General features: G+C 37.7%; 1 protein-coding gene across 1 annotated transcript; it reads left to right on the top strand.

The window, feature by feature from the left end:
• The first annotated feature begins 41,716 nt into the window (after positions 1 to 41,716).
• On the top strand, positions 41,717 to 118,600 carry LOC110294028 (solute carrier organic anion transporter family member 6A1). The gene is made up of 15 exons (XM_021161990.2): positions 41,717 to 42,151; positions 43,950 to 44,210; positions 50,301 to 50,495; positions 51,144 to 51,240; positions 60,300 to 60,415; positions 65,060 to 65,169; positions 73,127 to 73,271; positions 78,161 to 78,356; positions 84,275 to 84,428; positions 96,040 to 96,227; positions 99,977 to 100,041; positions 101,760 to 101,897; positions 112,898 to 113,040; positions 114,604 to 114,653; positions 118,513 to 118,600. The coding sequence occupies exons 1-13, from the start codon at positions 41,815 to 41,817 to the stop codon at positions 113,008 to 113,010; spliced, it is 2,115 nt and encodes a 704-aa protein (XP_021017649.1). The 5' UTR covers positions 41,717 to 41,814; the 3' UTR covers positions 113,011 to 113,040; positions 114,604 to 114,653; positions 118,513 to 118,600.
• Positions 118,601 to 144,179: the final 25,579 nt, after the last annotated feature.

The following is a 144,179-nucleotide window of genomic DNA, read 5'->3' as shown; positions in this document are numbered from 1 at the left end:
AATTAAGTTTGTATCCAGGTACTTTGCTGAAAGTGTTTATTAGCTATAGAAGTTCCCTGGTATAATTGTTAGGATCACTTATATATACTATCAAATCACCTGTCAGTAAAGGTACATCTTCCTTTCCAATCTGTACTCCCTTAATTTCTTTCAGTTGTCTTCTTGCTCTAACTAAGACTTTAAGGTCTATATTGAGGAGGCACAGAGGGAGTAGACAACCTTGTAATGTTCCTGGATTTAGTTGAATAGCTTTGAGTTTACTCCATTTATGTTGATGTTGGCTATGGGAGAATTTCATGAGGTGGAATCCATACCCAACAATGTTGGGTGGCCAACAATCTGAGACTACAAAGGCCAGGGAAACAGAGTAAAACCTAATCCTACCGTTCTGATAAAGGAACCTAGGCATGAAATGACTCCTACTAACATCCTGCTATACTCAAAGATAATTTCTTTGATCAACCAACATCAGAGAAGCCTACAGGACACTGGCAATAGGACAAAACAGCAACCAACAGATTGGGAAAAGATCTTTACCAATTCTCCAGCCAATACAGGGCTAATATTCAATATATGCAAAGAACTGAAGAAAGGTGTAGACTCTAGAGAATCAAATAACCCTATTAAAATGGGGTACAGAACTAAACAAAGAATTCTCAACTGAGGAGTACCTAATGGCCGAGAAGCACTTAAAGAAATATTCAACATCCTTAGTCATCAGGGAAATGCAAATCAAAACAACCCTGAGATTCCACCTCACACCAGTCAGAATGGCTAAGATCAAAAACTCATGTGACAGCAGATGGTGGCGAGGATGTGGAGAAAGAGGAACACTCCCCCAGTGTTGGTGGGACTTCAAGATGATACAACCACTCTGGACATCAGTCTGGTGGTTCCTCAGAAAATTGGACATAGTATTACCTGAGGACCCAGCTATACCCAAAAGATGCTCCAATATATAGCAAGGTCACATCCTGGACAAAAGATGCTCTAACATATAGCAAGGTCACATCCTGGACTATGTTCATAGCAGTCTTATTTACAAGATCCAGAAGCTGGAAAGAACCTAGGTGTTCTTCAACAGAGGAATGGATACAATGTGGTACATTTATACAATGGAGTACTACTGAGCTATTAAAAATAATGACTTCATGAAATTCTTAGGCAGATAGATGGAATTAGAAAATATCTTGAGTGAGGTAACCCAGTCACAAAAAGAACACACATGGTATGCACTAACTGATAAGTGGCTATTAGCTCAAAAGCTGGGAGTATACATCAGGCATTTTTAATAAAATTCAGGTGAACAAAAATTAAGAAATATTTGTTGACATTAGACTTCACATCTTCTAAAATAAAAAAGCAGCAAAAATTGTGCAGTGAATAGTTCTGGTTAATATCTTTATATCAAATCATCAAAAAATATAATTTTCACTCTAAAAACCTAAAATATTATAGTTTAGAAATTTAATTTAACTTTAATTTAAATTTCATGATATGATCTATAATGGAATATCTAATAAAATTTGTGCATATTTTTGAGAAACAATTAATACTAAAACATCCCTAATCCAGAAGCTATATCCTGTTGATAATCATTTGTGAATGAAAAATTATTTTCACCATTGGAGGTTGGCTGAAGAAACAAACTACTCTTTTTTTTTTGATTTTTAATATTTTTATTACATATTTTCCTCAATTACATTTCCAATGCTATCCCAAAAGTCCCCCATAGCGCCCCCCACTTCCCTACCCACCCATTCCCATTCTTTTGGCCCTGGCATTCCCCTATATTGGGGCATATAAAGTTTGCAAGTCCAATGGGCCTCTCTTTCCATTGATGGCCGACTAGACCATCTTTCGATACATATGCAGCTAGAGACAAGAGCTCCGGGGTTCTGGTTAGTACATCATGTTGTTCCAACAATAGGGTTGCAGATCCCTTTAGCTCCTTGGGTACTTTCTCTAGCTTCTCCATTGGGAGCCCTGTGATACATCCAATAGCTGACAGTGAACATTCACTCCTGTGTTTGCTAGGCCCCGGCATCGTCTCACAAGAGACAGCTATATTTGGGTCCTTTCAGCAAAATCTTGCTAGTGTATGCAATGGTGTCAGCGTTTAGAAGCTGATTATGGGATGGATCCCTGGATACGGCAGTCTCTAAATGGTCCATCCTTTCATCACAGCTACGAACTTTGTCTCTGTAACTCCTTCCCTGGGTGTTTTGTTCCCAATTCTAAGAAGGTGCACAGTGTCCACACTTTGGTCTTCATTCTTCTTGAGTTTCATGCTTTAACAAATTGTATCTTATATCTTGGGTATCCTAAGTTTTGGGCTAATATCCACTTATCAGTGAATACATATTGTGTGAGTTCTTTTGTGATTGTGTTATTTCACTCAAGATGATGCCCTCCAGGTCCATCCATTTGGCTAGGAATTTCATAAATTCATTCTTTTTAATAGCTGAGTAGTACTCCATTGTGTAAATGTACCATAATTTCTGTATCCTTGCAAGCTTGTACAACCACTCTGGAAATCAGTCTGGCGGTTCCTCAGAAAATTGGACATAGTACTACCGGAGGATCCAGCAATACCTCTCCTGGGCATATATCCAGAAGATGTCCCAACCGGTAAAAAGGACACATGCTCCACTATGTTCATAGCAGCCCTATTTATAATAGCCAGAAGCTGGAAAGAACAAACTACTCTTAAGAGCCCATGTCCAGGAGTAGATGGATAACAAAAAAGAAAGAAAGAAAGAAAGAAAGAAAGAAAGAAAGAAAGAAAGAAAGAAAGAAAAGAGAAGGAAAGGAACAAAAAGAAAAGAAGAGAAAAGAAAAGAAAAGAAAAGAAAAGAAAAGAAAAGAAAAGAAAAGAAAAGAAAAGAAAAGAAAAGAAAAGAAAAGAAAAGGGAAAATCAGCCCAACTCAGTATCATGTTTGGAGGTTCTTTGTGTTATAATGATAAGTCAGGGAATGTATTTAACCTCAAAGATCCTTTTTACATACATTATGACTTTCAGATTTTGTTTTTTTATGGAATCTCTGTGTGAGATTGTGTACATATCTCTGTCTATAAGTATTTTAGTGCTTGTTTCATTGTCTTGTTTGCTTGTTTGTATGTTTTGTTCCATTCTACACTGCAAATTTTACTTTCACAATATAGCTTGGTTGAAGAAGTAATATTTTATGTATACCAGGATATATCTGTATCAGAACTTCCAGCAAGTATTAGTAAGCTCAATAGTAAATGCATCATAAGTCAAAAATCCAATCATTTTTCCTTAAAATATGCACAGTTGCATGTAAAGAAAGATTTGAAAATATCGGCATTATCTTGAATGGTTTCCTTTCCATTTGATTCAATGGTGTTGTGGATAGCCCTGGGGCTAATTATATTTGATGTTAATTCTGTTCTCCTGTGAGTGGTCTCGAACAAGGAATGAGTCAGCACTCAGGTATTTTCCTGTAAACCTGCTTCATACCTTTATTTGTAAAATAAAGGAGAGCTGATGATTGGGCAGATAAAAGGGAAGGTAAAACAGAAGGAAGGGAGAGAAGAAGGAGAAAATGGAAGAGGGAGAGGACACAGAGGAGGAAGAGGAAGAAGAAAAGTCGAGCAGAAGCACATGGCCTGGAGAAACTGCAAGTTCTAAGGGGTCTCATAAGCTGTGGAAGATGGTAGTGCAGCGGTAGATCTGCCCAATCTAGCACAGCTGTAATCATATTAACTGTGTTGTGTTTTCATTGCCAGGGGATATCTGGGAGGAGATTTACCGCAACACAATGGCTTGAAATCTTCCTCAATTAAGTAAAAAGGAATTTGTAAATTACATCATTTGTGCCTAGAATTATAAGGAATCACTTTAATGTATGATTATGTAACATTTCAAGTATCATTACTGTCAATTGATAGGACATGTTGATATCAGTAATAAACAAACAAACAAATTGCCATTAGTTCCCAAGTTTATGTGTCCCAAGACACAGTAAATATCCTTTTTGGAGCTAAAAATAATTGAACCTGACATACTTTGAAGCATAATACTGTGGAACACAAACATGTGGGGTTATGTGTTTGAGACTCTTGGAAGGTACCCATTAGACTGAGTGGATGAACAATGTTAGTTTACTATCAGTAAGGTACATCCCCAGGTCATCACATTCATCTCTGACATCACTATTGCTGTTATAGTCCTGACTCTTTCTGAAAGAATTCAACTTCATTCAAAATATGAACAAGGAATCCATGAAGTAAAGGACTCTGCCAATAAATCCAGACACTTGGCATTGTCTAATCTTCCTTGCGATCTGTTTTTCTTAACCCATCCTGGCTGTTTCATTTTCCCAAGTTCCATCAGCCGAAGGAAGTCACTTGAACAACCTTGTGTACACATTCAAGCCCATGATGCTAGGGGGAAAATATATGCTAGAAGGCACTGGCCACACTACAAATCTTTAGTCTGGAGGACTGGTGTGCCCACAGCATACATAGTACTTGGGAAAAAATAAAATGAAAATATTTTGCTGTAATTTTATGTAGAAAATTCAAGCAAAGAAGAGTAAAAACATGATAAGTAGAATGGTTAAAATATGAAAACAATTAAGTTTAAATAATATGGCCTTGTTCACTGACCTATTGCTGTGAAGAAACATCATCACCAAGGAAATTTAATAAAAGAAAGTATATTGTTTGTGTTTTCAATGGTTTAGCCTAGTACACTGTCATTAGGGCAGGATACATGGCACCAGGCAGGCATAGTGTTAGAGGAGTAGCTGAGAGTTACATCCCAATCTATAGGCCAATTAAAAGAGACTGAGCCTGAAATGGGCTTTTGAAAGTGCCAAACCCCTCTGCCACTGACAAATTTCCTCCAACAAAACCAGGGAGAGAACAGAAGAGAAGAGACAAGATGGAAGGAGAGCTGATGAGAGGGGAGGGAAGGAAATGGAGTGGATGTTAGAGGCAAGCTCAACGGAGACCAGAGATTCTGACCTGAGGCTGTACTAATTGTTTACCTAACTGGCCATTTTGTCAAAAATTAATCAGAGTAGAAGTACATGTGTCTTGATAAAATTATTCAATGTGTTCTACTTTAGGGTTTTGTTTTCCTAGACAGGGTCTTACTATGTAGCTCTGGCAGATCTGTAGACCAGGTTGATAAACTCATAGAAATCTACCTGCCTCTGCCTTATTTATTCTATTAAAGGTGTGTCCCATAACCCAAGTTCTCAGGACATTGGATTAAATTTGCCTTTGCCTCAAAAGCACTTGTAGAATATGATGAAAGTTCTGAATTTATCAAATGCTATCTGGTTAATATATAGATGTTTTTCAAATGACATTAAGGAAAAAAGCTGAAAGCTATTTTAGTTTCTATAGTATTATGAGATTCAAATTAACTACATTAATGCATACATTGCATTGTTTTTAAAAATACTTATTTAGTTAATCTAATAAAATAATTTTGTTCTGTATTTCTATCTCTTTATTGAATTCGACTCACAGACCCTGTATTTTCTTCCTAATTTCATTTAGATATTTGTGGTTCTCCCTATTTATTCATTCATGTTACATCCTAATGGCTTCCTCCCTACTCCTGGTACCTTCCTCACATAGTTCCACCCACATGCCCCTCTCCTCTCCTCTCCTCTCCTCTCCTCTCCTCTCCTCTCCTCTCCTCTCCTCTCCTCTCCTCTCCTCTCCTCTCCTCTCCTCTGAGAGGGTGCAGGTCCCTCCCAGGTACACCCCCACCCTGGTACATCAAGTCTCATTAGGGCTAGGTGCATGCTTTCACATTGAAGCCAGATAAGGCAGCCCAGTTAGGGGAAAAGGATCCACAGACAAGCAGCAGATATAGGAAAGCCTGCATGAAGCCTGCTACATATATGTGGGGCCAAGGTCCAGCACATGTGTGCACTTTGGTTGCTGGTCTAGTCCCTGAGATCCCCCAAGGGACCATGTTGATCTTCCTATCAGGTTCCTGTTTCCTCTGGGTCTCTCAATCCTTCCCTCAACTCTCCTATAAAACACTTTGCAAGGTTTAAGTGTTGGGTTTTGCGTCTGTTTCAGTCAGGTGCTGGATGAAGACTCTAAGAAGACAGTTATGCTAGGCTCCTGTCTGTAGGCATAACAAAGCATCATTAATAGTGTCGGCTGATTTTGCTGATTCTTTGTACTGTTCTGTTTCTCGTTGATTGATTTTAGCTTTGAGTTTGATTATTTCCTGCTGTCTGCTTCTCTTAGGTGTGTTTGCTTCTTTTTCGTTTTAGAGCTTCCAAGTGTGCTGTTAGGTTGCCAAGATGTGGTCTCTCCAACTTCTATATGAAGGCACTTTAGTGCTATGGACTTTCCTCTTGATACTGCTTTCATTGTGTCCCATAAGTTTGGGTATGTTGTTCCTTCATTTTCACTAAAATCTAGATAGTTGCTGAATATTTTATTTCTTCTTTGACCCAGTGGTCACTGAGTAGATATTTGTTCAGTTTCCTTGAGTTTGGAGACTTCTATCGTTTCTGTTGTTGAAATCCAGCTCTAATGAATGGTGTTTTGATAAGCGTCAAGGGGTTATTTCAATCTTCCTGTTTCCATTGAGGCTTGCTTCGTGACAAACAACATGGTCAATTTTGTAGAAGGTTTTTCGAGGTGCTCATAAGAAACCATATTCTTTCGTGTTTGGGTAAACGGTTCTGTAGATATCTGTTAGGTCCTTTTGATTCGTAACATGGTAGGTTAATTATTTCTCTGTTTAGTTTCTGTTGTGATGACTTGGCCATTTGTGAGATTGGGGTGTTGAAGATTCCCACGATTAATGTGTTAAGATCCATTTCATTTACAAATGTGGGTGCCTTTGCATTTGGGATGTAGATGTTCAGAATTACGATGTTATCTTCATGGATTTTTCCTTGATGAGTATGCTGTCTTCCCCCATCTCTTTTGATTACTTTTGACTGACAGTCTATTTCACTTGATATTAGAATGATTACTCCAGCTTGATTCTTGGGTTCATTTGCTTGGAAAACAGAGGTATTGTCTGTCTTTGTTGCTGAGGAATGTTTTTTGTATGCCCCCAGAATGATGTGTTCTGTTTATGCATTCACTTTGTTAGCCTGGGTCTTTGATGAATTTAGCCCAATGATATTGAGAGATAATAATTACCAGTGATTGTTAGTTCCTATTAATTTGATGGTGGTGATTGTGTGTGTGTATTTCAGTGTGTGTGTGTGTGTGTGTGTGTGTGTGTATTTCTCTTCTTTTGTTATTGCTGCAAGATGTTTAATTTTTTTGTATTTTCTTGGGTGTAGATACCCTCCTTTTGTTGAAAATTTTCCTCTAGTATACTGTTTAGGGCTGGAGAGTAGGAAGGTAGTGTTTAAGTTTGGTTTTGTTATGGGATATATTATTTTCTCCATCTACCTGACTGAAAGTTTTATATGTAGAGTAATGTGGGCTGGGCTGACATCTAGGTCCCCTAGGGTGTGAAAGACATCAGTCCATGCCTGTCTGGTGTTTAGAGTCTCTGTTGAGAAGTCAGGTTAATTCTGATAGGTCAGCCTATATATATATATTATTTGACCTATTTCCCTACAGCTTTTAATATTCTTTTTTGCTCTATATATTTGGTGTTTTGATTTTAATGTGGCAGGAGGATTTTCTTTTCTCGCCTAATTTATTTGGGGTTCTGTAACTTTCTTGTATGTCTGTAGCCATCTCTCTCTCTCTCTCTCTCTGAGTAGGTTAGGGGAGTTTTCTTCTGTGATTTTGTTGAAGATATTTTCTGGCACTTTAAACTGGATTTCTAGACACTTTTCTATTCCTATTATTCTTAGCTTTGGTCTATTCATAGTGTTCTAAATTCCTGGATATTTTGAATTAGAAACTTTGTAGATTTGGCAATCTCTTTACCAATGTATCAATTTCTTCTTTCATATCTTCTTTGCTTGAAATTCTCTCTTCCATCTCTTGTATTCTGTTTCTGGTGCTTGCATCTGTAGTTCCTCTTCTCTTTCCTAGGTTTCTCATCTCCAGGATTGTTGTCATTTGATGTTTTCTTTGTTGATTCTATTTCCATTTTCAAGTCTTGGAGAGTTCTATTTATTTCCTTCACCGGCATGATTGTATTTTCCTGTATTTTCTTTATATTTTTTTTCTTTCCTCTTTGAAGACCACTATCGTTTTGATTTTGTTTTCCTTTATTCTGTTAAGGGATGTATATACTCCCTATTTAAAGACCTGCATAAGCTTTAAAATATTGGATTTAAGGTAATTGTCTTGTTCTTCAGGTATATTAGCATATCCCACAGTTTATTAGATGTAGAGCAATGTTTTGAGGGTGCCATGTTGCCCTGGCTTTTGTTGATTGTGTTCTTGCGCTGGCCTTTAGTCACCTGGTTGTCTCTGGTATTGGCTGGCCTGGCACTTCCTAGTAGTAGCATGCCTCTGGAACTGTAGGCAGAGCTGGTTGTCCCTTGTGGCAGCAAGCCTCTGATTGTCCTGGTTTTCATCAGTTCTCCAGTGAAGCTGGCAGAACAGCTTGTCCTGAGTGGTAGCACTCTTCCTAAAAGACAGGCAGAGCTGTGGCCTGGTAAGTGGAGTGCAGATGAGGAATTCCTTCGCTATTTATGTTGAAGGTCAGGTAGAAATCAAGTTCAGCCCTTTTAAAGTTCTGTACAGTCTTTGCGTACATATTTTCTAAATTCCATGAATATATATATATATATATATATATATATATATATATATATATAGCTAAATTCTGTGCCCTGAGGTTTGTCTAGGTAATATCAGTTGGAGAGCATTTCTCTAGTGGTTTTGGTGGTCATATTATCTTGAACTTTCATATACTTTGTGTTATTGCAAGAGAACAGGGTATGTGGACTTGTGTGTCTAGCATGATATTCTAGCCTGCTCACATTGAATGTAAGTTTAGTTCTGTTTTTGCTAACTTCAAAAGGTAGTTCCTTGCAGGTCAAGTAGGAGAAATGAGCATTCCAGACCTTTGTGCTGAGAGACTGGGACAAGAATTCATATATATATATATATATATATATATATATATATATATAGAGAGAGAGAGAGAGAGAGAGAGAGGTCTTGAGAGTCATATGATATTGTTTGGATGAAGCCCAAAGAAGTGCCTTCATGTGTGTTCCACCTGGGTCAGGACTTAGAAAAGCAACATCTAGAATACAGATTCTTTAAAAGGCATGTAACTGTGGCTTAGTTTTGGGCTTAAGCCTTGAGGATAGTATAAGTCCAGTAAGCTAGTTCAGACTCACTAAGGGTTCACAGGTATGGCACCTGCATAGAGCTGGGCACATAGCCTGAGGTAGCAGTACAAGGTGAATGAGATCAGAGTCCTGGATCAGACTAGGCAAAGGTGCTTCAAGATTCAACTCCTGATTGGGTCTGGACTTGGAGAATCATAGTGTAGGAATGATGGCAGTAGCTTCCAGGCCCACTGTCTAGGCATAGATTCAGTAACAGAGGGCTGAGTTGGAGCTCCTAGATAGAGCAGAAACCAAGTAGTCACCTGGGGGGAGGGAACTGAATTAAACTCACTAGGAGAGCTTGCAGACCTGGCTCCTGCTTGGACATTGTCTTTGAGAGACATTGTGTATGAGCATCAAAGGATAAGGATCTTTGGCCACTCTGTGAATGAGAGTTTGCACCTCAAAATGTTTTTGAAGAGGTAGATGTAGATGTAAAGGCCACACTCCATGAATAAACTTTGTGTGTGTGTGTTTAAATATGGGACTTTTAAAAACAATCATGATTAAAATTTCATATTTGCTTTAACAAGCTCAAAGAAAATTACTGCTGTTTAATCTATAATTTGGATTAATTTATATTCATTCCTTTCTCAGTGAAAACAGCAGTTTTCTGAGGAAAAGACTTCTTTTCAGTTCCCTGAAAGTTTTAGATTTTCATGCCCTTTATTTTTACGTCTTTAACTGAGACTTGGTGCCCTCTACTGGATGATCAGAAAAATGGCTGCTGAGTGTTGATGAGTCTGGTCCTTGGTTAAATAGCAGTCAGGAGCTCTGGTTACCCATAGGACAAAGCAAGTTAGGGAAGTGGAGAAGATCTTAAGAAAAGGGAGAAAATATGACCAAAACATATTGTATAAAAATATTTTTCAGAATTTAGCTGACCAACTCTTACCATCTTTTTTGAAGGTGATATTACTACTTCACAAATATGTTCAAATAAGAACTTTTCCAAATCTTTCTCATATGTCTTTCCTTGAACTTTGGTTAGAAAAATAAACTGACATTAAGTTGATAATGTTAACAGACACAATTTTAGAAATCCTATTTCACAGGAGGGGATGAGCAGAGAGAAGCTGATTTGCCAGAAGTCCCTGTTTGTCCTGGGCAGTGAGTTGGAGAACTGGCAGCTGTGGCTGTGGCTGTGGCTGTGGCTGTGGCTGTGGCTGTGGCTGTGGCTGTGGCTGTGGCTGTGGCTGTGGCTGTGGCTGTGGCTATCCAATATCTTAACCCTCTGGATAGTGTTAAGAAATGGAGGGAGAGAGTCAGATCTACACAACTGAAGAACTTTTATTCTGCCACTTAGCTTCATCAGACATCAGTTTCCTCATCATGAACTTCTGGCAAGCAACATTTGTTAACTTACATCACCAGGATGTGACAAGGATATGGTTGTGCAATGTGCTTTGACTTCCTTTGTGGGAAGAACACATAAGTTTGTTTTAAACAACACCTTCTCTATTAGAAGACTTGAAAAAGAATAGAACCTTGTTAATAGAGACTATGTGTGCAACCACACAGAAAGCATAGCCCATTAGAAGCAGTTTGGTAGTTTTATACAGCATTGTAACAAACGTGCATATATGAATATGATAGGATAAAGGCTTATGCTTAAAAACTCCTATTAATAGGTAATCTTTCTTAAAGTACTTGGATATTTTCTTATATCAATAGGGTACAGAAGGTATTCCTTACAGACACTATCTTAATCAGTGATGGGTGCACAGGCAAAGAACACACACACACCAGAACAGTTTCAAAGAACGGGTTCAATTTATTAAAGGGTGTATGTACCTGAGGACCTAGCCATGGCAGGCAGGACATTGGAAGACACTTCCTCTGAATATTCAGGGGATATTGGTCCCAGGGGTACATCGATGGTTAAAATTCAAACAAGGAGTAAACCCTGATAACTGACAGGGCAGGAAATTCTTACTAGAGTTAATGATAGGAGAACCAGATTTATAGTGTCAGCTTGGGAGCAAGGAAGGGGAGAGGGAAGATATGCAACATCTGACATCCTCATGTCTGAGATTTCCTGGGTTGAAGCTGTCTCTATCCTTCCTCCAATTGACCCTGGGACATTATAGTACCACAGAAGCACATGGGAAATGCCAGACACTCATCAAAGGAATCTCCCACCCTGGAGGTCAGTCAGTTCTCCACCCACTCAAAGAATTTGTGTTAAATTTTGATAGAAGATTAGGTTAAAAGTACTGAGCTTATTAATGAATTGACGAGTACTTGCTGAGTGTTGATTGTTTAGTAGCCATTACATTTTATGCTAGAGATCTAGCAGTGAATACAAGACACGTGGCTTCTGTGGTCATGGTGCTCACTGGAAGGAAATGAAAAGGAATAACATACAAGTAACCCACTGAACATCAGACAAGAGCTCAAGTATAGAATAAAATAGATGAAGTATTAAAGGGACTTCCTGAAGGCAGTTACTTACTTATTGGATGTGTTAAGGGAAGGACAGTATGCCAGAGCAGTTCTGTAAATGTCACAGTCAGTTCTTTCTCCACACTCTGGATTAGGGAGAGAAATGAACTCAGAGCCTTAGCCTTGTCTGCAAGTGCCTTTACCTAAGGAGCCATGTCTCCAGCCCTAAAACAAGTTTGTTGTTTGTTTGTTTAAAATTTACTGATCCTTTGTGAGTTTCACATTACACACCGAAGCAGTCCCACTCAGCTCCCCATCCCTTCATATGCACTCCCAACCCTTACAACCTTGCCCATAAAATAAAATAAAATAAAATAAAATAAAATAAAATAAAATAAAATAAGACAGAGTAAAAAATGTTGTCATGGAAGCTGTACTGTGTCACAGTGTGTCACACAGTAAACCCTTTTTCTACATATCTTTACTTGTAAATGTTTGTTGCAATAAGGCATTGACCTTTGGATTCTGCTATATGATCTGTACTGGATTTTCATGGGGACTCCTCTCACATATCTTGTTGCCTTGTGTTAAGGAGATCCTGCATCTTTGGATCTGTAGCACTAGCCCTTTCATTTGCTATAACAGATCATAGATAGGGTAGATGCTGGGGTGGCAACTTAAAACCCTGGATCTGGGCTTTGGTGGTAACTGAGTTTGTCAGCCAGTCAGCTCCCCTGCATCCACACCTGGAGGGCCAGCTCTCCATCACTGCCCCATCTGGCTCGCCTACTGTATCAGCCAGCAAGGAACAGAGTCAGTTCTCCTGATTTCATGTCCTCAGGTCTGCTCACCCTTACCAGTGCCTTCACCTCCAGTGCCAGCTCTACTGTGCTACCAAGGAGAGGTGAAGGGCACACTATCTGGAGTGCAGAAGCTAGTCAGGGGCAAGACCAGCTCTCTTTCCTGCTCTCATAACCTCAGGGCCAGCAGTCACACCTGCTGGATGCCACCAGAGGTCAGAGTTTAAAAGAAGTTTATATCTATTTCTTCCCAGACAATTTTAAAGTAAAATTTCAAAGAAATACAGTAGAAGTAAAATTCCTTTTTTCATTCCAAAAATGATTTCCTTAGTGTTTTTTGTTTGTTTGTTTGGTTGGTTTTTTGTATGTTTGTATAATGGTCAAAATTTTTATATTAAGTTTTTGGATGGTAATAACATGCAAACTCTAGAAATTAATGCTTTATTGAGCTACTACTATGAATAGTAGACTTAATCCAGGGTAAAGTTACCTTCACAGCTTACATGATTCCTGGACCCATAAAGATAACTATCTTCAGTTGGTTCATTCCTTTTTTTTGTTTGTTTTTGGCTTGTTTGTTTGTTTGTTTGAAACAGGATGTTTCTCTGTAGCACTGGATATGCTAGAGCTCCTATAGATCTGGCTGGCTTAAAAATCAGAGATCATCCTGTCTGCATTTTCATTGCTGCCACTAAAGGAAGGATGGAGATTTATGTTTCTGTGGGTTTTTTTTTTTTTTTTTTGACAATTAATCACACCTCCCCCCTTTTCTCAATGTTGAGCATATTGTGTCTTTCAGAACCTGGTGCCAGAGAGTTCAGTGACTCTGACATAATTCAAACAACAATACTACAAACTATAGCATCATTGTGAGTCCTATGAGACAAAAAGAGACTTCACTACAAGAGAAGCTGACATTTTTCAGTTATTTCTGGCAAGACTAGCAAGGCTGAATAGAGTCAGGCACTTATCCCAGGAGAATAATGACCAATGAAGACATCTCAGTAAAGATGAAAACCACAATATGCTCTAGATACTCTATCACTTACTCTCCATCATTCTCGTTTATTTCCAACTAGCTTATGTTTAAATGACTACATGCTAAGGAAAGTTCATTGTTACCACATGAGATACTCAAGTGTTGGTATGCAGTAGTATATACACATGTGTGTGTGTGTGTGTCTGTGTATGTGCACAAAAATTTTCCTATATCCCATTGCTTCTACTCTTTGGAAAAATATGAAGATAAGTAAGACTGTTCTTGGTAGAATGAATATGCCACATTACAAGAATAAGAGCTCAGTGTATATTAATAATTTTGATTTTCCATGTATTACTTCAATGGTCCCAAACTCTTTGGATAAAGCCATGTACTATATTTAAATGTTTCTGCTCTGCACAGGTCTAGTTCAGATTAGCTTCCATGCAGATTAAAGGATAGTCAATAGGTTCTCATCAGAATTTAAATTCATGTACTGGTCCAGTGAATAGGGAAAGACAAAATTCTGCTCTTCAAAATATCATTTTTCTTCCATTTTATTAAGATAAATTTAAATTTCCTTGGCTGATGCCCTGACAGCGACAATGTTTATAGGAACACAGAATTAAGAACAGAGAACTGTTGTTCCAGCTGTGCTACCTTAGAATACACCTTAAGCACATTGCATGCCTCAATGAAACAGCTCATTTTGCCTCTCTTCATTGAAACTCCTTGTGTGCATACACTTTATTGGGGGTGAACAAAAGTTATATGTGGACCTTGGAGAGTAGGAATGAGATTTCAGGGTGAATGCAAATCACTGGCTGGCATTTGTAGTACTAAGAATGCCTCATTTGCATAGAAAGGCATTTCAAGAATCCCAGGTATTGCCTGGCAGGTTTTTATCTGGATAAAGGAAATAGAACTTGAAGATTTGCTGCGGATTATCTGACCTTCCTCAGGTAGAGTGTGCAATGATCAGTCTCCCTAGACAAGGCCAAAGAAGGGGAGACATAGGAAGTCCTTCATTTTTCAGAGCTCAGAGGAGTTATCCAGGCATGGTAGACTGAGAACTTAAGTAGCAGGTTTTATCTATATGTATGCAGAGAATATATGTAATATATACTAAGTATAACATTTTCAGTCTAGATAATACTTCCTGTACATGTTTTCAGAACTGACCATTTGGTATTGGATCAACACTTGGTGTGCTCTTCTCAGGATAATACTATTTCTCCCACACTCCACATTCCTTAGTTGGTTGTCATTCTTTGTGTAGGTTTGATAACATTATAGGCTTTTCTGTCTCTATATTCACATGTCCCTATCATTGGTGTCCTTGTTCAGCTCATGTTGAGGTAATCTTGTTGGTGGAGCTTTATGAATATAGATTATTACTAGGAGACATAGTCTTACAGCAAGACTTCTGATTGCTGACAGTAAAATTTGATTCCAGATATCCTGGATATCATCCTCTTAAAAACTTTACATCAAGCTCCTCTATGTGAATATAGGTAAAAGTTTCTATCTGGGATATTCAAAGGAAATTATTTATAAATACTGAGTCAAAACAATAACACTAGAATTATATTTACTTATGTAACATTCAAATAGAAATTGACTTTCATCTTGCAAGTTATGTAACCTACTCATATGCATATGTGAGCTCATGTATATATTATATCTCAGAATGTTCTTCTGTCTAATAATAATCCTTGATAGTTTAATATTTGATAATAAAATACTCTTTACATTTATACAAAAGACGATGATATCTGTTTATGCTCTGCTTGGTCTTGGCCAAGAACCAAGGACAAGAAAAATGTCCTATTATGATATAACAAGATGGATGGATAGTAGATTTGTACAAAACACCGTGTTATTTCATAGACTTTGAAATATTCATTAGGAAAGCACACATTATTCCTAGCATATTCATGTAATTGAACCTCTCACATGCATACAACTTTATTTGAAAAACTTGTCAATTCCCATCCTTAAAACACAATACCAAAAACAAAAAGAAAGTTTCTGTATATTAGACTGGCTCAATACTAAATCATCCAATATAAAGTTATTTAAGGTGCGATAATAATTCAACAATGAACTTGAATAAAATTGCCCTTTTAGATATATGGTTAATTACTTCTCAGAAATTCTATTGTCTTATTTTGCTTTGTGATGATATGATAAAACACCATGGTCAAAAGTCACACGGAAGAATTCTAGTTGGCTTACAGGTCCCAGTCCATCATTAGGGAGTCAGGGCAGGAACATGGAGGCATGAATTAAAGCAAAGGCCATTTCAGGTTGGTTTGGTCCTCCTAGCTCTCTTCTATGTCTGATCTCCATCCACACTTAGCATTGTACTTTGCAGATTCATCCTGTTTCATGCAGTTCCTTCCTTTGCACTGCTGTTACTGTTCCATGCTGTGAGTGAAGCACAGTTTATCTGCTCTCCAGGTGATATGCAGTTCTCAGTTTGGATGCATATTAGTAAAATTATTACAAACATACCCATATTGATCTTTGTGTATACATATGTTCTACTTGTATGTTATAGTAATAAAAATAACTTGTACAACTTGACATTAAAAAACACAGACCCAAAGAAGCTAAACAAAGAGGAAGGCCCAAGCAAGGAAGCTTGAATCTCACTTAGGAGGGGTAATAAAATAGTCATCAGAGGCAGGTGGAGGGAGAGAACTTGAAAGGAGGGGAAATGAAGAGGGGATAGAAGGTTCAGCATCAGATGTGTGAAAGGACAGAAGAGATGTCTAGATGGCAAGAAAAGGAATGGAAATCTGGACCTGATCTGGATGAGGAGGTGGTGGGAAGGGGGTGGGGGGTGGGAATCTCCTGGACAAGACAGAGACCTTGGATAAGGGAGGTGCCCAGGAATTAGTAGGATTGACTTTTGCTATGACTCACTACACTGGGGATATGGAACCTGAAGATGCCACCTGCTGTAGACAGACAGGCACCCCTGTAAAGTAATAGAGACACCAACCCACCCACAAAACTTTCAACCCAAATATTTTCCTGTCTACAAGAAAAGCAGGTATGGGCAAAGACTATTGGAATGGCTAACCAATAAAAGGCCCAACTTGAGACCCACCCCATGGGCAAGCACCAATCCTTGACACTATTAATGATAGTCTGTTATGTATGCAGACAGAAGCATGTTGTCCTCTGAGAGGCTCCACAAGCAGCTGACTCATACAGATACTCACAGCCAAACAGCAGATAGAGCTTGGGGACTCTATGGAAGAATATGAGGAAGGATTGCAGACCCTGAAGTGGGTAGAAACTCTACAGGAAGACCAACAAAGTCAACTATTGTGGACTTTTGGGCCTCTCAGATCCTGAACCACCAACCAAAGAACATACATGGGCTAGATGTAGGCCTCTGGTTCATATGTAACAGATGTACAGCTTGGCCTTCATGTGGTTCCCAAACAACTGGACCAAGGGCTATCCCAAAAGCCGTTCCTTATAAGTGTCATATGTTCTACTAGCTGTGCTGCATTGTCTAGCCTCCATGGGAGAGGAAGCACCTAACATTACAGAGACTTGAAATGGCAAAGTGAGGGCAATATTCAGGGAGGACCTACCCATTCAGAGAAGAAGGGGAGGGGAGCAGAGATAAAGGAAGGATAGTGGGAGGGGGTAGCTGGGAGAGGGTCAGTGAATGGAATATAAAGTGAATAAGGAATAAATTAAAATAAATAAAAATAGAAACAAGTAAATAATAAGCAAAATATTTGGAAGGGTGGTTTGACAAAGAATATAAAGTGAGATAAGATGCATATTTTAAAAACATGTTTGCCCTCATTGGTAATTAAGGAAAGGGTAACCATAAAATGAAAGTCTAAGGAGTTGCCTCATTTGGAAAACTGTGAGTATGAGGACCTGAGTTTTTATCCCAAGCATCCAAGAAAAAATGGCAACTATAACTTGAGCCTATAATCCTAGTTAGCACCTGTGATGGTGGAGTTGGGGGTTCAGAGAGTGAGACAAAGGGATATGCATACTCTTTTTTTTTTTTTTTTTTTAGATTTATTTATTTATTATATGTAAGTACACTGTAGCTGTCTTCAGACACTCCAGAAGAGGGCGCCAGATCTTGTTACGGATGGTTGTGAGCCACCATGTGGTTGCTGGGATTTGAACTCCTGACCTTCGGAAGAGCAGTCGGGTGCTCTTACCCACTGAGCCATCTCACCAGCCCAGGATATGCATACTCTTAAAGTGCATTGGCCAGCAAGACTACCTAATTATTAGCATTCAGTTTAGCGAGAGACTCTGTCTCAAAGTGAAGAGTGGTTGAAGAAAGTCATCTGTAATAGGACTTCAGTTACTTTGGGAGTTCTTTTTATCTTTCACCATTCTCTACCCCTTTCTTCCACCCTTCCAACCCTTAACAGTAGGTTAGAGGAGGAGAAATTAGATATCCTGATGCAAAGATCAAACTTGCTTCAAAGAACTCTATCTCCTTAATCATCCAGAAGTTGTTTGAAGGAAAAGGGGGCAGTGTTATCACTAGACAACTTCCCGATGATTAAGGAGATAGTGTTTCTTTTTCCTCCTCCCTCCTCCTCTTCCTCCCTCCTCCTCTTACTCCTTTTTTTCCTCCTCTTCCTCTTCTTCCTTTTTTTCTACTTTCTTTGCACATAACTACTTAACAAAACACAGCCAAACTCATGAACCAACAACCCACCAACATCCAAACACAAGCCACCAACAGCAACAACTCCATCTCTCAGAGACCTAGCATTTATATATCTCTTGAAAAGTTCCCAGAATTCCATAAGTCACATATTCACAGAAATTATCTGCCACTGGAAAAATCACACTCCTGTTGGAACACAAGGCAAATCATAGCTTCTGTGGACAATCTGAAGCAGCCCAATATCCCATACCTAGGATTAAAATGCAAACATATTCTCATAGTTTTTCTCTATTTTTCAAAGAAAACAAAATTCTCCCCTTGACTTTTGACCTCCACATGCATGTGACTATATACCTGAATGTATGAATGTACTCACCCACATAAACAAGCACACGCGCACACACACACACACACACACACACACACACACACACACACTATTAGGATGAATAAAAGAGAAGCAAAGCTCCAATCTAGAGGTGAATGAAGTCTGCTGAATACTCATGTGCCACTGTTGAAGCTAGGAAAGCAATAGAGCTTTTTTAGAAAATAGTTTGGGACTTTATCAATTTGTCTAAAACATGTTTAAGCAAATGGCCCCAGCTAGTGTGAAAATGAGAAGAAATCTTCATTTAAATTAAAAAAAATGAAAATGGAAAAAAATTAACTTTATGGTTATCCAGACATTTTTCTTACTTCCTTTTAATCTTTCTAAATTGCAGTTTATGATTTTGTGGTAGAAAAAGACAAAGGGACAGTTAAGTGAGATGAAAGACACATCTTTCTAAATAACGTCATTTTGTTAGATGGTAGAACAGACAGAAATTAATTTGTAATGTGGGGAAGTCCCAGATGTTGACCACTAAAAACACTTGTGTTCTCCAATGTACAGTGATAAAAGAAAATTTCATCACAGCCGGGACCCTCTGAATTGACAAGGTGATCTTATTTTATCTTTTTAAAATTCTTTCATTTTCTTTTATTTCTTCCTTTTTTGGGGGGTGGGGGTTCGAGAAGGGTTTCTCTTTGTACCCCTGGGTGTCCTGGAACTCACTTTGTAGACCAGGCTGGCCTTGAACTCAGAAATCCTCCTGCCTCTGCCTCCCAAGTGCTAGGATTAAAGGCATGTGCCACCACGCCCGCCTCTTTTATTGCTTGTTTTCTTTCTTTCCTTTTTTTCTTTTTTTTATTAGATACTTTCTTAATTTACATTTCAAAGGTTAACCCCCTTTCCTAGTTTCCCCTCTGAAAATCCCCTATCCCCTCCCTTCTTTTGGTGCTTCTCAGCCATTCCATATTCTTCAGTTGAGAATTCTTTGTTTAGCTCTGTACTCCATTTTTTAAATAGGCTTATTTGGTTTTCTGGAGCCCAACTTTTGAGTTCTTTATATATATTGGATATTAGCCCCCATCGGATTTAGGATTGGTAAAAAATCTTTTCCCAATCTGTTGGTTGTCATTTTTTTTTTTATTGAAAGTGTCCTTTGCCTCACAGAAGCTTTGCAATTTTATGAGGTTCCATTTTTCGATTCTTGTTGTTACAGCACAAGCCATTGCTGATCTGTCCAGGAGTTATTCCGCTGTGCCCATATATTCGAGGCTCTTCCCCACTTTCTCCTCTATAAGTTTCACTGTCTCTGGGGTTTTTTGTTTGTTTGCTTGTTCGTTTGTTTGGTTTTTTGTGGAGGTCCTTGATCCACTTGGACTTGAGCTTTGTACAAAGAGATAAGAATGGATCAATTCCCATTCTTCTACATGCTAACCACCAGTTGACTCAGCAACATTTGTTGAAAATGCTGTCTTCTTTCCACTGGATGGTTTTAGCTCCTTTGTCAAAGATTAAATGACCACAGGTGTGTGGATTCGTTTCTGGATCTTCAATTCTATTCCATTGATCTAGCTGTCTGTCACTGTACCAATACCATGAAGTTTTTATCACAATTGCTCTGTAGTACAGCTGGAGATTGGGGATGGTGATTCCACCAGAGGTTCTTTTATTGTTGAGAATAATTTTTGCTATCCTAGGTTTTTTGTTACTCTGGATGACTTTGCAAATTGCCCTTTTTAACTCTGTAAAGAATTGAGTTGGAATTTTGATGGGGATTGCTTTGAATCTATAAATTGCTTTTGGCAAGATAGCCATTTTTACTATATTAATTCTGCCAATCCATGAGCATAGGAGATATTTCCAACTTCTGAGATCTTCTTCAATTTCTTTCTTCAGACACATGAAGTTCTTATCATACAGATCTTTCACTTCCTTAGTTAGAGTCACACCAAGGTATTTTATATTATTTGTGACTATTTTAAAAGTGTTGTTTCTCTAATTTCTTTCTCAGCCTGTTTATCCTTTGTGTAGAGAAAGGCCACTGATTTGTTTGAGATAATTTTATATCCAGCTACTTCACTGATGGTATCAGGCTTAGGAGTTCTCTGGTAGAATTTTTAGGATCACTTATATATACTATCATATCATATACAAAGAGTTTTGACTTCTTCCTTTAGAATTTGGTTTCCTTTGAATTCCTTTTGTTGTCTAATGGCTCTGGCTAGGACTTCAAGTACTATATTGAACAGGTAGGGAAAGAATAGGCAGCCTTGTCTAGTCCCTGAGTTTAGTAGGATCGCTTCAAGTTTCTCTCCATTTAGTTTGATGTTGGCTACTAGTTTACTATATATTGCTTTTATTATGTTTAGATATGGAAGTTGAATTCCTGAACTTTCCAAGAATTTTATCATGAATGGGTATGGATTTTGTCAAATGCTTTCTCAGCATCTAATGAGACGATCATGTGGTTTTTGTCTTTTAGTTTGTTTTCATAATGGATTAAGTTGATGGATTTTCGTATATTGAATCATCCCTGCATCCATGCAGTGAAGCCTACTTAATCATGATAGATGATCATTTTGATGTCTTCTTTCCTTTTTTATAAAGATGTATTTGTTTGTCTTATTTATTAAGTACTTTGTAGCTGTCTTCATACACACCAAAAGAGGACATCAGATCCCATTATAGATGGTTGTGAGCCACCATGTGGTTGCTAGGAATTGAACTCAGGACCTTTGGAAGAGCAGTCAGTGTTCTTAGCCACTGAGTCATCTCTCAAGCCTGCTTGTTTCCTTTCCTTTCCTTTTTCCTTTCCTTTCCTTTCCTTTTTTCCTTTTCCTTTTCCTTTTCCTTTTTTCCTTTTCTTTTTTCCTTTTCCTTCTTTTCCTTTTCCTTTTCCTTTTTCCCTTTCCCTTTCCCTTTCCCTTTTTCCCTTTTACCCTTTTTCCCTTTTCCCTTTTCCCCTTCTTTTTCCCTTTTTCCCTTTTTCCCTTCTTTTTCCCTTTTTCCCTTTTCCCTTTTTTCCCTTTTTCCCTTTTTCCCTTTTCCCTTTTTTTCCCTTTTTCCCTTTTTTCCCTTTTTCCCTTTTTCCCGTTTTTTCCCTTTTTCCCTTTCCCTTTTTCCCTTTCCCTTTCCCTTTTTCCCTTTCCCTTTCCCTTTCCCTTTCCCTTTCCCTTTCCCTTTCCCTTTCCCTTTCCCTTTCCCTTTCCCTTTCCCTTTCCCTTTCTCTTTCCCTTTCCCTTCTTTTTCCCTTTCCCTTCTTTTTCCCTTTTCCCTTTCCCTTTCCCTTTCCCTTTCCCTTTTTCCCTTTTTTTCCCTTTTTCCCTTTTTCCCTTTTACCTTTTCCCCTTTTTCCCTTTTTCCCTTTTTCCCTTTTTCCCTTTTTCCCTTTTTCCCTTTTTCCCTTTTTCCCTTTCCCCTTTTCCCTTTTCCCTTTCCCTTTCCCTTTTTCCCTTTTTCCCTTTTTTTTCCCTTCTTCCCCTTCTTCCCCTTCTTCCCCTTTTTCCCCTTCTTCCCCTTCTTCCCCTTCTTCCCCTTTTTCCCCTTCTTCCCCTTCTTCCCCTTCTTCCCCTTCTTCCCCTTTTTCCCCTTCTTCCCCTTCTTCCCCTTCTTCCCCTTCTTCCCCTTCCCCTTCCCCTTCCCTTCGTGAACTCTGGGTATTACCTGGCACCCAAAAGATTGGGTGCCAGTTAATGTCTGGAACTGGTAGAAATTCTAGATTCTGAAACTTTGTTAAGTGTCACAGATCACTGGGGCTGGGAGGGTGTCACTCATTATAAGAGTACATCATGTGCTCTACTTTTCATCCATCTCTTTGCTTTGTGCTCACTATGATATAAGCCACCTGGTTCCCCCACTGTTTTACCTGAGTGATGTTCTGTCTTGCTACAGGCCTAAAAACAATGGAACCAGCTAACAATAGATTGAAACCTTTGAAACTAGGAGCCAAGAATATAAATCCCCTCCCCTTTTTTAATGTTGTTTCCTTCTTGGATATTTTGCCGCTGGAGTGGGAAGTTGAGTAGAACAATATAAAAATGAATGTGGAAGAAAGCTATTTGTTGTTCTTTGACCACAGAAATTTTATTTATATTCTCACTTACTGCCTCAACTTTAGTTTAGCACCTAGCATCCACCAGATACAAATCTGAGCCCTGAACATACATCAATCAAAACAGTACAGTGCCTGTGTTATAGAAGTTCAGTTATATTTTGTCTGACAGCAGGAGTCTATACAAATAAAAACAAAAGATCAAAAGCACAAAACAGTAAAATCTTATTCTATAGACTTGTATAATTTTAGGCCAACTAATTCTCAAAGTTAATTTGATATATATGCTAGTGTGTGTGTGTGTGTGTGTCTGTGTGTGTGTGTGTGTGGTGTTGTGCATATGCATATTCCAATATGTGTGGGCATATATACATGTGTGTGTACCAGTGGAAGTACATGTGAAAGTATGTTTGTATGAAAATAAGGGTCAGACACTGACCACAGTGTCTTTGATGATTATTCTGTGTTGTATTTACCAAGGCAGGTTGCTTGGTGTGGCATGCACTATACCAACTGTGCTATCTACCAAGCTCCTAATGTTAATTATCAATACAACCTTATTTAGGTGGAATTCATGTTTACATTTTTGCTACACATTTTCCCAACATGCACACCACTGGGCACATCAGTGCTGACTGTAGGAAAGTAAGTGGAATTTGAGAGTAAACAGTCTGTAATTTGCAAAGAAATCCTAAAGTTAGATGTAAGGACTTGAGGACAACCTCTTCTATGTGATGGACCCAGAATATATTTTTAAATGAATAAATATGCTGAACAACACACAACGGGAAACAAAAGAGTTACGCAGTATGCAGCACGCTTGTGATTGGTGGGAATAAACAGCTAAGATGATCAGGACATGAACATCTCCCGCATGAATGCTGGTCTTAGACAGGACTAATCATTGGCTTACGTTTCTATAGAAGCCATTCTTGGGTCTGGATGTGCGCTTATCACTGACCACTTGTTTATGCTTTTTTCTTTCAGACTTGCTGCCACTTGGGGATTATTTTCATTCTCTGTTCAGAATGGTCACCCCAAATGTTAGAGAAGACTTATGTTTCTGTTTCCTAGCAGCACCTGTCCCTAAAGAACAGTAACGGCCAAGATCATGATGTTATTCCCTCTGTGGCCATGAGTATTCAAGGGCTGAATTGTTTCTCCTCTAGTTTATGCACATAGTGTTTGGAATATCCTTAGAATATTACAGATGTTTCATTTTATTTTTAATTCATAGTTTGTTTCTTTTCTATAGTATGCCAATTTTCATAATAAAACATTGAGGGTAACTTTTATTACAGTCTTAAAATAGTTAAAAATAAAAAGATGCAACTAAAAATGCTTTCCATACCCTATTAATATAAGAAAACCTCTATGTAGTTTAAGCATGGTTACCTAAATTACAGGAGATTTTAAGCATAAGCCTTTATCCTATTATAAATCTTTATATATGCACATCTTTGTTACAATGCTGTATACAAACACTGAACAGACTCTGATGGGCAGTAGCCCCGTGCTTCCTATGTGGCTCTACCCACATTCTCTGCTCTTTGGAGTGTAGTTTAGCCAAGGTTCTATCCTTTTTCTTCTCATAGAGAAAGCTTCGTTTTAAATGACATTACGTGTTACAAAATTGTTCCACAAAGGAAGACAAAGCACATTATATCACCATACGTTGCCACATCCTGGAGATGTAGGTTACAAAAGTTGCTTCCCAGAAATTCATGGTGAGGAAATGATGCCTGTTGAAGTTAAGTAGGTGAAGTTGAGAAGTTAAGTGAAGTTAAGTTAAGTAGCTGAACAGAAGTTCTTCAGTGGTACAGATCTGGCCCTCTCTCTCCATTGCTCAACACTAATCAGATGTTAACAGGTTGTATAACAAAAGCCACAGCTGCCACCTCTACAAGTGACTTCCCAGTACAAATAATAGTAGGACTTCTGATTACAAATAAGACAAAGGGTGGTAAGAATGTGGAGAGAAGCTGAAGGAGTTTGGGAGGAAAAATACAACCAAAGGATATTATATGAATTTTTAAAAATTAAGGGATTGGTTTGCCAACTCTATGAATATCTTTTTTTGAGGGTTGTTTCACTAATTTATAAATCTGTGAAAAAAAAGAACTTTTTCATAGAAAAGAATGATCCCATCTTTTATCTTCTTATGTCTTTCTTTTGGCCTGACTGCTATTTGATCGAAGAACAGGCTTACCAAGGCTCAGCAGCCATTTTCTGATCCTCCAGTAGAGGGCACCATGTTTCACAGTTTTAAAAAAGTAGCTGAAAATGTGAAACCTGCAAGGCACCTGGAAAGAGGCCATTTCTTTTTTAACGCTGATGACTGACATTTTCATTGAGCAAGAGAAGGCTATAAATTAATGGCAAATTACAGATTGAACAGCAGAGATTTTATTTGTGTTTCTTTAAACAGATACACTATGAAATTTAAAATAAGACTTCCCACTATACATTATTGTTTTTTTATTAGATATTTTCTTTATATATATTTCAAATGCTATCCCGAAAGTTCCCTATACCTTCCCTCTGCCCTGCTCACATACCCACCCACTCCCACTTCTTGGCCCTGGCATTCCCGTGTACTGGGGCATATAAAGTTTGCAATACCAAGGGGCCTCTCTTCCCAGTGATGGCCAGCTAGGCCATCTTCTGCTACATATGCAGCTAGAGACACAAGCTCTGGGGGCACTGGTTAGTTCATATTGTTGTTTCACCTATAGGGTTGCAGACCCCTTAATCTCCTTGGGTGCTTTCTTTAGCTTCTCCATTGGGGGCCCTGTGTTCCATCTTATAGATGACTGTGAGCATCCACTTCTGTATTTGCCAGGCACTGGCATAGCCTCATGCGAGGCAGCTATGAAAACCCCATATTTAAAAGTATACATGAAGAAGAATTTTAAAGATTGAATTCCCCATTACATGTGTCTCCCACTTGTAAAACATCTTGTGTTGCAAACTCTCATGCAGAGACTGACCAAAGATCTTCTGTCTTTGATGCTCATCTACAATGACTCTTCAAGACAAGGCCCAAGCAGGAACTCTATCTGCAAGCTCTTCTGCTGAGTCTAATTCAGTTTCTTCTTCTGAGGTGACTCTTCCCAGTTTCTGCCCTACCCTGGAGCTCCATTTCACGATTTCTTGCTGAAACTAAACCTCAATCTTGGACCTCTAATCTGCTGCCACCATCCCTCCTCTATGACCATTCAGGCCCAAAACCAATTAGAAATTGCAAGCTCCTTGTCTAGTCTAATCCATGTCTCTCATTCACCTTGCACTGTTAGCTCAGGCCATGTGCTAGTTCCAGGCAGGGGTCACATCTGTACACTCTTGGTGAGACTGAACTATCTTAGTATACTATCCTCCAGGCCTAAGCCCAACATGGAGACACAGTCACATGCCTTTTAGATATTCTGTCTAGTCCCTTGCTCAGGTGTTGCTTTCTATATCCAGACCCAGGTGGGGCCCAGAGAATTTCCTAGGACTTCATCCAAACAATATCTCATGACCCTCAAGACTTCTATATCACACTCTTCACAGTGAATTATTGCTCCAATCTCTTGTCTGAAGGAATGGTATTCTCATTCCTCCTACCTCACCTGAAAGGAACTACCTCTTGACATTAGCAAAAACAGAGCTAAACTTTCATTCAACAGAGGTAGGCTAGAATATCATGCCAGACACATAAGTTTACACATCCCATTTCATTGCAAAAGCACAAACAATATGAATAATCAAAACAATATACCCACCAAAAGCACAAGAGAAGTGTTCTCCAGTGAAAATTGCATAGACAAACCTCACCACACAGAATAATAAAAAAATCATAAATATTGTCAAATATTGAAGGGATTCTAAAGAGATGCAAGGAAAAATTTTACACTGGACTTTAAAAGGGCTAAAATCAATTCCTATCTGACATAAGGACACAAATTGCTAAATGAAATTAGGAAGACAACACAGGATTTATGAGATTTCAATAAAGAGATAGAAATACTGAATAAAAGGATTTCATTAGATTAACTAAATAAGTACTTTAAAAAACAAATACAGTGTATGCATTAGTGTAGGTAAAACTCATCTAATATGTTATAGAACCTCAAATAATTTCCAGCTTTTAAAAATGTGATTTGAAAAGCATCTTTATATTGACCAGATAGCATTTGATGAACTCAGATGTTTAGTCATGTTGTACAAGTATTTATGGGACAATGACAAATTTAATCCAATGTCCTGAGAACTTGGGTTATGGGGCACACTTTTAATACCAGCATGAAGGAGGCAGAAGCAAGTGGATCTTTATGATTTTGAGCTCATCTTGGTGTACATAGTGAGTTACAGATCTGCCAGAGCTACATCGTGAGACCCTGTCTAGGAAAATGAAACCCTAAAGTAGAAAATGTTGAATAACTTTATCAAGATACATCCAGTTCTACTCTGATAAATTTTTGACAAAATGGCCAGTTAGGCAAATATTAAATTTTTGCAATCTCAGATCAGTATTTCTTGTCTCAACTCATGATATCTCTCCCCTCCCCTCCCCTCCCCTCCCCTAACCTATCTTCTCCTCTCCTCTCCTTCCCTCTCTTCTCCTATTCTCTCCTCTCCTCTCCTTTCCTTTCACTTCACCCCCACCCTCCTCCCTTCCCTCTTCTCCTCTCTTTCTGTCTCCTCCTTCTACCCTCTCTTCCCTCTGACCCCTTCCCTCTCTTCCCTCATCTCTTCTTTCTTCCCAGTTTTTTTCCCCTCAATCCCCCTCATTGCCTAACTGTATTAATAGGCCATGTTCAAGAAATTAGCTGAACTTGACCTTATTTATAAATGCAGCTTTAGCTGTCCGAATGTCAACTTTCATGATTTCACTCTGTTAAATGACAAAGCACAGACAATATACTTCCTGTTGCCTGTTTCTGTCACTACCGTTCTGCCTGTCTGAATAGTGACTCTTCTTGAAGCAACCTCACTGTTGAGGGCAGTTGAGTTTTAAAGCTACTAAAAATACACACTTGTGTTTTCTTATTTTCCCTTTGCCAAATGTTATTTTGAGTGGTCATTTTTTACTTGCTTAACTCTAGTAGGTATTGCTGTGAAAATACTTTTTTTCTTTTTACCCCAATAAGACAGGCCAAATGTATGTTTCAGTGAGCCCTCATCTGTGTATCTTACTGTTATTTCCTGGAACTTATATTGCCCTTTGTGGTACAGAATTTTAATTTGGAAAAGGAATACAAAATCTACAAACAAAAACGAAGTTTTCAAAATTTGTTTTCCTGGGGGCACAAATTTTAATATTAAACAAACAAACAAACAAACAAACAAACAAAAACTAACAAGCCAGGATATCTTGGGAAAATCTGAACAATTTTCTTCTCCATCCTCAAGAGAATCGGGGCCATTCCATAAAAAGTTTGTTTTTTTTTTTCTCTATAACTTTCAAAAAATAGGATACAAAGCATGTTAATTCTGTGGCTATTTTAGAGGAATAATGATACCATTTAGGTTTCATGTTTTCCAAAGCGGTTTGTTAGAAGACAAGAACATGTTTTAGAGTACAATACATAGATAATCTAAGATAACATAGTGACCATTTTGTAAACATTTCTAATTATCTTGTTTTGAAAAGAAGAGCTGGGCAGCCCCTGTTGGCCTGTTGCTCTTCTTGCCCAGGAGAAATGAAAAAAAAGCCCAGTGCAGTTAATCAGAAGTTTTGCTCAGCCCTTTGTCCTTCCTTCTGGGAGATAATTCACAAAAGATCGCTCTACGGTGCTTAATATGAATATAGCGAGGTGTGCTAGGAACACTGGGCAGGGAGGAGACTCTTGTGGAGAATGTGTGTTCTCACTAGACATCCTGAATCAGCAGTAAGTCACCGATTTCATATCTATCAGATTAGACCTCAGGAAGCTCAAACTTCTCCCCTGCTCTGATGGAGGACCATGTTTTTCTCCTTTCCTTTCTCGATTTGTTGGAACATACTTCTTAACCTGGTGCAAGGACTTCATGGAGAAGAAAAGGGCCCAGCAAAACACTGAAAGTTACACTGCTAAGGAGCCGAACAGAGCAAGAAAGCTTAAAATATTCTAAAACTCATATCCTGAATGTTTGTTTAGAAGATTGTGAATGAAATGTTTAATGCAAAAACAAGAGTAAATCCAGATATTTATTTGGACACACACACACATACACACACACACACTAAGCTTTGAAGATGACTGTTTATTTAGACAATCATTAATTCTATAGTTTATCCAGGTGTGTAGCTTAGGACTGTTATGGCACATACCATTTGATTTTTAAATAGCTGTATGAGCCTAGTTAATTAGACACCTATGAGGCAACTTTCCCCTTGGTCTGCATATATATTATAGAATTAAAGGTGGACTGATGGGTAGTCATCTTCAGAGCCAGCAAGTCTTAGTGGATAAAGACACTTGCCTAACAACACTGGTGGCATGAGCTTGATATAGGAACCCATAAAACCCTCTAGTTCCAGAGGGTGAACCAAATCTCCAAAATTGTCCTCTGGCATCCACATGTACAAATGATCATACACACATACACACCCATCCCTTTTCTTAAGTTTAAAAAATTATTTTTACAATGTCTGATGAATAAACACTAAGTGGTTAGTTATGTCTATTTAATTTTAATTCACATTGGCATAGTACAAAATAACAAAAGAAAATATTTGTATTTCTTGAATAAAGATGATAATAATATGGTTTTGGAAAACTATGCTGTATTAGAAAGAAGTCCAGGAAGTTTATATAGATTTTACACTCTATATAGATTTCTAGTTTCATTTGTGTGTGTGTGTAAGTATGTGTGTGTGTGCTTGCACATGCATGCTCAGTTAGTCTTGGCATTCAGTTTTACAGATGGAGAACTCTATGAGAAGAAAGTAAAACTTGTGTATTAATGAGTTATGTAATAATGATACATCTAGTGACAGTGTTTTATTTAGTGTTCCTGTTGTTGCAATGAAACACCATGACCAAAAGCAAGTTGGGGAGGAAAGGGTTTATTTTGCTTATACTTACACATTGATGTTCATCACTGAAGGAAGCCAAGGCTGAAACTCAAACAAAGCAGGTATTTGGAGGCCGGAACTGATACAGAAGCCATGGAGGTGTACTGTGTCCAGCTTGGTCTGCTTTTTTTTTTTTTTATGAAATCCAAGACTGTAGCAGAATTTTCCCTGTCCAATCTCCTTTAATATTAATATAACAAGAAGCCTGTGATTGGACAGGGAAAAGGGAGGAGGAGCTAAGAGTTTCAGAGACAGGGAAGGAGAAGAAGGAAGGGGGAGAAGGAAGAAAGATGGCTTTAAATAGCCACAGGTAGTTATGATTATCATATAAGGGATGGATAATAAGAGGACAATTTGTCTTATGTAGGTGGGGAATTTATATCATTATCAATTGACTCTAAAATTATTGTTTTGGCATCTTGTGAATTGAGAATTTATTGATATATAAATCTGATTAATTAATTATAAATTTTTAGAGTTTTGCTTTACTGGGTTAAGGGGATTTGTGACTGTTGACCACAGGGGCTAGATGGCTGAGCAGCTCTGAGACAGGTGAACTGGAGCTGGGAAGACTGTTGCCAGGGGCTAGCCTAGAGGCAGAGTCGGTGAGACCACGGGGCAGAGAATAACTACATGTCGCACGAGATCATGCCGATTTTTAAATATTTCCCACAACACAATACCTATAGCTCAGCATTAACACTACCATCAATGGGCTGGACCCTCCTGCATCAATCACTAATTTAAAAAATGCCTTGCAGCTGTGTCGTGGCAGGTTTTGTGTGTCAACTTGACACAAGCTATAGTCATCACAGGAAAAGTAGTCTTAGTTGAGAATATTTCCCCATTAGATCTAGTTGTAAGTTATTTTCTCAATTATTCATCGATGGGTGAAGGATTCAGCCCATTGTGCGTGGTGCCATCCCTGGGCTGGTAGTCCTGGGATTTATAAAAAGGCAGACTGAGCTAACTACGGGGAGCAAGCCAGTAAGCAGCACTTCTTCTTGGCCTCTGCATCAGCTCTTGTTTCCAGGTTCCTGTCTTTCTGGAGTTCCTGCCCTCAATGATGAATAACATCATGGAAGTGTAAGCTAAATAAACCCTTTCCTCTCCAACTTGCTTTTTCATCGTAGTGTTTTGTCACAGTAATAAAAACCCTAAGAAATTTGAGATCACCTCCATTCAGGTAATTCTACTGTTTCAAACTGCCATAGGATGAGTAGAACCTACCTTAATCATAATCCTTACAGTTATTTAACCTTGAATCCTGGGATGAGATAACCCCACCAAATATGGGACTATCTCCACTTTTAATAGTACTCATTTCCCAAAAATACCCCTTTGGAAAGAGAAACAATGGAAATGTTTAGGATCCAGGGAAGTAAATAATTGTGACCATTATTAATTAGCCATGTCAATGATGATCTTCCCTTTATTCATGTGTGGCAAAACACCCAGTTCTTCATCTATTTGGATCCTAGCCCCACATCATATCTCTGCTTACTCTAAACTTTAATTAAGGCATTTCTAAAGGGCTGACCTGAAGAACAGACCTGTGCCAGCAGCTCTTTGGGGGCTCAGTTACATATAGTATACTCTAATAGCAGGCAGTAGAAAGTGAAATGGGACAAAGAGGAGGACAAACAAGGGAAGTTACCAAGTTAGCAACTGTTTTAGGGAATGGGTTTCCAGTCTTTTCAGGATCCCAGTCTCCTCTTGGAACTGTACATCTGAGAAAGGGCAAGAAGCAGCTTTTGTCCTTGGGTTTTATTCACCTTCAATAGAGTTATTCAGGGTTACTATTCTCTGACTACTCCTATGTTTTCTAAGTCAGATGCTACAGGACTCTCAGAGTATAGAATTGAAATGTCCAGAGCTGTCACTTGGAGCAAGAAACTGTCAATGCTAAGTATATCAAAGTAGGAACTTCACTGGTTTGTATATTCATAGCTAGACAGAGGTGAAACCTAGAGAAAATGAGTTTGGGTGTTAGATAAAATGCAGAGATGACCTCGGGAATTTGATGACTTAAGGCATTTTTTATTTCAGCCTACCACTATAGTGAAGAGTAACTGTATTACCTGCTTGTGTGTCATTTTGCACCAAGTACTTGGAGTTTGTTGAAGCTGTTTATTTTTTCTGTGGTTCAGTTTGAACATATGAAAATGGAAACAGTTTGTGCTTTTGAGCAAGGATCTTATACTTACTATGTCTATGGGGCAATCATTGAGTGGCCCTTGCTTGACAGGTACCTCTCACATAGACCAGTAGTCTTACAAGCACATCATGCAACAATATGCCAGGTTTTTTCATTACTAGAAGCTGAATTCTGGTCCCCATCAATGCTGGGCAAGCACTCTTACACTGAATAATATTTTCCAGCCACACCACATTATTTCAAAAGGGCTTTATACAAATTATTTCTGTTGAGGCATATTGAAATCTTTGAGTTTAATGGGGCAAGAATTATATGTCATAAGCAAAGACTTTAACATAGACCATAATTATTATTAAATTTTCTTTCAGTCAGGATACCTTGCTTTGTTTGGGTCTTAGACTATCATCATCATGTCAATTGCCTTAGCATGTAAAAAATATTTTACACTGCTGATATGTGTATGTGTGTGCATGCACACACACGCACATGCACAATAGTTTTCATCTATGTAATAAATATCATAATAAATAAATAAATCTTTAAAAGTGAACTCAAAAAGAATTATATGTGGAAGATGTGAGAAATTTAAACTGTGTGATACTGCTTCTCGGCCCTTCGCCTAAGATCAAAGGTAAACTGTGTGTCAATGGTACAAATTATGTCTTAACAATCCTAGTGAAGCCTCCAAATAATAGAGGAGACAAACCCCAACTGGCCATATCATCAGCAAATGAAGTTTCTAGTATGGGGTCTTGACTAATTCCAGTTGAGTTGCTAGCCAAAGGAGTTCCAGGGACATCTCCAAACAACCCCAGCTCCATAGCCACAACAATAATAGGTTTCTCTCCATCAACTTGCAGCAAGAACTCATTGCTGAAGATAACACTCACACAATTCATTGAACATGAAGAGGTTGAACTTGTGCCTATATCAAAACTTTACCTCTGTCTTGTAGTATTTTTGGTACAGGAAGTTATGCTACAATCTACCAAAAGAGAAACATAAACAACTCAGCCACAACAGCTTTAATACACAATACTGTTTGCTGGAAAATATTCTAATGCAAAAGTGAAACAATGCTTGTGAGAGTAACCAACCAATATCTGATTTGACTAAAGGCCAACTCCATCAAATTGAACCCATACCAAATATTACTCAGGTCATCAAGAACCAAAGAGCAGAGAACCCAGAGACCTAGGGTAAAACCAAATAATTCTCGTCTGTAAAAAAAAAAGGAGCATCAAAATGATATTCTGCTATACTCATACTTCAGTGCATTTATCAGTCATCAGGAGAAGCTTCCTTCTATAGCAGAAAGGAATAAATACAGAGACCCACAGCTAGACATTACAGCATTACACACACACACACACACACAGAGAGAGAGAGAGAGAGAGAGAGAGAGAGAGACTCCAAATGGATGACTCAATCAAACACCTCCTGTCACAGCTTAGCAAACCCCAAAGAAAAGAAGATCCAAGAAGTATAAGAATCAGAGGCCTGCATGTGTCTACACACCAGGTACTCTATGTTTATGCTATGGGTATCAGTTTAATATTCTAAGGGACTCTTGAGTGTGAACAAGTGGATTTCTGATTCTTGCCCTTTCCTGTGGGATTCTCTTCCTTCTGTTGGTTTGCCTTGTCAACTTCAGTGTGATCGTTTCTGTTTTAATTTATTATGCTTTATTTTTTATGTTGTTTGTCTGTTGTTATCTCTTAGAAGCTATTCTTTTCTAATGAGAGGCTGAAAGGGGGTGTATCTGGATGGAGGGAAGTTGGAGAGGAATTGGAGCAGTAGAGACAGCAGAAACTGTAATCAGAATATATTGTATTAGAAAATAATCTATTTTTAATAAAAGAAGAAATAAATGATATATCTTGAAATGACAAGGTTAAATAACAGAATTTTATCTCATTTACTCATATATATTTTTCTCAAAAACTGCTTAGCTATTTGAAAAGAACTTTAGACCAGTACTATTTATGTTTGAAGTTTGTTAAATATACACATTTATCTACGGTATAGTAACATTATTTAGAATACTACTACAAATTTATATTTTGTTCTTCTCTTTAATATTTTTATTTCTTTCAGTAGAAATATAAAACTTTCTCTAGGTTCAAAAAGCCTAAAACTATCAGAATTATGAGAACAGATTATAACAAACATGAGAACAACATCTTTGAGAACATTTAAGGAAAGGTATAACAATATTATGAAGATATTTGGGAATCCTTAACCTGAGACCTAAGTAAATTGTATATATTCTTTATATTCTATTATGAAGTCCTAGTGATTTCAACTTTCTATGTATTTTCTGGGCCCTATGCCAATCCACATATTATTATTACTATTATGATCATTATCATCATTATTATTGTTATTTCTAAGCATTCTAAGAAAAGGGGGAAATACATTTTGTATGCTTGGATAGTTTTTAATCAAATTCTCATTGTTTGGCAGATTGACAAACCTGATATCTACATAAACAGGAGATTTGTACAAGAGGTACTGCCTGTACCACCTCCTACTCCTCCCCAGATTCTGTGAACACACTGTGTTCTTTTTTGTTGTCAAAGCTTGATATACATATTTCTTCTTGCATCTATTCTTTGCTTGACAAATTATTACTTATTCTGGAGATCTTATCTTAAACAACTTCTGAGAGAATCTTTTTAGTTTCCAGGCTAGAGGAGACTTCCTTGTGCATACTTACAAAGCCTTTATGATTTACATTTGTAGCACATTTACAAGTTCAATTAGGCTTTGAGTTTTGTGATTGCTTGTATTTCTGTCTTCTCCATTAGAATGTGGATTAGGAAATCCCTGACTTAAATAAGGCCATCATGCTACTGCAAACATTAGAATTTTATTGGAGTTTTGTCTTATTCATTAAATATTTATTTTCCATTTTATTTTATTATTGCATGTTGGTATTCATGTGTATGTAGTATTTGCAGATGTATTCCTGTAGGTTCACATGTACATGCCAATGTGTGTGTTCTTCGACATCAGGTGTCTTCTTCTATCCTTTTGCACCTTCTTTCTTGAGTCAAGTTTCTCAGTGAACCTGGAGCTCACTGATTACATGGATTAGATGACCAGTAAGTTCTAGAAATCTGCCTGTCTCTGTATTCCTACTGAGTGGGAGGGTGACAAACAGCTTCACTCAGCCTATTCCATGGGTTATGGGAATCTGAATCTAAGTCAACATGCTTGTGTAGGAAGCATTTTTCTGAATGGGCCATCTTTCCAATGCCACAGTCACATATTTTCTGTATCTGACTTCTGCTATGATTGTTGTAGACTTGAGTGTCTGTGTCAGATAAAATAAAAATACCCATGGAATTACAAAAGTAGTACAAAAATCTTCTTTTCCTGTCATGTCAGGTATCACTGTTGTCTGGAAGCATTGATATTAGAATGTCTGTCTCTCCATCCCCTTTACTGATAACTCACCCAGACTGTTATCTTTCAACTCCACCTAAGAGTCTCTACTGTAATGAAGGGTTTCTGCTGTCAATGGTGCTATAGTGTAATAGAGTACATGTGGGGGCTTCATATTCCACAAATGGAAATGTTTACAAGTCACACTATTTTCTTGCTATCATGAGTTCATTCTAAGGAAATGTCTGTTGTCATTTCAGAGTTCATCAAAAGATGCATTTTTAAAATGGACTTGAGGAAGGAGGAAGTACAGAGCTGTACATGTACATATATGTATGCATGTGCATTGTACACTATGAGGCTCTAAAAGGCTGATAGAAATTAAAAACAACCCTTTAACAAATTGTTTAAATCTGGGAATTGGCTTAATACATTGATGGAAAGACTGAGAAATTAAACAAGAGTGAGGGACTTAAGAACCTAACAACCTAACAATGTAGGGAACTGACTATATATTCTGAAAGAAAAGAGAGAAAACAATGTTCTTGATAATTAAAAAGAAAAGAGACAGATTCAATCTATTGATGAAAAAAACAAAAACAAAAACAAAAACAAAAAACAAAAACAAAACCAAAACCCAAAAAACCTCTCATGTCACTCTCTTAGAAACACATTCAAATAACAGAGGAATAAAATGTATACCCTGGTTTCTTTCTTCTTCCCACGTCTGCATTGTGTAAACCTTGCAGGATGTAGCTATTTCAGAGGAACTGAAAAGAAGAAATGGAGATTTTATTAGTCTGTTTTCTACTGTTTTTGCAAAAATTCTTTAGGCTGAATACTAAAAACAATGAGGTTTTTACTCAGAGTTTTGGGTGCTGAGAGTTCATCCACAGGTGGCTCTGTTTGGAACTGTTGCCTATGGCACAGTATGAAAGTGCATCAAAGACAGAGAGACAACATTTGAAATAGGAAGCCTAAGAGGAGAATGACTCCATTTTGCTCTGCTTGTAACAACATGCTCTTACAAGAACTAACTCTATGATTTTAAAAAATATATAATCTGAAATGGCAATGCCATACAATAACCTATTTATGTGTTTGTAGTCCCTGCTTGTTAAATGTGCCCACCATTACATTAACTCTATTATCTTCTCAGTGTACCCCCCCAAAAAGAAAACCACCCTATCATGTCACTCTCCAAGAAACACATTCAAATTACAGAGTAATAAAAGGTATATCCTTTCATCTTCCCACTTTTACATTGTGTAAACCTTGCCGGGTGAAAAAGTATACTATACTAGCTCATGTTAACACATGAACTGGGTTCTCTGCTCCTCCCTGTTCCAGAGACAGCTATATCTCCTTATACACAGTGGTGAAAGTCAGAGTGAATGAATTTGGCCATATTGGCACCTGGTTATCAGGGATGCCTTCTTATCTGGCAAAGTGGAGATTGTTGAAATCAATGAACCCTTCACTGGCTTCAAATATATGGTCTACATGTTCCAATATGACTCTACCTGTGTCAAACTTAATGGCACAGTCAAGGCTGAAAATAGGAAGCTTATCATCAATGGGAAAGCCAGTCACCATCTTCCAGGAATGAGATCCCACTAGCAACAAATGGGGTAATGCTGGTACTTAGAATGTTGTGGAGTCTACTAGCATCTTTACCACCATGGAGAAGGCCAGGGCCCACTTGAAGGGTGTGGCCAAAAGGATCGTCATCTCTGTTATTTCTTCTGATGCCCCTATGTTTGTGATGCACAAGAAGTATGACAACTCACTCAAGATTGTTAGTAATATTTCTTAGACCACCAACTACTTAGCACCCTTGGCCAACGTCATCCATGACAACTTTGGCATTATGGAAGGACTCATGACCATGGTTCATGCCATCACTGCCACACAGTAGACTATGGCTGGCCCCTCTGGAAGGCTGTGGTATGATGGCCATGGTACTGCCCAGAACATCCATTGGTGCTGCCAAGTCTGTGGGCAAGTTCATCTGATACCTGAAGGGGAAGCTCCCTGGCATAGCCTTCTGTGTTCCTACTGCTAATGTATCCATCATGAATCTGTCATGCCGCCTGAAGAAACCTACCAAGTATAATGACCTCAAGAAGGTGGTGAAGCAAGCATCTGTGAGCCCATTAAAATTGCATCCTGGGTTACACTGAGAATCAGGATGTCTCCTATAACTTAAATAGTAATTCTCACTCCTCCACTTTTGATGCTGTCTGGCATTTCTCTCAAGGACATCTTTGTAAGGCTTATTTCCAGATATGACAATGAATAGGGTTACATCAACAGGGTGGAAGACCCCATGGCCTATATGGCATCCAAATAGTAAGAAACCCTGGACCACCAAACCCAGCAAGGACATTGAGAACAAGAGAGAGAACCTCAGTTGCTAAGGAATCCCTGTCCCAACTTGGCTCCCAACACTGAGCATCTCCCTCAAAGTTTCCATCCCAGATAATCATAATAATGGGAGGGCCTAGGGAGACATACTCTCTTGAATAACATCAAAAAACTTTGCTGCACCCCCCCCCAAAAGACACAAACAGAGGAGCTAAAGTATGAAAAGGATAACAGAAGATAATGTCACTTCATGGGACAGAGAACTGGTCCATAACTGGCAATCATCTCTTTTAATTTGTTGTTCCATTAACCATTCAAAATTTTTATTTCAGCTTATGATAAGTAATTACAATTGCTTACATAATATACTGCAGGTTTTCCAAAGAGATTAAAATTTTTTTTCCTAAGAAGGCAGGCTGACATGAACTGGGTTTCCCAAAACTCCCTCTACTTGTGGATAGTCAACTTTGTCAGTAAATATATAGTCATTCTGTTAGAACTTATATTTATCACAGTACTTCATGTACTGTATAAATTTTAATTTTGATTTGCCCTCTACTCTGTTTCTCCAAATTCTGTTGCTATCTTAGCATAGACTCCTGCTAGGAAATACTGAACTTTAATGGTACTAAATTGATCTGAATGCATTGGAGATGGAATACACAGAAGTGAAGTTAAAAACAAAACAAAACAAAACAAAACAAAACAAAACAAAACAAAACAAAACAAAACAAAACAAATCCTTGGGTGCAGTTTACTGAAGCGATTGTAAATGAAGGAGAAACCTTACTTCCTCAAAATGAGTGAAAACTACCCAAATATAGGTACGTACAGGACAGTATTCAGAATGCCATCTATCTTTTCTCCAACATCACTGACAAAAAACCAGCTCTTTCCTTGGGAGACACGATGAAAGAAGCAGTCTGAAATCTTATTTATTGTTCCCATAATCATGAACACACGTGAGAAGGCTATTAATGTGAATACAAGTTACTGAACCACAGCAAAAGGTATATTTGAAAATCCAGAAAACAAAATAGCTCAAGCACTAAGATCAGAAATTAATAAATGGAGCCTCATGAAACTTGTGTAAGGCAAAGAACACTGTCAGTAGGATAAAACCTCCAACCCTACATCTGACAAGTGCTAATATCCAAAATATATAAAGAAGTCAAGAAGTTAGACAATAACAATCCAAACACCAAATTAAACAATGAAGTACAGAGCTAAACAGAATTTTTTCAATAATAGAATCTCTAATGGCTGAGAAACACTAAAATGTTCAATGACCTTTTTCATCATGAAAGTGCAAATTAAAACAGCTCTGAAATTCTACCTCATATTCATCAGAATGGCTGAGATTAAAAATTCAAGTGACAGCACATGCTGGCAAGGATGTGGAGCAAGAGGAACACTCCTCTACTGCTGATGAGAGTGAAAACTTGTACATCCACTCTGGAAATCAATTTGATGGTTTATCAGAAAATTGTAATTAGTCCTAATTCAAGACCCATCAGTACTTCTCCTTTGTATATACCAAAAGATTCCTTACCATACCACAAGTACATTTGTTTAACTATGTTAATAGCAGCTTTATTAATATTATCAGAAATTGGAAACAATACAGATGTCCCTCAGTTGAAGAATGGATACAGAAAAAGTGATTCATTTACACAATGGATTAATATTCCACTATTAAAAAAGCAGGACATCATGAATTTTGCAGGCAAATGGATGAAACTAAAAACTATCATCCTGAGTGAAGTTACCCAGACATCAAAGGACATGCATGATGTGTACTAACTTATAAGTGGGTATTAGCCATAAAATCCAGGATAACTATGCTACAATCCCCAGACCCAGGAAGCTAAATAGCCAGGAGTGCCCAAGGTAGGATGCTTGAATTTTATGCAGTAGAGGAAGTTAGATAGACATCAGAGGTGGATGGAAAGAGGGACCTGGGTGGGAGAGAGGATGGCAAGGAACATGCAGTAAAGTGGGATCCAGTATGTGGAGAGCAGGGGAGAGAGAAAGGAATGAGATGATCTTTATAGCCACAAAGGCCACTTTCCTTGGGGTTTGTAGGAATAGTCTTCAACTTGAAGTAGTGTGAGCCGCATCAGATAGTACGGAATCAGGATATTTAAAATTTCAAGGGTAGTTACAATTTTCCACACTATAAATTCCTAATGCCCATATTGGTACTTGTGGCTTAGCAAGTGTCCTATGTTCCATTAAGATTATAAAAAAAATAGCATGATAGTTAGAGGGTATTATAATTTATTTTATTTCCATTTCCCAGAAATAACTAATTCTATAGTTGACTATTAGAATACAAATGTTTTTCCATTGAGAGAAAAGGGTGGTATCAAAACGTTATTTTTTTTACAGAAGGAATGAGAGAAATAGAGAAAAGCAGGCTCCCCTTGACAACATTGGGAAATGAGATTTTTGAAAAAACAGTTTTAGCCCATTGCATAGCATCAGCCAGTGGTATCAGGTACAGCAAATCTAATGGAAAGGCAGTGACATATTGTACAATACTAGGACCAAATGGAGTTGGTCATTTACTTAGGGCCTTCCTCAATAACATTTCCTTCTTAGGAATATGATAAAAGACTACTTCTTTGCATATAAGACAGTTAATATATGTTTCTTCACTTAAAGTAACATTGGAAAAATTTGTCATGCAAAGCAAGACTTTGTTTCAGTATAGATCCTCTGATTCCCAAATTGCTCACAATTAACCCATGACTATAGTTTTTGAATCAGACATCCCTAATCAAGAGTTTTAAACCAAATTTAAAGATTAAGAATTTGCTGTAAAATGTATTATTGTAAAAGACAATCAAGGAATCTTAATCAATGTTATTCAACACAGTAGGCATAAAATATTTTGTATTTTGTATCTAATAACCAGAGTACAAGTATTGGAAGTAGAATACTAGCTAAGACTATTGAAAATGAATAAAATCATCTCCCAAAAAGAAAACATAAATAATAAAAGTAACAGCCAATGATTTGTATTTAAAATCTCTAAACCTACTTTCTTTAGATTCAGTGTAAAGGTGTAATAATATGGCACATGGGTGGAGGTAAACAACTTTTTACCATCTTTTTAATTTATAATGATTTAAAAAAAAAAACAAATACAGTACCTTTTGGCACATCTCAGTCATAAAGGAAGTTCTACAAACTTTGACAGAACTTGCGACATGCCAAATGTACTCACAAGTCAAATAAAGGTTTCCCTATCAATTGTGATCACAAATAAACATTGATCTCTTAAAGTCAAATTCTCAAACACTAATTTTTGCAGAACTCTATGATCCACAATAATACCATAGTCAAACTGACAAACACACACACATACACACAAACTTTTTTCATTATCTCTCTTATTTATAACTTTATTTAGTACCTTAATTCATTATTATCCAGTTGTAGATACATCACACTGAAGCAAGTCTAGACATATTGGAGGCTGGTTCCTCTGTCATATACTTAAATGCACATACATATAAACACATACATGGATAAACATACACACAATCAAGAGAATAGAGGCTATGAATTTTATTTTTGTTTTTTGTTTCTTTTTGGTTTTGTTTTGTTTTGTTTTGTTTTGTTTTGAGACAGGGTTTCTCTGTGTAGCCCTGGCTGTCCTGGAACTCACTCTGTAGACCAGGCTGGAGACTATGAATTTTAAAGACCGTCACAGTGGATATATCTTCTCATGTTTTCTGATTTTTCTTTCTTCTTTTCTCTTTCTTTCTTTCTTTCTTTCTTTCTTTCTTTCTTTCTTTCTTTCTTTCTTTCTTTCTTTCTTTCTTTCTTTCTTTCTCTCTCTCTCTCTCTCTCTCTCTCTCTCTCTCTCTCTCTCTCTCTTTCTTTCTTTCTTTCTTTCTCTTTCCTTTATTACCTTTCCTTCCCCCCTCTTTTATTAATTCATTATTTATGATTTTACTACTTTAAGAAATTTGCATCAAGTGAGATTATCTAGTTACCACACTGAAGGAAACCTTGAGATACTGCTGTTGCTTCTCAGGTCTTTTGTTTATATGTTTGTCCCTTTTCCTTTTACAAATATTTTTATTAGTTATTTGAGCATATTGTTCAACATAAGGTTTGATTGTATTCACCTCCTCTCTCCTCTTCTTTCCTTCTCTGTGACTCAGAGAAGATGGAATCTAGCCTTTGAACTTCGGCCGCGTCACTCAACCCTTCTGAAGGGACGTTGGCTTCCTTCTCTAGAAGTAACGTTCCCTGCAAAGGTTAGAGTGGCAGCGACAGCATCAGTCATCTGAGCCCAGGGAGTACACAGGTATCTTCAAACACACCTGCACGGACCTGCTTCTAATAAAGATAAACCATGGACCAGAATCCGGAACAAATGCACAACAGCACTGTGAAGGCCCGGGTGGACAATACTGTGGAGCCTCCAGTGAACATCACTGGGGAGGCTCCGGTGGGGGAGTGGAATGACGTTAGAGAAGTCCATTTTCAGACAAAACTTCAAGCTGCCATGTTAGATATTGCAAGTCTCCAAAATCCTGTCTCTGAAAACTCATCGCAGTTATCAGATACAATGCAAGAGGCTTCCTTGGAGGGGCCATTCGGCTTGGGGCCTCTGGTTTTCCCTTCTTTGCAGCGTTTCAACAACATTAACTATTTCCTGATCTCGTTCTGTATATTATCCCTATCTCAAGGTAAGTTGGAGGATCAGGATTGCTCTGGTAAGTCGAATCATGAGATAGTCTTGAGGTTGACTTGGTGGTAAAAGAGAGGGTATATGACCCCTGGCTTATTTTCCAGGCATGAGTGGAATGAAAGTCAGAGAACATAATTCTTTCTTGTTATTTCAGGTCTTTAGCCACCTGCCTGCAGGGTACACTCCACACTGTGGGTATCAGAGTCTGGCCTCCAATAGAGAGCTGATGGGAAGGTGGCATTAAGTTAGCTCATGTTATTTGTTGACCAACTTAAATTCTGGGTCGAATCTTTTCAGTATTAAAATACAGTTGAAAACAGCATCACCATCATGAGATCACAGTGGTTTCTGCTCACAATTTTGAAAACACTCTGGCAAAGTAATTTTCGGGCAGGATCTTGTTTTCTCATCTCAGTTGAGGGTTTGGTGAGATTTGAAGTAGTCCACATCACAAGAAGGCTTCCTATCTTTCCTCCTCTATTATTTTAAATACATATTTTTATTAATAACTTATATTAATATAAAAAACTCACCTTTTTGGACTATATTCACTAAATAGTTTCAATTCACTTCTGAGCTTACTTTTATTTGAAATTTCTCTGGTTAACTTGGAAACTACATTTACCCAACGACTTCCTGCTGGCTCTAACACTTAGCTGTACCTAGCAGTGAAAGGCTGGGGCAGTAGGTATCAAATGTGTAGGCAGAATCTTCTGTGGTTTTCAGATTTGGGTGGTGATTTTGGCAGCAGGAGCCACACTTGAGGTTCTTGGAGTTAAAGTAGGGAATAGATACTCGATCAGCATCAATCATGAATATTTCAGCAGCACTGTGCTCCTGGGTCTGGCCCTGAGTCAGTAAGCAAGCAGCGAATCAGTTGGTTCTCACAGATTTAGGAGGTTTAGGAAAAATACAGACTCCTGGGTCCCTGAAAATGAAGGCGTTTTTGACATGGCCTGACCACAGCCCCTTTGTGATTGTGATCCAGCTTTCCTTGCAGACATAGGTTTTAACTGAAAACTTTTTTATTTTTAATCCAAGAAATGCATTATTTTTGTAGCTATCCCCTGTATCAAGTTGTTTTGCTTATTACAATTTTATTCTTTCCATGCTGGATGGCAGTTGTATACACATTTATACACATTATACAATTATTTACTTAGTGCTTAAGAAACATGAAGCAATTTACAAGAATAGAACGATTTGAAAATATATGTTTTAAAAAAATGAAAATGTTCAGATAGGTTAAACTTCAAGCACAGAATATGAGCTATGGGAAATTCCTAGCAATGGATATGTTTATACATAGCATGCTATCATTTATTTAATGTTCAAGAAAATGAAAAAAATTATATTGAATGTGTACATTGTTTTTCAAAAAGATTAAAAATGGTCAGAAATGCTAAACTTCAAGCACAGAATTCTAGCTCTGGAACAACATTATATTTGGAAATACAAGCTGGGTTCCAGGTTTTTTTTTTAATGGCTTCAATTTTACAAACTAGGTAAAACATCCATTTGTATTCTTTTAATTCTTGATAATTGATACACAGTATGCTTAAAAACATTGATGAGTTAATAAAAAATAATTTATCTTTAATAAACTAATAGAGGAAGTCACAATAGCTTCTAAATTAGAGTAAAAATATTCATGGGTAGTAAAATTAATTTATAGGTTTTACTCATTCAGAATATTATAAATCAGGATAAATTAAAGATTTCTTTGATTATATGGTTATTTAGCTTGTCGGTTAAAACGTGTTTATTGCCCTTTTTCTTTTCTTTGACTTTTTTAGGTACTATAACTGGTCTCACTCATGTGAGTACTGGAAATTTTGAGAAGGATTTTTATCTGTCAAGGGCAGAGAAAGTTATATTGACCATCTCTTATGATCTTGCATCTTTATTGGTAGCAATACTTGTAGCACACTATGGATGTAAAGGGAACCGGTCAAAATGGTTGGCAGCTGCTGCCTTTTTAGTAGGACTTGCATCAATTTTATTTGCCATTCCATACTTGAAATATGAAATTGTACGTCCGGTGAAAGATAGTGAAGGTGAGATTTTTCAAATATTCTATCATATACTAAATTATTTTTTTAAATCACTGATTCAAATTATATGAAATAATTCATGATGTCTGTGTATTCTCATGTAATGGTGCTTATTGACTATTTTCTGTAGCTCTCTGATTTATCCCTCAAGGAAGAAATGATGCTGAATTTGTTTCCATGCATGTTCATCAGGCAGCTAGGAACCACACTTAATTATAGCTCTTGGTGATCTGATACAATCTATTGGCTTCTACAGGCATTGACTTACACACACACACACATACAAACACACACACATATGCACACACACATATGCACACACACAAAATTTACAAAAAATAAAAATAAACTTTATAAATTTGTTATCAATGCTGGGAAGGTGCTATAACAGTAGAAACTGGCATTTTCCTTTTGCATCTTGTTTATATAATCGACATTTTTGCACATATTGTTTTACTTGGGATTAGGAATCCACTGCTCATCACTCAGAATATTTTCTAGGTGTCTATTGGCTGAGAAGCAGACGTAATCATTTGCTGAAAAGTACTCAGTTCTTTCTTTCTTTTTTAAAAAAATTTTTATTAGATATTTTCTTCATTTACATTTAAGTCCCCTATACCCTCCCCCTGCCCTGCTCCCCTACCAGTTACTTCTTTCTTGAAAATGATTTATTTTGACAGTTTATATCTTCACTAACCCCTTTGACTAATATTTTAATTTATACACACACACACACACACAGAGAGAGAGAGAGAGAGAGAGAGAGAGCAAGAGAGAGAGCACTACTCTTACAGTGATGTCTCCTGATTTTATTTTTCTGGTGTTTACTTTTTGTGCTTTGTTGATTAGACACTAGGCTTATCTTCTGCTATGAGTGCTCATGAGTTCTCAGAAGTTTCATGGTATAGTTCATCCATTTCTACTTTTAATTTTACATGTTCCATGATTCCAACTGTTATCTACAATGATGACAGATCCATATTCAAGACAAATGTAGAACATGTGTGCCTCAACAAACAGGCAGACCTGATACTTCACCAAGTCATGAAAAATTCAACACAAAATCTCTTGACGAATTCATGAAAATACTCATCCTATATTGTCACTACTTTTTTTTCTAAAACTTTATATAAAGTGACCATCCATACCACTCTCATACTGACCACATTCTCAGCAGAGGAGAAAGCTCCCATCACTGAGCTTTAATTGAACTCAGGTTTTTGATGATACCCACCAGTCAGTGGTTCGTACTTACTCAGAATGAAGGCAAACTTCTTTTCTATCATTAGGACCAGTGGATAATGAAAACCAGCTTTGTCTGATTTTCCTAGTTGCTACTTCCCTTCATTTGCAGATTGTTTTCTGTCTGCCAGCGTGACATATCAAAATCGTTCAAACCTCCTCTAGTGAGTGCCCTCAGATATTTTATCTCATTGTCCTTTAATCTCCTGCTTGGAAACCTTGGGATCAAGTCATGCACCTGCCTCTTTCACTATGCCAGGTGTCTGCTGAGTTCTATGATGAATCTGCTGCCTCCCAGTTGGAAGGGTTTCTTTACAAATAGATCTATTTGCCTGAAAGTTATCACAGTGCAAATTCTATTCTAACCTTTGAAAATATATTAATCTTTCTTACTGAACTCCTAAGATGTCCTGTGTTGGATGAAAAATTATGTCACAGATGAAAATTGCCTTAATTTTTTAACACTGACGTTTTACTTTGGCATACAGTTGTCTATCAGTATTCTTCATTTTTTACTCCAGTTAAAATGAAGGAGCTGTCCTCTAGTGATCCTTCTGAGTGCTCCTACCTCATCCTTCATTCCATTTCTCATCCCCTTCTACTGCTTGCTGTCTGCAAGGTCCCCTTCTCTATCTGTTCTCACTAATGATTAAACATAATCAAATTATTCTTGTTCCATTTTAGAATTTCAAATGCCTCTTAATTTTTTTTGTTTTTTATAATTAAAATAAATTTAATTTTTACCCCTTTTCTTTTCCACCTTCCAGTCCCTCCCATATCTCATCCTCCCAACTCCCCATGTTGTTCCCTCCCACAATTCCTTACAGTACCCAAATTTGTCACTCTAATATTTATGTTCTATTACTATTATTGTTACATATTAATTTTGTTTTATCTGTTTGAATGTTTTCCATGTGGTATGTATGTATTCCATGTGCATGCTGATATCTAATAAGGTCAGTGAAACTGTCAGAACCTGGACCTGGACGTACAAATGGTTGTGAACTGCCGTTTTAGCTGCTGGAAACAGACACTAGGTTCACTAGAAGAACACCAAGAGTTCTGGGTTGCTGAGCCACCTCAGCTCCAAGTCCTTCTCACCCTCAAAGAATAGCAATCACAGTAATGATTGTGGTCAATTCTCCTTTTCTCACCTGTTGAAATCTTGTTTCCATACATGATTTTGTGAAAGACCTCTTCGTGTTGCTTGATTATCTACACTTATTTATTTGGTGAACTTCAACATGATTTTATGCAAAATGTTGCAACAGAATTATTTCCAGCAACTCACTAATGGAAGTCATATATTTACTGTAACAAGAACTTACTTGTTGTGAATTTAGAACTCTAATCATTATTTGTGTTAGTGAACACTTTCTAAATCCTGATAGTTTCTCTTTTGGGGCTTGCTATGTATGCTATTATATGTTATTTCTAAACTTCAGTTTCTGTAACAGAATCATTTTTATTCTTAAACTTAAAAAAGAAAAGATTCATTACAGCAGTGGGATCCATTTGTTTTCAGATAACATTCAATAGAAAGCTGAGAAATGTGATCCTTAGGAGTATGTATACTAGTAAGTTCAACTTTCTAGAACGAGACAGAAGTAAATAGGCTTAGGGTATATTGTATGGTTATAAACATAGTGAAAGCCTCCCCAGTTTTATCATGAAGTCAGATTGGATATTTAACTCCATATGTTTCCTTTCAGCTCTAAAATTATACCTAGAGACAGTGTAAAGAGATAATCTGATTTTGGTTGTACATTGAATGATAGCTTGCTTGCTGTGAAAGAGAGAAAAAGACATACAGAAGTATTGATATTAATTACAGAGGAACATAAAGGAGGGGCCACCAAGTTAGGGAACTGGATTAGTCTCATAAAATTTTGTAGAATTATTTGGGTCACACACTAAAAGACACTAGCTAGAATTATTGGGAGAATAAAAGTTAGCATGCCTTACAAATACAGAGGCAGATGTTCTCAGCCAACCATTGGACTGAATGTGGGGTCCCTAATAGAGGAGTTAGAGAAGGGACTTAAGGAATTGAAGGGGTTTGTAACCCCATAGGAAGAACAACAATATCAACCAACCAGACCCCCCCCCCCGAGCTCCCAGGGACTAAGTCATCAATAAAGGAGTACACATGGCTGCAGCTGCATATGTAGCAGAGGATGGCCTTGTCATGCATCAATGGAAAGAGAGGTCCTTGTTCCCATGAAGGTTTAATAAATGCCCCAGTGTAGGGGAATGGAGGGCGGGGAGATGGGAGTGGGTGGGTGGCTGAGTAGAAGAACACCCTCATAGAAGCAGCGGGAGGGAAGATGTGATAGGGTGTTTCTGGGAAGGATGGAAACCAGGAAAGGGGATAACATTTGAAATGTAAATAAAGAAAATATCCAAGAAAGAAAAAGAAGTAAGCATGAGTTATAGTTGTGGCATGCTTAGCTATGGATAGGCTCTCCAAGGTCCAGGGAACACTGCAGAAGAATGAAAGAGGTAGGTGGGATGGAGGGTTTGGGAGGTAGTGTGAAATACTGAATTTAGCAAAGAAGCATCTTTAACTCACAGAAGCTATAAATATTTGCACATAGATTATTCAAGATAATCTACAAACGTATCATCATGAAAGGGAAAGGAAAGCACAATTCGCCATGCATTCCTATGTATTTCTATGAAGCTAGATTTTGCTAATGTAGAGTTCAGCAGTGGGGTGCCTAACAAGGTGCCCATGCTTCTGAAAATAACTTCATCTAGTAAACAACTGATACACAACTCATGGAGTAATTGAAGAGGTGAAAAAGAAGAAGCAGAAGAAGGAGGAAAAGGTGGGGGAGCAGAAGAAGGAGAAGAAGCAGGAGGAGAACAAGATGAAGGATAAGAACACAAACAATGAGGAGGAGGAGGAAAAGGAAGAGGAGGAGGAGGAAGAGGAGGAGGAGGAAGAGGAGGAGGAGGAGGAGGAGGAGAAGAAGAAGAAGAAGAAGAAGAAGAAGAAGAAGAAGAAGAAGAAGAAGAAGAAGAAGAAGAAGAAGAAGAAGAAGAAGAAGAAGAAGAAGAAAAGAACAACAACAACACAACAAAAACAAAACAAGAACAAAAACAAAAAGAAAAACAAGAAGAGAAGGTAGATTGAGTGTCTAATTCAAAAGAGGAAGCCAATCGGTGTAAGGGTGAGGCAGACAGAAAGAGAAAAGAGATGAAACTGATCAGAATGCATCACATACATATTTGAAAATGGCATAAAGAAACCAATAGCATACATTATGCATTATTAAAAGGAGGAAAAATGACCAGTTTAAAGAAAATCACAATTTGAGACAATTTCTGATTTGCCTTAAAGTTACATATTATTATACAGAAACTAAGCCAAATAAGGTTTCATTAGTGTAATAAATGTAGTATTCCCTTTAATAGTTTTTCTACAATATTTCAAGAGAGTATGTTAAACTTCACCCAATATGCTCATAATATATATGATTTAGTGTCACCTGCTTAGCTCCACCAACCTAACAAGTATAATGAGAAGTAACCTGTGACCCAGGGGATTTAAAAATCTAATTGGTAGATTATCACACAGTCACTATGGTGGTGTTGGTGATCTCTGTTTATTTGTTTGTTGATACAGGGTTTCTTTTATAGCACTGGCTGCTCTTATAGCCTTGGCTATTCTGGAACTCACTGTGTCAGTCAGGCTGGCCTCAGCTCAGAGATCCTCCTGCTTCTCCTTCACACATACTGGGATTAAAGGTGTGCCCCACAACTATCTAACTTTATGACTTAATACCTTGTTTTGATGATCCTATGTGTACTTGTCTTGTTGCTGTAAAAAAAAAAGTCAAATACAACTTAAAAATAGGAAACATGAATTTTTTTTTAACTCACTATTTCAGAGTGCTACCTCCTCAGTTACTAGTCTCCATTGACTCTGAGCCCATAGCCAGATAGAAAATTGGGAGTGTGCAGAGGAATTCTGTTTACCTTATGGTGACTAAAAAACATAGTGAAGATAATTAAGGAGATGTGACAAGGTACACCTTTCAGAGACAAGGTTGTATCTCTCCCTCACAGTTTCTCAGAAGTCTCCAAATAATATCAACAAGGAAATAAGAACTGAACACATGAGACTTTAGAGAGGCATTTCATATGCAAACCATAATAGCATATTACTGAAGCTCAAGAGTCAAAAATAGGAAATTATTTAATCAAAAAAGTGTGGATGTAAGCTGGGCGTGCTGGCGCATGCCTTTAATCCCAGCACTCGGGAGGCAGAGGCAGGCGGATTTCTGAGTTCAAGGCCAGCCTGGTCTACAAAGTGAGTGCCAGGACAGCCAGGGCTACACAGAGAAACCCTGTCTCAAAAAACCAAAAAATAAAAGAAAAAAAAAAAAGAAAAAAAAAGTATGGATGTAATTTAAAGATTGCTAATGAAAGGGATATGGAACTAAACTCAGATAGTAGACCATTCAGGGCATTGCAAGTACTTTTCTTGTGGAGACAAACATCAAAAGAACAGGACTCAAAGTATAGGAAAGTGAGTATATATGTATTACATATGAGTAATTGTGTATGCATATAAGCATATCTGTGTAGATGTAATCTTGTACATACATGCAATCATAGTTTCTTTCATAATATGCATGATTCCTCCAGTATTTTGACACATTTTTCTTTTACTGTGCAATTTCTATTGAGAATATTATCATTAAATAAAGAATATGATCATTAATTATATTAATACATTCAATGTAAAAATATTAAATAAAAGAAAAAATCATGGTGTTAGTAGCAACTGCAGATGTATTGTACAATCCAATTCAGTGAAATATAACTTTTATCTTTCAAAAGAGTTGTGCATAGATGAAGAAGAAAGAACAATGCCATACAATTGTGAGGAAAACATAGTACCATTCAAATCAGAAATTATCATTTTTTCCGTCATCGGGCAGTCTCTCCAGGGAATTGCAGGAATGCCGATGTATATCCTTGGTGTAACCTACATTTATGACAACATTTCCACATACAAGGCTGGCATCTATTTAGGCAAGTTTGCTTTTTCTATTATATATGGCCCATTTTGAATATTCCTTGGATTTCTGTATGTTTGAACAGACACAGAAATACTGTTGGCCCTGTGAAGACATTGTACTGAGTGCTGGTAATTTGTTTGCAAAACTTCAAAATCACATTTATCTACCTAATTTTGAGGTTTGGAATACTAGAAAAATCTAATGTCACTGAAAGATGTAAAGGAATTGAAAATGCATGTATGTTTTAAGTGAAAAATTTTTTCTCCATGTCTCTGTTGACAGAGAGAGGGAGAGAGAGAGAGAGAGAGTCAGTTTCCCAATGTCTTGTGTAAACTGTGTTCTACATGAAGTAAGCATTGATATATCTCAAAATAATCTATCCTGTTAGGATAAGACAGCATCAACTCTTGCATGACTTTCTCATGAACTTCCTGCCTTACTACTTTTGGATTTGTTAGAATCAATTCCAGAAATTATTTAAATTTTTTCTCTTTCTCCTTCTTTCATGCCTCCCTTTTCTTCCTCTCTTTTCCTACCCATCTTCTCTTTGTCAAGTAATAGAGAATATCATGAAAAAAATTCAAATATCACGGATAGTTTAGATTCTTTTTTAAACCAAATTAAAATTTGAAACTCTTTAGTCCTTTTGTTCCTTTTCAAGGTATCGCAGATGCTGCATATGTGCTGGGATATGGTCTGGGCTATGCAGTAGGATCCCCAAACCTTAGGCCTTCATTTAATCACAGTTCGGAGGAAGAGTAAGTCATACTGTTTACTTTACAATTGAGTTTACATTGTATAGAATATTTCTTGAATAGATAGAGTAACTCACAAAGAGTGCATAGAAAATGTATCCAACTTCTGGTTATGTGCACATTTATAGTGTTCATTTGTATTTTTACTCTTTGAAGTGGGATACCGGGGGGGGGGGTCAGAGGAGAATGAGAGGGGGAAGGAGAGGGATTGTGGGAGGGAGTGACTGGAAGAGGGGCAATGAGCAGCATGTAAAGTGAATTTGTAAAAAAAACAATTAAATTTTGGAAAAAAATACTAAATTTTATGTTTTGTTGAAAAAAACATACAGTTTTGATTCAACACAATGTAATAGTAATAGTTACATGTATGATATGTAATAGTGTTCACTTTACTTAATTAACAGTTTTTTCATGTAGTATTCTGTTCACATTCTTCCCCACATCATGCTGTTCTCGGATCCTCTCTACCTCTGTATTTACCTAACATTATGCTCTTTCTCATTCATTCATTCAAAAACAAAACAACAGAAAAACAAAAAAGAAAGAAACCCCATACCAAAAAAGTACAACAGTGAAAAACAAAACAAACAAGCAAAAGAACAATAAGGCATAAAAAATGCCAAAACAAAACAAATGGAACAACAACAACAACAAGACCACCTCAAAAATCCTTGAGTTCATTTTGAGTTTGGCAACTACTGCAGGGAATGGGACCTGGTCTGGAGCACTGCTGTTATACCCAGTGACACTTCACTTTGTTTGCAGGAAACTTATTGTCCTTTTGCAAAAAGTCATCCACTGGAAATAGCTTCATGGTTAGCATTGGGACACCACTCTTCGCGTTAAAAATTAGATTAAAAAGACAGATGCAGACACTCAGAGCCAACCATCAGACTGAGCCCTGGGACCCTAATGGAAGAGAGGGAAGGACTGAAGGAGCTGAAAGGGTTTACAACTCCATCGGAAGAACAACAATATTAACCATATACCCCTCAGAGCTCTCAGGGAATAAACTAGCAAGCAAAGAGTATACAATGTGTCAGTCCATTGCTCCAACTATGTATGTAGCAGAGGATGGCCATGTCTGGCATCAATGGGAGGGGAGGCACATGGTTCTGTGGAGGCTTGTTGTCTCTGTGAAGTAGGAGTGGGTGGGTGATATGGGAGTACCCTCTTAGAGGCAAAGGAGAGTAGGAATGAGAGGGGTTGCTTTTGAAGGGAAGACCAGGAAGGGGGACAGCATTTGGAATGTAGATAAATAAAATAATCCAAAAACATAGTTGTTTTAGTTTATGTTCTTATGATACTTCATTTTCTAGTCTGTTGGCTTTATTGTTTCGGCTTGTGGGACTCAGTATATCATGGCCAGAGTCTCCATGATTTTCTATTAATTAATACCCACAACGGGGTATTAATTAACCTCTACTATATGAAGAAGTTTCTCTGATGTGTGTTGAATAAGGCACTGATCTACAGATATACGAATGAGAAAGTTAGTTGGAGCCATTTTGTTACTATAGTCCTTAAGCAGAATAATGCTATTAGGTTTTTCCCCAGCAGTATGACTTACTTATTCCCAGATTTTGGATACTTTAGCAGTGTCAGATATAGGTTCTATATTATACAGTGAATTGTAATTACAATAAAAAAGTACTTGACTGCTTCCAGAAAAGATGTAACTCTCTTGCCCTAATACAAATTGTAGGCAGAGACCTGTTGTAGGTCACAGGGTCTGTAGCTTGGTGATAGTGAAGGTCACCGATCTCTCTGGTTAGTATGCAGCATTCCTTCCAGCAGCATAAATGTTAGTCAGTAGAAAAGGAGTCTTTTTTTTAATTTTTAATATTTTTATTACATATTTTCCTCAATTACATTTCCAATGCTATCCCAAAAGTCCCCCATACCGCCCCCCACTTCCCTACCCACCCATTCCCATTCTTTTGGCCCTGGCATTCCCCTATATTGGGGTATATAAAGATTGCAAGTCCAATGGGCCTCTCTTTCCAGTGATGGCCGACTAGGCCATCTTTCGAAACATATGCAGCTAGAGACAAGAGTTCCGGGGTACTGGTTAGTTCATCATGTTGTTCCAACTATAGGGTTGCAGATCCCTTTAGCTCCTTGGGTACTTTCTCTAGCTTCTCCATTGGGAGCCCTGTGATACATCCAATAGCTGACTGTGAGCATCCACTCCTGTGTTTGCTAGGCCCCGGCATCGTCTCACAAGAGACAGCTATATTTGGGTCCTTTCAGCAAAATCTTGCTAGTGTATGCAATGGTGTCAGCGTTTTGAAGCTGATTATGGGATGGATCCCTGGATATGGCAGTCTCTAGATGGTCCATCCTTTCATCACAGCTCAAAACTTTGTCTCTGTAACTCCTTCCATGGGTGTTTTGTTCCCAATTCTAAGAAGGGGCATATTGTCCACATTTTGGTCTTCATTCTTCTTGAGTCTTTAGTTAGCCACTAACTCACCTTTTCTGTGTTTGATGACACAAGTTGCATGTCATGTTTAACAGCTGGGCCTGACTGTCAGGTTGCAGAGAACAGCTTGGCAAAGGCTTGTAATATATGGTAGATTCGTGGCATGCCTTTAGTAAATGACTTGGTGATATTTAATCTATTGCTGGGACTTGATGGCATAAGATATCTGTTAGATTCAGTATATCTGGTCTGATGTTAAGACTCTTCATCCACTTGGAGTACAGTTTCATACAGGGTGACAGATACGGATCCATTTGCATTCTTGTACATGCAGCTATCTAGTTTTACCACCACAATTTTTTGGAAATACTGTATTTTCTCCAGTACATAGTTTTAGTTTTTTAGTCAAAAGTTCAATGTTTGTACAACATGAGTCGTCAGTCTGATTCCATTTATGAATGTGTCTTTTTAATGCCAATACCATACATTTTGTATATTTATTTCCTTTTATTAAGTTATTTACTTTATATCCCAATCACAAGAGTTTGCCCTCACTCCACTTCTCCCATTCCCTCCCTTTCCCCTCTCCTCCATCCATACACTCCTCTTCACTTTCTCTTTAGTATAAGACCACCCATGGATGTCAACCACCCTTGGCATACCAAGCTGTAGTAAGACTAGATGCATCATCTTCTACTGAGGCTAGAAGAGGCAGCCCAGATAGGAGAAAGGGATCCAAAAGCAGGCAATGTAGTCAGAGATAGCCCCTGCTCTTGCTTTAAGAGACCCACATGAAGACTCAGCTGCACAACTGTTATGTATGTGCATAGGTCCTAGGTCAATCCCTTGCATGTTCTTTGTTTGGGAGTTCGGTCTTTATGGAGCCCTATCATCCTCATAGATTTCTGGGAAATTCTGATTCCTAGGTTTGTAGTTTGACCCAGAGATGCCCTGTTTTGATTTCATTTCTCTCTCTCAGTTCTCTCTCCCTTTGTCCTCCTACCACCTCATCCCTACTGTTCCCATTCCAATCACTCCCTCACCCAGTCACCTTTCTTTACCTCTCCCCATGTCTAATCAATTTCCCCTTCTCAGTGTGATTCAAGCATCCTCCCTTGGGCCCTCCTTGTTACTTAACTTCTATGGATATGTTGTTTGTGGCATGGATATCCTGTACTTTATGACTAATATCCTTACTTAAAAATAAGTATATACTGTGTGTATCTTTCTGGGCCTGGGTTACTCATTCCGGATGATACCTTCTCATTCCATCCATGTGCCTACTAATTTTCATCATTGTAGTGACTACAACAGGTGAGTAGTATTCCATTGTGTAAATGAATCACATTTTATTTATCCATTCTTCACTTAAGTGACATCTAAGTTGTTTCCAGTTTCTGGCTATTATAAGTAAAACTGCTATGAATGTAGTTGAGCAAATGTCCATAGTTGATCAGGTGTCCATAGTTAATGAGAGTGGAATGACTTTTGGGTATATGCCCAGGAATGGTATAGATGGATATTGAGGTAGGTAGAGTCCCAATTTTCTGAGAAACTACAAAATTGGTTTCCAAAATGTTTGTAAAAGTTCCCAACATCATTGGAGTAGTGTCACCCATGTTAAACCATCCTCACCAGCACGAGCTGTCCCTTGAGGTTTTGATCTTAGCTCTTCTGGCAGGTATAAGATGAAATCTCACAGTTGCTTAGATTTGCATTTCCCTTATCAATAAGGATTTTGAACATTTCTTTAACTGCTTTTCAGCCATTAGAAATTTCTCTGAGAATTCCCCATTTAGATTTATTACCCCCCCTTTTTAATTTGGTTATTTGGTTTGTTGATGTTTAATTTCTTCAGTTATTTATATATTTTGGATGTCAGCCCTCTATCAGATGTGGAGTTGGAAAAAGAACCTTTTCCCATTACGTAAACTACCATTTTGTTTGTTTGAAGATGTCCTTTGTCTTACAAAAACAATTCTGCTTTATGAGATCTTATTTATTATTGATCATAGTGCCTGAGTTGTTGGTGTTCTCTTCTGGAATTTGTCTCTTGTGACAATTCATTTAAGGTTATTCCCTTCTTTCACCTCTATCAGATTTAATGCATCCAGTTTTAGGTTGAGGTCTTTGATTCATTTGTAATTGAGTTTTGTACAGGTTGATAAGTAAGGATCTATTTGTATTCTTCCACATGTAGACATCGAGTTAAACCAATACCATTTGTTAAAGTTTTCTTCCTTATATAGTTTTATTTTCTTTGTCAAAAATCAGGTCTCCAGAGGTATGTGGGTCTATTTCTTGGTCTTCGATTCAAATCTATTGATAAACCTGTCTGTTTCTGTACCAGTACCATGCAATATTTATCAGTATTGCTCTATAGTCCAGCTTGTGGTCTACTTCCTTAGCATTATAGGGGTATTTAAATTTTGGTGTGTGGTGCCTATCATGAAAATTATCCATTTCATTTAGATTTTCCAATTTTGTGGAATACAGGTTTTTGAAGTAAGAACTAATGATTTTCCTATTGACTATAATGTCCCCCTTTTCATTTCTTATTTTTTAATAAACATTTTTTTAGATTTATTTACTAATTTAGTATTAAGTACACCCACTGTAGCTGTGTTCAGACACACCAGAAGAGGGCATTCGATCTCATTAGAGATGGTTGTGAGCCACCATGTGGTTGCTGGAATTTGAACTCAGGACTCTGGAAGATCAGTCAGTGCTCTAAACCGCTGAGCCATCTCTCTAGTATCCTCCCCCCCCTTTTCATTTCTGATTGTGTTAATTTGGACATTCTCTTTGACTCTGTTAGTTTGACTAAATATTTGTCTATCTTGTGGATTTTCTCAAAGAGCTAGCTCTCTCATTGATTCTTTGCATTGTTCTCTGTCTCTAATTTATTGATTTCAGCCCTGAGTTTGACTATTTCACACCATCTAATTTTTTTCTATGTGTTTGCACATTTCTTTTCTAGAACTTTCAGATATGTTTTTGAGTCACAAATATGAGTGCTCACTAATTTGTTTATGAAGGCCTTAGTGTTATGTACTTTCCTCTTAGCAGTGTTTTCACTATGTCCCATAAGAGTGGGTATGCTTTGGACTCATTTTCACTGAATTATTGAAGTCTTTAATTTCTTTATTTCTTTCTCGATCCAGTAGTCATTTAGTAGAGAGTTGAGACAGGCTTTCTCTGTGTTGCTCTGGCTGTCCTGGAACTCACTCTGTAGACCAGGCTGGCCTCAAACTCAGAAATCCACCTGCCTCTGCCTCCCAAGTGCAGGGATTAAAGGTGTGCGCCACCACTGCCCAGCTGAGTTGTCCAGTTTTGATGGGTATGTATGCTTTCTGTCATTTCTGTTGCTGTTGAAGTCTAGCTTTAATCCATGGTGGTCTGATAAAATATGAAACGTTATTTCAATTTTTTTGTGAATCTTTTGAGACTTGCTTTGTGACTGAGTATGTGGTCAATTTTGAAGAAAGTTCTGTGAGGTACTGAGAAGAAGGTATATCCTTTTGTGTTTTGCTAAAATATTGTATAAATATCTGTTAACTCCTTATTAGTAATAACAACTCTCCATTCCATTATTTCTCTGTTTAGTTTCTGTCTGGATGTCCTGTTTATTGGTGAGAGTAAAGGGTTGACATCTCCCACTATCAGTGTGTGTTGCTCGATAAGGGAATCTGGAAATGAAAAATGTAGGAATCCAAACAGAAAATACTGAGGCAGGCTTCACTAAAAGGATACAAGAAATGGAAGAGAGGATCACAGGCATCAACAATATGATAGAAGAAACAGATATATTAGTCAAAGAAAAAAATAAGTCTAAAATATCCAGATACAAAACGTCAAGGGAATCTGGCACACTATGAAAGGGTCAAGTCTAAGAATAATAGGAATAGAAGGAGAAGAATCACAACTAAAAATCCCATAAAATATTTTCAAAATAAATCATAGAAGAAAAATTTCTAAACAAAAGAAGTATTGCCTATTAATGTACAAGTATATAGAACACCAAATAGATTGGCCCAGAGTGTTTCCTTGCCACATAATAATCAAAACATTCAACATGTAGAACAAAGAATGAATATTAAAAGATGCAAGGGAAAATGTCCAAGTAACATATAAAGGAGACCTATTTGAAGTACACCTTACTTCTCAATGAAGACTCTAAAAGCCATAAAGGTAACATACATGCTACAGCGTATTAGACAGCACAGATGCCAGATCAGAGTACTATAGCCGAAAAACTTCCAGTCTCCAGAAATAGAGAAAATACTACAGTAGATGACAAATGGCAAACTTAAACAGTATCTATCTATAAATTCAGCACTAGATAAGTGCACTGAAATTTGGGGCACGAGGAGGAATCTGCAGTACATTTTGAAATACAGTGTGGCAGTTTCTCAAGCATTTCCTTTCTTCAGACACTCTAGCTGTTTAAGGTCTTTGTGTCTCCACCTGAGTTTGAGAATATTTCCTCTGAAATACAAAACCAACCAAAAAATAAAAATCCATTAAAATGTGATTAGTATTGCATTGTATCGATAGAACACTTTCAGTGATACACCTATTTTCACAATATTAATTCTCTTAACTCATGTACACAGAAGTCAACTCAGCTTTTACTAGTTTATTTTATTATTTTTTTCCAATCCTTGGTGATTTTCTACTTTCTAATGTTTTGTGTACTTCATCATAGTGTCCTTCACCTTCATTATATTTTCCCTAGGCTCTTTACACTTTAGTGCAAATGAATAACTGAATGTGGTTGTTTTCCTGATTGCTTTCTCACTGTGCTTTGAATTGGTTCTAGGAAACTTACTAATCTTTTTTTTATTAGTATTTAACCTTTTTTTACAGTCAAGACTTTATCCCCTTCCCAGTCCACCCTCTGACTGTTCTCCATCCCACACCTCCTCCCCCTGTCTCCAAGAGGATGCCCCCATTTCCATCCCCATCCCCACCCAACCAACCTCCCCACTCCCTGGGGCCCCAAATGTCTTGCGGTTAGGTGCATATTCTCTGTCTGAGTCCAGACCTGGTAGTCTTCTGCTGTATATGTGTTGGGGAGCTAGTATAATCTTTATATGCCAATTTTCTATTCTGCTACTTGGCCAAAAATACTTGTCATAATGTCTCAAGAGTTTTCAGATTGAGCCTGCTGGGTGTTTTTCGTGTAGATCTTATCACCTTTAAATATATTTGGATTTTTCCCCCTTTCCTATGTATGCCTTTCTCCTACTTGTTTTCCTCAACCAGCTGCTTAGGTTAGGACTAAGAGCTCTGGTGGAAGGAAGTATGCAGAGAGTAGACACTCATTTTAGGTTCTCAGTTTCAGAGGAAACACTTTCAGATTGTACGTGTTTACACAGTGTTGGCAGAAGCTATCGCTTTTGACATTGATGATATTTAAGTGTACATGAGTCTTTTGATACCACTTTCTTTGGGGTTTTACTACAATGAGGGGTGGAGGCTTCACTCTGAAACTTTTAAAAACAATTGATACTTTTTGTGTTTTTGTCTTTGATTGTATTTTATATATCTTTTTAGCAGTTATTGGTAAGAAAGAATCTCATAATAAATAAAATATCCTCATAGTTACAGTTTTTTTCTTCTTTTATATTTTAGTGTGTCCCATGACATATTTTTTTAATTGTGTTAAAATTCCAATTTAATATTTTAAATTGTATTGTATATTTTATTGTCTACACGCCCACACAAATTATTAGGATTATCAACTTTGATAGACTTATCACATTATCAAGGTCTAGCTTTAGAAAATTACTTTTCTTAGAGCTAAAGGGATGGATTAGCAGTAATGAATACTTGTAATGAATACAGGTCTTTCAAAGAACCTGTATTGATTGGGTTTCTAGCATTCATGTGATGGCTCACAACCATTTGATTGTAGTTTCAGGGTCTCCAACAACTTCTTATGGACTCTGCATGTAGTACACTACAGGCATTCAGACAAAACATTCATATACATAACATAAAATAAATGCACATAAGAAAATGTTAAACTAGAAATGGGAATTATTTAAAGTAAACACAATTATTATTCTTGATGAGTTTGACATTCTGATAATGATCAAAGAACTTGTATTCATACGTCTAGTTGAAAAATCACTATTATATTCCTACCTTACCAGCTACTAAGCTTTGAGAGAAGCAAAGGAAACCTTAAGAAGACTGCAAATGGGCCCCATAGGAAAACTGGAAAGATCACAAAAAATACAAAGTATGCTTAGCACAAGGGACCTTGTGATGGCATGTGATATCAAGATTCCATGAATTAGAAAAACTGTGCAACTTAAAATACAATGCTTCTTGCTATAGAGGCCCAAGTGCAAAGACTTGAAGAAGCCTGAGAAAGAAGCAAGACTTGGGTTTTCCATGGGCAGAAATTAAATTGAAGAAAACTTGAAACAAGAACAAGCAGGGACACCTGGTCCATGAGTCATGTCACTGAGAGCTAACAACCAGCTCTTATCAGCAAAGCCTCCAAATTAAGAGTGACAAATTACAAATGAATGCAAATTTCAGAAAATTATCCCATTCTCACAACTAATTATGACTTGTTTTATAAGTGTGCCTGACTGAAATTTCCTCCTTTTCTCTATTCAAGGGTAAATGGCAACTTTCTTCTGTGGCAGTACAATTGGTTTGTTGGTTTTCTGTTTGCCACTCTGCTTGCATGGTTCACATTTTTCCCATTTTTATGTTTTCCACATCGTTTACCTGGTGAGTATCAAAATATAATCAATTTGTTTTAATAATTTATATCCTCAACTTCAATTTTCATAGCACAGATAAACTACACCTCTTTATGAATAGGCTTCACCTACTTGTATTGCTCTGTAAAAAGAAATATATGTTCAAGTATCCGTTTTTTTTGTTTTGCTTTGTTTTGTTTTTACCAAATCAAGCAATATCACATCCTAATATTTATGTACTACAGCTTCATTAGCATATATTTGTGTTACTCATAATTTTCTGTTAATATATCCTTTTATTTAAAGTGTGATATTGTTTTTTTTAAAGAAAGTATACACAAATCTGGTTTTTGAGTGTGTGAGTCAGAATTGTCTAGAGTAACAGAACTTATAGAATGAAATTTTTACAGAGGGGATTGTAGTGGCTATTCTTGGTTGTCAACTTGACTATATTTGGAATGAACTACAATCCAGAATTGGAAGGCTCACCAGTGACCCTTATCTGGAGGCTTGGAGATCCTTATCTGGATCTTGGTATGGAGATCTTGAGACATAGTGGCTATGGATTCCAGAAGATTAAATCTCCGAGTTTAAGGAGATTTAATCTGGGCTACACCTTTCATCTGGGATTAAAGGTGTGGTGGAACCTTCTGCTGGAGACAATATAAGGACATTGGAAGAAGGGAGTCTAGCTCTTGCTCCTGCGCCTGCTTGCTGTGTGAGACTGAGTAACTGCTAGATCCTTGGACTTCCATTCACAGCTGCGACTGAACCATTGTTGGGAATTGGACTGCCGACTGTAAGTCATCAATAAATTCTTTTACTATATAGAGACTATCCATAAGTTCTGTGACTCTAGAGAACCCTGACTAATACAGGGATTAATTAGAATGATGTACAAAGTGGTCAGCTAATCAAAAAATGGACATCTTGAATATAGTCCAAGAACTCTGCAGTTTTTCAGTCCACAAGGTTGGATGTGTCAGCTTGTCTTTAGTTGGAATTAGAACCCTCAAGTAGGACTTTCAAATTAGTGTGAAGAAATGGACTTGCTATTGAGTGCAAGAGCAAGCAGGCAAAGAGCTAAAGTGGTCAGGGAGATGTCTGAACATTCAGTTACTGAAGAAGTACAAACGGAAATGAATGATGAAAATGTACAATGTACCCAAGCCTCTGCTACACAGCTGGAACAGTTCTGAGAAAGGAAAGCTCACGATTAACAGGACCTATGTTAAAACTCAAATAAACAGTTGTAAAAACATACAAATGGACAGTAAATATTTGAAAATTGATCAACATCCTTTCCCATTAAGAAAATGCAAATTAAACCTTTGCGTTAAACATTTAAACCATTGAAGTTCCATTTCAACTTGGTGAGAATAGCTGTAATCAGGAGAATTGTGCAAGTGATGATTGGGGAAATACAAACCCTTATTCTCTGCTGGTGACAACATAAACTTATACAGCTATATATAAACTTTAGAGGTTTCTCAAAAAATATGAAAATAAGGGGCTGGAGAGATGTCTTATCAGTTAAAAATGAATACCACTCTTGCACAGAACATGAGTTTGCTCATAACTGCTTGCACCTATAGGCTCCACAGGCAATGCTTATGAGTACATACTCATACACACAGAGAGACCATAATTAAAAATCTTTTAAAAATGTAAAATGAAATTACCATGTGACCTTGTTGTACCACTCTTCCATATGTATGCCTATAAAGTAAATTGTTTATCCTAAGTAGTCCCCAATAATGAGACAGAGAGACCAAGATTCATTTCCAAGGTTTACCTCAATATCTTTACTCTCTATGCTAATCTAATACTTGCACTTAGAGCCTTCCATTCTCCAGCTAATTTCTATGAACTCTTTCATATTCTCTCTCTCTCTCTCTCTCTCTCTCTCTCTCTCTCTCTCTCTCTCTCTCTCTCTCTCTCTCTCTCTCTCTCTCTCTCTCGCTCCTTCCTCTGGCTGCTGGAAGTCCTATCCTATTTTTTCTTCTGTCCAACCATTGAGTGATCAGTTTGATAAAGAATAAATAGAGAGACTAAATGGTAAGAATTGTTTACACAAACTTGAGACAGGATATTTTTGAAGAACCATAACAATAATGTGTGCATATTGAACCAATTATGAGGACAGAGAAATCAGTGTTTGAATCACACAAGGACAACTTTTTCAGAGTGCCCCAAAATGTTATGTCTACATATATTGGATGGATTATATCACAGAAATACCTGTGTACCTTTACTTGCTGCATCACTATTCACAGTAGCTAGAAAATAGATCAAATCTAGATGTTTACAAATAGTTTAATGGGATTAAAGTATGGTACCTATGTGTTGGGAGCATGAAGGTCCTTGTACACACAGGTCTCTGGGCAAATCAGGAATGTTAAGCATGTAGGACTGACTTCTCAAAGAAATGGGAGAAGTTTTTCCATCCACAAAGTTGGGAATTGGAGGTTATTAATAGCCTGGTGATCAGTATTACCTGTTGAGCCAGGCTATATTAAGCTCCTACGTGTATGTGAGTACACCAACGCTGTCTAAAGACACCAGAAAAGGGCATTGGATCCCCATTACAGATGGTTGTGAGCCACTATGTGGTTGCTGGGAGTTGAACTCAGGACCTCTGGAAGAGCACTCAATGGTCTTAACTACTGAACCATCTCTACAAACCTACTAAGCTTCAAAAACAAGGACTGGAGGTGATTAATACTCTAAGTGACTCTTACATTATCTTTATAGCCAGGGCCTCCCCAAAGCTTCCATAATGAGGATCTGAGATACCTAAAAGTCTAAATGATTTTCACATTATCCATATTGCCAAGAGATTCTCTAAGCTCCCACCTCCAGGACTAGAAGTGGTTAATAATCAAATTGAACTCCATGCTGTCTGTACAAATGAGAACAGGACAGACTGTTCCTTAGACCCTTGAATTAATTAATACAGGTAGTATATCTCCAGAACCCATCATCTTGGGAGAAATGACAGGTACCCTGATGTGGTTTGGATTCAATTAGAGCCTCCTTGTGCATAATGGATTGTGTTATACCAGGAAACTTTTTTCAAATTATATTGTGTTTAAATATGCTGACAATAAATTGCTAGGCATCAGACTTTCCGAGGTTAATCCAGGTTGACAAAGCCAATTTGAATTATTTGCATTCCCACTGTATCATGGTTTGTTTCTTTGCCTGATGCAACAGGAATCCCTAGACCTATTTAAAGTGGAATTTTATTCAGCTAAAAATAAAAATTAAACCATAAACATTTTAATAAAACTGATGAAAATGGAAATTTTGTTAAGTCAAATCATCAAGACTCTAAAAAAATCAAATGCCAAATGTGTTTTTCATCCATATGTAGAATGCCAATTTAAAAGTATGTATATCTGTACACATATGTGTGCATGTGCATGTACATGCATTCATGTGTGTATTTGTGTGTTCATGTGTAGGATAGAGGGAGGGTTGTAGTTTGACAAGATGATCATGTGAGTGTCTAAAAAGAGCTTAAGGAAGCTGCACATGCAATTATGAAATACAGAAAATACATAAGCAAAACATGAGAGTTGCAGGAAATAGAAATCAAATGGAAGGGGTGGTGGTGTATGGAAGAGCAAAAGGGAAAAGGAATAAGAAAGAACAGAACTTGGTCACATATGTGTGTGAAAATAAAGTTACAAGTTGATCACTCTTTATACTAACCTAAAATGTTTACACATAACTGTAACACCTTCAGCAAACAGAGAAATGCCAGTTGAAACTGTTTTGAGATTCCATTTTCCACCATCTAGAATATCTATCATTAAGGGAGGTCCCAATGACACTTATGTGACCATCAAGTGAAACCTTCATTATTGTTCCTGAACGAACAACAACATCCATAATATAAAAACATCATAGAAACCCAACAACAAATGACTCAATAAGCAAATTGTGTACCTGAGTGACACTTTACTTAGATGTAAGGAAAACGCATAACACTTGCAGGAAAAATGCTGAGATGGCATACACTGATGGGACCTAAAGGGAGAACAGGAGCTATGTGGGAACAAAAGATAAAGGGGCTGGGAGAGGTCACTGAATAAAGGCGTGTTAAGGAAGGAAAAGAGTAATGATAAATATGGACATGAAAATGTTATAGCTACATTTACTACTACTATTAGTGCTATTACATTATTACTATGTACTATTACAAAAAAGTAAGTTCTCATTTGGTAGTGCCTTTCATTACCACAAAATACTTTGTGATATAAGACAGTATTTGTGTGTGTGTGGGGGGGGTGCATTTTAAGGCTGTGCCATGTTATTTATTGAGTTTGGCTGTTGAGTTCTACATTACATTAGAACTAATTAACTCAGCACCACTGAAAATTAAGAAACCTAGTAGTAGTAGAAGAAATCCATAGTGGTTGACTTCAGAATTGGGCAATGCAGACTTGAGAAATTACATAATCAACTTCTACAGCAGTGTCTTTTGCAAAGCATTGCTGTAGAAGAATTTGCATTCTAAAACATACATTGGTTTGGGTTTGTTTAAAAATAACTCTCTTGTATTTCCACGAACAACTTGGATTACTACAATGTGTACAAATACATGATTTATATTTTCTTACCAACTTAAACATAATCATAAAACTATTTTATTGATAACCTCTAGGTGCACACAAGCTAAAGCTACAGAAAGTAAAGGACCCTCTCTCCTTTTACAAGAAGCTTAAGAATATGAAATATGGATATAATTTACAGGATTTGCTTCATGCTCTTTGGGTATAGTAATATATTTTTATTTAAAATGTTATACATTTTATTTAAAATATTTTACAAATCAGTTAGGTTGACCTGTTTAATCTTCATATAGTGCTAAGCAAATAACAAAAATGTTTCCTAAATTTGGGTGAAAGTTTTGGGGTCTCCTATTAGATTAGTTTTGTCACAATGGAAAGAAAGAACCCCTTATTTGGTATACCTAAAGACCTGCCTAGTGCTAGTAACAGATAATGCCACAGCCTTAAGTTTGACTTGTTTTTTTTTTTTAATTGATTTTATGTAATTTTGTGTTTATTCTCTCTGAAGAAATAAATATGACAATTAACAAAATGATATGAATTGGAAGAACCTGGGTCAACATATCCTCTCACACTCAAACCCACAAATCACAATATTGAATACAAAATCCTTTGTTTCTGTAGGTGAGAAACACGCCTCCTGAAGTAACAGACTCCAGGATTCAGAGAAAGCCCCTTCCAATACTGTGGTCTTACTTTGAATGTTCTTTATTCTACTTAAAAATTTCTTTTTGGCACAAAGATTGCATGGTTGTAATTATCATATAGAGTGTTTACTCATGTCTACTGAATTTTACACCCTGAATAGATCTTCCAAAAGTCTTCAAAATATCAATTGAATTTTTCTTTTTTAAATAATTTTACATTAGATATTTTCTACATTTACATTTCAAATGCTATCCTGAAAGTTCTCTATACACTCCCCCTGCCCTTCTCCCCAACCCACCCACTCCCACTTCCTGGCACTGGCATTCCCCTGTACTGGGGCATATAATCTTTGCAAGACCAAAGGCCTCTCCTCCCAATGATTGCTGACTAGTCCATCTTCTGCCACATATGCAACTAGAGACACGAGCTTTGGGGGGTACTGGTTAGTTCATATTATTGTTCCACCTATAGGGTTGCAGACCCCTTCAACTCCCAATTGATTTCTAACTCACTTTAGAATTGCATCTCTATCTTCCCAATTTCCGATTATTTTCACTTTCCTGGAGATATTTGTTTGTTTGTTTGTTTGTTTGTTTGTTGCTTATTGTCCTACTCAAAATATCCCATTTCTTTTAAAATATTATTTCAAAATTAAAGTATGATGTGGCTCTTCCCTCTTTCCATTTCTTCCCTCCTTCCCTTTCCATGTATCCCCAATCCTGCTTCTCTCCTGTAGAGAAAGAGCTACAGGCAATTAAGAAATCTTGAGAGCAAGAGAAATAACCTTCACTAGGGAAAAGATCCCATTACTTTAAAAATATTTACTAGTGATTTTTTTCTGCTTTAGAGAACTCTCAGTATCTTTCCCTAGATGGTTTGTTATTTGTGTTGTTTGTTTGAAGGTGGATTGGTGTCCCTATCACTCCACTGGAGGACCTGTCTAACTACTGGAGTTCATGTTTTTATATTTGGAATGAGTAGACTTAGTGGAAGTACATGTGAATTTGTTGAATTCTTTCAAAAATAAGTGGATATATTATTTTAAAAGATTTATTTTTACCTGCAACTATTCTTCAAATTCTCTTTATTAAATCATGAATCCTTTGAAGTAAGTGATTATATGTCTGTAAGACTTTAGATTTTTGGGGGGTGGGGCTGGACAATGCATTCTATCATGACAGAGAAGGCATGAGCTATAGGCAGGTATATGAGAGGGGAAACATGTAAGTGAAATGCCTTCATAGTATCATGACTTGTTACATAAACAGAAAGGAGAGAGAAAGTAGTGCCAGATTATAAAACTCAAAGTTGTCCTTGTGGGGGCATCCTCCCTGGTAACCGTTCCTCCCCACAAAAGATCCAAATTCCCTCTAAGAGCACCATTAGTTTAGCAACTAAGTGGGCATGTGGGGAGAATTTTATATGTAGACTGTAGCATCATTTTAACAGGGATAAGAGGCATCTCATTGTAGCTTAACAAATTTCCTCTCCTGAAGCCCCCTATTCCATCCCCCTCCTCCTGCTTCCATGAGGGTGTGCCCCCACCCACCCACCCACACCTGCCTCTCTGCCCTCCCATTCCCCTTCATCAATCTTTCATGGAACCAAGGACCTCTCCTCCCATTAATGCCCCACAAGGCCATCCTCGGCTACATATGTGGCTGGAGCCGTGGGTCCCTCCATGTGTACTCCTTGGTTGGTGATTTAGACCCTGGGAGCTCTGGTTGGTTGATATTGTTGATCTTCCTATGGGGTTGTAAACTCCTTCAACTCCTTCAGTCTTTTCTCTTAACTCCATCATTGGGGACCCTGTGATCAGTTCAATGATTTCCTGTGAACATCTGCCTCTGTATATGTCAGGCTCTGCAAAGTCTCTCAGGAGACAGCTATTTTACATTCCTGTTAGCATGTACTTCTTGGCATCCACAACAGTTTCTGCATTTGGTGACTGTATATGAGATGGATCCCCAGGTGGGGTCAGTCTCTGGATAATCTTTTCTTCAGTCTCTGCTCCACACTTTGTCTCTGTATTTGCTTCCGTGAGTATTTTGTTTCTTTCTTCTTCTTCTTCTTCTTCTTCTTCTTCTTCTTCTTCTTCTTCTTCTTCTTCTTCTTCTTCTTCTTCTTCTTCTTCTTCTTCTTCTTCTTCTTCTTCTTCTCCTTCTCCTTCTCCTTCTCCTTCTCCTTCTCCTTCTCCTTCTCCTTCTCCTTCTCCTTCTCCTTCTCCTTCTCCTTCTCCTTCTCCTTCTCCTTCTCCTTCTCCTTCTCCTTCTCCTTCTCCTTCTCCTTCTCCTTCTCCTTCTCCTTCTCCTTCTCCTTCTCCTTCTCCTTCTCCTTCTCCTTCTCCTTCTCCTTCTCCTTCTCCTTCTCCTTCTCCTTCTCCTTCTCCTCCTCCTCCTCCTCCTCCTCCTCCTCCTCCTCCTCCTCCTCCTCCTGCTCCTCCTTCTCCTTCTCCTTCTTTTAGATAATTTATTTACTTACATTTCAAATATTATCTCTTTTCCTGGATATCCCTCTGAAAATCCACTATCCCATCACCCCTACCCCTGCTCACCAACCCACCCAATCCTGCTTCCCTCATAGCATTCCCTTTGGTCTTCCTTCTTCTTGAGCTTCATGTGTTCTGTGAATTTATCTGGGGTATTCCAAGATTTTGGGCTAATATTCACTTATCTGTGAGTGAATAGCATGTGTGTTCTTTTGTGAATGGATTACCTCACTCTGGGTGATATTTTCAAGTTCCATACATTGGCCTAATGATTTCATGAAGTCATTGTTTTTAATGTCTGAGTAGTACTCTGCTGTGGAAATGTACCACATTTTCTGTATCTTTTCTTCTGTTGAAGGCCATCTGAATTCTTTCCACCTTTTGACTATTATATATAAGGCTGCTATGAACATAGTGGAGTATGTATCCCTGTTATATGTTGGAGAATATTTTGGATATATGCCCAGGAGTAGTATAGATGGGTACTCCTGTAGTACTATGTCCAATGTTCTGAGGAACTGCAAGACTGATTTCCAGAGTGGTTGAACCAGCTTACAATCCCACCAGCAGTGGAGGAGTGTTTCTCTTTCTCCACATCCTCGCCAGCATCTGCTGTCACCTGAGTTCTTGATCTTAGCTATTCTGACTGGTGTGAGGCGGAATCTCAGGGTTGTTTTGATTTGCATTTCCCTGATGGCTAAAGATATTGGAGATTTCTTTCGGTACTTCCTGCTTTCTTCGGTTGAGAATTCTTTCTTTAGCTCTGTATCCCATTTTAATAGGGTTATTTGATTGTGTAGAGTCTAATTTCCTGAGCTCTTTGTATATACTGGATATTAGCCCTCTGTTAGATGTAGGATTAGTAAAGCTCTTTTTCCAATCTATTGGTTGCCATTTTGTCCTATTGACAGTGTCCTTTGTCCTACAGAAGTTTTGCATTTTTATGAGGTCCCATTGGTTAATTCTTGATCATACAGCATAAGCCATTGGTGTTCTGTTATAGAACTTTTTCCCTGTGCCCATGTATTCAAGACTCTTTCCCACTTTTCCATTAATTTCAATACATTTGGTTTTATGTAGAGGTCCTTGCATTACTATGATGGCTAATTATCTTCCACATTATATGTATCATTTTCAGTTATTTATATTTCTTCTTTTAAGGCACACTCAGAACATATGTCCACTTTTAAACTGGGTTACCTTTTTTAAAATATTTTTATTAGGTATTTTCCTCATTTACATTTCCAATGCTATCCCAAAAGTCCCCCATACCCTCCCACCCACTCCCCTACCCACCCACTCCCACTTTTTGGCCCTGGCGTTCCCCTGTACTGGGGCATATAAAGTTTGCAAGTCCAATGGGCCTCTCTTTCCAGTGATGACCAACAAGGCCATCTTTTGATACATATGCAGCTATAGTCAAGAGCTCCGGGGTTCTGGTTAGTACATCATGTTGTTCCAACTATAGGGTTGCAGATCCCTTTAGCTCCTTGGGTACTTTCTCTAGCTCCTCCATTGGGGGCCCTGTGATCCATCCAATAGCTGACTGTGAGCATCCACTTCTGTGTTTGCTAGGCCCCGACATTGTCTCACAAGAGACAGCTATATCTGGGTCCTTTCAGCAAAATCTTGCTAGTGTATGCAATGGTGTCAGCGTTTGGAAGTTGATTATGGGATGGATCCCTGGATATGGCAGTCTCTAGATGGTCCATCCTTTCATCACAGCTCCAAACTTTGTCTCTGTAACTCCTTCCATGGGTGTTTTGTTCCCAATTCTAAGAAGGGGCAAAGTGTCTACACTTTGGTCTTCGTTCTTCTTGAGTTTCATGCATTTAGCAAATTGTATCTTATATCTTGGGTATCCTAAGTTTCTGGGCTAGGGTTAGCTTCTTTTAAGGTTCTCTGTATCCTTACCTGTTTTGTCTATTAGTCCTTAGAAGAATATGAAGCAAGCATTTTATCCCTTTCAAAAGTTGTATCTTCATTCTGTTTTTTTTGTTTGTTTTTTCAGTTTAAAAGCTTTAGTTACTAAGGCCCAGGTCAATCAAATTATAAGTAATAAATCAAGACTTATGAATGACATCTAAATAAAAATACATGCAAATACAATTTGCAGTTCTGTAATACTCTCATGCTGCCTATTGAAACTGAAACCTAGTACCATGATTTTGAAGGTGTTTCAGGATTATGTTAATTCCATCATTCAGGTTTTTTTTCTTTCATTTACAGAAACTTCTTGGGTTTTTTTTTTTTAATATGATCTAACTTATCTACTTTGCTTCTGTTTTCTGTGCCTTTGGAGTCATAGACAAAAAAAAAAAAAAATCATCCTTGCTCAGACTGAAACAGGGTAGCCTTTATGTTCCATCTTAGCAAATTTATACTTTCTAGTTGTATTTTACATTTTAATCACTATTGAGTTGGCTTTCTACAGAATGAAAGATGGGGCCAATTTACAATTATCTGCAAGTGGACAATCATGTGTAAACTGAGTAACCTGTCTCTTCTTCATTGTGTACTTTTTGACTCTTTATAAAAAAAATCATCTGGCTTTAGATGAATGAACCTTCACAGCTCTGTCTTTGACTCACTGTAGTCTGTGTCTCCTATCTGTGTCATGCTTCTATATCTACCATGTCTCTATAGTATGCCTTGATATCAAGTATACTGATACCTCTAGCCATGTTGTATTACACATTAATTGGCATCTTTTTATATACCTTATGAATTTCAATATTGTTTTTGATAGTTCAGAAATAACATAACTGGTATTGTGGTTGAAGTTGCATTGAATATATAGATTACTTATTCATTTTCAGCATTAATTCTTCCTGTCATCATGTACAACATTTTTATTTTGTATATTTGTGTCTACATCAATTGTTCTCATCAGTGTTTCACAATTGCCACTGGATGCTTTGATTCCAACATTAAACTTAATACAAAGTTCTAATATTGTTTTAGCATTGACTTTAACAGTTTTACTCATCAACCCAAAATTGGCATGAGGCTTATTTCTCTCAGCTGTGCCTGGGGTTTATTAAAAAGTGCTCACAGTCTGAAGGATGGAAATTTCTCATGGCTTTTTTGCTATAATATTAGTGTTATTACATGCTAGGTTTTAGAATACTCAGATGTATCCTTACTGGCAATTTTAAGACCTTCTGATGCTCAATACTGATGGAATTGTAGGTCTTGCCAAATGTGAAATACTTCTCTGGTGAATCTTAGAGTATACCCTCTTCATTAAGTAAACTGGACTCTCAAATATTGAAGTGTTTTTAATTAAAGATAAAATCAGGAGGGAAATCTGGACAAAAAAGAAATCAAATAAATTATTCATAAGCCCTGGCTTAATTCAAGTTTCCATTACTGAGAAGAGACCCTATGACCAAGGCAACTCTTATAAAGGACAGTATTTAATTAAGGCTGGCTTACAAAGGTTGAGACGTTCAGTCCATTATCATTAGGACAGGAAACATGACAATGTGCAGGCAGACATGTTGCTGATATAGAGGTGAGCGTTCAACATCTTGATCCATAGGCAGCTATGGTGAGTCTGGCATCTTCAGGGAGCTATGAGGAGGCTCTCTTCTGCAATGGGTGGAGCCTGAGCATAGAAGGAAACCTACAAAGCCCAAACACTTCCTCAATATAGGCCATATCTTCTAACAGTGCCACTCCTTATGGGCCAAGCATATTCAAACTACCACAATCCCCAATATAAAAAAAAAAAACAAAAACAAAAAAACAAGAACAACAAAAAAACCAACCCTTCCAAATGTACACAATTCTAAAGATACTTTCATAGGAGATCAAAAGTACATGATAGGGGGGTTTATTGTAACCACATTTGTGACAATGGGAAATTGAAGATGACATAAGTATTTAATCCTAAGAACTGGTTAATATGTGACATGATGCAAAATTATATAACACTTACCAGATGAGTTAGGTAAATGCACAATATAAGTGTATCTTAATAAGGCACTGAAAAATATTTTCAAGTGGCTGACAGATCATAAGCAGCCTCTGGGGGTGGGAGGTTGGGGGAACCTCCAGAAAGTACCAGAGACCCTGGAGGTAAGATACTCTCAGGACTCATTGGAAGTGACCATAGCCAAAATGACCAACATTGGGGAGAGGGAACTCAAAGAGTCCACCATGAGAAGACATATTGTCCTTCAAGTAGAAGGACAGGGTTACCACCCTATAGTCAAAATTTCTGACTCAGAATTGGTCCCGTCTAAAAGAACTGCAGAGACAAAAATAAAAGAGACTGAAGGAATGGCAGTCCAGTGTCCCTTCCAACTTGAAATCAATCTCATTGGGTTGCACTAAGGCCTGATATCATTACTGATGATATGATATGCTTGCAGAAGAGAGCCTGGCATAGCTGTCCTCTGAGAGGCCCTACTAGCAGCTAACTGAGACAGAGACACCCAACCATTGGACTGAAGTCAGAGACCCCTAAGGTGGAATTATGGGAAGGACTGAAGAAGCTGAAAGGGGGAACAACCCCACAGGAAGACCAAAAGACTCACCCAGACACCAGAGATCTCCCCCAAACTGCCACCAACCAGGAGTATACACAGGCAATCTGAGGCATATATGACAGAGGTCTGCCTAATCTGACTACAGTGGCAGAAGATATGCTTAATCCTCAAAAGACTTGAGGCCCCAGAGAAGGGGGAGGCCTGATAGGGCATGGGGGCACCCTTTCAGAGGCAAGGGGGAGGAGTAAAGGGATAAGGAACTGTGGGAGGGGGACTGAGGGATGGCAATGACTAAAATGTAAATAAATAAAATAACTTAAAAATATAAAAATAAAAAATAAAATAGCTATGTTTACTGCAGAGAAACAAAACTACAAGTCTCATATGAGATGTGTTTATTAGAGGTCTATGTAGTTTGGGTTACATAGTTATAAACTTTTGTTTAGACTACAGGAAGCAAGTTCTGCATATTGATCAATAGTACATGATGAGATAAAGTCATTGTGATATGACCTGTCCTGTTTCAGGGTCTGTTGAGGAACCCACTGCTGATGTGCTACTCAATGTGCAAAGCCACAGAGTCCTTGGCTTCTATTGGAGCTGCAGAATTTTTGCCCAAATATATAGAAAGTCAGTTTTTGTTATCACCCTCACGTGCCACTCTGCTCACAGGTAGAATTTTCTTGTTACTGTGCTGATTTCAGAATTGTTGTGATATGTATGTTTAAGGGTGATATGTATACTTAAGTAATATGCCACATAAGGAGAAGACACAGAGTGCAGTGTATATGACTGCCACTTGCTAAAACTAAAATCAACTTAAATTGTTTCTGCTCCCAAGGCAAAAATACAATATGTATGTATGGCTGTTTACAGTACTAAAAAATGTATTTGCAAAATGTTTAGAACAAAGAGATGTCTGCTTCAGTATTTGGCATGTACATAAGATTTAGGCAGATAGGAAGAACATTTACTTATTATCTATACTTGAAGTATATAATATACAAAATAGACTGAACATTGACATAATGGGAAGAAATTTCAGCATATATTATTTAACTGAAGGTTTCCTTAAATATGAGATACACAAATATTTAAAGAATGAGGCTCCAAAAGAATATGCTATGTGAAAATCAACCAGAGTAAATGCTGGTATCACTGCACTAATTCTAAGTACAATACCATTCCAAGCAAAGAACACACTTTGTAAAAGATCTAATACTATAAGAATCAGTAAGTGATATATTTCATCAAATCATAAGTGGACCTTCCTTATTTATTTTAAAGCATTGCTTTAAAATATATAAAAACAAATACCACAGAAAATAAATGACCCTCTTAAGAACAGTTTCTTCTATGCCTCACCCTTTCTTTAATGGCTAGTGTTCTTCAAATCTCAGATTCTAAAGTAACAGAAATGCATTTAAAGATCTTACAAGTATATTATGGAAGTATTATTATTTATATGACTAGTACATGGCATCATACATCTTTAGAAATATTTTCATCGACTTATACACTTTTTATTGTTTATGGTTTGTGTGTATATATGGGCATTGTCTTTCAAAAACACACATGTGGAAGCCAGCATACAACTTATGGGAGTTCATACTTTCCTTCTCCCATGTGTGTCTCAAAGATGGGTGGCAATACTTGTTGAGCCATCTTGAGAGTGCTCAAATTAAACTCTTTACTTTTGATTTGTTTAACCAAGTGGTAAGGCTTTCAACTAATTTTGTTTGTTGAGATGGGGTGAGATAATAGCCGAGACAGATCGTGAACTTGACCTTGATCTATACCTGAGGCTGGTCTTCAAGTCTTCCTCCTCCTGCTTTTAGGTGTGCTCTGCCATACCCAGTTTAGTTGGTTTTGATTCAGTTTATAAAGCTTGTCATTTTCAAGTTTTGTAATATTTTTCAGACTCTCTCTTTATTGAGTTGTTTATCTTGAAATATCTTATTTAACTCATTCATACTGTTCATGTGTTGTATGGTGCTGACTTTCATACTTTTTTATATGTAGATTTTCAGATGAGTTCACATGGTTAATTATTTACTTGTATATGGTGAACGTTATAATGTGTTGGATTTTTGTGCTCATGTGACCCTTAATAATTGATTTAAACTAACCAGTACCCCCCAGAGCTGTGACTCTAGTTACATATGTAGCCGAGGATACTGTAGTCAGTCATCAATGGGAGGAGAGGCCCTTGGTCTTCTGAAGATCATATGCCCAAGTAGAGGGGAATGCCAGGGCCAGGAAGCAGGAGTGGGTAGGTTGGGGAGCAGGGTGGGGGGAGGGTATAGAGGGGATAGCATTTGAAATGTAAATGAAGAAAATGTCTAATAAAAAAGTAAAAAGACAAAAAATAGTTGAGTTCTCATGTAATGTTGAATTTATTTACAAAAGTAAATAAATGTAATACAATGGAAGAGCTAGGGGAAGGACTGAAGGAGCTGAAGGGGATTGCATTCCCATAGGAAGAACAATATCAACTAACTGGACCCCCCAGAGCTCCCAAAGACTAAACCACTAACCAAAGAATATACATGGAGAGAGTCATGGCTCCAGATATATGTGTGTCAGAGTCTGGCCTTATCTGACATCAGTGGGAAGGACACCTTTGGTCCTATGGAGTCTTAATGCCCCAGCATATAGGGATGGTAGAGCCATGAGGCAGTTATGAGTGAGTGGGTAGACAAGCACTCTCATAGAGGAAAAGGGGAGAGAAAAGAGGGGAAATGGAATAGGGGGGTTGTGAAGCGGTAACCTGGAAGGAAGATATCATTTGAAATGTAAATGAATAAAATGATTAATAATAATAAAAAAAAACAAGAAAGAAAAAAGAAAGGGTGATCTAACTCAGGCCCTTTAAGCAGATGTGCAGGCATCTTAACTTGTGGGATGACTGCTCTTTGGGGACTCATACTGGAGAGATAGCACTCTTAGGAATTATGGGCCTCTAAAGACATTGTTAGTGTTAACTGTTTTATTTGAAAGTGCTTTTTTTTTGGTTGCTGTGTCCATGATTTGAAGGATCTATAGACAGACAGAAGGTACTTCATGTTGAAGATTAACAATTTAAAGCATAGCCTTTACTGTGTCACACTTCATCACCAGACTTGTCAGTCACATGCAGTCTTCCCTGCTACATGTTTGACTACTATAGAATATACATATACAATATACAAATCCTCAGAAATTATAACACAGGTGGCAGTAACAAGCCCAGTGTACACCAGCACTTGGCTTTGGTCCTCAGTTCTTATGGGACTGAGGAGAGAAAGGAGAGAAGTAAATTTTAAAATATAAAAATGGACTAGTGGCACACTTGCCTAGGACACATGAAAATTCCCAGAATTTAAATAATAATAGAAGTAAACCTTAAAATTATAATAGATAGATAGATAGATAGATAGATGATAGATAGATAGGTAGATAGATAGATAGATAGATAGATAGATAGATAGATAGATAGGTAGATAGATAGATAGAAAGAAAAGAAAATGAAAATGAAACAGGGAGAGGAAAACTCAATTAAAATTAAAATAAAGTAAGAAGAATATCAAACAATAAAATTGCAATATTAAAATGAAATTAGAGACATGGGGGGAAAGTAACAGAAAACATTGTTCTTGCTAAGATCTCTCTGGATCATCTAGATCTGAAATTCACAAGGAACAGGGTAAGAACAGTAGAATGGAATTTCAGATTATTCTTGGTATTCTCAATTGTCATCAAGCTAGTGGGAACAGAAGCAAGCCATGTCCAACATCTGACAAAGTTTGTAGACCGTTCCAGGGGTATGCACTGTCTGGAGTCTTAGTCTGCAATTCCCTGCACCTGGATATTCATGGTAGAGCAGTGAGCCTGTCTAGCCACATGAGCGTAGGGAGAATATATGCTACTTTAGGTTTACCTTCACTTAGGAAATTTTATTCTGTATAATGGCTATGTAGACAGTGTTGGTGTTAGAGGGAGCTCTTCACACTGAACACTAAACTGGGCAGTCTACGGACCATACTGAATTGGTACACATCTGCTCTGAAGGTTTTTAGTAGTTTTGCAACTTGAGGCACAGGAAACATCCAAGACATGGGGCAGGCCTGGTATACCTCTCACAGTGTGTGTGAGTATATACCTCTCAGTATGTTGTGTCTGAGACACACATCTAAATTATAACTGTCTCACTGTCTGGTGAGGCTTCTTACCCAGCTATGCACTGCGATGTGCACAAGAAGTCTGACATTCTTGTGAGGAGTCTTGAAACATTGCCAGGATTTCTAGTCTGAGAACGACTGAGTCTTTGACAATAGAACCTTCCTCCAGGAGGCTCTGTAATTGAGTTTTCACGAATCTTCCTGTTATTTCTTTTCCAAAGCTAGCTTGCTTTCACCTTCCAGGCCTGTTATTCCTTCAGGCTTCATGTCTGCAGGATGCAACCTTCAGTGCTATGTCTTGCCTTCCACTGCCACTGTCCTGCCCAGGTACAGGAAGCTCGCCTCCTTTTAAACTTTTGTATTCAAGGAGCAAAGTTTTTGCTCACCTTGCTTTGTCATTCTCTGAAAACAGAATGTGCAAGATTTCATTTTCTGTGCAGACAACTTCCAGTTCTCATAAGTTGCAAGTCTATTCCTGTCCATGGAAGAACAAACAATTGCTGAGTCTCCCTATATCACTATCTTGGACCTGAACTTGAATTTTATCAATTACATGTTTTATTGTTCACTTTTCTTACTTGGTATTCTTTTTCACCCAGCACCTTTATATCTTTCCTATCTGATTTGTTTGTTTGTTTGTTTGTTTGTTTGTTGCATTTCTATGGATCATTTCATTTGTATGTATTCAAATCCTCAACAGACTTAATCTGTTGTCTATGTTGCTATTGGTATTGTGTTCTCTACCCATCATATGTAGACATACAGTGGTCTACATTTAGTTTACTGTGTTATATTGTGGTGTTTTGTTTTTTTTTTTACTATTTTTCTGTGCTTCAATTTTCCTTTTATTTGATTTCCTTTTTCTAAATATCTATGCTTAAGGAGAAAAGCAATACCTTATATTAGGTACTATGGAGGCTCACACTGCTGTAAGACTGTTCGTTTGTGTGTAACATCTATGAGATATCTCAGATGGCTCTTGCAATTCTTATCTACTGGATGATTTGAGGGAGTCTGCTATTTTATCAAAGTGTTTTGCAATAAGTCTTACATTTAAATCTCTAAGTAATAATATCTTTCAATATGTCAGGACTAAGCTCCTGGCTTGTATTAGATACCCAGTAATAGCAGAGCAAAGCATCAGCAACACTACCAGGATTCTATGTCCAGTAGACCTGGAATAGCTTCATCCACTTGCACAAGACTATATTATATATATGTATATATATACATATATATACATATATATTAGATTTATTCAAGTAATATATTTTCTAGCTTGTTTTGTTTTGTTTTGTTTTTAGTTTGAAAATTTGTATTTGAGTAGAAGAAATGGCATCTATAATTTTTCGATATTCTCCACAGGTATGCCTAAACAGTATTTTCTTTTCTCTTTCTTAGGAATTATTTTAGTTCCAGGAAGTGCACTTGGCAATTTTCTGGGAGGTTTCATTGTTTCCAAGTTGAAGATGTCTTCTAAAAACCAAATGAAATTTATAGTGATAATGTCTATCATATCACTTCTGCTTTTAATATTAAACATTTTTATAAAGTGTGAAAGAGTGAAATTTGCTGGAATCAGTGCCAATTATGATGGGTAAATATAAGTTTGCATACCACATTTTAAAATCATAACTGAAGGCATATTTTTCAGACTGGTAATCCAGTGACCTTATATATTTATTTAACTCATATTATTAAACATGAAAATAAAGTATAATATATAGTTTTACTTTTCATATTAAATGTAGGCATCTCATATATATATTTATTTATCATGCATTTATTAGTGACTTATGAGCAAAACTAGAACTTTGAGTTAGAGTATGTAGCATGTACAAGATGTTACTAGAATATGTAGAATATGTGTAATGTGATTTGACCTGTGTTCTTGAACTGATCTGTCTACTTTCCTATAAACATCAAACAATAAATTTAAAGAATATATGAGCATCTACATGGACTTTTTAGATTAAATATCTAAAGTTTAAAGTGCTTGGCAAGAGTTAATATTAAATATTAAAGAACATAAATGACACTTAAATCCAAAGGATTAAGTAAGTGAAATGATAAAAAAGAATAATAGCACTTTCAACTACAATGGGATAGCATATAACAAACTACTATCCAATAAATGCTACTGGAGCTATCTAAAGGGATATAAAACAAGACTGTAACTTCACTTCTTTCACAAATTCATCCATGGGACTTAGAGGAAAGTGATGAGCCTATAGACATAGTAATAATAGATATATTTATAACTGAACTATGGTAAGTTTTATGAAATATGTATAACAGGCAAAGGAGAAATGCTTGAAAAATGAAAATTGAGAAAGCCCTGGAACTAGATAATTAATGTCATGTCAAATGAAAAATCGCTGAACACAAAAATACTTAGATTTAATTGCTCCCTCACTTCAGCAGAAAATAAATGGAAAAGCATCCAATTTCTATTAATTTGTTTGCCAATTAAAAAATAAGATGCCCAAATAAGTGGCCCAAATATTCAAGGTGAACAAAGCATTTACAAATAAAGTAAAATCCTACTCATTTAAGTGAGTAAAGTATTGTAAGCACTCATGTACTTGAATGTTAAATGTCATAGACATGCCTTCTCTACAAATTCATTTGAAAATTATTCATAATCCATAGACTATCATTTTAAAATACAAAAAATTCAAATGGAATTATGTTTTAAAATACATTTAATTAAAAGAAAATATATATAATTTCCCCCTAAGAAAGAGTTTCATATACCTCAGAGTATGTACTTTATGTACGTGTGTGTGTGTGTGTGGGGGTATTGAGTTGAAAATATACTCCATTATATAAGAAATCAATGAAACCAATTTGGAAAACTCAAATGTAAGAAGTAAAAATCTATAGTGAAACCAAACAAGTATGGTGGTATTGTCTTAACTAAATATCTTTACATGATTCAGGACAGCTAGGTGATACATTATTAATACTTAGGAGCATAATGTATATAAAGCAGACATTCCAACATAAGAATGTTACATGTTTCAAAAATATATCCCAGGAAAATTTACATATACAACTGGAAACATAATTTGATACATCTTTACATAATTTTCCGGTAAGCAAGAGATCAATAGATGTACAATAAAACTTGTCACGACATAAGAAACTTGACTGCTAGCGGGGCGTGGTGGTGCACGCCTTTAATCTCAGCACTTAGGAGGCAGAGGCAGGTGGATATCTGAGTTCGAGGCCAGCCTGGTCTACAAAGTGAGTTCCAGGACAGCCAGGGCTATTCAGAGAAACACTGTCTCAAACAAACAAACAAAAACAAACAAACAAAAAAAAAACCACACAAAAAAAGAAAGAAATTTGACTGCTGAATTATGTTCTGCTTACAACATTTCACAATTTATTACATTCTTTTTTAAAAATATTTTTATTAGGTATTTTCCTCATTTACATTTCCAATGCTATCTCAAAAGTCCCCCATACCCTCCCCCCCCCACTCCCTTACCCACCCACTCCCACTTTATGGCCCTGGCGTTCCCCTGTACTGGGGTATATAAAGTTTGCAAGTCCAATGGGCCTCTCTTTCCAGTGATGGCCGACTAGGCCATCTTTTGATACATTTGCAGCTAGAGTCAAGAGCTCCGGGGTACTGGTTAGTTCATAATGTTGTTCCACCTATAGGGTTGCAGATCCCTTTAGTTCCTTCGGTACTTTCTCTAGCTCCTCCATTGGGGGCCCTGTGATCCATCCAATAGCTGACTGTGAGCATCCACTTTAAAACACTATTTTTTTCTCAACTTTAATAACAATCTCCTATGAGACATGTAGGTTATAGATTGCTGGCTCCCATCCTGCAATTTCTAATATAACAAAACTGAGAATTTTAAGTTTACAGGCAATCGGTGATGCTACTGGTATGAGGGACAAATTTTCACACCAGTAGTTTGAAGAGATTGATTTAGATACCTGTGAGCAAGGTAGTCTAAATGAGTATCATGGAAGCTGCTATTGGTCCTGTGACCTATAGATTTTTGGTTTGTTTTGCTTTCATTATTCGGAACCAGTTACTTTCTCAACAGTAACTAATTAGTAGAAATTGTTAAAAAAGAAAAAAAAGATGTGCCAGAAACATAAAAATACAGAAAGGAGTCCTATTTTTAGAATCTTTATTTTATTTTTGTGTATGCTGCATGTGTGGGTGCCTATAACCAGAAGAAGGTGTCAGACTCAAAAGACCTAGAACTGCAGGCATAATGTAATTCCATACAATACAGGAATACCTGGTCGCAAAAAAATAAACTTTGGTTCTCTAGAAAGAAAAGCAACAAGTGCTCTTAACTCCTGAGCCATTTCTCCAGACCCCCCAAAACTAGTGTAATACAACACTGATTCTTTGAAAAATAAATAAGTAAATAACTTCCTATCCTTCAACTAAACTAGAAAATCAGAGAAACTGAAGTTATTAAAATTAAAGATCAAAGAAAGCAATTACAGCAGACACCATAAAGTCTCAAAGGGCTGGATGGAAATAAATTAATGCAATTAGGTTGAATTAACCATATGATGATTATGAAAAAATAATATTTTAGCTGTACTTCCAAAAAACAAATGACACAAAATTTTCAAGAATGAATTTAACCACAGAACTTTTACTGCAGTGAAATTTATAATTAAACAGTAAGCTCAAGGCCAACCTACACTAATTTTTTAAAAAGGAAAGGCCACCCAGAGACCGTCTCACCTGGGGATTCATCCCATATACAGTTACCAAACCCAGACACTATTGTGAATGCCCAGAAGCACATGCTGAGAGGAGCCTGATATGGCTGTTTCCTAAGAGGCCCTGCCAGAGCCTTACAAATACAGAGGCGGATGTTTGCAGCCAACCATTGGACTGAGTGCAGGGTCCCTAGTAGAGGAGTTAGAGAAGGAACTGAAGGAGTTGAAGGGATTTGCAACCCCATAGGAAGAACAACAACATCAACCAACCAGACCCCACAGAACTCCCAGGGACAAAGGCATCAACAAAGGAGTACACATGGCTCCAGCTTCATATATAGCAGAAGATGACCTTGTCATGCATCAATGGAAGGAGAGGTCCTTGGTCCTATGAGGGCTCAATAGATGCCCCAGTATAGGGAATCAAGGGCGGGGGGAGGGTAGGAGTGGGTGGGTGAATGGGTAGAGGACACCCTCATAGAAGCAGGGAGAGAGAGGATGTGATAGGGTGTTTCCAGTAGGGAGGGAAACCAGGAAGGGGATAACATTTGAAATGTAAAGAAAATATCAAATAAAAAAGAAAAGATAAATAAAATCATAAAACCCTGCTCAATAAACTAAGAGACACAGAGAAATTGTGGCTACCAAAGGCTGGATAATTGTGAGAGTAAGAAGTGACTGGAGAGGGGCTGGTGAGATGGCTCAGTGGGTAAGAGCACCCGACTGCTCTTCCGAAGGTCCAGAGTTCAAATCCCAGCAACCACGTGGTGGCTCACAACCATCCGTAACGAGATCTGGCGCCCTCTTCTGGAGTGTCTGAAGACAGCTACAGTGTACTTACATATAATAAATAAATAAATAAATAAATAAATAAATAAATCTTTAAAAAAAAAAGTGACTGGAGAAAAAAATGGTCAGTATATTAAAGGAGGCATTTGTATATAAGAAATGACTCTTAATATGTATAACACAATAATATAATCATGGTTAATAACTTACATGTTTTTAAGTAGGTAGCAAAGAGAACTTTGAGTATTTCAAAATACAAATTAATAAAAAAAAATGCTTATGGTGATAAAATGCAAAAATTTAATCTCAGAATTGAATATTTAATGAATTTATTCATATACATTTATATATGTCTATGTATATACATATATGTATATATAATCAACCAAGAATCATCAGGAAAACCATATTAAGAGATAAGAATCAAGAGATATATCCTACTAAACAAACTGAAAATGAAATGGAAGTTCTTGAGGTGTACAAAAAATACAACTTGATAAAATTCAACATCTGTTACTTTCTGATGTGAAAACAAAAACAAAAACGTTCCATAGAATATGGGAAACATAAGGGAGATGGAGGGACGCCATGAGTTGAAGGTCAGCCTTGACTATATAGTGAGATTATATTGGTCTGTCACACAAGGAAAAACAGAGGAAAATAGAGGGAGGAAAGGTGGAAGGAAGGAAGAGAAAAAGAAAGAGAAGGAAAGGAAACAGGGAAGAAGAGGAGGAGGAGGAAGAAGAGAGAAGAAAGAGAGAAAGAAAGAAAGAAGAAAGAGGAAGGAAGAGGAAGGAAGAAAAGAAAGGAAGGATAGGAGGGAGGAAGGAAGGAAGGAAGGAAGGAAGGAAGGAAGGAAGGAAGGAAGGGAGGGAGGGAGGGAGGGAGGGAGGGAGGAAAGGAGGGAGAAAAGGAAAGAAAGAAAGAAAGAAAGAAAGAAAGAAAGAAAGAAAGAAAGAAAGAAAGAAAGAAAGAAGAAAGGAAGGAAGGAAGGAAGGAAGGAAGGAAGAAAGAAAGAAAGAAAGAAAGAAAGAAAGAAAGAAAGAAAGAAAGAAAGAAAGAAAGAAAGAAGAAAGGAAGGAAGGAAGGAAGGAAGGAAGAAAGAAAGAAAGAAAGAAAGAAAGAAAGAAAGAAACAAAGAAAGAAAGAAAGAAACAAACAAAGAAAGAAACAAAGAAAGAAAGAAAGAAAGAAAGAAAGAAAGGAAGGAAGGAAGGAAGGAAGGAAGGAAGGAAGGAAGGAAGGAAAGAAAGAGAAAGAAAGAAAGAAAGAAAGAAAGAAAGAAAGAAAGAAAGAAAGAAAGAAAGAAAGAAAGAAAGAGGAAGGAAGAAAGAGAAAAGAAAAGAGGAGAAATTTTTTGCCTTTAATCCCAGCACTCGGGAGGCAGAGGCAGGCAGATTTCTGAGTTAGAGGTCAGCCTGGTCTACAGAGTTCCAGGACAGCCAGGGATACACAGAGAAACCCTGTCTCGAAAAACCAAAAAAAAAAAAAAAAAAAGAAGAGGAATTACAAAGGGGTAAAGGAAATCTTTGAAGAAGGTGGGGCTGGGGGACCTCTTGTAGGTGGTGATTTTACTTGTTAATATGACCATAGTGACAATTTCACTATAGCATAAAATCAATCAAGTGGTACATTTTTAAGATATATTTATGTTTAGATTTTGTGTTTGAGTGTTCTCCTATGTACCACATCCATGCCTGATGCTTGCAGAAACCAAAGAGGCAGAAGATTCTCTGTTACTGGAATTACAAAGTGTTGTGAGCTGCCATGATGATGTTGGGAACAGAATTTTGGTACTCTGGAAGAGCAGAAAGTTCTCTTAAGTGCTAAGTCACCTCTCCAGGGCTACAGTGTCATGTGCTACACTCTTAAATATGTTTTTATTATGCTTTTATACCTTAGTAAATATGTTAAAAATTATTTCAATAAGCATACTTATGAATTTTATTGATATCTTGATGTATGCATTAAATTTAAATGAAGGTATTATAATTTTATTTAATCTCAATTTAACAGAACAGGTAGTTTGGGAAACCTCACAGCTCCATGCAATGCACACTGTGGTTGTGAAAGTTCCATCTATTCTTCTGTCTGTGGAAGAGATGAGACTGAATATTTCTCTCCCTGCTTTGCAGGCTGCCTTGCTTCTAAACACCTAGACTATGACAAGGTAAATTTTCTTATGATTCTTCCTCACCAGTAGCATGCTCAATTTGTAGATAGTGATTAGATTTTACTCTTGGCTCTCTCTAGAATTTTGCTTTTATATTTTCCATAGTTTTTTATTTCAACAACATAGAAAGAAATCCTACTTTGTGTTTTCAGAATTCCTTTTCATCAGCACTCACTGAAATATTTACATAATTTTTTTATATAACCAAAGGGTTTGCCAGTGCTATCCTGTGACTCATCTTTCCTTCAAATGTGTCTTCGGCTGAGATTCAAAATGCACACTCTGTAGTTTCCTTCTGTTTCCTATTTCCGCTCCACAGTAACTCAGTTATGGATATTATTTTGAAGTATGTGAGGAGGTTGAATACAATGCTCTACTGCTTAGCTATATCCCCAGTTCCTAGTTCTTTGTGCACCAGATCTTGCCACATATACAATGCTTTCACAAAATATATCTTACATTCTAGAAAACCGAGATATAGAGAGCTCATGTGAATTGGAGAAATATAACTTAGCTGAGTTGTATCTGCTTTCTGTTTTAAAGAACTACCAACTGACTTTACTAAAAGATAGTGTAGTTACACATCTTTTGGTACTAACATGAATTTCTTATCCCCTGGACTGCTAGGACCACCCAGAGTCTTTTTTTCTTAATACTTATGTTGTAGAGAGCAATTAGAAATATACTACTTGTCTATGTTTACAGGTTTTTCTTTTCATTTTGTATGTATACATGTTTTCTTTTGATGCATGTATGTATGTGTGTGCATGTGAAACACATATGCACAAATATAAAAGCATTTGACATTAAAATGAAATGCTGGTCAGAGGACAATCTCTGAGATCATTCCCCAGGATCAGCACCTTGATCTTTGAGGCAGTCTTTCACAGACCTGGAGTTCCTCCAAATAGACTAGGGTACCTGGCCCCCAAGAGCCCCAGAGATCCACACATTTCTGTATTTGAAGCAGTGGGGTTACAAGTACAACACCACACTTGAATTTTTATGTAGGTGCTGGGGATAATATCCAACCCTCCATTCATGGCATTTAGTAAACATAGCTGTAAATGTCCACCATGCCACAATACATCAAATGTACAGTTAATGAGAGGCTAAGCACAGTATAATTATTGAACTACTTTCCTGTGTGGGGAATCCTACTTAGAAGCATTCATCTCATGAAATCATTTTAATTGTTTTATATTTCTACAAGGAAATTAATTCATAATGCATATCAAATATAAAAGTATCCCACAAAATTGTCACACATCATGTATAACAGCATTTACTATTTAAAAATGAAAAGTTTCCGGTGAAGGGTATAGCTGCCAGAAGCTGTATAGAAAGACAATAATCTTAGATGGAAACAATAGCATTTAAGTCAAATTAACAAAAACAAAGTCTGTGGTTAGAGAAAACTGATAAGAATGGAACTGAAAAGTGTGCAGACTCAGCATTAAAAAAGAAAGAACTGAAATGACAAAATAATTTTGAACAATGAGGGAGAAACAACGCCTACATGGATATGAAAATTATGTCTTTTTTCATATTAGTAATCTGCATTTGGGTCTCTTTAAGCCAACAATTTATGCTTCTAAAAATGCTCCCATTTTTTTCCACATACTTATATTTTAAAAACCCTGGGAATTTCCTTTATGTTCTTGCCCCTTTGACTGGTTCTTCCTGTTAGCTGATGCAGCTCTGAGTATAAGATATCAAGGCTGAGAACTTCTATCAGCAGCTTCTTGAGCTCAACAGACACCTCATTCCCATACTCAATGGAGGAGCCAATTCATTTCATCCAAAGCATTAAGGAAGGAATCTCTTAGGTGACAAAGGATAGTGACAGCTTTTTGTCAGAGTTCATAGAGTATTGCAAAGCAGAAAGTGTATCTCAGATTAGACAGACAATGAAATATAATACATGGATTTTTTTCTTTTATATTTGAATTTGTAAAATAATCTTACACAAGAAGAAAGTATGGCAATCCTACATATGAAATAGATACTGCAAGACATACAAATGTAAAGAGAATCATAGAGGATTCTAATGAGATGTGGCAGATGTAAGAAGCTATTCAAGTGTTTCTAATTTATCAAAACATTTACTTACCTCTGAAGAATAATGGACATTTTAAAATAAATTGTGATTTTCCTTGGTATACCCCAAAGACTAATATTTTTTTAGTAAACAGAAAGGAGCTATTAGAATCTCCTTCACCTGTAATATGCTTAAACTATTTGTCCTGACTTTGGATAGTTTTTATTTTTTTAACATCTTATTAATTCATTTGATTTACCGTGTGTGTGTGTGTGTGTGTGTGTGTGTGTGTGTGTGTAATTTAGAAGTTGGTAAATGTCTTCCTCAGTTGCTCTCTGCCTTAAATTTTGCGAAAAGGTCTCTCATTGAATCTGGATCTCATCCCTTTGGTTAGGCTAGGTGGCCAGTTATCTCCTTTCTCATTTTCCCAACCCAGAGCTAGGGGATTATATTCCCTTTTCCCTTGGCTATTGACTATTCAAATTTGGTTCTTCTTGGTGCATGGCAACCATTCCATTGAATGAGTCCTTTCCCAAGCTCTATTTCTTGATTCTTTTTATTTTTTTGCAGGCACTCATACATTTTATTTTTAATTTTTTAAATAGAAAATGTTTTTTCATACAAAATATAGTGAGTAGAGTTACCCCCTCCACCTATACGAGATCCTCCCCACATCACTACCCATTCAAACCTAAAACCTGTCTTTCTCTATATCATTAAAAGACAATCAGGATAATAATAATAATAATAATAATAATAATACATTTTAAAAGCCAGAGTAGAACAAAACATAGAAAAGTAGCTGAAGAAAAAAAACTAAACAAACAAACAAAAAACACATATAGATGCTAAGAGGCACACATTTGACAGTCACAGAATAGCCTGAAAAATAAAACTGAAAACTGTACTTTATAAGCAAATTATCTGTAGTTAGTAAATAAATAAATAAATGCCCCCAGACAAAGCGTTGTCAGACAGATAGATGAAGGACAGATGGAGATAGGCAGGTGTGCAAGCAGATGAATAGATGGACAGACAGATGGACAGACAGACAGAAATATTGTGTTTGAGTTTGCTTTGTATTATCTAGCAATTGATGGACATGCAGCCTGCACTTGAAAGTCGTTTGAGTTCTCAATGAGACTTGGTTGGAGAAAACTGTATTTTCATTCACAAGTGATTGTAAAGTGGAGACCACTTCTGTGTTAGGAAGAAAGGGTTATATCTACTTCCCCTCTCAGAGCTGGTAACCCAGTCAGGTCCAGACCTGTACATACTGCCACAGTCTCTGTGAAGTCATATGTGCATTAGTCCTGTTGTGTCTAGAAGGCCTTGTTTCCTTGGTGTCCTCCATCCCCATTGGCTCTAAAAAATCCTTCCTCCTCCTCCTATGAAGAGTTATTTGAACCCTTACATAGGGAAATTTGACAGAGACATCCCATTTAAGAGTGATGTTCCAAGAGCTCTCACTCTCTGCAATTATGAGTCTCATCATTTGTTCCAATCTGCCTGGAACAGAAGGAAGCTTCTCTGATGATGGCCACGTAAGACACTGATCTATGTGTATAGCTGAATATCATAAGTCATTGTATTTTGTTAACAAAGCAGTAGTATTAGATTTTCCTCTGAGGCCATGACCTATGTGGTCATTTTTCTTAGCCACTACAAAGGTTGGCCATGGGTTCCATCTCATAGAGTGTCCTTACATCCAGGCAGATATGTTTTGGTTACTGTAACAACATTTGGGCCGCGATGGAATCAATATACTTTCAGGAAGACCATCGTTGTAGATCACAGCGTTTGCAGATACATTTGGTACTTACAATTTTCCTCTGTAGCATGCAGAGTACCTTGCAGTGCCTTATAGCTGAACACTAGTTGGTAGGGGTGAAGGCTCTATGTAGGCATCAGTGCAACTTCTTCAAATTCAGTCAGGGAATTATGTGATTGTCATTTCAGCAAGAAGGACTTACCATCAGTTGGGGAAAACAAACTATATCCTTAGCAATGGCCCGAGCTTCTTGAATAGTTTGTGTTTTGTCTCCCCTGTTATTTGGAGATTTATTTCATATATGCATATATGTAAAGAAGCATCTACCGTCATTAGGCTTGCACACAACTTTTCAAATACCCAAAGTATTAGCTGTCCTTTCCATATTTCCTCCCTTAATTCTCTCATCTCCCTTTTCCTAGTTGATCCTCCCATCCTATTCCCCCACCCATTCCTGTCCATCCATACCTAACTATTTTGTTTCACCCTCCTAGGGAGATCCAACCCTCCTCCAAGTCTCTGACTCTACATACATCCTCTATGATTCCATGGAGTGCAGGTTGCTTACCATTGACTTAAATGGAGTTTTGCATATATAAGGGAATCCATAACATATTCATCTTTTGGGAGTCTCCTTTATCTGATGCAGGATCACCTTTTTTCCTAGTTCCATTTACCTGCAATTTTCATTCTCCTTCTCCTCCTCCCTCCTCCTCCCCCCTCCTCCTCTTCCTTTACCCCTTCCTCCTCCTCCCTCCTCCTCACTCCTCCTCCTCCTCCTCAGTTGAGTAATATTCCAGTGTATAAAAATACCATAGTAGCATGTTTTCTTTATCTATTGATCTGTTGATGGACATTTATGTTGTTCCTAATTTCTGGCACTTTTTAATAGGTCAGTAATGAACATTGTTGAGCAAGAGTCTCTGTAGTATGATGTAGACTCCTTTAGGTATATGCCCAATATTTGAATAACTGGGTCTTGTGGTAGATCTATTAAGAAATTCTTGAGGAACTACCAGATATATTTCCATAGTGGCTGTAGAAATTTATAGTCCTACATGCTCATATATTTTAAATGACATGCACTATTACTGTTTATTTTTTACAGTCAAGATTTGCACATTTTTGTAATATTTTTTTTTCTTTCTCATGATTTACTTTTGCTTAAAGAATTTCTCCATCATGTCTGAGAACTTTTAACTGGTCATGGGTTACTAGCTTTCCCCCAAGCAATTAAAATACACAATTTTGGACTTTGTGATTCTTTTTCAAACACCCAAGGAAAACAATAGGAAGAAACAAAGATTTTCTTTCTTTGGGCTTTCACATCTTTAACCCCTTGTAGTTGGCTGCATTAGTTTTAAGGGGGGGGGGCTGCCTAAAGTTCTCACCTTACTGCATAAAGGAAGGAGGGAGTGTGCCTGCACTGAGTGATGCTGTCACTTTGTTTCCTTCTGGACCCTTCCTACTAGTCACCTGTTCTTACACTAACTAAGCTCTGGAACCAACCTCATGTACACACAAGCCAAACTAATAATCAAAAGTCACCACCACTAAGCTCTATTGTTATCTTCTGGCTGTCTCCAGATGCATTTAGAATTTTCTCATTGTTCTGTGCTATCTGTAGTTTCACTTAACTTGGATATAATTTTCACTTTATTGGTTGATTGATTGATTGATTTGCATCTTGAGTCCAGATGCATGTGTGACATTTGTTATTCTTTTCCCTACCTAGTGAATTAGCAATACATTTGTGCCTTTTAAATAACATTAGTCATGACATCTCAATTCTAAGTTCAGAACCCAAGAGATAGCATGACTTAGTTGTATGGAAAGAAATCAGGGGGCGAGTACGTGATCTGGTCTTTCTAGGAGGTCTGAGAAGGAATGACTTGTAAGCACATATATTTCTTTGAGCTTGAAAGAAATGAAATATGTATTTCTTTGCTAGCTCTCTTCAGAAGCAGTTTTGACTATTATGGACTACTCAAATTCTTGAAGAGATGAACCCTTTCCCCCAAGGCCAACAAAATAGAATCTTACGTTGCCTGCTTGAAACTATGACATCCAGAAAATCCTGGTATGGTTTGAAGCTCACCTAGGCAGGTGAGGTTTACTCAAAGTAGCTTCCTTTTTCATTACACTTGTATTATAGTTTAGAAAGGGAACTAAAAACCATAGATTCTTTCCCCATGGTACTATGCAGTCATGCATGAGCTATGGAAGAAATCATATAGCCATCTTGAATTACTTCCCAACACAGAGAGGAGGAGGACTTTTCTACACTGTCCCATACCTTTTAGTACTTTCCATGTGTTTCCATCTCTTTTCTTGTGTTTAAATATAGTTATTTTCATTGATCTGGTTTTCAGTCATTAATTGATCCTTTATTCTATAGTGATTCCTCTGCAATTACACCTAAATTTTAATTTCACCTTTATGGTCTATAAAAGTACCTAGTATTCGCCTGACTTAATTGTCTTGGAGACTTACTGCTGAATAAGGTCAGAATTTCTGCCTCTTTCTGAACTATAGCTGGTTCAGCTCACATGTTCTTTCCCAAACTCCTCTCCAAGTTAATTCAATCGGGCTACTCTCAACTTCTGAATTTCTCTGCCTGGCCTCATACTAACTTTGGCATTCTGTTCTAGTCTTCTGGCTCTTTCTGTCTTCACCTGGACCTGTATATATAAAATTGTCCTGGTAAAAAAACTGTCGTACACACACACACACACACACACACACACACACACCATCTCCTTCTCCCAAGCTGCTCTTCTATGTCTTCTTTCTTCTTTGCTCCCTGTCAAATATTTCTCTGATTCATCACTTTGTCTGCCTCTCACTTAGATGTTGTTATTTGGGATTAAATATATCCACTAAAGCCTTGTCTGTATTCCAGCCAGAGGAAATAAAGGTGTGTGGTGTTTTTTTCATTGCAGCCAGATCACAAAGGCCTAGGTGTTTGGATGCTATCTATTGCCAGAGCAACCATGTTGCTAGATTAAAATTCCTCTACAATGATCCCATGATATCACAGAATGCAAATGTCTAGCAATGTTATATATACTTAGTTCTCTTTCTGGTAGTTTCTGATATACTCTTTTCTTTCAACGAACTCCATCCACCATATCAAATAAGACTTTGCTGATATTTATTGTTTATGTCTTCATTTCAAGCCCATTTTACTTCTTATTTGGATCTTCTCCTAATAACACCAAGTTATCCATATCACAATTGAGAAAGATTGCATACTTGCACAGTTTCGAAATCTTTTCTTGTTTGTGTTTTATTTCTGAGGCTGTGTTATGTATATGGAACACTGTTATGTCTTATTAGAGGATATTTTTTCTTCATAAAACATTCTTTTACATGACTGTTAACTATAGTCTGTCTTCAAATCTACTTTCAATGACTTTAGAGTCTTAATGTTAGCCTTCTTTCGATGACTTTATCTGATTTATCTTCCATGTATCTGTATCTTCATGTATGATGTGTTATGGCTATTGCTTCTCTTACCTAACACTTACATATATCTTTAAACTGCAATTTCAACTCTTATTTTAATATTTAATATATTTTATATAGAAGAATTTTAATCTACCTTCATTGTATTAATGTTAATTTTTTTCAAATAAAAATTATTGACTCATGAACAAAAGAAAAATCTCACACATTGATTAAGTTAAACAAATTAGTTGCAAATTCTTTTTTACTATTGGAATTAAATATATTTTGCTGCATCATTTCAGTGGCATTTTTATAACCCACCTTCTATAATTTATAAGCACTGTTCATCATTAGCTTATAAATGATATGAGAAATGGTAGGATTTCACCAACTCTTCTCACCTGTAATTTACTATTGTCTTTATGATGTGTGGGAAGGAAGTCAGAGCACATTACCTGCAAGTATGCCTCTCTAATATAAATATTTTTGATTTGAGCATATTTATGAAGTAGTTCTCTTGCCTCTCTCAGTTTGCCTAAAAGCAGGGAAGAGTTATTCAGCATGTGGCTATCTCTGCTACAAAGGAAGGAAGGCATCTTTCACCAGTTTAGACAGGACTCTGAAGAAATCTACAAGCACCATTTTTTGTTTGTTTATTGCTATAAACTCACTTCCCACTCTGTTTTTTGTTGGAGATGCCATGGAAGTCTGTTCTGAGTCCTCCTCTGTGGAGGTTCTCCTTGATGTGCCCTGCTGGCATCAATTAACTTGAGTAGTTTTCCCAATTAAAAACAAACTGGAGGCGACTTTGTGTGTGTGCGAGCATTATGACTAATATGCTCCCTTTTGCTTTCTGTTCTCACCAAGGGTCTAACCTTTCAGGTAATTCCTCACCTTCATCCCCGCATGTTCCTTAACCTAATTTGCAATTACCAAGTTTTATACAACTTACATTTCTGATTCCCTTCCTTGTTTGTTGTTGTTGTTTGTTTTTTGTTTAGTTTTGTTTTGCTTTGTTTTCTTATTGTTTCACATTCTGCTCTTGCCTTAGCAGTGCTTGGTAACTGAACTTGTCAAGCAAGTTCTAGTTCGCTGCTTTATGCCTGACTGCTTTCCTTCTCTTATCTGGAACACATTTCCAGATAGGCTTGTAATGTTCTTCCAATCATTCTTAAAATTTCGTCTCAAATAGTATTCCATTAGTTATGCAATCCCTGATACTGCTAAGTACAAAAGTTATTTCCCCTAATACTGCCTGCAATTTTTCTTGCCCTATTTTTCTTGATAGTAACCACATATAAATCATATAAAACTTTCTTCTGCGATGTTTAATTGCTTGCTTTTTCTAAGTAGGAAGCTCTCTAATGGCAAACATATTTCTTATATTGTTTACAAATATGCACCCTCAAATGAAAATGATGTTTAGCATATAGACATTTGGCAAATTTGTGGGCTGAATAATTTTAGTTTGGGTATTTGCATAATTATGTTATTTTTTTCTATTTTTAATTAGATATTTTCTTTATCGACATTTCAAATGTTATCCTCTTTCCTGGTTTATTTTCCAAAAATCCCCTATCCTATCCTCTCTCCCCTTGCTCATCAACCCACCCACTCCCACTTCCCTGTCCTGGCATTCCCCTGTACTGGGTCATCAAGCCTTCTCAGGACCAAGGGTCACTCCTCCCATTGATGTCCAACAAAGCCATCCTATGCTACATATGCAGCTGGAGCCATGGGTCCCTCCATGTGTACTCTTTAGTTGGTGGTTTAGTCCGTGGAATCTCTGGGGGCAGTGAGTGGTTTATATTGTTGATCCTCCTATGGGGCTGTAAGCTCCTTCAGCTCCTTACTCTAGCTCCACCACTGGGGACTTTGTGCTCAGTCCAATGGGTGGCTGAGAGCATCCACCTCTGTATTTGTCAGGCACTGGCAGAGCCCCTGGCAGAGCTCTATCAGGTTCCTGTCAGCAAGCACTTCTTGGCATCTACAATAATGTCTGCATTTGATGACTGTATAAGGGATGGATCCCCGGGTGGGTCAGTCTCTAGATGGTCTTTCCTTCAGTCTCTGCTTCACACTTTGTATCTATATCTCCTCTCATGGGTATTACTTTGTTCTTCCTTCTACAAAGGACCAAAATATCCACACTTTGATCTTTCTTCTTCTGGAGCTTCATTTGGTCTGTGAATTGTATCTTGGGTATTCTGAGCTTCTGGGTTAATATCTACTTATCAGTGAGTGTATAGCCTGTGTGTTCCTTTGTGATTGGGTTACCTCACTCAGGATGATATTTTCTAGTTCCATCCATTTGCCTAAGAATTTCATGAATTCATTGTTCTTATTATCTGCGTAGTACTCCATTGTGTAAATGTACCACATTTTCTGTATCCATTCCTCTGTTGAGGGACATCTGGTTTCTTTCCAGCTACTGGCTATTATTAATAAGGCTGCTATGAACAAAGTGGAACATGTGTCCTTATTACATGTTGGAGCATCTTCTGGGTATATGCCCAGGAGTGGTATAGCTGGGTCCTCTAGTAGTACTATGTCCAATTTTCTAATTTTCTGAGGAACCACCACCCTGATTTCCAGAGTGGTTTGATCAGCTTGCAATCCCACGAGCATTGGAGGAGTGTTTCTCTTTCTCCACATCCTTGCCAGCATCTGCTGTCACCTGAGTTTTTTTATCTTAGCCATTCTGACTGGTGTGAGGTAGAATCTTAGTGTTGTTTTGATTTTAATTTCCCTGATAACTAAGGATGTTGAACATTTCTTTAGGTGATTCTCAGCTATTCGCTATTCCTCAGTTGAGAAATTTTTGTTTAGGTCTGTACCTCATTTTTTTTAATAACGTTATTTGGTTCTCTGGTTTCTAACTTCTTAAGTTCTTTGTATATGTTATATATTAGCCCTCTATCAGACGTAGGGTTGGTAAAGATTCCCAGTTTATTAATTATGCTTTTAAATGTGTTCTTTACCACTCAGGCCTAAGCCATCTTTCTACCTGTTTGGGGAGCATATTTACATTTTTGTTTCTCTGTTATAATTATTGCTTTGTAACTAAGGATATTTTTTGATGATCTTACAAATTCCCAAGTGATCTCTTTATCTCCAATCACTGTGTAAGTCTTTTCACGTGTGTGTGTGTGTGTGTGTGTGTGTGTACGTGCGCGCGCTTGTGTGTGCACTTCTCTCTCCCCCATTACAATTACTGTGATTATTATTAAAATTGTGATCTGGGATTACAATTACTGTGTTCTCAAAAATTTTGTTTCGGGGCTGGTGAAATGGCTCAACAGTTAAGAGTACTGGCTGCTTTTCCTGAGGCCTTGAGTTCAATTCACAGTATCCACATGGTGGCTCACAACCATCTGTAAAGGGATATGTGGCCCTCTTCTGGTGTGCATGAAAACAGCTACAGTGTACTTATAGAAATAAAATAAATAAATCTTTACCAAACAAACAAACAAACAAACAATAAACAAAACCCTTTGATTCTTGGAGCAATGTGTCCACTGAGTTTAATGAAAATCAAATTTGTCATGATTATACACAAAATAAAGTATTAGCTCGATTACACAAACTTTCATACTTGGGTAATTATCTGTATTTCAAATATCATTTAAAGTCTAACTTTATTCATTAGCTTATCTTTAATTGTCCTTAAATTATATTACTATCCAATGATAATAAATTTAACCTAGGTTGATGTCTGTTTCTTAAATTTGTAGAACTCTTTGTTATTTACAACAATTATTCACCCACAGATACCTACACAAAAAGTAATTTATTGACGGGCAATATATCTCTTATTTTAAAATCAATATTGCATTTCAAAATAATATATAACAGGTTTAGTATGAGAATATCTTTAAAACAATGAGTTGTTATCTGGGTATGGTGGCACATGCCCTTAATCTCGTATTCTCAAAGCAGAGGCAGCCAGAACTCAGTGAATCCCAGACTAGCCAAAGATACACAGTGAGCCCCTGTCTAAGGTATGCTGAGAGGACGAAAAATAGTCTTCTCCAGGGAAAAGTATACTAGTTGGTTATTATTCATCAGCCCTGAATTCAAGTAACATCATACAGACTGAGCTAGTATATATCAACAATTGAAGAAAAAGAGGCTATGAATTTGAAAGGGGGACAAATAGCAAGGGTTGGAGAGGGTAAGAGAATCAGAAAATGATATGATTATAATTTATTCTAAAAACACTTAAACAAAAATGAAAAACTAGGAAGTTTCCCTTTGTATATGAACTAAACTTTAAATTTTATTCAAATAAGGCTGTTTTCTCATGGCTGCATCTGAGATTGTTTTTTCGTTGTCAATGTTCATAGACATTCTACAATTGTTCTTGCATTAAACATGGATTGGCAAATGCAGATTCTGAAGCTGATCTCATTGATGCCACTTCTGGAAAATGTAACACCAAGTGTTATGCATTGCCTTTGTTTTTTGCTTTTTTCTTTTCTTCAATTGCTTTTTCTAGTTCAGTTAGTATACCAATCACCTTGATTATCCTCCGGTAAGTCTGTTATAGTCATAAGTATTATATATTTAGTTCATGAAATTATACATTTAGAAATAGTTCATAGTTTTACCGCAAAAGATTTTCTGTTTTAAACTAGTAAATAGAGAAAGTTGTTAAAAGTCATGCAAATATATAATTTTTACTTTTACTTGTTTATTAGCATAATTTGTGTATATGTTAATTTTAAATTAAGTTAATTTGGTGTACTAGTAGCTTAAAAAAATGGCTCAGTTAATTTCAGTTTATTATTCTGTAATGACCCAACCTTGATCATTTATGAGTTTATTCATGAATATGTTAAGCCTACCTAACACTCGTTGTTACTCTAGAAAGATAATAAAAGAACATTATTCTAAACTTATTCTGTCAAATATTTAACAAGTATCTGTGGCCTAACTATCTTGTATAGGCTGACCAACAAAGTGGAAAAAAATAGCTTGCTTTTGACATGTTCTCAGTTAGTTGTGGAATTAATGTAGAGACAGATGTTGTTGCATATCCTAGCAAATGCATAGTTCTCATGGGGGAAAAAAAGGAAAATAAAGAAGTAGAGGGGAGGGAAAATAGGGGAGAATTTGGACATAATACACAATATGCATAATGAATTTACCTACAGAACATGAGGCAAATGGTGAGGCAGGTGTTCTGTTTTTGTTATAGGGCCTTCCTGTACAATCCAAGCTGGCCTCAAATCTGTGACACTTTTGCCTCAGCCTCTCTAGGGCTTGGGTTGCAGTCAGATGCACATCTTTAATAGGTAGTTTGAAGAGTGTGTAAAATAGAGATAAAAGTGAAAAACTGGAGAAAACAGAAACCGAGAGTGAAATAGTGACGTTTATAGGTAATTTGATAACTACATGGTGGTTTGACAAATACTTGTCTGTGTTAAAAAGGTGACAGTTATAATTTTGATGGGATACTGAGACATCTAAGATCATATTCAGACTTCCCATTTGGGCAGTTAAAAGTATAATTCCATGAACTAAAATATAAATCTCAAAGAAGTTAAATGGAAAAGAAACTATACTTGAGTTGAAGAAATGCCTCAGTGAATAAAGACACTTACTACTAAGTCTGAGAACCTGAATTCCATCCCTTAGAAATCACATGGCAGATGGAAAATACCACATCTGAAAGGTTTCCTCTGACTTCTGCAGCACCTCCACACCCTTTCTCTTTCTCATCTCATTCTCATTCTCCTTTCCTCACAGACACACACAAATAAATGATTAAAAATAATGAATACTACTTCCTTAAATATAATGTAAAATATTCAAGCAAATGTGTTAGTAGAGAAAGGTAAAATATTCCCAAAACTTTACTTTTAACCTTCTCATTTTAATTGGTTACTGATAAGAATTTTAAAAAACATCCTCCCTCTCACGAGAGTTTACTCTCACTGTTATATGTGAGGCTTGCTATTTCAGCCAGAATACCAAAATGTGAATAAGAAGTAAAAGGAGTATAAAAAAGAAAATAAATATCATAATTTATAGAAAATCTGATCACATGGTCTTGTATACTTATCTTTCCATAACCTAGAAGATCCAGGCAAAATGGTCATGAGTTCAAGACCAGCCTGGGCTTCAAAACTAAACTATGGTTTAGAATAAATAAATAAATAAGCAAGTGGCCCTCAGTATTCCATCTGAATTCTAATAGCAAAGCAGTAATACACAAAGTTGTTACACAAAAGTCAGCCTGTTTGAATATATTTATAAAATCAAATGACATAAACATCAAGAAAATTACATCAAAGATCTTATGTGAGATGCCAAACCAATGATGACATTGTAAAATAGAAAATAACTGAAATATTTTCTGAAGATACTTCACAATGTAAACATAGGCAATATCTTTCTGAAAATGGATCCAACAGCTCAGGTACCAGGGAGTAATAATTGACAAGTGAGATTTCACCATATTTTTAAAAAACTGTAGAGTAAAAAAAAATGATTAAGAAAGGGGGTGTTCAATGAGCTGGGGAGATTACTATATCCAGTTATACCTTTGGCAGTAGATTGATACTCAGAATATATGAAGAAGTCAGAAAAAATGAAGCACAAATGATTAAACCAATAAAGGGGAAAATACACTGTACAGACACTACAAAAGAAGTACAAATATGCAATAAATAAAAGGAGAGATATACAATACAAACACAAAAGTGGCAAGGACCTTTAATGATGAAGTAACTGCAAATCAGCAAACATTCAGTGTCTCGTTTTCTGCAGTAGAATGGCTATGTTTAAGAAAAATAAATAAGAAAGTCTTGTGAGTGTAAGGGAAAGAATTACCCTTGAGCTGATGGAAATAGCCTTCCATAATCACCCTGGAAATCAGTGTGGATGTTCCTCAAGAAGACTATAAAGAGAATTACTATATGACTCATTTATAACACTGCTGGTTACATATTTGAGGAATCACAGCACAAAATAGTGATAGTACCTACACACCATGGTCACTGAAGCAGTGTTTATAATACTCCACAATGGATAACAAATATTCACACATTGGAATATTATTTGGCCATAAAGAAGACTGAAATTATGCCATTTTCTGGAAAGTTAATGGAACTGCGTATCAACAAGTTACTTGAATAAGGTGGACTTGGAATTGTGGCCATAGCATATAATATCTCATGTGTAGAATCTAATTTTATAAAGTCATGAACTTAAATGAAAATCCTTAGGGAATATATATATATCCCTATCAGTTTTCCTTTTCAATGACTACTTGATCTAATCAATAAAAAATACAGAGTCATTCCTGCTTGTTATTTGCATTTTCATATATATATATGTATGTATACATATATATATGAATTTTTAGTTGTTTAACAAGCATCTCCTCTTTTAAATGACACAGAGTAATATTTTTATTTATTTTAATTTAGAGTTGTGACTATAATAAATGTACCACATGAAATTGAGAACACTCAGAAATTAGGACAATTCAAGTAAAGTTGAATAAAATAAAGAAATGTAGGCTGGATGTAAGGAATGCCATTCTATAGTGTGGTATGCAACCCCATACTCTGCAGGGAGTGAGAGTGAGAGAGGAGCTCTTGTAAGGAAGACAACCTTCTGTAGAACTCACTCCCCCCAAGTAGCCATGGAGAGAAGCCTGAAGGTAAAGAGTGGACTTACGCTCTCTCCTTCATTCAAAGTGCCATTTAGTTAGAACTCAATCAAAGGCCAGAATATTAAGTGTAGGCTTACTGATACAATTTATGGAGTGTAGAATCTGCCAGAAACAGCAAACTAGGAAAATGCAGAGTGGACTTAACAATGCTGAAATGGACTCTAAGCATTTCCATACCTGGCAAGGGGAGGAAAGTAAATGTGAGAGCTAGACAGAGCTGAGTTGTTTCAGGAAAAGGGGGTTCAGGCAGATTTGATCCATAAAGTTCTTTCCCGTGGAAAGAATTATAGAGTTTGAGTTTTTAGGCAGCAAGTACAAAAAGAGTGCAGAAATGGAAGGCTTTACACTATATTCATAGGCCAAATTGAACTTTTGTCAACTGGGTAGAGATTTGTAGAATAGGAGATTATACATATTATTATATATAATTCTACATTACATATAAATACATAATCATAAATATATAAAATACTTATATTCATACATTAAGATACATACAAATAAATATGTATTATATATTTAAATAACTATATATCTTTTTAAAAATATATGCCTACCACATGTCACTCACAGGTAATATCATTGATATTTGTTTTCAGAACTTTACCTCATAATTTACATTCACTGGGCATAGCTGTGACCTATACAACTTTGAGATTATTTGGTATGTATTTTCACCTATTTTAATGTATTTAATTGTTCAGTTTTGCTATATAAATTTGCTTATATGTATATTTAAATTTATAATTAAATGATAATGTACAATAACACAAAATAAATGAATAGAAGAAAATAGAGAATTCTGAAAAACATAAGAGTCAATTGCAGAGAAAATATGTGAAATAAAAGCTAAGCAGTTAAACCAAATATGCATCAATTACACTGCATCAGCTGGAACCATGCATTTGAACCAAAGTATCTTCATCATCTCATACATGTGAGAGATTGTACAGAACATTAACATACTCAAAGTAATTCATACTTCTCATAGGCTTGGAAAGTAACCAAACAGAATTTAAGTTCATTAAAATAGTTTCATCACTGATGTCGACAATCCCTAATGTGATGTTTCTATGGATATAATTACCCTGAGAACAGATTGGATATCCTGAGACATCTTCCAAATCCATGATGAGATCTTAAACTGGCTTGATATTTTAAATGCCTGAGAAAGTAACAACAGCTATTATGAGTTCATATTTGTACCAGATAAGTCATGTCTAGGGGACACTGTTTTGTGTTCTTCTCTCTGTCCTCTAGCTCTTAACATTCCCTCAACCAGTCTTCTATGATGTTTCCCAGGATTTTGATAAGAGATGGGTGATACAAATGTCACATCTATAGATGAGCACTCACAGTGAAATAGTCTTAACACAAGCCTGCTTCAAGTACTACCTAACTCAGTAAGAAGCCTCTCAGATGCAGATCAGGAACAACGCAAATGTATGGAAATAAGCAGTATTCAGGATGAAATTTCACAAATGACCATTTGGAAAAACATCAATATGTTCTTTGCTAGGGTACATGAGTTTCTACCCATGTGTGTGTGTGTGTCTCTCTCTGTGTGTTTACCACATTTATAATACTAGTCATTAATTCCTTCCTACAAAGCAGTCCTCAGATTCAGTTAAGATAGTGATTGCTCATCCCCAGAAACAATTTTACCACTACTGCACCTTAGGCACTACCTGCCTGGAAAGTTGGTAGTGTAATTTAAATCATTTGTATTTTTAACCTGAAACATATGATAAAGCTAGAAATGGTTCATTGCTTGCTGGGATGCATTTGCTGAGGAGGGATCCTAGAATATAGGCGAGATGAAAGTAGAGGGGGAGAAAATCGGGAAGGGAAGGATTCAGGCAGGTTGTGAAGTGATGAAGCTTTAGAAAAAAGGGCCAAGGAAAGCCTTAGACAAAATGAAGTTTTCATGAAGAAGTCACATGGTAACAACGGTCTTGCCATCTCAATAAAAGTATAATAAAGGGGAATAATAGAACTCATGGGACATGAAAAACTGCAGGAGGAATACAGAGTGTTAACATTTTAAGAGGATAGGCATGAGGGAGAAAACAGGAGAAATTGGGGATGAGTGAAAATTTAAAAATTATGATAATTTATGAAATCCCACTCCTTTACAAACTAAATGAGTGTTCTAAATATGTCTCATAAATATTCCCTGCAAATTCAGCAACTTAGAATTCTAAAATCATTTCAAACTACTGATATTGGTATACATTCAGATGAGCCAATCAATTAAAAAGGTATAATAATTTTAAATAATGTGTATAAGAGTATGTGTGTGTGTTTTTTAAAGAAAATATTATTCTAATCCTATTCAACAGTGTTTTTATGTAGAACTCATAGTCACTGACTGTTTTCTAGGATCCATCCCTGGGCCACTGCTTTTTCAATTAACAACAAGACATTCTTGTATTTACTGGGATATAAATAAATGTGGACTCAAAGGACGTTGTTGGATCTATAATAAGTTAAAAATGATGTCCATACTGATGGGATTCTGTAAGTGATATAATGTGTATAAATTTAAGTAAATAAAATTGATTTTAGAATTTACAGTTGTTTATAGCAAGATAATAATTAACCATGAGCAAATATGTTGATAATTAAAGGCTTATAAAATCATGTAGGATGTATTTTATAACGTTGTACTACAGAATTTATGTAACTACTTGTAATATGATATTAAATGCACTACAGTACTGTGTTATTCTTTTAAAAGGGGTTATAAGTGGTATAATTTCAGTCTGTTAACTAATTTTCCCTGTACATTTATATGACCAAATTGATTTCACTTGTGAGTTTTTTATTTTTACAATATTAAATATTATATAAATTTGTATAAACTATTATAGATGTAAATTACATCTTCGAAATCCTTTTATCTTTTTGAAGACTAAGCCTGATTTTTTTGTAATATAAGACATATTTTGTAATTTTTCAGTTACTGAAAATTTCACATTTACTTAGGATCATTCTTTAAGATATATATTTCACCATGTTATTCAGTTAGGTACAGAGTTGGTATTTACTGAATAGACAGAAATCAGAGAGAGTTATGTGTAAATGGGACAAACCTCTCGTACCCCACTCCAATGATACACTTTGTCCACTGAGGTGGCTCCATGTCCCCAAGTAGTGCCAACAACCAGGATCCAAGTGTTCAAACCCCTGAGCCTATGGGATGTTCTCATTCAAACTGCCACACTCCACTTCCTGTCTCTTATAAGCTCAAGGTCATGTCATAATGCAAAATACATCTAGTCAACTTTTAAAAGTATCTAGAAAACACAACAATCTCGATGCTATCTAAATGACCAATGTCCAAAGTGTCTTTGGAGATTCAAGGCAATCTCTTAGCTGTAAGCCCCACGTAAAATCAAATGTCAGTTACATATTTTCAATAGCTAAAACACATTAGACACATTGCCTTTCCAAAGGGGAAGAGTTGGGACATAGTGCAGAGAAAACAGACCAAAGCAAGATCGGAAATCCTAAGTGAACATGTCTGATCCTGAACCTTCATGTGAAGTCCCAGAGCTTTAGATGTCTCCAACCCTCCAGCTTTGCTGACTACAATATATTGCTCCACTTGCTGTTTGCTGACCTCTTGGGTATATAGTTCATTGCTCTGGTATCTCTATCATCTTCTGCTTTCCACTGCCACCTAGGATTCACTTTCACACCTTCATAAAATGGACTCTCTCTCTCTCTCTCTCTCTCTCTCTCTCTCTCTCTCTCTCTCTCTCTCTCTCTCTCTCTCTCTCTCTCTCTCTCTTGGCTTCTAAACATTCAGAACCTTCCTGTTCTGCTGTGTTTGCTGGCTTCAGTAGCATATTTTGAAGGTAGAATTTAAACATGGCTCCCTTTACTTTTCCATCTATCATAATCCTTCTCAGAACTCGCTTCCTGCTTATCATAGACGTTCACGCCCTAGAATCATTATTTGTAGTAGTTTTTGCAAAGTTCCTCAGAATAGAAAACACTCAGGCTCTCTTTAACAAATTGGAAAGTTATCTGGGTGCACTCACAGTAACTTTTACTTTATTCCAATGAAGAAGCCTGTCTTTACTAATGAAAAATTTCGTTAATAATGACATCCTCTTTTCCAGCACTTGCCTTAACTATACCACTAAGCTTCTTTTTTTAAAAAAAAATATTTTTTATTAGGTATTTTCCTCAGTTACATTTCCAATGCTATCCCAAAAGTCCCTGTATTAGTTAGGGATTTACTGCTGTGAACAGACACCATGACCAAGGCAAGTCTTATAAAAAACAACATTTAATTGGGGCTGGCTTACAGGTTCAGAGGTTCAGTCCATTATCATCAAGGTGGGAGCATGGCAGTATCCAGGCAGGCATGGCACAGGAGGAGCTGAGAGTTCTATGTCTTCATCCAAAGGCTGCTAGTGGAAGACTGACTTCCAGGCAACTAGAGTGAGGATCTTATACCCACACCCACAGTGACACACCCATTCCAACCAGGTCACACCTATTCCAACCAGGCCACACCTTCAGATGGTGCCACTCCCTGGTCCAAGGATATACAAACCATCACAGTCCCCAATACCCTTCCCCCCACTTCCCTACCCACCCATTCCCATTTTTTTGGCCCTGGCGTTCCCCTGTACTGGGGCATATAAAGTTTGCATGTCCAATGGGCCTCTCTTTCCAGTGATGGCCGACTAGGCCATCTTTTGATACATATGCAGCTAGAGTCAAGAGCTCCAGGGTACTGGTTAGTTCATAATGTTGTTCCACCTATAGGGTTGCAGATCCCTTTAGTTCCTTGGGTACTTTCTCTAGCTCCTCCATTGGGAGCCCTGTGATCCATCCACTAAGCTTCTTAGTACACTTTTTCCATACAAACTCTACATTTCTATTTCTTTCCTCCTTACTTTTCTTTTTGTCTCTAAAGAAATATGTAAAAGAAATCAAGAAGAACAAAGCCATGAGTTCAAGGTTATGTTGTCTTGAAATGACTTCCACCATTAAAATCATCCCATGATTTTCTTTTTTTTTTTAAATTTTATTTTATTTTTGCTTCTTTTTATTTAATCTTTTTTTCTACTCCACACTTTATCCCCCTCCCAGTCCACCCTCTGACTGTCCCAGATCCCACACCTCCTCCCTGCCCCCCTGTCTAGATGAGGATGTCCCTATCCCCCACCCCAGCAGCCCTCTAAACTCCCTAGGGACTTCAGTCTCTTGATGGTTAGGTGCATCTTCTCTGACTGAACCCAGACCCGGCAGTCCTCTGCTGTCTATGTGTTGGGGGCCTCATATCAGCTGGACCCCTCATATCTCAGGGGTCCAGGTTAATTGAGACTGCTGGTCCTCCTACAGGGTCACCCTCCTCCTCAACTTCTTTCAGATTTTCCCTAATTCAACCACAGGGGTCAGCAGCTTCTGTCCATTGGTTGGGTGCAAATATCTGCATCTGATTCTTTGAGCTGCTTGTTGGGTCTTTCAGGGGGCAGTCATGATAGGTCCCTTTTTGTGAGCACTCCAAAGCCTTAGTAATAGTGTCAGGCCTTAGGACCTCCTCTTGAGCCTCCACTTTGGGCCTATTACCAGACCTTCTTTTGCTCTGGCTTCTCTCCATTTCCATCTCTGCAGTTCTTTCAGACAGGAACAATTATGGGTCAGAGTTTTGACCTTAGGAAGGCAACACCATCCCTGACTTAATGCCCTGTCTTTCTGCTTGAGGTGGGCTCTACAAGTTTCCTCTCCCCACTATAGGGCATTTCATCTAAGTTCCCTCCCTTTGAGTGTTCGTGCGCATGTATGCATGCATGTATGTATGTATGTATGTATGTATGTATGTATGTATGCATGCATGCATGTGGCTATCAGAAGACAACTTTTGAGGAATCTGTTCTCTCCTTTATTCATGTTAATCATAAGCATTGAGCTCAGTCATAAATCTTGGCATCAAGCATGATTAACCCCCAAGTAGTCCTTTGCTAAACCTGGTCCCTGGTATATTCTGGAGGGTCACCCCAACCTCTTACTTCCTGAGGTTGCCTGTTTCCATTCTTTCTGCTGGCCCTCAGGGCTTCAGTCCTCCCACCCCCCGCCCCCAATACTGGGTTACGTTCCCCTCTTCCCCCCACCCCAGTCCCCTTTTTGTCCCAGATCCCTCCCTCCTCACCCCCCTGTGATTGCTTTCTTCTCTTTCCCAAGTGGGACTGAGGCGTCCTCACTTTGGCCCTTAGTTTGTTGGCCTTTTTAAGTTCTGTGGACTGTATCTTGGGTATTCTGTACTTTTTTTTTTTTTTGGCTAATATCCATTTATTAGTGAGTACATACCATGCATGTCCCTTTGGGTCTGAGTTAACTCACTCAGGATATTTTCTAGTTCTGTCTATTTGCTTGCAAAACTCAGAATGCCCTTGTTGTTGATAGCTGAGTAGTATTCCTTGTGTAAATAAACCACATTTTCTGTATCCTTTCTTATGTCATGGAACATCTAGATTGTTTCCAGCTTCTGGCTATCACAAACAAGGCCACTATGAACATAGTGGAACATGTGCTCCTGTGGCATGGTGAGGCATCTTTTGGGTATATTTTCAAGAGTGGTATTGCTGGATCTTCAGGTAGATCTAGTTCTGATTTCTGAGGAGCTTCCAGATAGGTGTCCAGAGTGGTTGTGCCAGTTTTCAATCCCACCATCAATGAAGGAATGTTCCTCTTTCCCCACATCCTTACCAACATGTGTTGTCACCTGAGATTTTGATCTTAGCCATTGTGATTGGTGTAAGGTGGAATCTCCGGGTCATTTTGATTTGCATTTCTCTGATTGAAGTTCATAGAACCCAGGAAGAAGATAGGCAAATTCTTTACCAAAACATCACAAGGAGGACTGCTAGCCAAGTTGTTTTACTTTCTCCCTGAAACTGGTTGAACTATGCCTCTACACTCCACATTTCTCTTGGTGCTGTTGTCTTCCATTTTCCTACTTGAATAAGCCATGAAGTTATGTGCACACAATTCAACTGTGTTTCTAGCCCACAGGTTCTTCACAGAGATCTCACTCTCTGATACCACTTCTGTGTCCACTACTTTCCTGTTGCTATGATAAAATGCAGTGACTAAAGCAGCTTATGGAAGAGTCTGCCTTGAGGTGGGGTTCCCGAGTATGAGAATCCACAGGTGGGAGGGCACAGGAGAAAGTGGCAGAAATGATATTGGAAGCAGGAAGCTAAGAGATCACATCTTCAACTACAAACATGAAGCAGAGAGAGTAAACTAGACTTGGGGTAAGATTATCCTACCCCAAAGACACGTTTTCTTCAGCAGAGCTACCTCCCCTCACAGGGCCACCAGCTGGGAACCAGTGTCCAAATACCTGAGGCTAAGGGAGAAACTGTCATTCAAACCACTGCAGTAAGTTTCCTTTAAAAGCAGGGTTTGGGGGAGCAGATGGAGGACATAATAAAGTAGGATGTGTCTGGGAAGAGCGAGAGAGATGAGTGGCAGATGAGTATATGAAATAGAATGTGTGAGCTGGGCAGTGGTGGCACACGCCTTAATCCCAGCACTTGGGGGGCAGAGGCAGGCAGATTTGTGAGTTTGAGGCCAGCCTACAGAGTGAGTTCCAGGACAGCCAGGGCTATACAGAGAAACCTTGTTTAGAAAAAAAAAAAGTGTGAAGTTACAAAAGGATTAATTTTTTAATTACATTAAAAGAACCTCTATGACTTAGACAAGGAGACAATAGAAATTAGTCCTTTTAAAGAAGCTGAAGAAACTGCCAGTGTAGAATAGTGGGGCCTTAACCATGGTGCTGGTTCCCCACCACCAGTGATGGCCTGAAGATACTAAAAGGAGATTACAGGTAAAGCAAAAGTCTTAAGTTTAAAATTTCAAACCATTTTGAAGAGCACAAGAAAATGAGTAATTATCTTTAGTCCCTCCCAGGATGCAAGACTTCTCTTTATTCAAGAACCTAATCTACTGCTAACCAGTCATCAGCCATTTCATGGCTGAAATGTCACATGCTGTGGTATCCCAGGGCTTGTGTTCAGGTAGTCTTTAATTTATACAAGAACAGCCTCAAAATTATGAGAGAAGTAATGCCTCTATATTGTGGAGAAGAATTACTGGAAGCTTCCTTTTAAAGGAAATGAGAATAAACAAGAGTGCTTCATCAGGAAAAAAAATACAGGACCAAGATGCTAAGATTAATGCTGAGAGCACTATCTCCCTGTAAAACTACAAATAGGAACAATAGAGTTATATTCATTTAGATATTTTACATGAAAATTCAAGAATGATGGACCTAGCACAGATGAATACCTAAATTTGGACAAAATATTTGTGAGTAAAAACATGAATATGAGGCTATCTTTTAATTTAATGGATAGTAGAACCAGAAACTAAACCAGAAAGTGAAGTTGTCTATATTGTTTGTTTGAATGCGAGCCATTTGGTGCTAAGCATAACTTCATAACTATTGGAGAATCTTGGAATATATTCCCACATTAGTATTGGATAAAAGAAGGATAGTATAGAAACAAAAAGAGAATGCAATCAGAAAGAAGTATATAAGAAGAAGTGAAATTCAGCAGAAAGGAAAGCATAAGAATCAATTAGAACTTCAAAGCAAACAAAAGTAAGAACTAAGCTTAGAACTATCACAGAAAATGGGCAGCAATCTAAAATGGTTTATGATGGATGGATAATGACAACCTGACATTTCATAGCAAAGATACATTCTGCCCTGAAAAAGAAGAAACATTTCTCTCATAATATGAATAAGCCAGATAGATACCATGTGTATTATTCCACTTTGAATACTATGAATGATCTTGGTATTTTATAATGATACAAATAATAATAGTGGTTGAGTCTTAGTATGTTATAATGAAAAGAAGTTTATTTAGTCCACAGTTTGGGACTACATTAAAATTTCATATAAGATTACAATTCTGTAAGAGACTTTTTGCTACATCAGATCATGGTCTTTGACATAGTCTGAGACCTGTTTGTTAGAGAGCTATCACATTGTGAGACAAGAAGCTAGAAAAATCCAGAAATTGGGTTCAGTGCTAACATAGAAAGTAATCAAGCTCAATTATTTGTAAAATCTATATTTCTAGTGAGTCTTCTGCTGGGCCCTACTTCCCCACCCTTTTTTTGTGGTTTTTCGAGACAGAGTTTCTCTGTATAGACCTGGCTGTCCTGGAACTCACTCTGTAGACCAGAGTGGCCTCGAACTCAGAAATCCACCTACCTCTGCCTCCCGAGTGCTGGGATTAAAGGAGTGAACCACCATGCCTGGCTGGGTCCTACCTCTTATCAGACATATCACCATAGTGTTCATACAATGGGGTCAAGCTTCTCTTGCGTGAATTTCCAATCTTCAGCAACCCATCCTTGGCTTCCAAGATCCATGCCCTTCTTCTAATGTAAAATATAATAACCACATTCTCATAGTGTCAAGGACCCTGCAGAATCCCTGCAAAGTTCAAGTCCACAGGTTAACTTGAAACTAATGGAAAGAACTTTCACATATGAGCTGTTGTTAAAAAAAATACATCTACAAATAGAAGTGTGAAATTGTGACAAGCACAGGATAAATATTTAGACTAAGGTCTAAAGGGAGATGTCAGAAGGTACAAAAGCATACCTTAGCACAAGGAAGACTGAAATCCAGCATGGCAGATATAGAATTTTAAAGCTTCAATCCTGATATCCCATAAATATTATAGTTATGAGTGACTCTGTTGACCAGCTTTTACCCTGTGATTTGGATGATCCTGCACCCAGTGTTTCTCTTTTTTCTGGCTTTGCACACTTTCTACAACATTTCCTGCTGCTGCTTCATATTGCTAACTGCTCTAGATCTCTGTTGTCTACTCTAGAGGCCCATTTCCAAAACTCAACTAGTGTGGCCCAACTTTCTAGCCAAGTTTGGGCTGGTCTTCCTTACTTCTTTGAGAATATTTTTGAAGCTGTCAGGACCCCACAACACTTGCATTTTGTTTCTCTGGATATGTAGGACCACTTAGTGAGACCTGCTGCCCACATGAGCAATGACACTCAAGTCTGAGCCATGGCCACTAAGTCCAAGTGGATCAAGGACTTCAACACAAAACTGGATCCACTAAATCTAACAGAAGCAAAAATGGGAAATTGCCTTGAATTGTTGCAGGAGACAGTTTCCTGATCAGAAAACAAAGGGCTCAGGCCCTAAGAGCAACAATTGGCAAATGATACCTCATTTAACTGAAAAGTTTCTATATGTCAAAAGACACTGATGAGACTACAAAGCAGCAGCCTACTGATTAGGTAAAGTACTTCACTCACCCTATATCTGATAGAGACTAATATCCAAAATATACAAAGAACTCAAGAAGCTAGACTCCAACAAGTCAAGTAACCAATTTTAACATGGGGCACAGAGATAAACAGAGAATTCCCAACAAAGGAATCTAGAATGTCTGAGAAGCACTCAAAGAAATGTTCAACATCCTTAGTCAGCAGGGAGATGAAAATAAAAATGATCCTGAAATTCCACATTACAACAATCAGAATGGCAAAGATCAGAAACTCAAGTGGCAGCTGATTCTAGCAATTATGTGGAGAAGGGGAAACACTTGTACATTGCTGGTGGGATTGCAAACTTGTACACTCTAGAAATCAGTCTGGTGGTTTCTAAGAAAATTGGAAATAGTTCTACCTGAAGACCCAGCTATACTGCTCCTGGGCATATATACAAAAGATGCTCCACCATACCACAAAGACACATGGTCCATTATATTCATAGTGGCTTTATTTCTAATAGCCAGAAGTTGGAAACAACCCAGATGTCCCTCAACAGAAGAATGGATGCAGAAAATGTAGTTCATTTACACAATGGAATTCTATTTGGCTATTAAAAACAAAGACACAATGAGTTTTGCAGGCAAGTGGATGGAAATAGAAAATATCATCCTGAGTGAGGTAACCCTGTCCCAAAAGGACATGCACTCACTGACAAAGTGGATATTACCCATGGAGTCCAGAACACCCATGATATACCCTATAGAGCCAAAGAACCTAAACAAGAAAGAAGACCCAAAAAAGGATGAACACTTAGAAGGACAAACAACATCATCATAGAAGGCAGAAGGAGGGAAGGAACTGGATGGAAGAGGGGTATGGGGAGGCAGGATCCGGTGTGGTCAGAGATAGGAGAGAAGCCTCAAAAGCTAGGAGAAAGAATGCAAATCTCCAGCTGCTAGGATTGGTGGGGAATCTCTAGGAAGTCCCAGAGATCTGCGATGGGGGAATCCTCTCAGGACTCAATGAGAGTGACCTTAGCTGAGATGCCTATCAGTGAGGATGTGTAACCTGAAGAGGCCACCTCCTATAGCTACCCAGGTATCTCAGTGGAGGTATAGAGTCACCAACCCACCAACAAAACTTTCAACCCCCAAATTTTTCTGTCTACAGAAAGTAAAGGAATGTCCAATCAATAACCGGCACAACTTGAGACCATCCCATGGGCTAGCACTAATCTCTGACATTATTAATGATTATCTGTTATTCTTACAGACAGGACCCTAGCATAACTGTCCTCTGAGAGGCTCTACCCAGCAGCAGACTGAAACATATGCAAATACCCACAGCCAAACATTTGATGGATATCAGGGACTCTTATGGAAGAGTTGGGGGAAGGGTGGAAGGCTCAGAAGGTGATGGGAACCCCTCAGGAAGACCAACAGAGTTAACTAATCTGAACCCCCCTCACCCTCCCCCCAGAACTCTCAGGGACTGAGCCACCAAAGAACATACACAGGCTAGACTGAGGCCTCCATCACATATGTAACAGACATGCAGCTCAGTCTCCATGACTGCCTTGTCTGAACTCACTGGAAGAGGATATGCCCAATCAGGCAGAGACTTGATGTGCCTGGGAGGAGAGGTAGAGGGAAGGCTTCATCCTCTCTGAGGAGAAGGGGAGGGGAATAAGGGGAGAGACTCTGTGAAGGGGAACCATGGAGAGGGAGAAGCAGCCTTTGGGAAGAAGGGAGGGAGAGAGGGAGAGAGGAAGAGAGAGAGAGAGAGAGAGAGAGAGAGAGAGAGAGAGAGAGAGAGAGAGAGAGAGAGAGAGAGAGAGAGAGGAGAGAGGTAAAAAAAAAAGTAAAAGAAAGAACAAAAGAAAAGAAATCAGGGAGAAAGAGTTCCCCTGAGCAGCAAGGCCATTCATTCTGAGTGATGGAGCTCAGTCACTCTAGGCCTTAGCTGATTGTTCTGATGCACAACTGTCCACTCAGGTTTAGTCACACTATCTCATTAGCAAGTCCTCACTGGGCCACATTTAGGTTTTGCTCTTCCAAACATGTGGTTTTGCTCTTTCCTGACCCGGCTATAAACTTACCAAGTCTTTCCATTCCCATTCCTTCTGTTCTACTGAAATTCTCAATAAGAACAGCCAGTGCTGCCCACAGCATATCATTACTGTTTTGTTGTTTGAAATTCTGCACCAATTAAGCACAAAATTAAGCACATCTCTTGGTATTTCTTTGCACTCTCTGTTCTATGCAATCATTTCAGGTCAGTCTTAGTAAGACTACAGCAGAATGCTCTGTTCTGTCCTGATTCTTCTTGATGAAAGTGTCCTTTTCTTCCTCTTGCTTCCATGTGCTTTGGAAAATGTATTCAAAGAGGACTCAGTGCCACCACTAGGTTCCTCTTTCCTCTCTCTGGATGTTATTTATTTAAATGTTGAAGATGTTAATGAGCTGTCTGAATTTTTCTCTTCTTGTCAGATATGTCTCTTACTACCACCACATTCTTCTTGGAAGCACTACAGGATGTAGTTTTTCATCAATTCTCAGTTATTTTTTCAAACTCTGTGTTTACAAAAGAACACTATAGTTATTCACTACCTATAATTTTCATTGTAATATTACAGGTATATTATTGAGATATTATTCTTTGAGATATATGAAATATTTAATAAATGGAAAAGATTCACTAACTTTACTTGTCTTGTGTTGTAGCTGTATTGGATAGCTGGTATTTTTTGACTCTAATGGGGTTTATTACTCGTGAACATTTTGACTCTAATAGGGTTTATTACTCGTGAAGTTTAATTATTATTCTTATGTAATGAATTTTAATTTTCAAAAATCTACAAAAGCAATTTTCTATAAATTAACGTTTTATGTGTGGAAAATGATCAATATTTTAAACACTAGAGCTGCTTAAAGCTTGAAGAACGTTTCAGTTTCTATTGATGATAAATTTGGAACATAAAATGCATTTATGTATCTTTAAATTAATACAGTAAATGAATTAAAAAACATTACTCTTTGGAGGCTATCTGATTAATATGAAACGTTTTGTAAGCATTGAAAATATTAATTTTATACTACTCTATAATAATTTCATTTTGTAATTGGGAAATTAATACTTTGAGAAATAAACTATCTTTTCTTCAGGTACATGCATTCTTTTAAAAAAACTTTGGTTAAAAACAGACTTACATTATTCCTTTTTTAACACAGGTATTTTTTGCAAATTGGCCACAACCTTGTTTACTCTCTTGGCATTTTGTAAATATAATGTTTCCAGAGTTGGAAGTAAGAATGCAAAGAAAAGAAAAAGAGACAAAAAATAAAAAAATAATTATTAACTGATTTCTTCCTTGGTAAGAATTTTAATTTTACCTTTGTCAATGGAATATTGTATCAATAACTTTCAAGATAATAATGGTGATATAGTTTTAAAATATGCTTTATGTAATACTACAATTAACCTGATGCATAAAAACATGATCTCTTTTTAAGATTGCTTAAGATATTTGAATATTTAGTAATTTTTCTTTTAAAAAAGTGGATGCTCACAGTCATCTATAGGATGGAACACAGGGCCCCCAATGGAGAAGCTAGAGAAAGCACCCAAGGAGCTGAAGGGGTCTGCAACCCTATAGGTGGAACAACAATATGAACTAACCAGTACCCTCAGAGCTCGTGTCTCTAGCTGCATATGTAGCAAAAGATGACCTAGTCGGCCATCATTGGGAAGAGAGGCCCCTTGCCAACGTTATATGCCCCAGTACAGGGGAAAGCCAGGGCCAAGAAGTGGGAGTAGGTGGGTAGGAGAGCAGGGCAGGGGGTATAGGGGACTTTCGGATAGCATTTGAAATGTAAATAAAGAAAATATCTAATATATATATACATATATATATATATCAGGATTTTCCGTGTCCAATTTTTTTATTCCTACATTTTTATTAGATATTTTCTGAGATATATATATTTAAACTTTTTACTCACTTGACCTGTATAGAATGTAAAATCAAGGAATAAACATAGCAAGGTAACAAAAATAATTCTGGGTTACGGTGCATGTCTTTAATCTCAACATTTGTGAGGCAGAGTGAATAAATCTTTGAATTCAAGACCAGGTTGATCTACAGACTAAGTTCTAGACAACCAGAGTTACAAACTCTGTTTTCACAAACAAATAAACAAAACAAACACGCTGATTTAATTGGAAAATGGGCACCGCACATACACACACACACACACACACACACACACACAAAATAAATCTATAACAAGAGAAGTGTGGTAATTAAGAGAATGAGGTGCTCTTGCATAGGTCCTGACTTCAGTTTCCAGCAACAATCATCTGTAATGTGATCTGATGCTGTGTTCTGGCATACAGGTCTACAAGCAGATAGAGCACTCATATATTATATATATGAATATATATATATATATATATATATATATATATATATATATATATATAGCAGCTTTTTCCTTTCATTTAAAATTGATTCTTTTCTCATACAATATATTCTGATTAGAGTTTCCCCTCTTTCTATTTCTCAAAGTTCCTCCCCACCTCGCCTCCTCTTCAGATGTACCCCCTTTCTGTCTCTCATTAGAATATGGGCTTCTAGGAGATAACAACCAAACATAACAAATAAAATAAAATGAGATAAAAAGTATAACCATTACATTGGACCTGGACAAGGCAACCCAACAGAAGGAAAAGACCCACAAGATCTAGAAGAATCAGAGATCCAGTCCTTCAGATACTTAGGAGTTCTATATAAACAACAAGATGAAAGCTAAAATTTATGAGAGAACTGCTTTCATGTCTACGAGTTCATATGAACCTTCCCCTGTAGATACAGAGAGCCTTGTTCTGATATTTTCCACCCTTCCGGCTCTTACACTCTTTCCTCCTCTTCTGCCAGGTTTCCTGAGCTCTGAGGGAAAGGATTTGATGGAGACATCCCATTTAAAGGTACATGTTCCAAGAACTCCTTCGCTCTGCATAATGTCTGGCTGTGGGTCCCTGCATCTATTCCCATTTGCTGCAGGAAACTTCTCTGATTGGTGACTGAATAATGCACTGATCTTTGAGTACAGCAGACTATCCTTAGAAGTCATTTTACTGCCTTGTTTGTTTGTTTTTTGTTTTGTTGTTTTTTGTTTTGTTTTTTGGGGATTTTTTGTTTGTTTTTTGTTTTTCGAGACAGGGTTTCTCTGTGTAGCCTTGGCTGTCCTCGAACTCACTCTGTAGACCAGGCTGGCCTTGAACTCAGAAATCTGCCTGCCTCTGCCTCCCAAGTGCTGGGATTAAAGTAGTGTTTGGTTTTATCCTAGGTCTCTAGGCTATCTCGTGTCTGGTTCTTGGTCACTTCAGCAGCGTCAGGTATGAGTTCTGGCTTATGGAGTGAGCCTTGAGTCAAATCAAATATGAGTTGGATGCTTCCACAAGTTCTGTGCCATCATTGCCTTAGCCTATTTTAGAGGCAATACAGATTGTAGGCCAAAAATATTGTGGCTTTGTTGGTGATTTTGTTTCTCTTTTAGTATCCCACAGAGTACCTTCCCACACCAAAGAGACTAGAATGTAGGGTTTAAGGCTCCATGTAGGCACCAGGTGGACTTACCTATGTTCAAGGAGTGGTGTAGACATTGTTCTTGGCAGTGTGGCCAACTTATTGTCTTAGCAACAGCCTGACTTGTTTGGGGATTTCCATTGACCTCTTTAGTCAACAACTAAAATGAATGCATCCTAGTCCTACTACTAAAAGCTTCACTTGAAACAAGAGATAGGTATTTTTGGACTCTCTTTCCTCCATTATTAGGAGACCTCATTTGGATCACCCTTATATGTTCTAGGTTGTTTCTACTGCACTAGACTTTTGTACCATCTATCAAATGCCCATCAATATCTCCTTTAACTCTATCTCCACTCCCACTCCCCACATGACTATCTCATTCCCATCTACATGCAGCATCAGTGCACTCATAGAATCTGTTCTGTTTTCCCCTCCCAGGGAGATCCCTGTGTCTCCCCTTCCCTTCCTTTCTACATATACCATTTCTTTGTGTATGTATTGTAGGCAGATTATCATTTATTTAATATCTACTAATCACATATATGTGAATACACACTTTTTTATCTTTATGGGTCTGGATTACCTCATTCAAGATTAATCTACTTCCGTCCATTTGCCTGTAAATTTAATGTTACAATTTTTCAACACTGAGTAATACTCCATTGTGAAAATGTACCACATTTTCTTTATCCATCCTTGAGTTTTGGGTCACTTAGATTTATTTATAATTCCTAGCTATCTGTTATGAACAATGCAGCAGTTAATATGGTTCAGGGAATGTCCTTGTGGCAGGATGGATTGTCCTTTAAATGTATGCCCAAGAATGGTAGAAGTAAATCAATTCCCACCTTTCTGAGTAACTACTATATCTGTTGCTATTGTGGCTGCACAAGTCAGCGCTCCCACCATCAATGGAGGAGAGTTACCCTTCTTCCATACCATCAAAACCATGTGCTATCATTTGTTATTGTTAGTCATTCTGACATGTGTAAGATGGAATATCAAAACAACAAAACGAGGTTTGATTTGCATTTTCTTGGTAGCTAAGAATGCTGAACATTTCCTTTACGTGTTTCTCTGATGTTTGAGTTTCCTCTGTAGAGAATTCTTTGTTTTGGTCTGTACTCCAGTTTTTAATTAGATTGTTTTGGTTTTCTTGATACCTACTTTCTTTAGTTCTTTATATATGTTTGATACTAGTTCTCCATCAGACATGGAGTTGGTAAAATTTCTCTCTAATTCTGTAGGTTGCTGATTTGTCCAAATTAAGGTATACTTTGCCTTACAGAAGCTTTTCAGTTACATGAGTTCCCATTTATTGATTGTTGATTTTAGTACCTTGCTATAAGTGTTCTGTTCAGGAAGTGTTCTTCTGTGACGTGTTAAAGGTTTTTCTTTCACTTTCTCTTCAGTTAGGTTCAGTGTATTTTGTTGTATGTTAAGGGTTTTGGTCCATCTGGGCTTGAGTTTTGTGCAGTGTGATAAATATGGATCTATTTGCATTCTTCTACATGCAGGCATCCAGGTAGATGAGCACCGATTGTTAAAGATGTTGTATTTTTTCCAGTGTTTATTTCTGGTTTCTTTATTAAAAAAAAAAATCAGGTGTTCATAGGTGTGGTGATTTATGTCTGGGTCTTTAGTTAGATTCCTTTGATCAGTGTATCTGTTTTCTGTCAATGTCGTGTGATTTTTATTGCCACAGCTCCGAGTTACAACATGAAATTGGAAATGGGGAGATCTCCAGCAGTTCTTTTCTAGTTCAGGGTTGTTTTAGCTATATTGTTTTTTGTTGTTATTGGTGGTGGTAGTTTGTTTTGTTTTGTTTTCCATATGAAGTTGGAAATTTTCCTTTCAAGGAACAGAAGGAGAGGTGAAAAAATTTTCTTTCAAGAATGGTCTGTGATTTAGCTGGAATTGGCAGCTAGAATGAAGCAGAAAATGGAGAGAGTGATACTAGGAGGGGAAGGTTTGTGTGATCCACAGAAGATGGGGAAGGGGAACAAAGAAGGCTGCAACAGGTATTCTGTTGCAGAGGTTTGGGTGAGACTAGGGTATTGGATCTGGGGGAACAGAGCACACTCGTAATACTTTTAATAGGAAGTTAATAGAGGAGTGTGAGATGGAAATGTAAAAATGTACACATTTTAACTATGCAATGTTTCCCGATTAGTTACTGGATATAAGCCATATAGCATTAACTCCCTTTCTTCAAGTGTTCTACTTTATTCGTGAGAATTTCACACGTATAAAAATAAAATGCTATCATATCTATACTTCATCCTTCTAATGTCCATTTTTGTTTTTTATTGGGCATCTTGGTAATCATTTCTTGATCATATTATAAATTAAATTAGATATTTCACTATTACATAATGAAAATGTAAATTAAAATCATATTAAATTTCCAAGATAGATCATTTTAGCTTTTAAGAGCTAAATTTCTAGAACTGATGGCTTGACATAAAGAGATTATTCCAGAAACTTGCAGTATGCATATTCTACTGAGTTTTATTTTAGAAGCCATGAAATTTGATTTTGTCACAGATCTCTACATTTTACATTCACCCCAATTTTATTAAAAGTGCCCGATAATCTGAATAAATTGCCTGTTTTTTTCTCTTTACCCTTTAGTTTAAAATTAAGCACAAGTGTTTCTTATGGAGAAAAATTTGCACTTAAATATAGAAACATATCAATTAATGTATGGGATTTTTCTCAAATTAAACTATGTTTCTAAAGAAATTTAAATTTTTCATATTTGGTAAACATTTTGCTATAGTTTCCAAATACTAGATAAAAACTATTTTTTTCTGTAACAAGAACAAATAAGCCAGCCCGGCAGTGGTGGCACACACACAGCACTTGGGAGGCAGAGGCAGGTGGATTTCTGAGTTCGAGGCCAGTCTGGTTTACAGAGTGAGGTCCAGGACAGCCAGGGCTATACAGAGAAACACTGTCTCAAAAGAACAAAACAAACAAAAAAACCCAACAACAAAAAAACAAACAACAACAACAACAAAACAAGAACATATAAGCCAGTTTTCTCTGTTGTTTCTTTTCAGTGAGAAGTGATAACTTTAATATGACCTTGCATGGAAAGATGACATCATCCATACCCATGACAGGAATAAAAAAGTATGAGGCAGAAAATATCCGTTGTGCTCACACTCTTTAAATTGAACATGCAATGTGAAAATGTATAAGCTAGTTTTATGTGAAAATTGACTAACTCTCTTTGGTTTCAATCTGTAGGACTGGAGAACCTGTGATTGCCCAGGTTCTAAGAACAGCAGCCTATCCTTTGGAGATTTCATAAGATTGTGGCAGTGCTATAATTTCATAAGAGAAAATTATCAGAAAAGTATCTATGCATATTTTCATTTTAGTAATAAAGAATACTTTTGTGAAACATTTCTGACCATGTTTATGGATTAGCATTTTTTTCATAGTTTTATGGAAGAAGCAGTGTGTGTTCTTGAAATCGTGCATACATGAGCAGCTCTCAGGAGTCAGTTTTCTCATACTGCTGTGGGCTAAAGGGATTGAACGCAGATGTATGAACAAGCACCCTTATCTACTAAGCCACTTGCTAGCTCTGGATTAGAAGTTTAAAATATTATTTTACATATGTAACATAGATTTTAGTGAAGTATAATTTTAAATTATTAAATTATAACCTAAAATTTTCATCAATCAGAGTAAACTTGGGGGCAGGGTCCCAGGAGCTATATGTAGATTCAGGTCTTGGGGGCCCACACTTAGCATTACAATAAAGAATAAAAGACAAAGCCTCAACAATTCTCCCTTTTTGTCTAATAAAAGGCTATTTTCTCTCAATGTAAAATTGAACAAAATTATAACAATTATGTAAATTACAAAGTATGATATATAATTATGTTTCAGTCCAACTTATTTGTCAATTTAGATAAATAGATCTCATTTATCTTAATGATGGCTTAGCAAGAAGTATGAGTATGGCAGAATGGTACTAGGAGTCATTTTATTGCTATATTTTTGTTTGTAGTTTGTGAGCAGGTGTATGTACATGCATGTGTGTGTATGTATGTGTGTGTGTGTTTAAAACAGTAGTATTTTGTTTGATCTTTAGACAATTTAGTTCTTATGTTTTGATCCACCCAAGTAGTGTCAGCTATGGGTTTCATCTCTTGGAGCAAGCCTTTCGTAGGAACAAATATTGGTTGATTATTCTCACAAGCTTTGTGCCATTATTGCCTAGCATATCTTGAGGACAGGACACCGTTATAGATCAAACCATTTGTTGGGTGGATTGGTGTTTACCTTTATTCTTTGATAGCCTGCAGAGTAATGTACCAAATACATTATCAAATATGTATAGAAGGCTCTATGTTGGCACCACCTAGACATTTCCACAAGCTTTTTGTGGGTGTTTTCTTCAGCAATGTGACGTTGCTGTCAGTTTTCAGAGAGCAACCTATAGTCTTAGCAATAGCCTGGGTTGTTTGGGAATTCCCATGGGACACCTTGGCCAAAAACCCAATTAGGTGCAACCCAAGCTCAGTACTAGAAGCTTCATTGATCAAGAGTTATCCTTTTGGAGATCTATCCCCCATTATTGTTGATTTCATCTTGTTCACCTTCATAAACATTTGTATTTTAGAAAGTTTCTACTGCATTAGGTTTTCATACTAGCTCTCAAATAGACCATAGTCTTTGCTATCTCTCCCCATCTTTCTGATCTTCCTACCACACCTCTCTACTTGATCCTCCCATTCTAGTGTCCACTCCCATCTACCCATAACTCTATTTCTCTTCCCTAGGGAGATCTATTTGTCCTTTAGTGGCTTAATCTATCTGTAAATTCTGTGGTTCTATTGATTTAACAGCTAATGTCTACATACAAGTGAATACACACCATATCTGCCTCTCTGGATCTGTGTTACTCCAGGATGATTTCTTTTATGTCCATCCATTTACCTTCAAATTTTATGATGTTATTTTTTTAATGACTAAGCACAATTACACAGTAGAGAATTGTTTCAATATACTCAGGCCATTAAAAACTCTGTATTGTGTAAATATATCACATTTGCTTTATCCATTTTTCTGTTGATGGACATCTGGGTTGTTTCTAACTTCTGGTTACTGTGAACAAATATGGTTGAGCAAGTGACTCTGTGGTAAAATGAAGCATCTTTTGGATAAATTGCCCTGAGTGGTATAGCTGTATCTTGAGATACAACAATTCTCATCTTCTTTAGGAACGGCTACATTGATCCAGCAATGGAGGAGGGTTTCCTTTATTCTACATCCATGTTATTTATTTTATTGAGCTTAGCCATTCTGACAGGAATAGATGATATGGCAAAGTAATGCTTATTTGCATTTCCCTATGACTAAGCATAGTGGACTTTTATTTTAAGTGTTTCTCAGACATCTGAGTTTCCTGTTTGAGAAATCTGCTTAAATCATTATCAAATATTGAATTCTAAATGTCTAATTGTTTGAGTTCTCTCTCTATATATAATATATATATAGTATTAGGCCTATATTAGATGTGTAGTCCATAGAAATATTTTTCCAATCTGTAGGCTGCCCATTTGTCCAATAGATGTATCATTTGTCTAACGAACGACTTTTTACTTTCACGAGGTTTCTTTCACTAATTGTTTAGAAAGTCTTTGCATGTGCCAACAAATTACTTTTCTATCAGGCTCAATGTATCTTGTTTTATGTTGAGGTCTGTGATATATTGGAGTTCAGTTTTGTGAATAGTGATAAATATATATATATATTTAAATTATTTTTCTAAATACAATGATTCAGTCTGACAGCATCAGTTGATGAAGATGCTATCTTTTTTTTTCTCCAGTGTGCATTTCTGTCATCTTAAAAAAATAATCAGTTGTCCATAGGTGAGCACACTCTATGAAATGAAACCCATACCTAATGTTGTTTGGGTAGAGATTATATCAGCCAAGGAAATAATATGTAAAAAATATAGCCAGGCAGTGGTGGCACACGCCTTTAATCCCAACACTTGGGAAGTAGAGGCAGGCAGATTTCTGAATTTGAGGCCAGCCTGATGTGCAGAGTGAGGTCCAGGACAGGCAGGGCTACACAGAGAAACCCTGTCTTGAAAAAACCAATGTGTGTGTATGTGTGTGTGTGTGTTCAAATTCATTCTATTGATCTATGTGTCTTTTTTTTTTTTTTGTGACAATACCATCCATACTGAGTTTTTGTTTTGTTTTGTTCTGTTTTGTTTTTAACAGCTCTGAAATACAACGTGAAATTGGGGATGACAGTACCTCCAGCAATTATCCTAGGTTTTTGTGTTTCTGTATGAATCTGAAAAAAAATTTTCCTTTCAAGATCTGTGAATTATTATGAAATTTTAGTAGTGATTGAATTGAATCTGTACATTGCTTTGCTTTTTTTTTACTCTACTAATCCTACCAGTACATGAGCATGAAAGATCTGTCTTCTGATATTTTCTTTTCTTTCTTCAATGTTGCAAGGTTTTTTTCCATACAAGTCTTTTGGTTACTTGGCTTGAGATACCCCAAGATAATATTATTTATATTATTTGTGGCTATTGTAGGGTGTTGTTCCTTTAATTCATTTCTCTGCCCATTTGTCATGCTGAATATGGGAGGGCTTCTGATTTTTAAGTTTTGTATCAAGGTACTTAGCTGAAAGTACTTAGCACTTGCAGGAAGTTCCTGATCAAATTTTTAGGATCACTTATGTATACCATCATATCATCTACAAATAAAGATACTTTAACTTCTTCCTTTCCAAATTTTATTCCCATAACCTCCTTCAAATGTAATAAATTCATCAAAACTTTAAAGTTCTAGGAAACAAATGAGCAATGTATCAGAATTTTATGAAACTTACAAGCAGACAGACTTCAATTCTATAAAGACTTTGAGTTTTACTTACTCAGGTTTGTACCTTCTCATAAAACACTGCCTTAGCTTTAGAACAAAAGATTATTGATTTGATTTTTATTCCCAATTTCTTATGTTTTTTTTCATTTCTCATCTCAATGTTGTTTAATGAAGTGAAAAGATTCTTGATGACATTAATCTGATTAGGTATGAATTGCACAATAACACAATACAACCAACAGAAGTGTTAGGAATGGATTGGCCCAAGCTCACAAGTTCACATGAGAAATTGCACAGAAACTCTTCTGTACGAAGTCTTTCTGGAGTCTCAAAGGAAGCTTGGACACTGTCAAATTTCCACTCAAACATCAGCTTCAATGTTTTCCAAATGTGGCCATCCATGGGCATTTGTTTACAAAATACAAAGAACCAGCTCTTTTACTTTTTAATGATGTTTATAAAGGGGAAATACACTGCTTATAAAACATTTCATTACTATCTTAAAATAGATAAAAATTCAGTCTTTTCCCCAGTAGTTAATGTGTATAGTAAACAAAAAGAAGCATATTGTACCTGGCACATTTTTGTCTCAATTTATGCAAAATTACTTTTGAGTAATGTTTATAAATAGAAACTTCATGTAATGAACTTGAATGGGCATTGATATTAATACTAAATTAATCAGTCATTAGAAGTGAACTGAGTAACTTGAGGATAATACAAATGACATGAGACCAAGTCTGTCATCAAACATGACAAGTTATTTTCCTTTTCAACTGTAATAGTTATATGGTGGGAAGTTATTCAAAACATTTATTGTATCACTATCTTAATTTTTCTTTTTCTAAATAAGCCAAGGTTCAAGGATTTATAGTATTTATTGAGGATTTACAGTATTGTTTCCCTTAGCTCAGAGATTTAGGAGATAAAATAATCCCAAAAGCAAATTTCTAGGTCAAAGCAGGAGTTTGTTCAGTCCCTTTCTCTTGAGCTTTGTCCCTCACATAAACCTCAAGACACTTAGTTTACTGAGAAGATGTGGGGAGGCCAGAAGAGGGCTGGAGTCAGTTATGATTTTAAATGTGTACAGTTGAAATTGTGGGTCATTAGCCACCAGGAAAGAGTGAAGTTAGTCTTGTTTTTCTTCATGAATAGGTGCATATGTACAATGTACTCTTTAGGTTCAAATACATAGTTGCTTATTGAATATTGTTCCTTTATTACTGTTGTAATTTCAGTTCACTGAAAAGTATGCATAGAATGCCATGCCAAATAAAACTAAGGTTATAAATTATAGACATGTGTACTCTTGGGAAAATTTTTGCAAATTTTATATAAAATATTTGAGTCTTAGAAGAAATATGTAATGCACTTTTTCACATTGTAATGAAAATCTTAGCTGCCTCTGCAAATCTGAGTTATAGCCTGTCGTAGAGTTTCCATTGCTGTAAAGAGACACCATGACCAAGGCAAGATATTCAGTTGGGGCTGGCTCACAGGTTCAAAGGTTAAGTCCATTATCATCACAGCAGGAAGCATGGCAGCATCCAGGCAGACATGACACTGAAGAAAGAGCGGAGAGTTCTACATCTTGTTCCACAAGCAACCAGGAGAAGCCTGGTATCCTCAGGAAGTTAGGTGCAAGCTCTCATCCACAATGGATGTGGTCTGAGCATAGGAGACCTCCAAAGCCCATCCCCCACAGTGACACACTTCCTCCAACAAGGCCACCTGTCCTTACATTATCTCTCCCTATGGGGCAAGCATATTCAAACCACCACATAGCCTTATAATGTATTTACTGGAAATGGTGATTATAATATTTATATGATCACAGATTTTAATACCCCTTCCAAATAGTACTGTGTACTATTTGATTATGGGTCTTCCAACCTTACTGACAAGGCCATTTAAAATTTTTTCTTTTCTTGTCCTTATTTTGATAGATATTTGTGTCTGACATAGACTGAGTTTATTAAAATATAATGTTGCTCTGTTAGGAATAAATATGGTATGTTATCACTCTACAGATAATTTTGATAGCTCCATAAGGAGGCCACCCACCATAAAGCAACACCTTCTTCTCTACCAAATACACATATTGTCTCACACACATAAAAAGGGCATCTCTCCTAGTTACCAAGAAACTGACACTGAGGTGGAATTGTAGGAAGAATTTCTCTCTCATCATGGCAATGAGTAAACTTGGAGGTGTTTCTGGAATATTAATTTAAAGGGATTAATTTTTACTCAGAAACAATGTTTACTTGGTTAGATATGATTGAGATTCTATTACACCATATTTGATGATTATATGAGTTTGATTGTAGAGCACTAGGAAAAAGAGACTATTATAACATATGGAGTTTTATTCTTTTGGTTTTCAGATTCATATAAAATTACTTTTATATCAGAATGTAGCCTGTGAAGTGTGAAATAACACCATACTGGCAAATAACCACTCTCTTGATGAGACTTTGCATTTATTTGTCATTTTTAAATGGACAGATTTTCCTAATCCTCAGACTATCCAGTGCTTACTAACCCTTGATGACAGAAATACACTGTTCATCCATTTAGATGAGTGAGCACCTTCCATAAATCACAAAGCCACACCCTCATGTGTTTGTGTTCTAGTGGGTTATGATTCAAAGCAGGTCAGGTACAATTATTTCTAACTTTGTAAAATAATATTGTGCCTTCAGGCATACAATTAGAAACTGATGGCTATTGTTTTGATGATATCAACATGTCCTATCCATTGACATGTGATATTTGATTTTTTATATAATCATATACTAATCTGTTTCCTTATAAATCTAGACACAAATTAGTTAATTTATTATAAACTCCAGCCAAACTCTTTTGGTTTCTGACATGTAAAGCACATACCCACACAGTTTCATGCACACACATCTAAAAATAGGTGTAAATACCTATTAGAAAAGAAAAGGGAAGCACTATTTGATATGTTACACTTTTAAATGTAAGTGTATTTTGATTCATTTATAAATATCATTTTCTCATTCAGCATTATCTTGTCTGCAGAAATATGTAGAAATCAAGCGATTTCTCAGATATATTTGGTGCTCTGTAGAAACACAATACATATAGAAGCCAGATAGACTACATATGAAGCAGGACATAGATTAAGAAAACTTCTCATAAAACCAAAGACTAAGAAGAACCAGAAAGCTTTGATCTCTATAACATGGCAAAACAAAACAAAACAAAACAAAACCAAAAAAAGTGCAAACAAAAACAAATAACACAGGAACTGTTATGGTTTGTACATGCTTGGCCTAGGGAGTGGAACCATTTGGAGATGTGGACTTGTTGGAGTAGGTGTAGCCGTGTTAGAGAAACTGTATCACTGTGGGCATGGGCTTTAAGACCCTCTTCCTGGCTGCCTGGAGGCAAGTCTTCTCCTAGTAGACTGCTGATGAAGATGCAGAACTCTCGGCTCCTCCTGTACCATGCCTGCCTAGATCTTGCCATGCTCCTTCCTTGATGATAATGGTCTGAAACTCTGAACCTGTGAGCCAGTCCCAATTAAATGTTATTCTTATAAGAGCTGTTTATATGCCCCAGTACAGGGGAATGCCAGGACCAAGAAGTGGGAAGTCGGAGTGGGTGGGTAGGAGAGCTGGGGGCGGGGGGGGGGGGGAGATAGGAGACTTTCAGGATAGCATTTGAAATGTAAATGAAGAAAATATCTAACAAAAATTGAAAAAAATTGGAAAAAAAAGAGTTGTCATGGTGTTTGTTCACAGCAGTAAAACCCTAACTAAAACAGAAGTTGGTACCAGGGATTAGGGGATTGCTGTGATAGGTCTGACCATGCTTTTGTTTGGAAGAATGTAGATGTAAGGACTTGGGGCAGTGGAATGCTTGAAGTAGGGCTTAGAGGGCCATCCTAGTAGGACTATGGAAGACTTACTTGCTGAGGGTGATTAAACTGTGAACGCCTGGCTCTAGAGGCTTCAGAAAAGAAGGATTTTAATATGTGGCCAAGACAGTACTCTTGTGATATTTTGGTGAGGAATGTGCCTGCTTTTTGCCTTTGTCTGAAGAATCTGCCTGAGGCTAAAGAGATTTATATTAATTGCTTTGACAAAGAGAGTCTCAAAAAATCCCAACAGAAACTTTGTTTTCTGGCTAAGCCTCATGAAAATCATTTTTGAACAAACATGGCAAGCTTAGAAAGGAAAAATATAAAATGGTTCAAGTACTTAAGGGGCACCAGGAAGTGAAATGGAGCTGAATCCTGTGTTCAAGGAAATGAACAGATTAAGGGAGTGGAAACTTTGTTGCAAGATTCCTCCAGCTAAGCTTATTGTTTATGCATTTGCCATTGAACACGAAATATTTATATTAGGTGTTATTACTGCTTGGTTGGTGTTTTACTTGGACTTTTAGTATGACATGAACTACAATCTAGAAATGAAGACACAAGATTTTGTTCTGGATCTTGAAGCATAGTGGCCATGAAAAGATTCAGCTCCATCAAAGTTGTACACTCCTTTAATTCCAGGAGACAAAAGCAAGCAGATCTGTGAGTTCAAGGCCAGCCTGGTACAGAGAAATTTCTAAGTAGAGAAAAGTTTAAGTCCAGGCTTGGTGGACCACACCTTTAACTCCAGCATTTAGGAGACAGGTATGTCAATCTCTGAGTTTAAGATCAATCTAAAGGACAAGTTCCAGGACAGCCAATCTTAGGCAGTGACAAAGTTGGAAAACAGAAAGCTGCTGATAATGTGAACAAGGAGGCCAAGTTTCAGCTCCAGCAAGCAGCAGAACTCAGCAGCTTCAATCATGTGGCTCTAGTTTTAGAGTCAAAAATAAAAGTGATTACTGGGAAATTGATGTTGGTTACATGGAGCTATGAAATTAGTGGTAATTGATACACCAACATTTCTAAGGTAAAATCTTCTGGAAAGTATCCTCTGAGAGCAGAAAGAAGCTGTGCTCTCAATAGCCAAGGTGTACCTCATGCTTCAGCTGGACTTGGTGATGTGTAATAATTAGCCAGGTGGTACTGGTTTTGAAGGTATGAAGTGGTCATGGAGAGCAGCTGAGACTTGGTACTGTGAGAGGCCAGGGAAGGCTATTGGTGAACGTGCAGCCTCAGTTCCAGTTGATGGCTCAGGATTGAAGGGGCCATGCAAAGAAATTGAGGCTTGGCACCATGAGGAGAGCCTATGAAAGGATATTGGTAAAGTCTAGTTGCAGCAGAAGACCCCAGTGATTTGGAGATTCCAGAAACATGGGATGATCATTAAGAAGAACAGTCGCAGAGGAGTGGAATCAATGAGAGCCTAGAGTGATATAGAGGGCAGAGCTAAAGATGTGACCCAAGCCCTTTGGAGGAACCCAGAAGATCATGTTTGGATATGATTTCTTTGGGGGTTGAAATGAAAACAGAAGAAATCTTAATTGAGTCATTAGAGTATAAGAAACAAACAGAGCTTGCCTGACCCTTAATACCCTTTCATTCTCTTACGCAGATGGCCATAGGCTCCTGAGTGCCTAATCTTGTTTTGGTTTGTTGCTTGCTTGTTTGCTTGTTTTATGTAAGGCACTGTCCTAGGCATCAAGGAAAGAGGAATAATTAAAATTGACAAATTTTCTATCCTCAGGGTAGTTTATTCATGTCTTTTGCTTCTAATTCTGTCACACATGGCCTACGTCTGCAGGCATGAGTGACAAGTGTTAACATGTCAAATGATTATTGGCACCTTGAGTTAAAATGACAGATGTGGGGCTGGAGAGATGGCTCAGCTGTTAAGAGCACTGACTGCTCTTCTAGAGGTGCTGAGTTCAATTCCCAGCAACCACATGATGGCTCACAGTCATCTGTAATGGGATCTGATGCCCTTTTCTGGTGTGTCTTAAGACAGCTACAGTATACTCACATAAAATAAATAAATAGGTATTTTGTTCCCTATTCTAAGGAGGAATGAAGTATTCAGCCATTGGTCTTCCTTCTTGATTTTCTTGTGTTTTGCAAATTGTATCTTGAGTGTTCTATGTTTCTGGGTTAATATCCACTTATCAGTGAGTACATATCTAATGACTTCTTTTGTGAATGGGTTACCTCACCCAGGATGATATCCTCCAGATACACCCATTTGTCCAAGAATTTCATAAATTCATTATTTTTAATAGCTGAGTAGTATTCCATTGTGGAAATGTAGCACATTTTCTGTATCCATTCTTCTGTTGAGGGACATCTGGGTTCTTTCCAGCTTCTGGCTATTATAAATAAGGCTGCTATGAACATAGTGGAGAATGTGCTCTTATTACCAGTTGGAACTTCTTCTGGGTATATGCCCAGGAGAGGTATTGCTGGATCTTCCGGTAGTATTATGTTCAATTTTCTGAAGAACCGCCAGACTGATTTCCAGAGTGGTTGTACAAGCTTGCAATCCCACCAGCAATGGAGGAGTGTCCCTCTTTCTCCACATTCTCGCCAGCATCTGCCGTCATCTGAAATTTTGATCTTAGCCATTCTGACTGAAAGGAATTACAGAGAAAAAGTTTGGAGCTAAGACAAAAGGATTGGCTACCCAGAGACTACCCCACCCAGGGATCCATTCTATAATCAGCCACCAACCTCAGACACTATTGCCAGCAAGATTTTGCTGAAGGGACCCTGGTATAGCTGTCTCCTATAAGGCTATGCCAGTGCCTAGCAAATACAGAAGTGGATACTCACAGGCATCTATAAGATGGAACACAGTCCCCCAATGGAGAAGCTAGAGAAAGCACCCAAGGAGCTGAAGGGGTCTGCAACCCTATAGGTGGAACAACAATATGAACTAACCAGTACCCTCTGAGCTCATGTCTCTAGCTGCATATGTAGCAGAAGATGGCCTATTTGGCCATCACTGGGAAGAGAGGCCCCTTGGTATTGCAAACTTTATATGCCCCAGTACAGGGGAATGCCAGGTCCAAGAAGCAGGAGTGGGTGGGTAGGGGAGCAGGGCTGGGGGAGGGTATAGGGAACTTTCGGGATAACATTTGAAATGTATATAAAGAAAATGTCTAATAAAAATATGAAAAATAATAAATAAATCTTTAAGTGAAATGAAAGAAAATAAAATGAGAGATGTAAGTGAGGTGAAACCAGGGTCAATGCTGTTACAGTAGGTGGAAGGGCCCTCCGTTTCTAAGGAAGTGCAGTGTAGTGTTCTCTAGGAGTTTCAAGTTCAAATAACCAGTGTCAAGAGCGCTCTGAGGGACAGCAAGGACTTTCAGCACTCAGATTCTATGATGTCACTCTGATTTACAGCTGTGACTTTCTCCACTTAAGGAGGACATTCAGAAATGCTTTTATGATTATAACTTAAATGGCCTTTATTTCACTGGATATACAATGAACTACAAATTGTTTCCTACTGACATTTTAATGAGATGGCTGGCCATGCTTGCTTTTCCTTACAATGGTAATTTGTCATAAGTCATAAGTATGACCCATCCGAAAAGTGGTTAATGACTTTTAAATATAAATATCTTGCCAACAGTTGGTGATTAAAAGCTCTATTAGTGATTATTAAGCATGATCATTATGCTTTCTGCGGCAAATAACTTTTAAAAGGGAAGTAATTTCTAAATACACAGACAGCTTGACTATAGCTATACCTAGGTTAGCTCCCTCTGTCCTAATAGTTGATAAAAGTCTTTGATGTGTGTGAATATTCACAAACAGAATTAATACAGCTTCTATTCCTTCCTCATGAGTTTCTCCTGGAGTGAAACCATCATTTTTCCAGAGTTTTTTATAAAACTGAAAAATAGAGAGTGTCCTGTATACAGAAATTTTCTCCTATCAAACATATCACTAGGAATCTGTGATCCACCAATATCTGAAAAACTGAATGTTTATTGCTGGGTTTGATGGTATGTCCCTTTAATTCTAGCACTCGAGAGACTGAGTCAGGCAAATCTCTATGAATTATAGAATAGCATCTTCTATATGAGTTTAGGGCATTTCCTGTTTAGCAGTGTTTGCCTGTAGTTCTTTAAGGACTTCTACATGTTTAGCAGTGTTCTCCTGTAATTTCTTGAGGGGTTTTTGTGAGTACATAGTGAGACCCTGTCAAAAAAAGAAAGAAAAATCAAGAAAGCAAAAAAGCAAGAAAGAAAGCATGCAAGCATGCAGGCAAGCAAGAAAGCAAGCAAGAAAGAAAAAGAGAGGAGGGATGAAGGAAGGAAGAAAGGAGGAAAGAAATTCAAAGTAAAATAAACAAGCAAACAAACAAACAAACAAACAAACCCAGAATCTTTAAAAATTACCACCATCATTATAAGTGAGCCAGTCTTTATGTGTAACCTACTGCTGTATAGTTCTCAATCTAAAGAGTTCCATCTTGCATTTGGAGAAAAATTAATGTAGTACAAGCCAGAACCTACAAAGACTATCCAGTGAGTCATGAAAACCCTTAGGTATAGTATAGGCTCTCCATCATTACCATTCTCCTGTTCTTATGGAATGGAATCTGGGAGAACATCTGACTTAGCACAGGTGTCAGAATATACTGTTGCATGTACACTAGTTACTTTTCTATTACTGTAATAAAATATTATGACTAAATGGACTTAAGAAAGGTTTTATTTTGGCTTATAGTTCCATGAACCCAGAGTCTATAATAACTGAGAATAACTGCCATACTAGCAAGAGCACAAAGCTGACCTTATCACAATTCTTCAACACACAAGAAACAGAAAAAGAAAAGAAAACGGAATAAGGCTATAAATCCCCCAGTTACATACTTCTTCCAGCAAGGTCCCACCTCCTAATTGTTCAGAACCTCTTTAAACAGTATCAACAATGGGGAACCAAATATTTAAAATACCTGAGCTTATGGACCACATTTCATTCCTCATTCAAAAACACCACAATGTGGATCATCTCTTCTGTATTTATTGCCATAAGACAACAATAGTCTTCTTCTGACTGTCTCTTCCTGTACCATCAATTTGACATGTACATATATATGCATATACACATATACACACATATATAGCATACATATTTCGAATTTCTATTATTATATTAGAAATTTATACAACTGTTTTGTACCTTTTACACCATTGGATACCTTATAAGTCAGAATTTTCAGTAAAGCATGGTGTGAAATGTAGTATTATTAAAAAATAAAATTTAAAATGCAGTCACCCCAGTCTACTTGACAGTATTTAATGCTCCAGTTAGGAAGGAAAAATTTTCAATATAGGTATTGAAAGTCACATTTATAGCCTGAAAGCTACAAATCACTTGACTGAATAAATATAATGAGAAAAATGAAGGCATACAAACATTTGTTGATCTTTTTTTGATACCTGAAGAAGATAATGGTAACTTTAATCATAAATTTGTGAATATTGTTCATAAATAATATGGTTAACACAGATTGGAAGAACAAATCATGTCATAAACCGCTTCTGAAAAAAATATTAAGATTAGCATCAGGATACATGGCTACAATCATCCACCCCTCCTCACTCCAGATCCTCTGGTTTGGCACCTCCCTGTTTGTCCATCTTTGCTGGGAATCCTTCATTAGTTACTGTTAGTCCATCTTTCTTTCCCTGCAACTGCTTCTAGAATAATTATCTAGTGAGATGAAGTCAACTTTGTTGTAGTGCTGATTTCAAATGATAAGCATTTGAATACTATACACGTATCAGAACCTTTTATGGGATAATTTTATTGTTTACTTTTAAATCATCATTTGTTTATTATATGTATGTTGTGTGTGGGGGGAGTAGGGTGTTGCATCTGTTTTCATGTGTAAATCCTGAGGCAATATATCAATGTGAAGTGTCTGCATCTCTTGTTTTTTATTTATTTTTATTTATTTTATTTTATTTTGTTTTGTTTTATTTTATTTATTGAGGTAGATTTTCTCAGGAAACTTGGATACCAATGATTTGGCAACACCACCTGACCAGCAAGCTTTGAAACCTTGCTCATTCCTTAACACCCACTGCTAGTGCTAGTTTTGTATGTGTATGTAGTTGTGTCTGGCTTCTTATGTATCACGCATTGCTAGCTGATACATCCATATAACATACAAGGTATTCTTTCCACAGGTTCCTTCAAAGAATAATATAAAAATAAATTCTCCCCAAAGACCTATCTAGATGGATGACAATAGTATTTTTTTTAAACTTCAATTCTGCAAGTTTTCACACATTGCGATATGAGTATTTGTTGATTTAAAAATAATATCAACCAATATAACATCCAGAGGTTTATACATATATAAAAATTCACCATTATATCCTATATACACAATCATTATTTATAAAGTAAACTCAATTACAAACAAGAATCTAAAATGGCTGTTCTTATAGTCTAAAACGACTTTCAACTATTTTATGTATTATAATAAGAATTTCCAAATAAATACATAATTTTGTTTTGTGTAAATTGTATTCTATTTCTTTCCCAAAATAAATAACGATAGTGTATGACATAGAAGTACATTTCCCAATAGTAGACACATTTTAAAAGAGTATATTAATATGAAAATACATTGAGAACTATAAGTCATAGAAGTCTTACTAATTATGGGCTACTAATTTAGAAGTATGTATGATACACATAAAAATGAAACTGGGAGGTTTATGAAATTGGTAACTGAGATATAGTATGAAGACCAGGTAAAATTGCTCACAAGACCTATTTATAAATAGCATTTGACCAAAAAGAGAGAAATAGAATACATGAAAGAAAATCTGAATCTGTTCAAGCATGGTAGAAGTCCCTAGAAATCTATCCAAGACTTGGGCTCCAGATCACTATGTGACACCCAAGCTAGGCAGACTGAGAATCTCAGGAGAGCTTCTGCAGTATAGGAAAAAAAAAAAAAAATGATTGGGGGGAAAAAAAAAAAAACAACAGCAGCAATAAAAAACAAGCCATGGACCTCTCTATGCACTGCCCCCTAGCAGTGGCGAGCATTATAGCACAACAATAAGTTGTGATAATGGTTAGGGCAGCAACAAATGGCATATTCCTCCAGAAAATGAAGAGAGAAATCTAGATGATTGTTGAGGGCTGGATTGTTCAAATGAGGTTTCGCTGAGGCCCAGGTATATGGAGAAGAAACGTAGCTTATTCTCAAAACTAAAAAAATAAAAGTAAACTCTAAGGAGGTAGAGATGGGACCTTCTTAATACTCAGCTTTTCCCTGGCAATCTAGAAGATTTTAGTAACGGACCTATTTGACTTCTACTAAGCAACCATTAAAGAGGCCTCAGGAATACAAAAGTGAAATATAGCATAGACATGAATTTCCTGAACTTCAAATGTACTGTGAAGTTATACGCAGATCTAGTCATGAAGTGTTACTTCTCAGAGAGTATCTTCAAAGATTTACTTACTTCAAAGTCAGGACATCTTTTAAAGACTCCACATCCCTTTCTCACACCAACAATGAGGACAGTAACTCTCCACATAATTTTCCCGTAAAGGAAAATTGTAAACTAAATCCAAATCATAGTAGAAATATACTGGAGGTATGATCAACACAAGCAGCATATTGAAATTTTATGAGGAAGTTTAATATGGTCTTTAGCAATAAAAACATAAAAATAGTCATAAGTAAGGAACTGAAGTAGAGCAAAATAACCAAAAAAGTAACTATCAGTAAAAGAGAAACTACACCTACTAAAAAAATAGAGAACCAAGAGTTTCTCAAGTTGGAATGAAAAGGTCAGCACAGGAACTTTGAGAAGGTCATGGAACACTGCCCCGCCCCCCCTCCCCCAAGGGAGAGGCTAATTAACAGTCCTCAGACCACAGCAGGGGAACAGACCTGCAGGTGGGAAGTCCCTGCCCCCATTCCCTAAAAACCAATCAGTTTAAAAGTCACACTGTTCTGCCAATCACTTTGTGCCTAATGGTGGTGGCCCTGAGAACTGTATAAAGGCTCTCTGGAGAAGCTGTACGTGGTCGCTTTCTCCCTATGTGTATGGTGACCCCAGCATGCTGGATTACATAAAATTCCTCTTGCTTTTGCATCGATTCCACATTGTTCACTCAGGGGTCTCTGGTAAGTTAAGGCTCTCCAGAGTCTTATATTTGGTGCATTGGTCGGGAATCTGACACGCTGGAGCAGTGAATCAGAGGTCTTGAGCGGGTACCTTTTTTTTTTTTTTCTGTCTGTCTTTGTGTTTGTCAAAGTCTGAGTCTGTAAGCCTGTCTGAACTTTCAGGTTGCTTGCAAGCATCTGGGAGGGTCAGAGAGCCTATGTTGTCAGGTGCAGTTAGATTCGGTGAGCAGATGGGTGAGCAGATGTGCCTTAAAGTGGCCCTGAAGGACACTCCAGCCCCCTCCTCCCCCCAGGGAGCCAGGAAGGCCCCTTCTGGAAACAGCAAAACAAGATAATATCTATGAGAACCGAGTCTTGCTTTAACCTGATTTATCAGGCTCCTGCCTATGGCAGGGGGTCCTGGTTTGATTAGGAGCAGCTGTTCTGCATCCCTGGAAGGGACAAGCTGTCTGTAACTGGACCCATGAAGGGGCAAACTGTGTGTTAACTGTCTTTCTCTGTGTTCTTGGACCTGAAGGCCTGCCCATGGCAGGGTTGGTTTGTCCGTGTTTGTTGGTATCCCGTTCTGTGTTCTTGGACTTAGACTGATGACATTTTGTGGACATTGTACAGACTGAAAGACAAGTCTCTGCTTCTCCGAATGACCGACCATCGGAGTAGGATGGCCACCTATAGCGACCTTTGACTTGGAGGTGATCAAATCAGTAGAAGAGAGTCTTTAGGCCAAGGATCCCTCGGGCACCCGGACCAAGCACCCTATATAGTTACCTGGAAGAATCTAGTGGAAGGCCCCCTCTGCCCCAAAATAGATAAAGACTTTCTTTCCCAAGACCCACTTCACAGGTTCTGGCCTTCAGGAAGAAAGAAACCTGAGAAGAAGCGGATCCTCAACAGTGCTCCAAGACCCTCCTCACCCATCCATATCTCACTACCCTTACCCTCATGGCACAGCCAGTGCTAGTACTGGTTCCAGGATCCTCAGACCAAACAGGACTAGGGAGAAGCAGGAGGAGACCTGAGAGCCACCTCCCCTGATACCATGGTAGCTCCGTGGACATATATGCCTCTCGAAAGGGCAACCAGGGTATGCAATATTGGCCCTTCTCATTGGCCAGCTTGTAAAATCTCCCCTCCCCCAACCTCCCCCACCTTTTTTCCAAGGGGCTGGTTAATCTCTTTGAGACTGTTTTATTTATAATGCAGGAAGCCAGAAGCCAGAATGAATATCCCCTCAGACATGGGGACACTATCAATTGATTGGCCAGGCTGTTGTAGACATTGGACTTTCCCTGACTAGATCTGACTAGGACTTTAATATGACAAAAGTAAGGGGCAACTACAGCTCCACCGCCAGACTCCACTGGCAGGTCTCAAGGGTTCATGACATCCCACAAATTTGACCAAAGTACATAAGGTTAAGCAGAGACCAGATGAATTGCCCACAGGCTTTCTAGAGCAGCTCATAGAGGCACTCCACCAATGTACACCTGATGACCCCAGCAGCAAAGAGCATAAAACTACTGTGACAATGGCTTTTCTAGACCAGGCTAGTAGAGATAGCAGGAAAAAGCTTCACAGGCAAGAAAGATAGGATAAGCCTTTGAGAGATTTACTGCAGGTTGCTGAGAAAGTATATAATTACAGAGAGACAGAGAAAGAGAAGGAGCAGAGAAAGAGAAAGAAAGAAAAGTAACAGGGAAGGAGTCTCCAGAGAGTCTGGGCTACAGTACTTAGGGAAAACAGAGACGAGAGATTCCAACCAAGGGGTGACAGAAAATCCCTTGAAAAGGACCAGTGCGCATACTGCAAGGAGAGAGGTCACTCTGGACCCAAGAGTGTCCTAACAAACAGAAGCTGGGAGCAAGACATCCCAGGCCTTGGGAAAAGTGCTTCCAAAAGACAAAGGTCTTAGCCCTGGATAAAGACAATGATTAGGGAAGACGGGGTTCAGACTTCCTCCCCAAACCCAGGGTAACTCTGAGAGTAGAGGAGAAACCCAGTCAATTCTTGGTGGAAACAGGGGCTCAGCACTCGGTCCTCCATGCCAATGGCCCCATTTCCAAGAAAAGAGTTTGAGCCCAAGAAGCCTCTGGCAACAAAATGTATTCATGGACTACCCGAAGAACAGTGGACCTAGGGATGGGCCAGATATCCCTACACTCTGTTAGGGCGAGACACTCTCCAAAATGGAGGCCTAGATATACTTCCTGCCTGACAGGCCACAGCTAACCTGCAGAGAGCCGAGGCTACCTGGTTTACAGACAGGAGCAGTTTTCTCCATGAAGGTCACAGATGAGCAGGTGCTGCTATGGAGGATGGCACAAATGTCATCTGGGCAGAACCTCTACCCCCTGGCATGTCCATGCAGAAAGTAGAGCTAATTGCCCTCACCAAGGCCTTGGAACTTGGAGCCAGCAAGAAAATCAACATCCATTTGGATAGCAGGTATGCCTTTGCCACAGCCCACGTCCACAGGACTATATGCCAAGAGAGAGGACTACTCACATCAGAGGAAACAAACAGGAAATCTGGGACCTCTTGGATGCCTTAATGAAGCCAGCAACTATGAGTATTATTCACTGCCCAGCACATCAGAAGAGAAGAGACTCAGTGGCCCAGGACAATTACCAGACAGATCAAGTGGCTCTGCAGGAGCCTATCCTGGCTATGGGCCTGTAAGAAACACCTGCAGGGAAATGAAACTGGACTAAGGGATGGTTTCACTTAAAATATACAGAAGAAGAAAGGAGTCAGTTTGCTAGCCACCATACCAATTATTATTCAAAGAAGGAAAGACAATGGCACACACAAGAAGGGAGATCTATACTCCCCAGAATGTAAGCAAAAGACTTTCTAGGCCAAATGCACAGATGGACTCATTTAGGGAATAAAAAGCTTGTCCCAGCAGTTAAGGGACCTAATGTATATGTAATAGACCTCAGATTCTGGGCCAGAGAGATAGAACAGTGTAAGGTATGCCAGCAAGAGAATGCTTATGCAGCCAAGAGTAAACAGAGCAAAAGACCTAGGGGAAGAACAACCTGGAGTATATTGAGAGGTCAATTTTACAGAAGTTAAGCCAGGAAAATATGATTACAAATACTTTCTAGTGTTTACAGATGTTTTCTCTGGATGGGTTGAGGCATTCCCCACCAAGCAGGGAACAGCTACCATTGTAACTAATAAGATATTAGAGGAAATTTTTCCCGAGATTCAGAGTGCTCAAGGTAATTGGATCAGACAGTGGTCCTGCTTTTGTCTCTTAAGGTAAGTCGGTGATTGGCAGAGATATTGGGGCTTAATTGGAAGCTCCATTGGGCATACCATCCCCATAGCTCAGGGCAGGTAGCGAAAAAGAACAAAACCCTACAAGAGACCTTAACTAAATTGACCTTGGAGCCTGGGTCAGGCTTGGTGGTGTCCCTCCTATTGGTCCTGTTCTGATCCCTACCATTTTAACCTGACCCCTTTTGAGGTCCTGTTTGTTACCCCAACTTCCATGGTGTGCACTGGGCCCTCCCAGGAGGTATCCCACAACATGAGATTTGGCCCCAAACTGTCTGCCTTAAATGCTCCATGGATGCCAGAGACCCCTCACCACTTCCAGACTGATGACTGGATCTAATCAGCACAGTTGCTTGAACCCAGATAGAAGGAACCCTTCCTGATGCTGATAGCCACTCTCACAGGCCTCAAGGTGAATGGTGCTGCGGCCTAGGTGCACACCTCCCATGTGAAACCTGCAGAGGCTCCGCTCCCTGGAGACCCCTGCTGGATGGTACAGAAGATGGACAATCTGCTCAAGCTCAAGATCACTCAACCTCAATCATGACTGCCTGGTGGTACCTTTAGATTCTGGTTCCTTTCCCCATCCTGTGTGCCCGTCCACCAAACCTGTTACAGCACTCACTGTCTCCCTTCTGATGGGGTTGGAGGTGGCTGGGGCAGCCACCAGGACCTCCACTCTGGTCTTACAAGGGGAAATTTATGACAGTCAGAGGGCAGCCATTGATTAAATGCAGAGAGAATAGGAACTTCCATCAGTCACCTTCAAGAATCACTGACTTCATTATGAGAAGTAGTACTGCAGAATAAGAGGGCTATGTGCTGCCTTAGCTGAGGAGTGTTGCTTTTTTATAGACCATTCCAGGGTTGCTAACCCTGTTAGGACCCCTAATTGTTCTCCAGCTATGGTTGAATTTTAGCCTCCACGTTTTGGACCACTTGGTCACTGTTGTTAAGGAACACATAGGTACAGTAAGTACTACTAATGATTTTAAAGTTGAGATATAAAGAACTAGATACAGAAGACCAGGAGTATGAGCTATCAGAATACCAACAATACCTCCAGGATTGAAGCATGCACCAAGAAAAGGGGGGAATGAAAACAGTCAGCACAGGAACTTTGGAAAGGTCATGGAACACTTGCCCCTCTGGAAAGGAGAGGCTGTTAACATTTCTCAGACCTCAGTGAAGGAGGGGGGAGAACCCACCTGTGGGTGGGTACAAACAAGGGAAGTCTCTGCCACCACATTCCCTAAAGACCAATCAGTTTTAAAAGTCACACTGTTCGGCCAATCACATTGTGCCTAATGGTGGTGGCCCTGAGAACTATATAAAGGCTTGCTGGATGGGCTGTGCGTGATCAGTCTCTCCACATGTGTATGGTGACCCCAGCATGCTGGATTAAATACAATTCCTCTTGTTTACTCAGGGATCTTCAGTAAGTTAAGGCTTGCCAGAGCCTTACAGGAAAGCAGTATAACTGTCAAAGAAAATTAACTTAAAAGTTGAGCAGTAAGTGTATCTGGGCTAACAGAAACTATGCTAATAAGCATGAGAGACATTAACATATTAAATCTTAAGAGGACAAATATGAAAGAACAAATAGAAACCAAGACAAACACTATGTAGGTGAAGACAGGAGGCTCAGCAGTTCCATACCATCCCCACATCTTCCATCACACACTCATGATACTCTGAGAAGATTCCTAGTCTTTAGATTAGTAACTACATTGTCTCATATGTAGTTTTCAGACAGCACAGCCTTTGTTTAGAATAGAGGGCATTGCAAAGTTTGAAATTCTATAGTGCAGAAAAGCAGTGACTCCAGATACTTTAAACAAGAGCTGCAGTAAGATAGAAGCTAAATGAAAATTTGATGACCAATTCAAGAATTTTTAAATTAGTTACTTATTATCCAGAGTTGAATTGAGATGAAAAGTGATCTAACTGGAAAGGGTAAGGCAGAGCCATAATGAGCCAGAAATCAAGCACAGGGCTCCCGTAGTATCAGTCTCTATAAACATTTGTGAACAGTGTCTATTTATGTTTTAAAAATCAGTAAATATGAAAAGATTATTCTGTGATTTATTGTGATGACTTAGTCAGTCTGTATTCCAACTAACCCAACAATTGTCAGCTGTGAACGGGAAGTCCAAGAATCTAATAGTTGCTTGGTCCCACTAGGCTAGTTGTTTTATCTAGTCTTCTATAGAAGTAGGTTCCAAAATATGTGCTGGTAAGTAAGTGCAAACAGGCAAAGAAAAAAGATCTTTCTTCTTCCAAGTTACTTCTCCAGGAGAAGGTGTGACCCATATTAGAGGTGTGTATCACCACACCTGGATCTGGAACTTGCTTTGTCCCAGGTTGACCTTGAACTAAGAGAACTCCTTGCCTCAGTCTCCAGGGATTAAAGGCATCTGCTTGCCTAGGTCTAAGCTTTTCATGGCCACTATGCCTCAAGAACTTCATGCCAAGATCCAAGTCAGAAGCTTGTGTCTTCCAACCTCAAGATTTGGATCACAGGTGAGTTCTCCAATTCTGGATTGTAGTTCATTCCAGATATAGTCAAGTTGACAATAAGGAATAGCCATTACATGTTCCTTCTCTAATTGTGGAATGTTATCCTCTTTCCCAGCCTCCCAGCATTGGGGGTGGGTGCACATGGAGATGTGAGGGAGAAAAGGGACAACTCTCTACCCAGCCAGATCCACAGGTGATAATCAATTGGGAGAATTATGTCACAGGCACATCACCCTCACATCCTCCTTGGGCATTCCTAATCACAGACCATTGAACAGGTAAAGCTTTAGTGTGGATACTGCCATTGTGAGCTATTATGGAAAGCACCCAGTTATTGATTTATAAATGCAAACATGAAGGGGTAAGCAACCAGCAGTGTCTATCATAATTATATCTTCCTTTTTCAAACATGGTCACATAAGAGGATCATGAGGTCATGCAGGAAAAACTGAGAAGAAAAAATACTTGTTTAATAGAAAATGTGTGGTGAGGGGAAAGAAATTATTTTGTTAATAATTGTCATATTAGACTCCGTACAGGTGTCTGCCCGGACCGGGAGGGCTTTGCCTGAGCATCTGTGGGAGACATCTTTGATCCCGGACTCCACCGAGAATACTCTGCACAGGTGAGTGTGTGGACTACAGAAGTTAACAGCTTCTGAGACAGGCAGGAGCCACAGAGCTTCTGAGACAGTCCTCTTTTTGGGCTCCAGACATCCAGGCACCTTCTCCTGCCAGGGGATAGGTGTCCTCCCGGCCCGGGAGAGCTTGGCCTTGAAAGACCCCCGGAGGGCAGACACTCACTCAAGCCTTGGGACAGCCGCGCACCCAAGAAGACACTGAGACCGAACTTAAGATGTAGAGAGTAAGATTTAATACAGCAGCAACAAGAAAGCACATAAAAAGCACATAAACCAGAGCTCTGGGGTCGAAACTCATACACCCAGCATGGTGTAGAGGAGAATCGACGCCCGGCCCAAATTTTTACAGGCTTTTATAGGAAAAAGCCAGGGGAAAAGTACAAGTTTTACGTCACCAAGGGGTCGTGTCCTATATTTTGGCAATGCACCCGATCTATTGGAATATTCTGGGGTAGTACCAGGAGGCCCTTATCTCAAAAAATGTTCTTGGAACAGTCCTCAGTTAGGAGGGGTAGGACTAGGTTTGTTCCAGGAGACCCTTATCTAAAAAATGTTCCTGGAACAGTTTTCAATTGGGAGGGGGTCTGACTCTGGGGTGAAGAGTTCAGGTGTGTTCCGGGAACAATCTCCAGATGGGAGGGGTAGGAGGACTCTGAGTTGAAGAGTTCAGGTGTCCAGTAATTTTCCTCTTTCATTCCCCACTCCTTCTAGTAAATAGCTCTAATCTTAGAGCGAGTTTTCGGCCTCTTGGAGGACCCGATATTGTTGCATTTATTCTTTTTCTAACATGGGAACAAAAACAGAACAAGAAGGATTAGTAAACAGAACTAGGCAGAGGTCCTTTTAGCGAGGCTTGAGGGTCTGGGCATGATGTAGGCGCACGTAGATCAGATCTCTGGCTGGAACTGGTGAGATGTCCTTGGGGTACCCAGCTCGTTCACTGTAGCCAGTTGTGACCAGACTTTTTTCTGTACCACCTGCAAGCCTTTTAACTTAACATACAGATCATTATTATAACAACATAGGTTTAAACACATTTAAGACAGTGATGGGCATAGGAGTCTCATAAAGGATCTTAAAAAGAGTAAAACTGAATCAAGAGGGAGTATTTCTAGTACGTTTAAATAGGGCATAGGGAAGGAACACCAAGTCTGTGCCAGTCTCCACGATTAATTTTGTCAAGGTCTGTCTTAGAGTTTTAAACTAATTTTTTATCTGTCCTGAGCTCTGAGGTCTGTACACACAATGTAATTTTTATTTGACCTCTAAATACTTGGCCACACCCTGACTTACCTGGGCAACAAAGGCAGGGCCATTATCTGACACTATTGCTTTTGGCACTCTGAACCTTGGAAAAAAAAATTTTTTTTAATAATCTTCTTGATGACTATGTGAGCAGTCTCATTTATCCATTTTGAGAACGTTTTTTTTTTTTTTTTTTTTTTTTTTTTTTTTTTTTTTTTTAGTAAAGTCTATTTTCCAGTTGATTATTGCTCTTTGGGATGCCTGTTTGGCGGTTAGATCTGCCATTTGATTTCTTTTGTTCACAGCATCTTAGGTCTTTTTCTGCAGATGTCAACAGCTTTCTTTGTCTGTATATTGTTCCATACAGTGGCAAAAGCATACCTGCTGTCAGTGTAGAATTTTTTTTTTGTCATTTATAAAGCTTGTATCAAAACCACAAATTCAGCTTTCTGGGCTGAAGTCCCTTCTGGAAGACCACTCGCCCAAATTACCTGTTTTCCATCTGCCACTGCCGCTCCTGCTTTTCTTCTTTTCTCCACTACAAAGCTGCTACCATCTGTGTACCAGGCAGGCACACCTGGCCCAGGCTGATCAGTCAGATCCCTCCTCGTTCCAGTTTCTTCAGCCAGGACATCAGCACATTGATGTACAGGAGTGGAGTCATCTGCCAAGGAGCAGCAAACTCTGGTAGCGGGTATAGTCACATGCTGACCCAGAGTAAGCTTGTCAGCGTCTTTAACAAGCAGGGCTACTGCAGCAATGGCTTTCAGGCAGGAAGGCCAACCGCTGGCGACTGGGTCAAGCTTTTTAGATAGGTAGGCCACTGGCCACTTTCAGGGCCCCAGAGTCTGAGTTTGCCGGTGAGGGCTCTGGCAGGGGCCTGCCTTTTTCTACCATGATTGTTACCTCTTGAGCTGCCTGCTTTGCTGCTGCATCAGCCATCTGGTTCCCTCAGGCCACAGGATCCTGTCCTTTTTGGTGGCCCGGACAATGGATAATAGCCACTTTTTTTTGGCATATGTATAGCCTCTAGGAAGGCCAGAATTTTTTCTTTGTTTTTAATGTCTCTACCTGCTGAGGTAAGTAGCCCCCTCTGTTGGTAGATGGCCCCATGGATATGGGCTGTAGCGAAAGCATAGCGGCTGTCAGTGTAAATGTTGATCGCCTTACCTTCAGCCAACCGCAGGGCTTGGATTAGTGCCAGGAGTTCAGCCTTCTGAGCCGAAGTTCCTTCTGCCAGAATGTCAGAGCAGTGATGAGTAGGTGAAGACTCAGCAGGTTAGCAGGGGAAGCGAAGGTCACTTGTTCAGTCAACAAAAAGCTCTGATAATGTGTCCATCAGTCAGGGGAACGATTGGATCATGTGCCAAGGTTTTGTCTCAGAGTCAATTTATCTGCGTCTTTGACCAGAAGCCACTATGTGCAGACAAGCAGGCCATCTTTTACAAGTATGCCACCGGTCTTTTCTAGGGTCCCAATCTCTGAGTAAGAACCTCTTTGGCAATACCTTTGTTCTCAGTCACATCTAGGAGTCCCAAAGTTGGGGACAACATTAGGGCAGTCTCAATAGCATCTAAGGCCATTCAAGGTTGTTCTTTATTTTTTATACGAAGAGCTGTTTATTTTTTTGATTCAGCAAAACCTGGAATCCACAGTCTGCAAAGGCCCGCAGTGTCCAGGAACCTTTTAAACTTGCTTTGCATTGGTCAGTGGAGGAATATGAAACACAGTCTCTTTTTAGCTGCTTCAACAGGTAGGCCACTGGTCTCTTTTAAGGACTCAGCTTCTGTGTTAGCACCCCTTCTGCTATCTCTTTACTTTTAGCCACGAGCAGATGAAGGGTTTGGTCATGAGGGGGGCTCCTCTTCTTTTTGTTAGGACAGTCTCTCACCCAGTGCTCTTCTTTTTTTTTTTTTTTTTAACAGTAAACACTCTGATCTTTAGCCAAAAGCTTTCTTTTGTTGCCAGGTACTAAGTTTTCTAGTTTCCCTGACTTTTGTGGCCAGCATTTTATTTCTCTTATCTTTTTTAAAAAAAATTTCTGGCTCCCTATTTTTTACAGATCATTTCTAAGTGCTAGTATTATTAGCAAGTGTCACTTTGCTAGGTTCTAGTCTTTGTCATTTATCTATCTTTGCTCCTGTTTCCTAACTGTAATGGAGATCTCATATAATGTCTCTCTCTATATATATATATATTTTTTTTTGTTTCTCTTCCTTATCTTTGCTTACTTTGAATGTTATCTAATTATTACATTTATATTTTGTTACTTAACTTTTTTCATAGTTC

Source organism: Mus caroli, unplaced genomic scaffold, assembly GCF_978045245.1.
Source record: "Mus caroli unplaced genomic scaffold, Mus_caroli_1 scaffold_1, whole genome shotgun sequence".
Lineage (NCBI taxonomy): Eukaryota > Metazoa > Chordata > Mammalia > Rodentia > Muridae > Mus > Mus caroli.
This window is presented reverse-complemented; position numbering and strand designations above follow the sequence as displayed.

Excerpts from the sequence above, each read along its gene's own strand:
- LOC110294028 (XM_021161990.2), top strand. The coding sequence starts at position 41,815 with ATGGACCAGAATCCGGAACAAATGCACAACAGCACTGTGAAGGCCCGG. Across the intron at positions 60,416-65,059 it reads TTTTCCACATCGTTTACCTG|GTGCACACAAGCTAAAGCTA; the intron begins GTGAGTATCAAA and ends GATAACCTCTAG. Across the intron at positions 84,429-96,039 it reads AACACCTAGACTATGACAAG|ACATTCTACAATTGTTCTTG; the intron begins GTAAATTTTCTT and ends CAATGTTCATAG.